The sequence below is a fragment of the Notamacropus eugenii genome, chromosome 1 (assembly GCF_028372415.1).
Source record: "Notamacropus eugenii isolate mMacEug1 chromosome 1, mMacEug1.pri_v2, whole genome shotgun sequence".
NCBI lineage: Eukaryota > Metazoa > Chordata > Mammalia > Diprotodontia > Macropodidae > Notamacropus > Notamacropus eugenii.
This window is the reverse complement of record NC_092872.1, coordinates 289702541-289846719: the sequence shown is the minus strand read 5'-3', so window position 1 is coordinate 289846719 and position 144179 is coordinate 289702541. Positions and strand designations below refer to the sequence as shown.

At 40.8% G+C, this 144179-nt stretch overlaps 1 long non-coding RNA gene across 24 annotated transcripts; it reads left to right on the top strand.

Moving 5' to 3' along the window:
- Positions 1 to 64173: 64173 nt before the first annotated feature.
- On the top strand, positions 64174 to 131887 carry LOC140517652 (uncharacterized). Of its 24 annotated transcripts, none has more exons than XR_011971708.1 (6): positions 64174 to 65079; positions 65341 to 65394; positions 67631 to 76742; positions 77648 to 110106; positions 126083 to 126228; positions 127593 to 131887. It is a non-coding gene; the product is annotated as an uncharacterized lncRNA (long non-coding RNA). The 24 variants fall into 24 exon arrangements; XR_011971703.1 differs by having other exon boundaries at positions 65939 to 76742; XR_011971710.1 differs by having other exon boundaries at positions 64174 to 70222; positions 70843 to 70891; positions 73041 to 76742.
- Positions 131888 to 144179: the final 12292 nt, after the last annotated feature.

Here is a 144179-nt window from a genome sequence, read left to right as displayed (position 1 = left end):
ATATATATACACGACATAAAAAGAGGAATGAATATGAAACCATAAATTTCCATTCACAGTTTACATTTTTTTTTGACAACCATGTAATAAATACTACACAGTTTCAAAGTTAGCCTGCTTTTTGGTGCTTTCTTCTAAGTTTCTTTTGGTTCTCTGTTGTGTACTTTGCACTTTTTTCTCCTTCCCTCCCTTCTCCTAGAGAAGGCTACCGTTAGATACAAATATGTATGTATGTATGTGTGTGTATGTGCATGTGTGTGTGAATACACACATACTATCCATACTTCTACTTATCAGTTCTTTCTCTGAATGTGAATACCATTTTCCTTCATAGGTCCTTTGTACTTGATTTGAGTGTATATAATACTCAAAATGACTTAGATGTTCAGAGTAGTTTTTAAAACAATATGACTTACTATGTCCAATGCTTTTCTAGTTCTACTCATTTCACTCTTTATTATTTCATCCCAGTCTTTCCATGTTTTTTCCTAAAATCAATCAGTTCACCATTTCTTATAGAGTACAATAATATTCCATCACAATCATACACCACAATTTGTTCAGCCATTCCCCAGTTGATGGACATCCCCTCAGTTTCTAGTTCTTTGCCACTACAAAGAGAGCTACTATAACCATTTGAGAATATATCAGCTCTTTTCTTTTTTTGCTAATCACCTTGGGAAACATCTAATCCTGCTATTGCTGGGTCAAATGGTAGACACAGTTCTACAATTCTTTGGGCATAACTCGAATTTTCTCTCCAAAGTAGTTAGACCAGTTCACAGTTCTATCAACAGTGAATTACTGTCCCAATTTTTCCACATCCTCTCCAATACTTGTCATTTTTCCCTTCCATCATTTTAGCCACGCTGATAGGGATAAGATGATATCTCAAAGTTGTTTTACTTTGCATTTCTCTGATCAATGGTGACTTAAAGCATTTTTCATATTGTTGCTGTTCTAGAGGACTTGGGAACTCCAAAGTGCAAGGGTAAAGGGTGTGGGTCTGCTTTGAAAGAATTTGAACACTCAAGCCTTCTTTCAGGTGAGATTCTTAGTGAGTCTGTGGAATTTGTGACACCAATATAAGCACACTAGATTTTAAGAATCTGAGCAATTTAATGGGGGCTAAGGGTGCTATTTTATACAGATAGACTGTGGGAATATCTGGATGGGATTAAGGAGTTCCAAGTAAATTAAGTATTCATGGTGGGTTAGGGTGGGCCAGATATCTCTGGCAAATGCCAGGGACTGGACCATGTGGGAAAATCCAAGGCCTTTTAGGGGTCCAGATCCCAAAGACATGGTCTTTTTCTTTTAGGGGTTCAGATCCCATCCCCATCAATTTGACTTTATATGGCTTTGATTTATTCATCAAAAGTCTGCCCCACATGCTTTGTCCATTTATCAATTGGGGAATAACTCATATTCTTATAAATTTGACCAATTTATTTATATAGTTGAAATACAAGACCTTCATTTGAGAAGCTATTTATAAGATTGTCTCCCAATTTTAAACTTTTTAATGCCCTAATGTATGGTCAATTTTTGTAAAAGTACCATATTTAGCTGAGGAAAAGGTATATTCTTTTCTATTCCTATTCAATTTTATCCATCATCTAGCCTATCTAAGATTGTATTCACCTCCTTAACTTCTTTCTCATTAATTTTTTGGTTAGATTTATCTAATTCGGAGAGGGGAAAGTTAAAGTCCTCCACTATTATGTATTACTATTTATTTCCACCTATAATTCCTTTAAATTTTCCTTTAAATTTTAGATGCTATTGCATTTGGTGTATATAGGTTTACTACTGTTATTGCTTCATTTTCTATGGTACTTTTTATCATAATGTAGTTTCCTTGTTCATCTCTTTTAATTAAATCTATTTTGGTTTTAATGTTGTCTGAGATCATGATTGCTCTCCCTGCTTTTTTTTTTTTTTCACCTCAACTGAAGCATAATAAATTCTATGCTGGGCAGCTAGGTGGCACAGTGGATAGAACACCAGTGCAGGAGTCAGGAGGGCCTAAGTTCAAATCTCACCTCAGACACTTGACACTCACTAGTTGTGTGACCTTGGGGAAGTCACTTAACCCCAATTGCCTCATCTTGGGTCATCTCCAGTCATCCTGATGAATATCTGGTCACTGGATTCAGATGGTTCTAGAGGAGAAGTGAGGCTGGTGACCTGCACAGCCCTCCCTCACACAAAGTCAAGTACAAATCATGTCATTATTTTTCTGATGGCATGATCTTCTTCAGCAATGAAGGATGAACACACACACACACACACACACACACACAAAATTCTATGCTAGGCCTTTATTTTAACTCTGTGTATGTCTCTAATTTTTAATGTGTTTCTTGTAAACAACATTGTCAGATCCTTATTTGTAATTCTTTCTATTATCTATTTCAGTTTTATGAGTGAGTTCATCCTGTTTATATTCAAAGTTATAATTACTAGTTGTGTATTTTTCCTCTCTATTATCCTTCTCACCCTCTCTTTTTTTATCCTATCCTTTTCACAGTCCGATTTGCTTCTAACTACTACCTCCCTAATCCACACCTTTTAAAGAATTCCTCCCTTACATATCCTGCCCCATCGTCTTCTTAATCTACACACTCTTCCAAAAGTGCCTTCCTTATTCTGTTCCCCGAGCATCCTATTCCTTTGTAAATCGAGAAGACTTTTAAACTTTTCTAGATATATGTTATTCCTTCTTAATTCCAATTCTGATGAGAATAAGGTTCCTGCACTACCAACCCTCTATCCCCATTCATGCCTTCTTTATGTAAGTGCTCCATTTACCTCTCCTTACGCAGTTTTATTTTTTAGATTCACCCCAACAGTACTAAATTCAACCCCAAGCCTTTCATCTATATATGCTGTTTCAAACTACCCACATTCTTAAGAGTACAGATAGCATTTTACAGTACAGATAAGTAAAAGTTTGACCTTATTGAGTTCCTTATAATTGGTCTTTAAAGTTTACTTGGTGTTTCTCCTGGATCTTTTATGTCAATTTTTCCATTGAGTTCTGGTCTTTTTGTCAGAAACCCCTGAAAGTCTTTCAGTTCCTTGTGTCTCCATTTTTTTCCATTCAGGACTATTCGCAGCTTTGCTGGGTAAATTATTCTTGCTTGCAAACCCAGCTTCTTTGCTTTTTGCAATATAATGTTCAATCTCTTTGGACTTGTGGAAACTGTTAGATCTGGTGTTATCCTGACTGTAGCTCCACAGTATTAATTTTTTTCTTCTTTCTTGTGGGTATTTTCTCCTTAACCTGGGAGCTTAAAAACTTGGTTATAATATGCCTGTGAGTTTTCAGCTTGTGATCTCTTTCAGGTGGTGATTATTGGATTTTTTCCTATTTCTATTTCACCTTCTTGTTCTAGAACTTCAGGGAAATTTTCCTTAATGTTTTTTTTGTAATATTGTATCTAGACTTTTAAAAAATCATAACTTTGAGGTAGTCCAACAATTCTTACCTTTCCTCTCCTTGATCTGTTTTTTAGATCAGTTATTTTTCTAATGAGATGTTTCTCGTTATCTTTTATTTTTCCATTATTTTGATTTTATTTTATTGTTTCTTGATATTTTCTGATGTTATTAGCTTCCCCTTACTCAATTATAGCTTTTAAGAAATTATTTTCTTTCTTAAGTTTCTGGATCTCTTCCAATTGGTTGACTTTATTTTCATAATTTTCTTTATTTTCTTGGATTTCTCTTATTTTTTTTCCTAAATTTTTCCTCAAACTCTCTTATTTGATTTCTAAAGCCCTTTTAAATTTCTTTCAATAACTTTTTTGAGGCTGGCTTTTAAATTAGGAGTGGCTTTTTTAACTTCACTATCTTCTTCTGACTACGAAACAAAATCATCTCTATCCCCACAGTAGCTATCTATGGTTGGATCTTTTTCATTTGCTTACTAATTTTTTTTTTAAATTTTTAAGTGATTGTTACTATAGTCAGATTCTAGTCCCTGAGGTGTAGCAGGGTGAAGCCTAAGGTTTTAAGTTTCTTATGCTGTTGTTTTCTAAGGACTGTCTGGGCACACTGGCACTCCTCTCTACCACTGAGCTATGACTAGGGCCTCCAGTCATGCAGTTACCACAAATACTCTTGCCTTCTTGCACATCCTCCTATGTCTGTAAACTTCAGCTCTTCCCTCTGTCCCGGAATTGAAACCATGAACTTCATTCTCCTGCAAGTGCCCACAGCCAGCTTGGCCCTCACCCCTCTGCGTCACACTCACTGAACATGAGCTCAGCCACATCCTCAGACCCTTTCTGGTCAGCACAACTGAGCCTGGTGTTTCACAACAGCTTCCCCCACTCAGTTGTACAACCCCTCCCACGCTGAGGTGAAAGTTCATGAAGCCCTCAGGGCTTATTGTTTGTTGATTCATCGAGACTGCTTAGAGGTGTTTGCACTCCACTACAACTAAACCTTCACCCTTGGAGGTGCAAATCTCAGCTTCTGGAGGCTGAGTATTTTCTGAGGTCCTCTCAAGTTTTCTTAGGACAATTGCTTTACCCTGACTTTTAATTACTTCTGCTGCTCAAAGTTCACTTTGAGGTGATGTTTTATCTTGTTTGTAGCAGAACTTTAGAGAGCCTTGTATTTCCTGTCTTATTCTGCCATCTTCCCAGAATCCTCCAGAAATGATTCTCTTAGATCTGTCTGCATAAGGAAGGCTTGTTTTAGATTGTAAACTTCCTGAAGGGTAGGCACTCTGGATGGTCACCCAGAAATATAGACATGATACTGCAGAGTAGCTGTGATCTCACTGATTCACACATTCCAAATAGCACTGAAAACCAATCAGTCTATGCCCTCTAATCTTGGGTGACCCTTGTGTGTATCTTCTTCCAATGTTTCATGGGGCCTACCCTCTATCCTAGAGATCTTCTTTTATCTAGCTAACTTGCCACTGTGTGACCCTCTGGAGAACTGCATAGCTACCTAGATTTTGTCCACCATTCTTATCATGTGCCTGGCTAACCTCCTTGCTAGGCACTAAGAATTCTTAAAGGATGCTTCATGAACTTAGCCTACTGGCCATGAACACGATGTTCATGGAACCAGCCATATGTCTCTCCATTTGCTACTTTCTTTCCTTGGATGCTGTTGGTATCCTATGGCTCAAGGCCATATAATAATCCTGGAAGAAAATTGTTGACTAATAGATTGTCTTTTGTTTCAGGGAGGAACTTGGGAGTCATTATAAAGCCCTTCCCAGGTTCCCAAATGGAGACTATAGTGTTCTACTCCTGTTGAATTCTGGACCCAGATCTTTGTAAATCTTCAGTATTTCTTCAAGATAAAATTTGTAAATCTTCAATATCTCTTCAAGATAAAATTACCAAGATAAAAAAAGTGCTATCCATTCAGTTGAATATTGAAGTCTGGACCATAGACATCTTTCATCCAATTGATTTTCTATATGTCAATAGTAGAACCAAATTCTTTATGAATATGGGCAGCTAGATGGCAAAGTAGATAGAGTGCCTGGCCTGAAGTCAGGAAGTCTCATCTTCCTGAATTCAAATCTGGACTCAGTTACTAGCTGTATGACCCTGGGCAAGTCATTTAACTCTGTTTCAGTTTGATCATCTAAAATCAACTGAAGAAGAAAATGGAAAACCACTACAGTATCTCTGTCAAGAAAACCCCAAATGGTATCACAAAGTTTTGGACATGACTGAAAAAACAACTCATTAACAACACCAACAACTTTATAAGTATATGTTAACAGTGAACTCTCCATTGTCAAAGCTGATGGCTATTTCTTAATCCTCGTACTTCTCAATTTCTATGCAGTAACTGATACTGTTGACCAATCTCTCCTCATTGATACTCTCCAGTGCCCAGGACAATAATGAGCACACAGTAGGTCCCAAATCAATGCTTTTTCAATTGAATTGACTATGTATCTGCTAAAGCTAAAATATCAAGAAAAGTTGCATGAGGAATGAATTTTTGATAAGTCTTGCTCCTGAGTGGAGCAAAGAGCCTGACTAAGCCTGAGAGAAGGAGGAGATGGGGTATTCTCATGGAGGTTGCAGAGGGAGAGGGATAAATCTGAAAAAAAGCTGAGATGGAGACAAAGTTGAGCCTAAGGATAACTAAGGGTTCAAGACAGAATTTTTTGGAAAACATGTTAGTGTTTTCCCCTCCTAACATATACTAGTACATATATCTGCTTTGTATGCATTTTGAATATGCTTATATACATATGTTATCTCTTCTAGTAGACTATAAACATTTAGAAATCAGGGACTGATTTTACTTTTGATTTTGTGTTTTTCAGTGCCTTCCACAGAGTCCAGTATATGCTAGTCACATTGTCAATTGTTGATTTATTTGAAAGGCCAGCTAAGTGAATATCAGGTTAACTGGGTATCTGGAGAGCTAGTGTCATGTCTGAACTGCTGGCATGCAAGGCTACTGCCAAGGTGGGCAGGAGATGACCCTCAAAGGGCTTCCCTAGTGCTGGAGACCAGAGAATAGAGGGGAGACATGATGCTAAGAGGATCAGGAAGATTAGATCAACAATGAAATTAGAGTCCCAGGGAAAGAGCTGTGCTCCTTTCTGGTCAATGAGATAAGTACCTAGACAATGATTTGAATGTGATTACTGACACTGCTCCACAAGGTGTCACTCATTCAGTTCATTTTTTTCATATTGTTTATGGAGGATAAATTACTTCTACTTTGATGTTACGAGGAGACTCACTAGTTCATGCCTCTTTAATGCTGTAATAATATTATTGGAACCTAACTTTATAACTAAAGATTGTTTGAAACCAGAATGCCACCCTGAACTCAGTAACTCTTTAGGAATGCAGAAGATGGCTACAAGGATTTTGGGTTCTTTCAGGTCCCAAATCTTCCCAAATATTTTTGGTTTGGGTCTCCAAGTGTAGGTCTTGTTTTGGATCCACTTAAGCATGCGTTTTGAGTTTCCTTGTGCTTTAGTTTTGCCCAAATTTTATTGAATGTTTTTATTTACTGATATCCATCTCAATCTACTTTGCTTTCAAATTGCCCTCTTGGCAAAATTGCTTAACTGCATATGTATAATCCATATGTGGTTACTCTTATCAAAATCCTATATTGATGAAAATCTTCCAGAGTCTGGATGAGAGGGAGCCACACCCTCTGTTCTGGCTCATTATCCTCTACCAAATAGCCTAACACATTTCTTTTCAAAATTGCTTCAGATTTTGGGATTTGTTCTCATGAACAACAACTGGGACACAGGTCTTCTTCAAGTCCATTTTCATTTTCATGCTCTTAAATACGTGTTTCTTCTCCTAGAGCCCACATCTCATCACTAGCTAGGAGAGGCCCTTGTAACTTAGAGCATGAAGCTGGTGGAAAGTTCCTTCCTTAGAATAAACTCACATATTTCTGCTGGAGGAATATAGGAATTAGAGAAAAGAGTCTATGTCCCAGAGGTCTCTGTAGCTTTTCATTCTGATCACAGGGAGCAGACATTTTCCACAGACAGTTGATTCCACAGCAGAGAACAGACTAGACTGTATGAGCTTTTTTTTTTTTTTTTTTTTTTTTGGTCTCATGGGGTCCAAGGAAAGCCAGGGAGTTCAACAAGACCCTTCCTGATTCTAGTATGACTGAAACAAAGCAGACAGGGAAGTGGGATTGGTGGAAACTGTTGATCCTCTTGTTTCAGAAGCCTCTTTGGAGTCATGTTCACTCACAGAACGGAAGGGAAAGGCAGAGAACCTTGTACAGATCAAATATTTCTCAGCAGCCATGAAGGCTTGCAGCAAAACTGTTCCTTGAGACCTTACCCACAAATAGTTTCATCCTTTCCTGGCAAGGGCAGCTGCCAAGGGAAGGATGCCAGGGACATGTTGGTGAATTGCCCACTTCCTTGTCTGCTCTTTCAGGTGGGTCAACAGCAGCTCTTCTGGTCTGAAGTCTTATGGTCTGACATTCATTTGTGGGTCATGCTTGTTAGGAGTGTGTTGAGCCCTGCCTGATATGTGGGGAAATGCTGAGAAACATCTTGCAGATAATGCTCAGTGAGCAAGATCAATATTTTCTATTTTCTTTAAGACCAACTTGTGTTTTGTTATTTCTGGGGTTATTCCCTTGAGAAAAACCCTGGAACATCTCTTGGTTAGGATTTAATAAACTATGAGTAGAAGAATGTGTGACCCAATCCATGTATATTTTCTCTGGGTTTTAGGGAGGGGTTACTTATTTCTTTTTGAAATTAAACACTTCACTTGGGATTGATTTAATTTATTCAATGGCATCATTTAGTAAATTCTGGTTTAATAGTCAATGATCATTTTTTATCCCCTGAAGAAAGTCACTGCCTCCAGAGGGAAAATTGATCTAAGTGGCAATTTCAGACTTACAGAACCTATGGACTAGGTCTCCTGTGTGCATGGGCAGGGCAGGAAGTGCATTTGTGAAGGAAAGGATTATTTGAGGAGTTATCTCCAGAGTCTACATGTGAAAAGCAGAGGACCAGGATGCTTGTCACCATGGGAACCTTCAGACTAACTGGCCCACAAGATAAAAGCAGCTGGGATTTGGGGACTTGGCTGATTTTTTAAAATTTTTATTTATTTTTCATATTTTCTTTTTCATGTTTATTTATTTTTAGTTTACAACATTCATTTCCATAAGATTTTGAGTTCCAAATTTTTCCCCATCTCTCCCTTCCCTCCACCCCAAAATGCCATGCATTCTGATTAACTCTTCCCCCAATCTGCCCTCCCTTCTATCACACCCCTTGCTTCCCTTATTCCCATCTTCTCTCTTTTCTTGTAGGACAAGATAGATTTCTATACTCCATTACCTGTATTTCTTATTTCCCAGTAGCATGCAAAAACAATTCTCAACATTCGTTCCTAAAACTTTGAGTTCCAGCTTCTCTCCCTTCCTCCACACTCATCCCCACTGAGAAGGCAAGCAATTCTATATAGGCTATATATATGTGTAGTTTTGCTAAAGACTTCCATAATAGTCATGTTGTGTAAGACTAACTATATTTCCCTCCACCCCATCCTGCTCCCTGTTTATTCTATTCTCTTTTTTGATTTTGTCCCTCTTCAAAAGTGTTTACTTCTAATTACTCTCTCCTCCCATTTGCCCTCCCTTTTATCATCCCCCCACCCCACTTATCCCCTTCTCCCTTACTTTCCTGTAGTGTAAGATAGATTTTCATACCAAATTGAAGGTGCATGTTATTCCCTCCTTAAGCCAAATGTGATGAGAGTAAGCTTCACTTTTCCCCTCTCACCTCCCCCTTTTCCTCCTCCATTGAAAAAGTTTTTTCTTGCCTCTTTTATGAGAGACAATTTGCCCCATTTCATTTCTCCCTTTCTCCTCCCAATATGTTCCTTTCTGACTCCTTAATTTTATTTTTTTAGTTATCATCCCTTCCTATTCAACTTACCTTGTGCTCTTCCTAATCCTTCCAACTACCCAAATACTTGGAAAAATTTCAAGAGTTACAAATTTTATCTTTCCATGTAGGAATGTAAACAGTTCAACCTCAGTAAGTTCCTTATGATTTCTCTTTCCTGTTTACCTTTTCATGCTTCTCTTTATTCTTGTGCTTGGAAGACAAATTTTCTATTCAGCTCTAGTTGTTTCATCAAGAATGATTAAAAGTCCTCTATTTCATTGAATTACCATTTTTCCCCCTAAAGTATTATAGTATTATACTCAGTTTTGCTGGGTAGGTGATTCTTGGTTTTAATCCTAGTTCCTTTGATTTCTGGAATATCATATTCCAAGTCCTTTCATCCCTTAGTGTAGAAGATGCTAGATCTTGTGTTATTCTGATTGTAATTCCACAATACTTGAATTGTTTCTTTCTAGCTGCTTGCAATAATTTCTCCTTGACCTGGGGACTCTGGAATTTGGCTACAATATCCCTAGGAGTTTCTTTTTTTCGATCTCTTTCAGGAGGTGATTGGTAGATTCTTTCAATATTTATTTTACCCTCTGGCTCTAGAATATCAGGGCAGTTTTCCTTGATAATTTCATGAAAGACGATGTCTGGGTTCTTTTTTGATCATGGCTTTCAGTTAGTACCATAATTTTAAAATTGTCTCTCCTGGATCTATTTTCCAGGTCAGTTGTTTTTCCAATGAGATATTTCACATTATCTTCTATTTTTTCATTCTTTTGATTTTGTTTTGTAATTTCTTGGTTTCTCATAAAGTCATTAGATTCTATCTGCTCCATTCTAATTATTAAAGAACTATTTTCTTCAATGACCTTTTGAACCTCCTTTTCCATTTGACTGATTCTGTTTTTTAAAGCATTCTTCTCCTCATTGGCTTTTTGGACCTCTTTGCCAGTTGAGTTAGCCTATTTTTAAAGGTGTTATTTTCTTCAGCATTTTTTTGGGTTCTCCTTTAGGAATCTGTTGACTCACTTTTCATGCTTTTCTTGCATCACTCTCATTTTTCTTCCCAATTTTTTCTCCACTTTTCTTACTTGAAATTACTTTCAAAATCCTCTTTGAGGTCTTCCATGGTCTATCACCATTGCATATTTATTTTTGAGGTTTTGGATGCAGAAACCTTGACTTTTATGTCTTCCTCTCATGGTATGCATTGTTCTTCCTCATCTGAAAGGATGGAAGAAAATACCTATTCACCAAGAAAGCAGCCTTCTATCATCTTATTTTTCTCCCCTTTTTTGGGCATTTTCTCAGCCAATTACTTGCCTTTTGAGTCTTTTGTCAAGAGAAAGGTATACTCTGGGGATCTGTAAGTTCTCAGTTCCTCCAAGTGGCACAATAAAGGACAGAAGTTACTCCTCTCCTGACCTGTACTTTAGTCTGGGAGCAACCACAAGCACTCTTCTGCTCAGAATCTGTGAGTAATATTCCCTCTCCAGAGCCTGCACCAGCTCCACATCAGCCAGTGCTCCTTCTCATCCCAGAGCTGCCACTCAGGGCTAATACTCAGATCAGCTGTTCAATTCCCCAGTGTCTTTAAGCTGAGGGCTCCCAAAATAGATGCTGCAGCTACAGTGGCTGCTGCTGGCAGGACCAGACCATGTTCCCTTCTCATCCAGGTGAAAAAGCTTTCACACTGACTTTTGAAGCTGTCTTTGGCATTTGTGAGTTCAGTAATCTGGTAACTGCTGCTGCTGTTGGTGGTGCCCTGCAGCCTGCTCTGGTCCTGTTCCTGCTGTATTGTGCAGCCTACGCTGGGCTGTGCTCCACTCTGAGCCCAGTGTGATAGACCTTTTCTGTCTGCCTTGCAGGCTGTCATGCTAGAAATCTTTCATTCTGTAGTTTTGTGACATACTGCTCTAGAACTTGTTTAGTCATTTTTTTTACAGGTATTTTGTGGGCTATGGTGGGGGGAGCTTTTACAGGTCTGTTTTTTTACTCTGCCATCTTGGCTTCACCCCAGTGTGGTTGATTTTACCATCATGAGATCATTTGGGCCAAATGTTAAGTTGGCAGTGATTTATTTTTTGAATTCTTCTGCTGACTTGTATCTAGTTAGGGCCTCAATTTTCATTTTGTATTTCTCTGTGGTCTCAGAGAAAAATCACAATGGCCAAGGAATGGAGAAATGCAAACATGACATCAGGTAACCAATGACACCCTGTAGAGAAGTATCATGACAGACTATAGTACACATGTGACCATGAAGGCTGGTAATGGAGGAATGCTGGCTTTGGAATCAGAGAATCTAGGTCTGAATCTCTGCTGTGTCTCTCACCTTGGATGAGACTTTTTCTTCTCATGTGGCCTCAGTTTCTTCATCTATTAAGGTGAAAGACTTTAAGATAATGGTCTCTAAGGCTGCCTTCAGCTCCAAATTTATGAACCTGTGAGGTGAGGTAGTGAGACTGAGGTATACCTGAAAGACACGCAAGGGCTCTTTCTTCATTGCCGCAAGGTTAAATCAGAAGCAAAGGAAGGTCTCCAGCAAGTCAGCTCAAATTGTTGTTGAAGATTTCTGGAAGTGAATCATATAGGCAAAGTGCTGTGGCCAGGTACTGCCTGCATCATTAGAGGAAAAGGACACCTGGAGGCAGAGAAATAGAAGCTGGGAGGTGGGTCAAATGAGCCCCAGGTGCTCAGAAATCCACTGTCCCATTAGGGAGAAGCTTCACTTTAAGCCACTTAGAACTGATGACTGGTTTCCACACCTGCTTCTAAAGTGGCTTCTTTGTGAGTCTGGGACCAGACTGAACTTAATAAAGCTTTATTGGAACCCAGAGGTTTCACAAACTCACACCCAACGAAGTAGCGAAGATGACAAAACTTGGGAATAATTAATGGTGGATTTGGGGAAGCTAGGAATGCTAGGATATTTTGGTGAAATTGTGAATTCATATAACCATTCTCCAAAGTGATTTGGAGTTGGGCAAGTAAGTAATTAAAATATCTCTGCCCTTCAATCCAGAAATTCCAGTCTTAGACTCAAAGCCCTAAGGAGATCATTCATTTAAAAAAAAAAGACCCCATAGACACCAAAATAATTATACTAGAACTTTTGGTGACAGCAGAGAATTGAAAACAAAGTGAATGCCCATTAATTGAAGGAATGGCTAAACTAATCACTGTAATAGAATACTACTGTGCTGAAAGAAACTAAAAACTATGATGAATACAGGGAAGCCTGGAAAGATTTTCCTGGAAGTCAGCAGAATCAGAAAAAAACCCATATACATAGTGACTATAATAATGTAGATAGAAAGTGATGAAGTTTGGAAGCGGGGATTCAGGAACTGCCCCCCAAAGACAGGAGTACAGGGGATGGTAATTTGGAATGAATTCTCAGACTCGAGCATTCTTGAAATCAAGGTGGTAAAATTTTATTGTTACACTTTTCAGAGGGCAAGAGTTCTTAGGGAATCTATGATTTGAAAGGGGTACAGGTAAAGTTTATATTGGTTAAACTATAGTAAAACATATGCCACATATGTTAACTAGGTGATTCAGGGTGGGGTTAGAGAATGGTTACAGAGTGGTTAGTTCTTAAAGGAACATGCACTTCTACTGTCTACTGCATAGGTATTTTACCCTGAGTTCACTTGGAAATAGCCCAAATGGGGACCTCATGGAAGTGTGGTTTTAGACTTGAAATGTCACTAAGTCAGCTAACAGTCAGGGCTGGCTGAGAAATACCCAGGCTACACCCATCAATATATTGTGAGAGAATATAAACATAAGGGAGTATACGTATGCCTAAGTCTAGGATATATATGATTGGTCAGTGAGTAGTAAATGTCTTTATGACCCAGTACTCAGCTCGTTCAACCAGTATACAGTTGGTTCAGACTAATAAGGTCTATAGGTGCAACTGGCTGCTGTATCAGGAAGAGAGATAAATGTTTTTGCTGGGGCATGCTGTCCTGGGGCTGGCAAGAAACTGCTAGGGACAGGCTAGGGAGAAATGTTATTTTTAGAGAGAAATGTGATTTTAGAATTGGGATCTAAGCATAGGTACCCAAGTACCCCATCAGAAAGAATGGCCACAAAACAATTAAAAGTGAATTTTGCAAAAATTACAAAGAAGAGACCTGCAAAGCCCCATCCCCCCTCCTTTGCTGAGGGAGGAGTCTACACATCTGAAACTCTAACTATGGTTTCAGATCTTTTCAACGTATTGATTAATTTTGCTGATTGTTCCCTCCCATTCTTTCTCTTGTTTTTAAAAAAATTCTTTGTTATATGAGATGGGCAGGGGATACAGAGGTCTATTAAGGTAATATACAAACAAAATATATCAATAAGTATATTTAAAAATCAATACTCATTGAATTGGATTGAATTTATTGATTAGGGCTTAATTTAAAATCACTAGATGCCTCATCCTAGGCAAGCCCTTACCTTCTCTGAGACTCAGTTCGTCACTGGTAAAATAGGAGCGATAAGTTTGCATTAGCCCCCTCCCCTCCCAGAGCTGTTGTGGGAAAAGGCTCTGAAAAACAAACAAATAAACAAAAAACCTCAAAAATCTTAAGGTTGGAGAAGGTACCAGGCAAGAAGCTCAGCTCTCTCCCCTTGTACTGAGGGGGAGGGGCCAAAGAGGGGATGGAAACCCTGATGTGTATCCTACACAGACTTCTGCCCCATTAGTGTGTATGTTCTTGGCCCAAAGGACTCTGAAAATTTTCATCTTTAAGCTTCATGTGTGATACTTTTAATTTTTTTTTGTGTGTGTATGTCATCCCGCAATCCCCTTCTCTCTGCATTAAACCCAGAAACAGCAGAACTTGTTCGATGAGACCTTTAATTACCCTTGGAGTGATTGGTCTAATTTCCCAAACAGGGAAAACAACAATGACAGCAGGTGACTGTAGAATACTCTTGACCCATACTATGATAAGGGTGGGGACTGGTCCATCAATGCACTGTCTGAGATTGATTCCATCCGTTGCTCATAGCCTGGGGGTTGGGGGATGAACCAAAGGAGCAGCACAGGCTGAATCATCTTTGGGAAAGTGAAGAGTTCTTTTAGTGGCTCCAAAACAAATGTCCTTAACAGCAGCAGCAGTGACAATAGTCTTCTAGGGCTGGTCTGTGCCCCTCCTATTCACCCCCTTCTGAACTCCTTTTCACTGGTAAGGGCACCCAGGCTCCTACCCTTGGTCCCTCTCTCTCTCCCCCACAGAGACCCTGCAAGGGACTCTGGCAATTTCAACCTAATATACGTAGGGGAAGTTTTGGTGCTGGGTTTTCTAACTTAAACGTGGCTGGGTCCTTGGAGTGTCTAAAATGCCCTCCCAGCTGCCTGCCCAATAGAATCCCTCCCTGTCCTCATGAACAGCCAGCGTAGTGCAATGGAAAGGATGGAATTTGGAGTCAGAAGTCACAGGTTTGAATTTTGGCTGAGCTCCTTACTACTTGTGTGACCCTGGGTAAGTCATTTAGCCTTTTTTGCTTAAGGAAGCCTAGGGCTTGGACTTGATCTTCTCAATGGTCCTTTCTGTCTCCACAAGGACAGTGTCTGGAATGGGTTTTGCCACCCCCGTGCCCCCAACTCTACCTTACTCCTTCCCTCATGGGCCACTTGTAGGTGCCTTACTTTGCATATCTGTTGCATTTATTTGTATGTAAGTTGTATATCTCTGGTAGAGAATGTGTCTGCTTGTTTGTCAATCCCCTGTTTGTCAATCCTCCAACAGTCCTGGCACACAGGCAGCACTTCCTGGCACACAAGTAGCACTGAATTCATATCTCCTGGATTGAACTGATGGAATTTTTGCCTGTGAGACTGAACAACAAAGGAGACAGAAGCATCTTTCCTCGTTGGGATGGGGCTGTCCTTTGGGTTGTGTGGAGGGGACAGAGACAGGGCTGACTCCTTTTGGGAGCTCATCACTATTTTGCTATCTGCTCCAGGGCTGGTGACTGTGTCTTTCCCTTCCCAGAAATTTGGGGCCTTCCTGCTTGTGGCCTCCTAGAACTCTTGAGAGCACTGTTGTGAAATTTCATTTAGTTTCAGATATCTACACAAATAATTTAATTTCAGCTGCTTTCATCATGGAAACCTGCTCATTACTGTGAAATTTACCGAGATGAATCTACCTCCTTGGAATGCTGATCAACACAGTGGCCAGAGCCTTTAGACTGAAGAGTTCTAAAATTTCAGGCAGTGACAAACAAACTGTCCCCAGGTGATTCTTAGTGTTCTGCATGTTAATGTTGATTACTCAAAAACAAGAAAAGAGAAAAAAAAAAGAAAAAGAGAAACTTCTTTTTTCTGGAGGGGGGCCAAACCTTTTGGATAAGTCAAACTCGTGGAGTCAGCTTAGCTTCTGTAGCTCCATCAGATATAAAGTTAGAGATTCCTACCATTGGTGACATATGAGGTGGGTGGTTATGGGTTCAGCCAAAGATTTGTCAAGGAATCAGACCCTGGTGAGGGACTGAAGGAAGCAGAGATTGAGAAGAAAAGGAGACACTGATGTTGGTGGTGGAGTTGGTGTTGGAACAGTGTCAGGGAGAAGGGCAATAAAGAAAAGGAGACAACAGGGTGAGGCTAGTATGGTGACAGGGAGTCTTTTCATTATCTTGACCTAACACCATTTTGGAATGAATCTATTGAAGAAAAGGATGGAGGCACATTTTTAGTGGATTGATTTATTATTGACTGACCTATCCAAAGCTGGGGTGGTCCCAGTGCTCCTGGGGAAGAATGGACAGAGGACATGGAATTGATGGGCAGAGTGGCAATGATAGATCTGGTCTGAGGACTGAGGAATGGGCATGGGGGAAGTAGCTCTAACTACCAAGAGACTCCCCCAAATCCCATCACATCCATTCACATCTATCCCATATGAATGAGATACCAGAAGGAAAGGGATCTCCTGTGACTGATGCCAAGAATGAAGATGAAGTTGAATTGGAATAGGAACTTTGGAGCAATGGAAGGGGATTCAGAAGTAGAACTACATGAAAGTAGGATGGAATCTGTGAGTAAAGGGAGAGCACTGATGGGCACAGGAAGGCAGGGAATTGACAGAGAGGAGACAGAGAGAGGGAGGGAATGGTGGAGCTTTAGGGCAGCCAAGGAGAAGTTGGGGGTTTGATCTCCTTTTGAATATGTCTATATCTTCATATTTATATACTTTATGGGTTGTAAACCACTTTAGAATGTTGACTTATTTGATCTCCACAACAACCCTGGAAGATAGGTTCTATTACTATTCCCAGTTTTTAGATGATGAAACTGGGGCTCAGAGAAGATGACTTGCTTGGGGTCACACAGCTAAGCAAATATCTGAGGCAGGATTAAAAGGTCTTCCTGACCCTAAGTCCAATATACCACCTAGTTGCCTAAAATATTTGTCTAAATAATCAGTCATTACATAGCTCAACCATAAGTCTGATACATACAAGTGTGACTCCTTCTTACAATGGTTGGCACTTGACCATAGCTGTTCTGAATTTTCTAATGAAGATAATTGGGGCTTCCAGTCACCTAGCTGCTGTGAAGAAAAGACTTGATTCAATTTTTTTCAGAGGTTTATTATGATCTGGTCAGTGTCTCCCCAAGACAGATAGTGATCCTGCTGGAACTAGGTGACCTTTGTGAGTTGTGTCTGAGAAATCCATTACTTGTGGCCATGCCTGGGATGAAACTCTCCCACTTAAATGGTAGACAGTACATCAAGGTTTTCTTGTGGGTGGGACCTGCCCCAGCTAACTGAGCATTATCATAATCCACTGAGAATCCAGTGTCACCACCAGCCTCAGGGGCCCCAAAGAAAGACTTCAGTGGAGAAGATTTGTCTTGAAAACGCACATCACATGTCTGAGCTGTGCTTCCCCTCCTCTCTGATTTATGGGGTGGATTGTTTGTTAAATCCCAAGGACTATTTTCCTTGAAAATGACCTTTTCCATTTAGAAAAAGGAGAGAGAGGAAAGTGACTCTCTCTTGCAAGGACCTTAGCATGGTTTTTATGTGAAATGATGAACAGGCTTCAGGTGCTGCAGGTTTCTTGTGAGTTCAACACTCTCAGGAGGCCAAAATTACACTAATTACTCATTTGTAATGCTTCAAGTCATTGCTGAGGACCATGACTGAAGGTTTTTCAGCTGTGAATAAAATGTGGCGTACTTGTTGTCTCTTTTAAGCTTTTGTACATTCCTAATTACACCATCAATTCATCATATTTATCATCATCATCAATCTTTGCCAGGCTGGTGCCCAGAGAAATGCCTTTAATGATTCCCTGGGCTTTGTGCTCTGTTTTGCTTACACAGAGTAGGTCAAGGATTTTCCTCTTGAGGAAAATTTTCAGATTTTAACTTTAAGGTGGTTCCTTCCCCCCATCCCCCTCTCCAATTTTCTCCTAGAATCTTGCCTCTCTTGCTTTTGGGGACAATAGAGCTGATTGATATTTCAGCTCTTACCTCCCTGATGGCCACTTCTTATTTTTTCCGTGCCTTCACTTTTCAACTCATAATAGTAGTCATTGCTAGAAGCCCTCCCCTGGACCCTCTTCTCCTTTTCTCTCTTGCAGAGTCCTTCCCTCTCTCTTCCTTTCCTTTTTTCCCTCTCCTTCTCCCTTTCCATTTTCCTTCCTCCTTCCTTCCCTACCTTCCTCCCTCTCTCCTTCTCTTTCTCTTTCCTCTTCTTTATCACAAGAATTTCTGGTTTTCTTTTTATTAATCTTCTTTATTTGGGATTCAGGGCTTAGTCTCCTGTTTAGGAGGTTATTTGGCTAATGAAACATGGCCCATTGGATATTAAATTTGAGTGAAGACCCTCAGATAAGAAGCCAAAATGGAGGGCAGGCTTCCCAAATTAATTTGACTTATTTTATTTGTGGATGGATCTGAACCTTGGATGCTGTGGTGATGTTTTTGTCATGTAACTCCTCCCTCTCAATTATCTTATAGTAAACTCAAAATCTTTGTAAACCTACCTTTAATATGTAACTTGACTAAGTCTGTTTTAACTTTCATGACCTTGGAGTGTGTGTGTGTGTGTGTGTGTGTGTGTGTGTGTGTGTATAAAATTTCTCTTCGACAACCATGGACAAACAAGAATTATTTCTCTGTCTCTGTTTGAAAAGTACATAACCCTTCTTAGAATTCTAACTGGAATTTAGAGTTATTTTGCTGAGCTCTGAACCTGTGCTCAAGCATAGCAAGCCTGGGCTTAACCTTGGAAACTTGGTGTGGTGACAATATAATTGGCACTAATTATTTAACACAAGGGGGATCATTCTCCTCTTTCCCTCACTCCATGGTCTTATCCCATGTCCACTTCGTGCACTGCCTTGACAACATTCCCTCCTTCCTTAGCCAGATGACTTCCAGTCTACACATCCTATTCAACCTTTTTTCTGAGCTCTAAGCCCCAACAAGACATTATCAGATCCTTCTAAGAGGTGTGTAGCTCCTGTGGAGTCTGAGGGCATAGGAGCATCCTAGGACGTCCCTCAGTGGAGTTTGGACTGGAACACAGAGCAGCATGTTATCTGGATTCCAGACCCTGGTGACATGTTGAGGTCACCCCCATCCATTCTCCTAGGTCCTCTTCTCTTCTGCTCCTACTCAGTTTCCTTCAGCTGTGACAAGCGCTGGAGATACAAAGAAAGTCAAAATCAAGCCTTGTTCTCCAGGATGCCATTTTTAAATGCAGATGGAAATAGGTCCAAAAGAAAAACAGAAACAAAAAACAAAAACCAGCCCAATGTACAAAAAAGATGCAAATGAGATAAATAGGGGGTAACTTCAGAAGGGAGAGTGGTCTGGGAAGGGTCTCCTGCAGACGGGCTGACTCCCAAACTCCTTGCTTGGGTCAGGGGCTCCTTTGGTTTTGAATTTGTTTTCTCTGTGTTGATGGATCTATCCCTAATGTCTCTCCTAACTTTCAGACTTATATCTCTAACTGCAGGCTGTGTAGACATCTTCAATCTGACATGTTCAAGACTGAGCTCATTATCTTCCTCCCCCAAACCTTGACCCTTCCAATCTTCACCTTTGCCGAAGCTCTCCTATACCCCCTCTCTTCTCAAGGTAAAATCAACAGGCCTTAGCAGCAACTTGGATATGGGTGTGGGAGGAAGGACAGGGTCAGAGACAGTCAAGGCTGACACCAAGATTGATGGCCTAGGTGAGAATAATGCTACCCTTGGTACTCATAAGCAAGTTGGGAAAAGAGGAGCTTTAGGGGAGGAATTATTTTTATTATAAATAGCATTGACATAGCACTTTAAGATTTATAAAACCCTTTACAAATATTACCTCATTTGTTCCTCACAACAACCCTGAGACAAGTGCTATTATCATCCTCTTTTATAGATGAGAAACTGAGGCAAACTGAGATGAAATAATTTATTCAGGGTCACAGAGGCAGTAAGTGTCTGAGACTGGATTTGAACTAAAGTCTTTATGACTCCAGGGTGAGTGCTCTATTCATGGTGTCACCCAGCTGCCTATGAGAAAGAAAATGAGTTCAGCTGTGGATGTGTTGAGTTTAATGTGTCTACAAGGCAGGCAGCTTGAGATGTCCCATAGGCAGAGATGGAAGACTGAGTGTCAGGAGAGAGGTTTGAGTTGGCTGCACAGGGAGGGTGATGGGATCCATGGGAACTGATGAGATGGCCAAGAGAAATAGATGGTAAAGAGAACAGGGTCCAGGACAGAGCCTTTGGGGACACTCAGTCAATCAGTCAGTCAATTAGTATTTATTAACCAATACCAGGTGCCAGGTACCTTGCTAAGTGCTGGGCATTATGGTGAGCAGATATGAACTGGATGAAGATTTGGCACAGGGACTGAGGAGCAGTCAGATAGGTAAGAAGAAAAAATGATGTTTTTAATTGCATGAAATAAAATATATAGGATTACAAAGAAGTCAATTATATTGAAGTACAGTTGTCAAGTTTTGAAAATAAATTATGGGCCCTTGGTTGAGAATCCCTGCTTAGTTGCAATCTCTTTTGCCTTCATGGTTCCCAGGTAACAAGCCTCCAACCACCCAACTTTGGACTCATTTGGCGTGAAGGGTGAATCTCTGGAACAAGGTGACCCTTCAGGGAGCTGAGGGCCTTTTCTTTGTTTTCAGATCTTCTGGGAGAAGGGAAGAGAGACCTGTGGTTAGGCCCTCCTTGTGACATCGAGGTGGCAGGTCTGAAATCTCAAAGGCTGGGTCAGCAGAGAGCTACATATTTGGTAAGGTTGTACCCTTAGCTAGAGACAATCAAGTGTCTGCTGCATGGATGAGTCTTATTGAGTTTGTGGAGGCTCAGTTTTAGGTTGCCAAAAGGGTGATGAATTTTCTGTCCACAGAAACTTCTGAAGCCCCTTTACTGAGGCATCAAATGTATGGGAGCAGCAGCCCTCCCTGACTGGGAAGGAAGAGTGGAGGTCCCAGTCATGGAGTTGTCCAGCCATCCTCAGGTGTCAATGCCATGGGAAATGTGAGGAGCATCAAGGACAGAGGCTTTAGAATCTCTTCCCCATTATTTGGTCAATCCCCATGGCTAAAGATCTAATGGATGCTCCTTTCTGTTCTGATTTAAGCTTCAGATGAAGAGAGAGATAAACACACCTCAACACAGAAAGCTTCAAAAAAGAGGAGACAGTTAAGGGATGGGGGTGGGGAGGAATCCTATGTAATTTGAGCTAGGTTAGTGTAAATAATATTGGAAATCTCGTGTCAGTGTTGTGAGAAATCTGAGCGAAGACTTAGCTCAGAAAGACTCAACCAAAGTCCAACAAAGCATCATCTAACTCACTTACTGGACAGACAAGTTGTCCAATTACTTTTCACTTGTTCTGCTGGCATGCTTCTGCCCCCTGATGATGGGGTTGGCTTCACCCTAGATTCTTACAAACCAGTTTCTGAGGGGTCTGAAAGAAGATCTAATTGATGAATGAAGTTCCAATTGGATATCCTCCTCCCCAGGTTCTCACTGGTATCAGGCCCCACAGGTTGCCATTGTGTACGTTGAAGCATTAGCAGACAAGGGAGCTTCTCCCAATGAGGATATTCCTGGGATGAAGCAAGTGATGTGAGAGCACTGGATCAGAAGCCATGAACACCTGGATTTCTATCCCATCCAACCTGGTCAAGGTCCTGGGCTTCTTTGGATCTCAGTTTCCTTATCTGGAAATCAAGAGCAATGATAGCCTTCACCTGATGGCACTGGTAGAAGGCTCAAGGGAGATGATGTACAGCCTCTTTTCAATCTTGAGGCACCATGGAAATGTCCATTGTTATTCCTTTTGCTAAACTATGTCTCTGCTCTAAACATGAAGATGGGAAACATCCAGAGGGTTCACATTGAAACGTGTGAGGGTCTGTTGATTCGTCCAAACTCTCCATGGTCTTAATAATTGTTCTCCTTTTGGGAGTTGGATGAGCTAAGGCACTCAGCATCCTGGGAGGAGTAGCACAGAGGAGGATCCAGGGAGAATGGATCATTCAGGTGAGAAGATCCAGAGAGCACAGAGGTGGCCTTGTGCAGCTTTTCTCTGGCCCCACTCAGCTTTCAGAACAAAGCCATCTCTGGCAGTGAGCCCTTCTCCAGGATGAACTAACCTGATCACAGAGCTTTCTCTCCTGGGGTACCCTATCATTGCAAATGCAGGCATCATTCATAAGCAATATCCATCTCTGGGAGCAACGTGATTTACATAACAGAGGGTGCTTTGCATTTTGAAGAGTCCCAGAGGAAATGCTGTGATATGTGCTAAAAACAAGGTTTTCCATCAGCGTTCATTATGCTGACTGTCTGAGAGGCCCTGCCTGGGCTTTGGAAGACATCTGCCAGGGAGCCAGGACCAGCCACAGACCACACAGGGAAACTGACAACATTTCTGTTCAGGCTTCCTTTTGCCCCTTTCTGTTTTCCCAAGCCTCCTTTCCTGCCATCCAGCCCCACACCCAATCCCCAGCACTACCCAGATCCTCCATGATCCATGCTGGCCCCAGCTTCTGCAGCTGCTTCTTCAAAGGAGCAGAGAATCTAGGAATGGAAGGGACTAGAGAGGGTCATGGAGCACATCTTTCTTTATTTTACAGAACAAGAAACTGAGGCCCAAAGAGGGACCCAAGCCATTGGTAGGCTTTTCATGATTTTAGTGTCGTGATTCTTGGCTACTTTCTATTATTTGATGAGAATCTCACTCTGGAAATCCCATGTCCTGGTTTGGCTGCTCTGCCAGGGGATGGCTTTTTTCATTTCTGCTCTGATTTCCTTCACTGGAGATTTGTTTTGCAGTTTCAGCATAGTAGGGATGTGATCTTCTGAAAAAGCCTGACCCCTGGCTGACCATTCCGCACTGGGGAAATTTCAAATCCTTGCCCTGTGACAATGCCCATGCCGCTGTATCTCATGTCTGTGGACCAATCAAGCTCCTAGAAGAGAGTTACCTCTGGGAATAAACTGCTACACCCTGAAACACAAGAAGGATATCTACTGATTTGAAGAGAGGCTGCAATCTGCATTGATGGAGTGATCACACACTGAGGAAATCATGCACTCGGGGAGGAGATCTCTTCCTGAGCCTGGAGTTGCCATTCTTCTCCTTCAGAACTCCTGCAGAAGGTGCCCTCTGCCAGATAGGGAAATGTGACCTCATTGTTTCACTATGGCACTTATCCATGGAATTATTTGGTTAAACCCCAAGGAGCAAAGCAACTGAGATGCCAAGCAGGGAGTTTCTGGTGGGATAAATGGATGAGTGCAGTGGAAAGGATGAAGCTGGGCCTGGGAGACCACCTGCTCCTCTGACAGTTCACCTGCATCTCTGAGTGGTTGTCGATGAACATTTCCTCACTGAGAACATGTAGGGGGTCCCTGAGGCACCTGACCAAGACCACCTGTGTCCCTGAAGACAGTGAGACCTCCTGTGTCCCTGTGTCCCTGGAGACAGTGAGGTTGCCTGTGTCTTTAGTACATTTGTAAATTCAGTTTAATTTTGGAGAAAAGAGCTAAGGGTCTAAAAAGTTGAAGAGACCTGGCACTGCTGCCCCTCACCCCTCTGTTTACCAGTCAGTCAATAAATTGAATGATGGTCCTTTTGGTGCCAGTATTGCCCTGACTTCAGGTGTACTACAGGATTAAGGTGAGGTCTGGGGCAGTGACTAACAGGACAACACCTATATCCAAGTCATTACTAGAAAGGGTATTCCCCCATTTCTTCCCAAGGACCTTTGGCTGAGTGGAGCTCATCACAGCAAGAACTTGCCCCAGCTCCTGATCTTAACACTCTGGGTTTGAACACTTCACACAGTGCTATCATACTAATTTTGACGCTGGCATTGAACTCAGAGAGTCTCTCTGCAAATGAGAGTGAGAACATCTTTTCTGATCCTTTGGGGGCCATCTTTAGGCTCAAAGGCTTTTTTGGACACTTTGACAGGTTTCCAGAAGCACAGCCTCATTTTTCTAGATGTACTAAATGAAATTCCAGCAGCACATTCTCCACTAGGGTGAAAACACTGCCATATCATCATTGTTGCCTCATTTAGTGAAATTCTGTCACAAAATTCCAACTCAGCCAAAATGCTCATCTCAGCTTCCTTGGGAGACTCACTCCTTGGCTTCTGAATCCACCATAGTCAGGGGTAGGGCATGACATACATCAGCTGGAGTTTCAAATGGGAACCCAGCTTTCTTACAATGTCGGGATTTTTTCCACTGGCCATTAAAAGAGTGTGTGTATATTGAAACTGGGTCTTCCTCAGCTGGGTATCACAAAGCATTTTGCCTTTGGCTACCACATCGGGCAGACTTTGAAATTCAGCTCTTATCTTGAGATTGTACAGGGAGCCTATACTGAGCTTAGGGAAGTTTTAAGGGGACCTGACAGTTGAAGCAGGCTCCTGGAGGGGCCCAGCACCCAAACAGCTCCAGGAAAGATCCCAGAATTCCTTTGCAGAAGATGAATGCCAGCAGTGTGCCTTATTAGGCTTCATCAGGATGCTGAGTTTGAAGGAAAGAGAGATGAAATGAGGAAGGCAAGGGGAGGGGCACAGTGTGCCTTCAAAGGAGACACTACTTTTCTATAATTTCAGTCACTAATCACCCACGGGAGATTTATGTGACTGCTTAGATTTTCTCCTTGTCAGCCCTAGATTTCTGGGGAAAGAGAAAGACACACAGAACTTTGACCTGGTTCTACTTGCTTGCATTGCTCAATGGATCATAGTGCAGGTAGAGTGAGTGTGGAAGGGGCCTGTGCCCTTTTGCCTGGATTAAAGCCCTACTGACTCTTCCTTGCCTTATGAGGGGTTAGGGGCTTTGCTCCTCATTGCTATGACCACCAGGTCCTATTCTGCTCACTTCATATTTAAAGTGGAAAAATGCAAGGTCTGTGGTGTTTTTCCATTTGATATAAAATCTCAGAATCTCCGAGTCGAGGAGAACCTCAGAGACCACCTGTGGGTGCCCCTACTTGCTACTGACAAATGCTTGACAGCAGATCTCCAGTTAAATGGATACTGCCTCTGGAGGGCCCCTCTAGGAGGACCTTATTCACTAGGACTTTTCTGATCTTGAGTTCAAGTCTGCCACTTTGCAACTTTTACTCACTGATTCCAATTCTGTTCCTGGGGCTGAGGAAGACAAAGAATTCTGTGGCATAGCCCCTTTAAATGCTTAATGACAGTTATTAGGTTTTCCCTGGGCCTTTTGTTCCCTTGGCTAAATGTGCCCACTTCCCTTAACCTGTCCTCACATAGCAAAGAGTTTAGGTCCCTTGCCATCCCAGCCTCCCTCCTCTGGGAATTCTCTGGATTATCAAAGGCCTGCCCATAATATTGCCCAGAATGAAACAGCACTGTGGAGGAGACTCCACTGGGGACAGTCCAGTCTGCCTCCCTACAGCCTGCCTCTCACGATCCTCTAGCAGGAAGATCTAGCTCTCTCATGACTCACTTTGGCTTTCCTAACACAAGGCTGACTTCTGTCAAGCTTGCAGTTCACCACAATTTTCAACTTTTTTTTCTTCTTCAAATGAACTCATGAGCAGTTCTATTCCTATCATCTAATATTTTTGAAACTGACTTTTTGAATGTAAATATAAACTTTTTCCTATTTATTCCCATTTCTTTGAAGTTTGGATCCTGACTCTCATGTGATGTATTAGAAATCCATATCAAACGTGTCAGCAGCAAGTTTGATAAAAATGACTTCTATCTATGTTTGTTAATCTAAGGCACACTTAAGAATGTTAAGTAGCACAGGCTCCCTAACACTCTCTGGGGCTGTCCACTACAGACATAGGTCGTCCTTTGTCAATGTCAAACCATTAATGGTGACTCTTCACCCACCACGGAAGTCATACGGTCAGTTCTGTATCATTGCCTGTTTGTGTAATGATGATGCTGATGCTAGCGGTGATGATGATGGTGGTGATGGAGGTGGTGATGATGGTAATTATACACACTGTTACAGCACTTCATTGTTTGCAAAGTGCTTTACAAAGAGCATCTCGTTTTGTCCTCACAATAGCCCTGAGAGGTAGATGTTGTCACTATCTACTCTTGTTTATCTCCCCATCTCTCCAGTTTTCTATACAAGAAAATCATGAGAGACTGAAGAAATACTTCACTAAAGTCTAGGTGAATGCTCTCAGGGTTCTTCCAGATATGAAATTCTGACACAAAAGGACATGAGCTTGGCGTAGGTTAATCTGCTCTGGAGGAAGCCAGGTTGGCTCTTTGTCATCACACTTCCATTTCCACATGCTCACCAATCATCTCTTTAATGAGCTATTCTAGAATGTTCCCAGACATGGAAGTCAGGCTTTCTGATCCCTTATTTGAAGATACTTATTGTCTTCTCTTTTAGGAAAACAGAGACATTTGCCCTTTTCCAGTATTGGGGTATCTCTCCCTTTTCCCATTATTGATACATCATTGATGGTGGCTTGGTTCTTTCAGTATTGAAGAGCATAGCTCATGTCTCCAGTTCTCTGGACCTTCTCCTCCTCTTCCCACTGAAACTTGGCCTGGTCCACTGGAGCTGTTAGCTCTGATCTGTGAGCTGTCGTCTTCTCTTTTCAGAGCCAGGTCACCTTACCACCTTCTGACCAAATCATGCCATCTGCCCTCTGGCCTTCCTCCTTTTCCTTCCACTGAGAGTTCTTGGACTGGGACTCTAGGTTCACTTTACCTTTTGGTTACACCAACTGCAATGACCTAGTCTGCTGTTGCATTGGTTTTCAGGGTGCCCATGACTTTCTGCTCTTGAAACTCCACTACATGAAGTGACTTCTTTTTCGATTTCCACAGCTCACAAATGTATTGATGTTCAGAAACTGGGATAGTTGTTCTTTTTAATCTATTCATGCCAGCAAATGCTTTCCAATACTTCATAAACATTTGCCACCTTCTTACCATGCCCATGCTCAATTAGATAGGCCTTGAACCTTTGGAGAGAAGCCATACTTTCAGGCACTTGCTCCATTTTCATGAGCTTTGCTGATCCAGGTTTTACTGTTACTCTGGCTATTAGGCTTTGCAGTTGCCAATCTATCTTGGCCCCTCCTGGAAGGGTCTTTCATCTTTGTGTTGGGTAGACTCTTGAACAAAGACAATATCTGTTTGTTGAGGTACTCTCCCAACATCACATGTCCTTTACAGTCTCTGTAAACATCGTTTCCAAGTGAGGTCGGGAATCTCAGTTCTATGCTTTGCATGATTCTGAATGTTTGACTTTAACGTTGTCTGGATCTGCCTCTTTCCTCTCTTTTAGACGTGTGCCTCTATTTTATTTCTATCCCAAACACATCATGTTTCTCTCCAAGCAGACATATCTTCTTCTGTGAGAAAATCCTAGCTTAGATTTATGATTTCATAAGAATATAAACCTAGGCCATAGTCTATGGTTTGGGGAAGACTGGTAACATTTATAGTTTTTTCTAGTGTTTCAAATGACTTTTTTATTCCAACTTAGTGCTAATGATTTATCTTCAGATCCTCCTTAAATGATGTCATATTAATTTCTCTTAAGTATTCTCTCCTTCTCCTTTAGAGGTGCACCAAGGGAAATCCGAGCCACTTTGGGAAATCTTGATTGTCTGAGGAGTTTTAGGAAGGTTTCCTCCTTGAGGACTATATCTTACAGATGTCAGCTGAGGTTTTATGTTGCTCTTCATGCCTCTTAGCTGACTCTTCTCCTATATTCTCACTAGTCACTTATAAAAAGTCTCGTCTTATTCCCAATCAACCCTAACTGGATCCAGAAAAAAAGAACTTGCTGGTTGTACAGAAGGCAATGATTAGTCCCTTCGTTTCTCTCTTCCTTTCTGGTGAGCAACTGTGCAGGACTATTTCCCAGGAGTCAGTTTGGGGAGGAGGTGCTGGCCACTTTTCCAACCTAGGATTTGGTGAGGTCTAAGTGTACGATAGCTTAAGTACATGTCCTGGCTGGGCAAACCTCAGACCCTTACTAGTTATTTTGGGCAGATCACTTAACTTCAGTTTGCCTCAGTTTCTCAACTGTAAAGTGGGGATAATAATAGCACCTGCCTCCCAGAGTTGTAAGAACTGAATGAGATAGTATTTATAGTGCTTGGCACAGTGCCAGTATCAGAGTTGGGGCTTTATAAATGGCATCATCATCACTTTCCATTTGATTGGAGCCATCTGGTGTGAGGGGAAACTTCTGCATTGAAAAGTGACTGCTAAAAAGAAGGCTGACTTCAGGCTGTGCATGTCACCAGCACATGCACCTGAAGAGTTGTTTGGACAGTGCAGAGACAAGATGAAATGGAAAATGACTACAGTTATGTCCTGGAACTGTTTGATGTTCTGAAGAGTCTTAAGTGTCACTCTCCCAGCTTCGAATAAGAGTCATGAGGTAAGTTATTGAAGCCTGCTCTAAGGTTGCCTTGTTAAATTGGTGTTCAGTTTTTTATATCTAGCTTTTGCTTTGGTGTGTAGGAATAAACCACTTGTCCCATCCATGAACCATGTTGAAGATCAGTATGTCTTTCTACTTCTTTCTTTTGGGGAAGCTACTAAGTAAAATCATCCCTGGTATGGAGGGGTGAGAAATATGAGAAATGGGGGCCTGGCCCTTTTGATTAGAGACCAACTCCCCCAGGGCTAAACCCAGTCCAGCTGTGTGTCTGGGAACAGGACAGGAAGTGGTGGGGACCCATCCTGTGTAGGGTTAGGAATGGCTCATCTTAAGAACAGAAAAACCATCAGTTACCAAATCTTTTTTAAAACATTTATTTATTTTTAATTTTCAACATTCATCTCCATAAGATGAGTTCCAAATTTTCTCCCCTTCTCTCCCCTCCTCCCACCCCAAGACACTGTGCATTTTGATTACTCCTTCCCCCAATCTGCCCTCCCTTCTATATCACATCCCTGCCTTACCTTATCCCCACCTCCTCTTTTTCTTGTAGGGCAAGATAGATTTCTATACCTCAGTATTTTTATTTCCCAATTGCATGTAAAAACAATTTTTATTTTATTTATTTTTAAAATTTATTTATTTAACTTTTAACATTCATTTTCACAAAATTTTGGGTTCCAAATTTTCTCCCCATTTCTCCCCTCCCCCCACCCCAAAATGCCGAGCATTCTAATTGCCCCTATCACCAATCTGCCCTTTCTTCTAACATCCCTCCCTTCCCTTGTCCCCATCTTGTCTTTTGACCTGTAGGGCCAGATAACTTTCTATACCCCATTACCTGTATTTCTTATTTCCTAGTAGTAAGAACAATACTCGACAGTTTTTCCTAAAACTTTGACTTCCAACTTCTCTTCATCCCTCCCTCCCCACCCATTCCCTTTGGGAAGCAAGCAATTCAATATAGGCCATATCTGTGTAGTTTTGCCAATGACTTCCATAATAGTCGTGTTGTGTAATACTATATTTCCCTCCATCCTATCCTGCCCCCCATTGCTTCTGTTCTCTCTTTGGATCCTGTCCCTCCCCACGAGTGTTGACTTCAAATTGCTCCCTCCTCCCACTGCCCTCCCTTCCATCATCCCCCCACCCCGCTTATCCCCTTCTTCCCCACTTACCTGTATTGTAAGATAGGTTTTCATACCAAAATGAGTGTGCATTTTATTTCTTCCTTTAGTTGAATTGATGAGAGTAACCTTCATGTTTTTCTCTCACCTCTCCTCTTTTTCCCTCCACTGAAAAGTCTTTTCCTTGCCTCTTTTATGAGAGATAATTTGCCCCATTCCATTTCTCCCTTTCTCCTCCCAATATATTTCTCTCTCACCTCTTAATTTCATTTTTTAAAAGATACGATCCCATCCTATTCAATTCACTCTGTGATCTGAGTGTGTGTGTGTGTGTGTGTGTGTGTGTGTGTAATCCCACCCACTACTCAGATACTGAAAAGTTTCAAGAGTTATGAATATTGTCTTTCCATGAAGGAATGTAAACAGTTCAACTTTAGTAAGTCCCTTATGACTTCTCTTTGCTGTTTGCCTTTTCATGCTTCTCTTGATTCTTGTGTTTGAAAGTCATTGAAAGACCATTTTTTCTGCTGATGTATTATTATACTCAGTTTTGCTGGGTAGGTGATTCTTGGTTTTAGTCCTAGTTCCTTTGACTTCTGGAATATCCTATTCCAATCCCTTCAGTCCTTTAATGTAGAAGCTGCTAGGTCTTGTGTTATCCTAATTGTATTTCCATGATACCCAAATTATTTCTAGCTGCTTGCAATATTTTCTTCTTGACCTGGTAACTCTGGAATTTGACCACAGGCTGTCTTGGGCTGGAGATTTGCTTCACTTCATCATTCTGTGGGTTCTGCAGCTCCAGAATTTGTTTAGAGCCATTTTTTACAGGTATTTGGCTGGGCTTGGCAGGAGCATTATAGAAAGTCTGTGCTATTACTCCACCATCTTGACTCCATCCTTCCCCTCAGTTACCAAATCTTGTTGATTGTTCCCACACTCCATTTCTCAGACTAGACTCCTCCTCTTCCTAGAACAGCCCCTGTCCTATCTCAGGTTCACCTTAGGTCCAGGCTTCCATCTGGATCGTTCTAACAGCCTCTTGTGTGACCACCTAAGACTCAGGTCTCTCCCCTCTCTAGTCCATCTTTCACACTGCTGCCTTACCAAATCACTCCCCTACTCAAGAAACTCCAGTGGTACCCTGTTGCTTCTAGGATCAAATTCAAATCTCTCTGTTTGTCACTTAATAGTCCTTCCTATCTGGGATCCTAGCTGTCTCTTTAGCTTAACTATACATTACTCCCTACCCCACACCTTATGGTCCACCCTCCTGGAATTCTGTGTGTTGTTTAGATACCACAGTCCACTTCCCACTTCCACACTTTGGGTGAATTGTCCTTCATCTCTGGAGTACATTCTCTCCTCATCTCTACCTTGATCTCCCTGTGACTGAAGGAGACAGTCCCTAGTTTCCTTCAAAGGCAGATCAAACCCTGCCTCCTAATTGAAGCCTTTCCCAATTCCACTCATTGCTGGTGCCATCTCCCCACCATTCCTTTCCAAAAGCCTCTAGCTGGTGTGTGATGATTTCTTTCCCCTAGAGAAGATAACCTGCTCAAGGACAGAGACTGTTTTAGTCTTGCTATCATATTTTCAGTTCCTAGCCCAGCTTGGGCTTGGTGCATGGTACTCTAATACATGGTCACCGACTGACAGAACAATTGCTGTTCTTCCTGTGGTGTCTCTCATGAAGGCAGATCCCAGCTCCCTCATGTGTGACTTCCCTACAGCTTGTGTGTTAGATTGATGGTAAAGCAGCTTCCCCTTTACTCCTGTCTGCCACTGCCAGGGACTTTGCTTCTGATAAGGCCAAGGGAAGTGAGGTAACAAGCACTTTTCAACTTTTGGGAAATCTGACCCAAGGGCAGGAGCGCAGCTAGGGCTGGCTAATCTCCCTGGCTGCCTCTGCTGAAAAATCCCTTCCTGACCATGCTGCTAGCCATCATCCACTTCATCTTGTTGTGCTGCATGACATCCCTTGGATGGGCCATTCAATTTGGAGCGCTGGCACATTGCAGGGAATGGGACTCAAGAACTTTATTTTCGGATGACTTTGGGTTAACTGAATAGACCCTAAGAAGCTCTCCAAGGACTGCTCAATGAGACCCATAGTTACTTCAAAGAGACTGTTTCAGTCATCCATGTAGGGCAAATTCAGTGGAGGAAAAAGACACATCACCCAAGCCAAGGCATGTGGGTAGAAAGACAGTACACAGTGAAATGTTGCTTGAGGTCTTTTGTCCATTATACTTTAAGAGTCAAGAAGCTCTGCACATCTATTGTCTGATTTGAGCCTTAAAATCTCCCTGGGAAGCAGATACTTCAGGGTTTATTATTTCCATGTCACAGATAAGGAAATTGAGGCTCAAAAAGGTGAAGGGAATTGAGCCTCCTTGCAGAGCATACCCATCAAAGCTGGAATTCATATCCAGGTTCTCATGTCACTAGACCAATACTTTCTCCACTACATCACACTGCTGAGCAGGCTGAACAGGAGCCAGGACATGAAGCAGTGATTCCAGTGACCCAAGTTTCTTAGTGACCCCAAACCTTAGCTTTAAGAAACAAGGCAAAACAACAAAACCAAGAGCAATAATCAGAGAAACACTTTTGTCCCCATGATACTTCCTGGTCATGCCTAGATCAGTATCATGTTTTCAGAAGAACCCAAATTGTGGATGACTCAATGGGCAATGGAGTGACATATGGTCAGATGGTGGTTGGCATTCAGACTGTGGCATCTTAGTTACCTATAAAGAGTGATATGAAAAACATCTGCAGAAAAGATGTGAGATCCTTGAGGGTAAGGGCTTCCCCCTTTTGTCTTTCTAACTCTAGCTCCCACCAAAGTGACTGACACTTAGTATATGATGAACACATGCTTATTGATTGGTTGGTGCAATTATCTACTGCATGCTCAGAAAATCAAATGGACCAGTGATGTAGCAATGGTGATGTAGCAATGGTGAGAGAGGACCAAAGGAAAACTCAGGAGCTCCACTTGTATCTACAAACATTTTAGAGGACTCGAGGTAGGAAGATCTCTAGCATGTTGCATGGATCCCCTGTAGAACATATGTAGTAAGACTGGGATCAGAGTCCTTAAGGATAAGGGGATGTAGGAGGGCTGCAATCTGTCCTAGTAGATGGACAACCTGAATGGATGAAATCATGGAATTGTCCAAGTCTCCAAGAAAATGATGACAGTGGATTCATGGATTTGATTTAAAATCATGTAATTCCTGTAAGGTTTTGAATTTTCCCACCTGGGGAATTGCTGTACCTCCATCCCAAGCAATGAAGCAAGTTCAATACCAAAGGAAGAGGCAAAGAATCTCCAGATTGCTTATAGGCAGAAGTTTAATCAATTGAGATAGTTACATTGGGTCAGAATGATAGGCCCCTACCAAGAGTGTAACAATTGGGCTGTGACCAGACAAATGGTGGATTACCACAAAGACCCCAGGAAAGCCCAGTGGTTGTTATAGAAGTCAGACAAAGGGAGGAGGAGTCATAGGGTGCTTCACCACTGATTGATGAGTATTTTGGGTTTCTTCTTCGTAATGGGCTCATTTCCAAACTTGGGTACGAAGCCAGTGTTGATGGGTAAATGATAAAACACAGGATTGTGTACTGGTCAAAATGGTCACACATAGGTCACCTTATTCTTCTTATGACTTTTACCAGACAGATTATCTGAGTTACAATTGAGCGTCTGCATTTTGATTTCTTAACAGGTCACCATGTTCAGGCTTCTATCTTTCACAGAGTTTAAGTTAATGACTTTTTTACTTCTTACTCTGTATTATGGCTTTTCCCCAATTATGATTCAATAATATCTTTTGGGAAAGTCAAGGGATGATCAGTCATTCTCAGATTAATGGTGATTAGTCCCATCAAGGCAACTGGGTGGATGGACCACAGGATCTGGAGTCAGGAAGGCTCATCTTTTTTGAGTTTAAATCTAGCATCAGACACTGGCTGTGTGACTGTGGGCAAGTCACCTAACCCTATTTGCCTCAGTTCCATTATCTGTAAAATGAATTGGAGGAGGAAATGTCAAACCACTCCAGTATTTCTGCCAAGAAAATCCCACATGGGGCATGCAGAGTTGGACAAAACTGAAAAATGACTGAACAGTAGCAACAGTTGCATCAAATTTTCTCCCCCTTTTTTGAGTAGCAGTGAGCTGTTACACTAAGATTATGTGATTTTGTATTGCAGTGAAGACACTTGGAGAGAACCGGAAAGTAGGGTAAGGTTTGAGTATATGTGAGAGGTATTTCTAGTTTCATGGAGACTTCCTGGTTTTGGAAGAGGATTCCTCAGGTATAAGAGGTAGAGTAGAAAGGGAAGTGTGATGATGTCAAAAACAAATGGTGTCAATTTCAAAATTGTGCCTAAGATTGGTAATGGAATAATGAAGACTATTGTTTTCCTGTCCCTCTTACACTATTGGATTTTTGGTCCTGAGAGAAAGAATGGTCTAACAAGCATGACCAGGAAAAGAATTGCCCCAGGAAAGTGGTGTTGGTCAAGCTATGGTTCTCTTGAGATGGATACTAATGTCTCAAGTCAACTTGGTGACCTAGAGGCCAGTAATAGCATTCATAGACAGGACTGAGAGCAGCAGCAGTCAACATGGCCAAGGGAAATGCACAATACTTGTTGATGAACTTGTGACTTATCTCACACAAATATCAGCTCCTAGGGTTAGAGCTGGGAAGACCTCAGTGGCCCTCTAGTCCAGCTTGTAGGATGGACACAGAATTCTTGCAGGGTGGCAGCAATGTCAGTCACATACCCTACTGGCTCAGTTACTAGCCACTCAGGCACTGTGCAAAGTGTGAGCTAGGATCCCAGGCTCAGAATAGCTTTCCTAGTGCCACAGTTCAGCTGAATCATGGGTTAAATCAGCTTCTGTAGCTCCAAATATCCCAGGCTAGCAATGCAGAAATGTCTCCTGACTTCTAAATAACCAGCTTAGAAATGATGGGCCTGATGTGACCCCAGTGGGGAACAGTTTTCATTGCTGTGTGTGGCTGCAGGGATTGGCACACTGATCGGTGTCCCCCAACCCACAATGAGCTTCTTTTTTTAAATTATTTATTTATTTTAAGTTTTCAACATTCATTTCCACAAAATTTTGATTTCCAAATTTTCTCCCCATCTCTCCCCTCCCCTACCCCAAAACGCTGAGCATTCTGATTAACCCATCCACCAATCTTCCTGGCCTTCTACCATCCCTCCCTTCCCTTATCCCCATCTTCTCTTTTGTCCTGTAGGGCAAGATAAATTTATATATCCCATTACCTGTATTTCTTATTTCTCAGTTGTATGTAGGAACAATACTCAACATTGGTTCCTAAAACTTTGAGTTCCAACTTCTCTTCCTTCCTCCCTCCCCACCTATCCCCACTGAGAAAGCAAGCAATTCGATATAGGCTATATATGTGCAGTTTTGCAAATGACTTCTATAATAGTCATGTTGTGTTAGACTGACTATATTTCCCTCCATCCTATCCTGCCCCCCCATTTCTTCTATTCTCTCTTTTGACCTTGTCCCTCCCCAAAAGCATTTACTTCTAATTACCCCCTCCTCCCATTTGCCCTCCCTTCTATCATCCCTCCCAAACCCTGCTTCTCCCCTAATTTCCTGTACTGTAAAATAGGTTTTCATACCAAATTGAATGTGCATGTTATTCATTCCTTGAACCAAATGTGATGAGAGTAAGCTTCACTTTTTCCCTCTCTCCTCCCCCCTTTTTCCCTCCATTGAAAAGACTTTTTCTTGCCTCTTTTATGAGGGACAATTTGCCCCATTCCATTTCTCCCTTTCTCCTCCTAATATATTCCTCTCTCACCCCTTAATTTTATTTGTTTAGATATGATCCCTTCCTATTCAGCTCACCCTGTGCACTCTCTTTCTCTCTCTCTCTCTCTCTCTCTCTCTCTCTCTCTGTATAATCCCACCAACTACCCAGATACTGAGGAAAGTTTCAGGAGTTACAAACATTATCTTTCCATGTAGAAATGTAAACAGTTCAACTTTATTAAGTCCCTTGTGATTTCTCTTTCCAGTTTACCTTTTCATGTTTCTCTTGATTCTTATGTTTGAAAGTCAAATTTTCTTTTCAGCTCTGATCCTTTCATCAAGAATGCTTGAAAGTCCTCTATTTCATTGTATTCCATTTATTGTATTCCATATATTCCATTTTTCCCCTTAAATATTATACTCAGTTTTGCTGGGTAGGTGATTTTTGGTTTTAATCCTAGCTCCTTTGCCTTCTGGAATATCATGTAGGTGGTGAAATGAATAGTGTGCTGAGTCAGGAAGACCTGGGTTCAAATCTAGACTCAGACACTTACTAGTTTTGTGATCCTGGAGAAGTCACTTAACCCTGTTGGCTTCAGTTGCCTCATCTGTAAAATGAACTGTAGAAGGAAATGGAAAACCAATCCAGTGTCTTTGCCAGAAACATCCTGAAAGGGGTCACAAATGTTTGACCATGACTAAAAATGATGTAATAATTGCAACTCCTTAACTTTAGACAGATTGGTCTCTCCATAATTCTATCCAGATCTCTCGGTCTCTGCTCACTTGAAGAGAAGAGAAAAGAGGAGAAGAGAAGAGAAGAGAAGAGAAGAGAAGAGAAGAGAAGAGAAGAGATGAGAAGAGAAGAGGATAGGAGAGGATAGGAGAAAGAGAGCGACAGAGGCAGACAGAGATAGATAGAGACAGAGACACACACAGAGAGACAGAGAGAAAAGGGAGAGAGAGAGAAGACAGACAGAAACAGAGAGACAGAGAGATGTGGAGGCAGAAAGACAGAGAGAGACAGAGACACACAGAGTTTAATGATGCTGAAATTTTGAACTTGGTTGATTGACAGATGATTGTGCCCAGTTCCTCACTAAAAGAAGCTTAGGGGTAGAGTTGCATTCAGCAGGAAGATAATACATTCTGTTCAATTGGACATGGCGAGTTTTGGATACTGATGGCACATTCAGATGGAATATTCAGCGTCCTCAGGCCTTTAGCAGTGAAAGGATAGAGTTTACAAGAGAGATGGGAGCTAGATGTAAAGATTTAGGAACTTTCTGTATAGAGATAATGGTTGAAACAATGGAAACTGACTAGATTACCAAGAGGTAGCTTATATAGAGCAGAGCTCTGGAAGCCTTCATAGGTGGAGGACACAGGATGGCCAGCAAAGGAGACAAAGAAGGGGCAGTCATCCAGGAAGAAGGAGAACCAAGAGAGACAACTATAACAGAAGCCAAGGGAGGAGAGATGGTTCATGAGAAGGAATGAGTGCATCCTCCTATTAATGATTGAACAATGTTACACTCTATGGAATATACTGTGTCATAAGAAAAGATAAAATGGGGAATTTCACAAGAAACTGGGAAGATCTCTTTGACCTGATGCAGAGCAAAGTGAGCAGAACCAGGAGAACAATTTCTACAACAACAACATAGAGGGAAAAATACCTTGAAAGAGCTTAGAACTCTGCCATGATAAACCCTGAGTCCAGAAGCTGAAGATAGAACAGGACACTCAACAACACTGCCAGAGAAGGTGATAAAATTAGAATATGGAAAGAGGTGGATATTTCCAGCATGGCCAGAGGTGGAAATTTGTTTTGCTTGACTATACCTGTTGGTAAAAGAGAGTTTTCTTTCTTTTTTTTTTTTGTTCAGAGGGGAGGGGGAAATGGGAGGCATAGATTATAAATGCTTGTGGAAATAAATATATATTATTTAAAAATTAAAAATGAGTATTCAATAAATCAAAAATGAGTGACTAGGAGGTGAAGAAATGGAGGTTATGAATGTTACTATTCCTTCTAGGAGTTTGGTTGTGAAAGGGAGAAGAGATATAGACAATAGTTTGAGGGAATGACAGTGCTTTGAGGATGGCAGAGAGCTGGACAGATTTGTGGGCAGCAGTGAAGGATCCAATTGTTCTTTTAAATTAATTTATTTGTTTTCAGTTTTTAACAATTACTTCCATAAGTTTTAAATTTTCTCCTCCTCCTCCCCCCTTTCTTTCTCCTCCCTCCCCCAGATGGTATGCTCGTACATTTTTATTAAGCACATTTTCACATGAGTCATGTTGCATAGAAGAATTAAAACGAATGACAGAAACCATGAGAAAAACGAAACCAAAACAAAGCATAGCACAAGAGAAAATAGTCTGCTTCATTCTGTGTTCTGATTCCATAGTTCTTTCTCTGGATGTGGATGGCATTTCCTAACAAGAATCCTTTGGGAATATTTTAGGTTCTTGTATTGCTTTGAAGGGCTAAGTGTATCGGAAACAGTCCGTGTGGTTGATACTGTGTATGATGATCTCCTGATTCTGCTCATTTCACTCAGCATCGTTCATATGAGTCTTTCCAGATTTTTCTGAAGTCTGCCTGTTTGTCATTTCTTATAGGACAATAGTATTCCATTGTATTCATATACCACAACTTGTTCAGCCATTCCTCAATTGATAAGTATTCCCTCGATTTCCAGTTCTTGGCCACCACAAAAAGAGCTGCTATGATGGAGTCAATTGTTATGGAGGGATTGAAGATCAGTGAGAGGGAATGGTTAATTGGGAAGCCTTCCAGAAGAGATGAATGAGGTGTGATCAATGGCATAGTTTTGATCTTACTATGGAGAAAGACCAACTTCTCCTCTAAGACTGGTGCAAAGGAGGAAATATGGGTTTGGAGGATTAGCATGGGAAAGAGGGCAGTGCCTAAGACAGGCCTTTGATTTTCTTGATTCTGTTGAAGATGAGGTCTTCAGCTGAGCAGATTCAAGAGGCATCAGTGAAGGGGCCTTGAGGAAAGAGGTGAAATTTGGAACAGATGTTGTGGGTGATGCCATAGTCAATAAGGGAAATCAGGGAACAGAGGGGGTAGGGTTATAGTTAATCAGGGAAGAGTTAAGGATTGTCTTTCAGTAGGAATCACCCAGTTGATTCTGATATTTTTATAGACCTATAGTGTGGGGACTCCTCCAATTGGGTAGATCACATGCCATCATTCATTCTCATCCCATGAGATTGCCATCCATATGAGCCTGTCAAATCCCATAGAGAGTTGATTCAAAATTGATGAGGGCCTTGTTCTTGGTTCCTTGTTGTGGTATTACCCATGGAGTACATGGGATGTCTATGAATGTTCACTTACTCTCAATAGATGGCTGGTCTGGATTAATTAGATCTCTTTCAAAACTTACTTTAAACTCTTTCCCCCTCTCTCTATGATGGATGTCTTATGAAATGATCCAGTCATGATTTTCTACTGTCTTCCCTTTTGTCATTATGTCCATTGTGTTTATCCTTCATTTTCAAAGAGGGCCATGATATCAGGGAGATGATGACTTGACTTTGATTTGAGGGACAGAGGGCTGTCCTCCACTTTCTCCTCCAGAGTCATCTGGATCTAGTCATCAGGATGACTGCAGACAGCCCAGGATGCAACTGGAGACCATGGTCCTGTTAGGCTCAGGCCTTTTCAGGTATTCACTCATTATGTCCATAGAGCTTAGAACAGTGCTGTTCATGTAGTGAATACTTAATACACACTTGCCAGTTGAAGGATTGCAAGGTTTTCCAAATTAGTTTCTATTTTTCTAGGAACACATGGTCACAGACTAAGAGCTAGAGGGGACCTTAGACAGGACCAGTGCTCTCATTTTACAGATAAGAGCTTTGAGGCTCAGTAAGGGAAAGTGACTCGTCCAATGTCGAGGATTTGAGCCCAGATTCTTTAACTCTAAATTCAACACTCCTGCTGTATCCTAACTTCCACTCTAAACCCATGTTGCCCTTTTCATCTATCTCATTTTGCCAATGAAATAAAAAATTTCCTGCATGAAATGATTGCTCCTGATTTACATGACTAATTTACATTGGTTATACTTTTTAAAGAAATGATGATTATGTATGCTGATATCTCTTATTTTATTCATTTCCCATAAAAAAGTATCAATAGCTTTTTAAATGGATCAATTTGGAGTCTGTAATATAAATTGTTACATTATCTTTCATTTTCTACATCACCAGATTATCTTCCTATATCCCTCCCCTCTTACCACCTAGAGAGCCACCCCCCAAAGCAAAAGATATTTTAAAGCAAAGGAGGAAGGATGGAAAAAATCAGCAAACATCAATATATCAAAAAAGTCTGAAAGTATATGCAATGTTCCCCATCCATGGAATACCTGCCTCTTCAGTGACTGAGGTGTAGCTTTTTTCTCACATCTCTTCATTGCAGCTTGTTCTTTGTAATTTTACAATATTCATTTTTAATTGTTTCGTGTTTTTTATTCATATTGTTTTAGTCATTTGAATGATTACTCTGCACCAGCTCAGGCTAAGCTTCCTTTGCTTCTCCATAGTCATCATATTCCTATTTTCTTACACTCTGGTAATATCCCATCACCCTCATTAATCACAGGTTGTTTAGTCATTCTATGGGCATCTACTTTGTTTCCCATTGTTTTCTACTATAAGTCCGCTGCTCTGATTACTGTGTTTGTTGATAGGGATATTCTTCTCATTCGTGACCTTCTAAGAGTTGAAATCAAGTAGCTTGGAGTTCTTTTAATTGCATCTCACATTTTCTTTTCATTTTTACTTTTTCTTCTAATTTGGTATTGATTTTGACCTTTTCTTTAATGAGTCGATGGTTGGACAGTCTAGAATTGTTGGGGCAGGAATAGTTCCCACAACAGTAAACAGTCATTTTGTTATCTGCTGAAATCTTGCCAGCTTTATTTTTAACACCACGCAGTGCTTCTGGGTCCAGCATCTCCTGGCTCTAGTCTTTAAAAAAAGATTCATCATGTTTAAGTGTAAGGTTTCCCACTCTCTGCAGATCATTGGAACTTAAAAAAAGATTTCTTAGACCCATTTACTAGCTCTTCTCCCTTCTTCCTTATATCCATTTTTTTGCATTGAAGTCCTGAGGTATTAATGTGTTAACTTCATCTGATATCAGAGAACATAAATCATTAGAAGACCCATTCAGCATGGCGGTATGCCTTTTCAGCAGAATTCAGCAACATGTAGCAGTAGGAATCAGGAATCAGATGGGATCTAATCAGGTTCAGGCATGGAATCTGGCAAGGTTTTACTATTAAGCACAATCCAGGGAGTTGAGGGACTCTCAACTTGAACTGGACATCCATAGGGTCAAAACTGTGAAAGGATAAAAAAATTAGGCCAGAGGAAGGGTGATGGACTGGGAGATCTTGGATAAGCTGAGCAATATAGATCATGGTGATGATGACTGGATTAGGAGAAATGAGGTACTAGGATAGGAGGTTATGATCTGAGAGGGAAATTTTACAGTATGGGACCATGACCATGACCATGAATCACTGTCAGCTCTGAGCAATGGTCATCCCTCTGAGTGAAGCAGGAGCTCATGGGATGTGAGGAAGCTGATGAACTGGGAGCTCAGTTTGTTTGAGCAGATAGTCCCTGAATCTGAGGTCGTCATGTTAGAGACGGAGAGTTTGGCCGCAGTAGAGTATTCCAATGGGGCTGTTGTTGGCGAGTAAATTTGGGATCAAGCCATGAATGGCAGACTAAGAAGTTTGGACTTTATTCTGTAGGAAGTGAAGAAATATGAAAGGTATTCTGGTGTGTGTGTGTGTGTGTGTGTGTGTGTGTGTGTGACATTAACAAATACTTTTGGGCATTAAATTAACATGGATGCTAATGTGGCATGTCAATTGGATAAGGATGATGGGAGGGTTGAGTCAGGAGGACCTGACATACTTTATGCAGGAGGTGACAAGAGCCTGAATTATAGAAGGAGCAGTGGAAATGCAGAGAATGGATGATCTTAATCCTAAAAAAGTTAAAGAGAAAATTGAAAAGCTGAGAACCAGGGAGAGTTCTGGACTTGGGAGTCAGGAAGGCCCTGTTCATATCCTTCCTCAGATACTTCCTAGTTGAGTGTCTCAGAATAAGTCACTTCATGTGTCTGGGTTTCTGAAATGGAGACCGCTGAGTTCACTTCTAGTTCCAAAGTTATGAGCTATGACCCTCTATGGATGGAAATGGAAAATGTTAGTAAAAACTGGCAATATTCCAAATTATCCAGAAGTTCAGTGTTCTGTACAGTAAGCACAGATGTTTTGGGCAGATATTTCCGTCTGATGAACATAATGTTAAGAATATAAACTTCCATGGGAAATGGAGTCTTACTCCTTTCTGTATTTTGCCTATTGCATACAGAGTCACAATAAAGCACATTTCAAAGGAAGAAATCTTCCAGCATCTAAGGGTTGCACCATCCCCTGGCACAGAGGCATTGTTTCCTGAAACAGTTTTTTTGAAAATTGGAAGTGAGATGCTCCCATTTATCTACCTTTTCACCCAGAGTCAGTGAATGGCCAGCTCCTCTTTTGGGAACAGGGAGCAGCTCAGTTCTGCAGAGGCACCCACTGTTACAAAGAATGGAATTAGCATGGAAGTCCAGGTGATCCATGAATATTCATATGGACAATTTAATCAGTCTGCTCATTATCTACATTTACATGGGAAGCATGTTCACAGAATATAAATAAAGATTTCAGAATCCTTCTATTGACTTCTATTGTGGTGTAAGGCTCACTAGTCTATCAATAACCTTCAGTCCCTTGCCTTCTCCTGTGATTGGAAATAGCAACTCCGCCAGAACCTCTGGATTCATTACACATGCAATAAACACCTAGAGTGGGCCTCCGTATCTCACAGAAACCAGATGTTTTCACCTTCTTAAATGTAAAGTACATCTCACAACACAGTTTCCCAGAATACACTCCTATATTCCTTAAAAATCGTAACCTGATACACTCTAGGGTATTCTCAATGCAACCAAATCATTGTCTGGGGTGAGGGGATAGAGAAAGGGATGTGAATAACTGAGGTCTACAGATGACCAGTTTCCTTTCTTTTTTCCTCCAGTAACTGTCAGAAGAATACTGGTGATTGGAATACACTGGAGAAAGATGAACATCCTGATCAGGGAATTATAAGCATAATCTGGGAATTCATTAAGCATCTATATCTACATGTATATATATATATATATATATATATATATATATATATATATATATATATATATATATATATATATATATACATGCATACATACATATATATGCACACACACACACACACACATATATATATATATATATATATATATATATATATATATATATATATATATATATATATATATATATATATATATATGCACACATACATATAATTGGAGGTAGGTGGTAATTTGCTGGCTTGAGTGCTGACTGGCTGTGTGGCCCTGGGCAAATCACTTCACTTCTATTTGTCTCAGTTTCCTCAAGTGCAAAATGGGAATCGTAAACCTCATCCTTCAGGGTTATTGTGAGAATCAAATAAGCTGGCATTTGTAAGAAGCATGTAGCACAGTGCCCAGCATGTAGTCAGTGATTAATAAATGTTTAGTACCTTTCCTTTCTCATACACACACACACACACACACGTATATATGCACACATATACATACACACAAACACACTATTCTGCCCCCTCACAATAGATTTTAAACTTCTTGAGGGCAGGGGCTCTTTCATTTTCTTATTTTCATCCCTACCAACTAGCACTGTGTGTGCATGGGTGTGTGTGTGTGTGTGTGTGTGTGTGTGTGTGTGTGTGTGGACACACATATATACACATATAGGTACATATCGATACATTTATATTGCAACAAGCATTTACCAAGCACTGTCTTAAGGACTAGTGAGAAAAGGGCAAAGATGATGCTCCTCCTGGCCTCTGGAAATTTCCTTGGGGGAGGTAGCACCTTCATGGAAGAGAAATACAACTTATTATTTTTTATTTGCTGCAGAGACAGCATTCCAGGGAAGTATTCTTTTTTTTTTTTATTTAACTTTTAACATTTATTTTCACAACATTTTGGGTTACAAATTTTCTCCCCTTTTCTCCCCTCCCCCCCCCAAACCCAAGCATTCTAATTGCCCCTGTGACCAATCTGCTCTCTCTTCTATCCTCCCTCTCTGCCCTTGTCTCCGTCTTCTCTTTTGTCCTGTAGGGCCAGATAGCTTTCTTGACCCCTTAACCTGTATTTCTTATTTCCCAGTGGTAAGAACATTACATTTGATCCTAACACTTTGAGTTCCAATTTATTTAGCCCCCTCCCTCCCCACCCCTTCCCTTTGGAAGGCAAGCATTTCAATATAGGCCAAATCTGTGTAGTTTTGCAAAAGATTTCCATACTAGTTGTGTTGTATAGGACTAATTATATTTCCCTCCATCCTATCCTGACCCCCATTACTTCTATTCTCTTATGATCCTTTCCCTCCCCATGAGTGTCGACCTCGGATTGCATTCTCCTCCCCATGCCCTCCCCTCCATCCTCCCCCCCACCCTGCTTGTGCTCCTGTCCCCCACTCTCCTGTATTATGAGATAGGTTTTCCTATCAAAATGAGTGTGCATTTTATTCTTTCCTATAGTGGAATGTGATGAGAGTAGACCTCATGTTTTTCTCTTGCCTCCCCTCTTTATCCCTCCACTAATAAGTCTTTTGCTTGCCTCTTTTATGAGAGATAATTTGCCCCATTCCATCTCTCCCTTTCTCCTCCCAATATTTCTCTCTCACTGCTTGATTTCATTTTTTTTTTTAAGATATGATCCCATCCTCTTCAATTCACTCTGTGCACTCTGTCTCTATGTATGTGTGCGTGTGTGCATGTGTGTGTGTGTGTGTGTACTCCCACCCAGTACCCAGATACTGAAATGTTTCAAGAGTAACAAATATTGTCTTTCCATGTAGGAATGTAAACAGTTCAACTTTAGTAAGTCCCTTATGACTCCTCTTTACTGTTCACCTTTTCATGGTTCTCTTCATTCTTGTGTTAGAAAGTCAAATTTTCTTTTCAGCTCTGGTCTTTTCATCAAGAAAATTTGAAAATCCTCTATTTCATTGAAAGACCATTTTTTCTCCTGAAGTATTATACTCAGTTTTTCTGGGTAGGTGATTCTTGGTTTTAGTCCTAGTTCCTTTGACTTCTGGAATATCCTATTCCATTCCCTTCGATCCCTTAATGTAGAGGGTGCTAGATCTTGTGTTATCCTGATTGTATTTCCACAATACTTGAATTGTTTCTTTCTAGCTGCTTGCAATATTTTCTCTTTCACCTGGGAATTCTGGAATTTGGCCACAATGTTCCTAGGAGTTTCTCTTTTTGGATCTCTTTCATGCGGTGTTCTGCGGATTCCTTGAATATTAATTTTGCCCTCTGGTTCTAGAATCTCAGGGCAGTTTTCTTTGATAATTTCATGGAAGATGATGTCTAGGCTCTTCTCTTGATCATGGTTTTCAGGTAGTCCCAGAATTTTTACATTGTCTCTCCTGATTCTATTTTCCAGGTCAGTTGCTTTTCCAATAAGATATTTCACATTATCTTCCATTTTTCGAATCTTCACGCTATGTTCTGTGATATCTGTCTTTCTCATAAAGTCCTTAGCGTCCATCTGTACCATTCCAGTTTTGAAAGATCTATTTTCTTCAGTGAGCTTTTGAATCTCCTTTTCCATTTGGCTAATTCTGCTTTTGAAAGCATTCTTCTCCTCATTGGCCTTTTGAACCTCTTTTGCCAATTGAGTTAGGCTAGTTTTCAAGGTGTTAATTTCTTCAACATTTTTTTGGTTCTCCTTTAGCAGGGAGCTGATCTACCTTTCATGCTTCTCTTTCATCCCTCTCATTTCTCTTCCCAGTTTTTCCTCCACCTCTCCAACTTGACTTTCAAAATTCTTTTTGAGTTCTTCCATGGCCTGAGCCCATTGGGTGGGCTGGGACACAGAATCCTTGATTTCTGTGTCTTTGCCTGATGGTAAGCATTGTTCTTCCTCGTCAGAAAGGAAGGGAGGAGGTGTCTTTTCTCCGAGAAAGTACCCTTCAATAGTTTTATTTCTTTTCCCTTTTCTGGGCATTCTCCCCAGCCAGTGGCTTGACCTCTGAATATTCTCCTCACACCCACCTCGCCTCCTGGTCCTCCCAGCCAGCGTTTGGGGACTGAGATTGAAATGCTGCTTCCTGCCTTAGGGCTTTTGGCGGGGGCAGGGCTGCTATTCAGTGTGAGAATTAAGTTCAGATGGTCAGGTCGGGGCAGGGCCGCCTCTCAGGCCCAGTTCCCTCAGGGGGTTTATGCGCAGACCTTCCACAATGGATCCAGGCTCCCGCCCGCTTGGGGAGCCCCTGTCTGCAGCCGCCTCTCAGCTTCTATCTCCCGGGGGGGCCTGAGCCATGGGGACACCCCACTCCCCTCTCGACCCGCCAGAGAGACTCTCTCACCGACCCTCGTCACCTGGGGGGGTGGGGGGGCTTGTGCCGCCGCTGGAGATCCCGTCCCTAAAGCCTGCTCGGATCTGTACCTCTCGGAGCCGCAGCCGCCGCAGGTCTGGGCTGGGCTCCGCGTCTGCAGCGCGACGGACCTTTTGCAAGAGGTTTGCAGGTCCCTCTGTGGGTGGAGGGACCCGCGTGGCCGCTGGAGATCCCGTCTCCGTAGCCTGCTCGGATCTTTTCCTCATGGTGTCGCGGCTGCTGCAGGGCTGCACTCAGCTCCCAGTCCCGGCGCCCAGTCCACAGCGCGAAGGACTCCCCGCGAGAGGTTTGTAGGTCTCTCTGGAACAGAAATCTCCCTCGCTCCAATATTCCATGGCCTCTGGGTGCAGAATTCTCCGTGAGTTACTCCCCTCTAGCCGTTCTGTGGGTTGTGGGTTCGGAGCTATGTGTATGTGCGTCTTTCTACTCCGCCATCTTGGCTATAACCCAGGGAAGTATTCTTGCCAAAAGAGGTTCATGAGCAGAGCTTTTAGGGAAACAGGAGAGTAGACCTCGGCAGAGATGGTGAGGATTGATCACATTCCAGGAGTGAGGCACAGCCAGTGTTAAATGTCTAGACGTGGGACATTAAAAGATCAAGTGTTAGAAGTAGCAGGAAGGTTGGTTTGCTTTGTCCACAGAGTTCAGGCAGGAGAGTGATGCGTCTTAAGATAGTAAAGGCAGGCTGGAGTCAGATTTGGAGTACTCCAAAAGCTGAACATTGTAGCTCCATTGAGTGGGGGAGTAACATGATGAATGCATGAGAGAAAAAGCAAACCCCTGAAGACAATCATTTTGGCCAATGTAAGAAGAAGAGATTGGAGTCTGTGAGTTAAGAACCATTTATTGTGTTTTGGGGGCAATTACTGCTGATAAAAAGAAAGACAAAAGTGAGCTACATTTTGATGGACATTACTAGGTATATAGTAAATGTATATTACTAGGTATATAGAAGATACATACGTATATGTTACCAGGTAGCATTTCTATGGTGCCTACCATGTCAGCCCTGTTCTAAGCACTTTACAATATTATCTCATTTGATCCTGATAACAACCTTGGGAGGTAGCACTATTGTCATCCCCATTTTACAGATAAGGAAACTGAGGCAAGTGTTAAGTTAAATAACTTGTCCAGGGTTATGTGGTTAGCAAGTGACTGAGTCTGGGTTGGAATTCAGAGCTTTCTGACTCCAGACCAAGTGCTCTGTCCACTACATCATCTAGTTGTCCTAAGAGATAAAAGTAATATAAAAATGGAAGCATTAGCAGCTAGAAAGGCCTCTTGAAGCAGGTGGGCTTTGAGTCAAACCTTAAAGGAAGCCTGGGGAACATCACAAACATGGGGCGTTGCTGGTGCTTATCTCTCAATTCTCTCCAATCTGTCCCATCTATATCTATATAGCTGTTTTTATGTTGTCTCCACTATTAGACTGTGAGCTCCTTGAGAGAAGAGACTGTCTTTTGCCTTTTATTTTGTATCCCCAGCACTTAGCACAATGCCTGGCTTCTAGTACATGCCTAATAAATGTATATTCCTGACTGAACAAGGCACTGAGCAGCAAGATGGAATAGTGTCCTTGAGTTGAGAGCCTTGAGGCTGGGAGACCAACTAGGAGGTTGTTGTTATAGTCCAGGTGAGAGAGGATGTAATGTTGATGAGATTTATGTTAATGAAAGTTTGCCCCCCATTAATAGGCTTCACCTGGAGCCCATTAGGGACGCTTGATTAGGGGAGGCTTGTTTTGTAGGAAAGTCCACACCTTTTGTTAATTATTGAGGAACTGGGTCACAAGGCTCATAAGGGTTGGACAAATCCCCTCCTCCACTCTGAAAAGAGCATCTATACTCAGAGGTGAGATTTGCTTTGAGAATTACTCTTTGGAAGAAGGCTTGTGTGACAGATGAGACTCTGGGTAGCCGTTAAGGAGTCCCCCTGGCTTTGAAAACCCAGATGTTGGTACTTCTTTCTCTGGTAAGTAGGTACGTACATAATGGTCAGATAGTTGGATCTGTCTATTGATTTGAGATACATGTCTTGCTTATGGTCAGATTTAGAAGCCCTATCTCTTGGTCTTTATTTCTCTGTTCATATTTCTTCTGTTGGTGAATGTTATTAAAGTAGATTGTTGACCTTTCAAAAATTCTTTTCTAAAAGTATCTAAGAACTTGTACAATAGGCCCTCTTGTGTAAGCTGAGGTGCTTGCTGCTATAAGTGATAAAGATGCACCTGGGGAGTGACACAGTATGAGTGGAGAAAATGTGGAAATGAGTAATGTGGAGATAGAATCACCAAGATTTGGCACCTGATGGGATGTGGGGGTTGGTGAGGGTTAGGAGCTGAGGGTGACAATAAGACTGAATATCTGAGTGACTAGAGGGTGCCAATGCTTTTGACCAAAATAGGAAGCTTGGGAGGACTGAAAATTTTGGAGTAAAATAATGAGTTCTTCTTTGGATGTGTTGTGTTGGATATTTCTACAGGGCATAGATTTTAAGAAATCCATGAGTGACATGGGACTAGAGTAAAGGAGGCACTCCAGCACTGATATACTTCAACACACAAGCTACCCTAGGACCAGATAGAGAGATCTGGGAGCCATCAGTGGAGATGATTGTTTCAACCATGAGAGCTGTGGAGGTCATCAGGTGAGAGGATGTAGAGACAGAAGTTAATTTAGAACAGAAGCTTGGGAAGCACTCCAAACTGGTAAACATGCTGTTGATGAAGAACAATCAGGGAAGCCTGAGAAGAAGTAGGCAGACTGGTAGGAGAACGAGGAGAGAGGCTGGAAAGCTGAAGAATGGGGACTAGATGAAGAAATAGACCACTTCTAATTATAGTCATTTACAAAAAGGCATCAATAAATCATCATAACAAGCAAACCAAAAGAGCATAGAAAGTATACCAAGAGGTCAGGTGATATCTCCATATGACAGAAAGTGAAGGGATTTCATGCTTTGAACAGCATTAACAGGGGACGTGTATTCCAGAAATGAGGACGTCAATCCCGTGGTACCACTCTGTCCTGTTCAGATCAGTCTGAAGCTGTGTGCAGTTCTTCGCACTCAATTTCAGAAAGCTTGATATAGATAGGTCAGAGTGTCCAGAGATAAACTGTACAAAAATGGACTGAAGGGAATTAGGGAAGGCTAGTGTGGCAAAGACAAGCGTGGTGTGGGGATGGAACGTGGATGATATCTATCTTCAAGTATTTGAAAGGCCATATCAAAGGAACACTAGAATTGATCTGTTTTGTCCCAGAAGAATTAGGGTTAGTGGAAGTTGCCAAAAAGAGGCAATTTCAGTTTGATGTAAGGAAAACATTTACTTAACATCCAAGCTTTCTCAAAGTAGAAAGGGCTTTTCTCAGCATGTAGTGGGCTGCTCCTCCTTGGAATTCTTCAAGCTCTTGGACACTTGGTGTGGGCTTTGTAGAGGGAATTACTTTTCATGTATGAGTTGGACTCAGTGAAAACTGAGATCCCTTCCAACTTTTGAATTCTGTTCTTTCTTACCAAGTAGAGTGTTGTAGCAGCTAGGGGAGACACAGGTTTAAAATATAAACATTTAAAAAATCTTCTGCAGGAGAAGAATGAAGAGTTATAAGTGGCATTACCTCACAAGAAAGAGAGTTTGAGGGATAAGTAAGTTTAGAAAAGTGAAGCAAGAGACCCAACTAAGCCATATCATCTTAGGAACATTTAAGGTTGAGAGTGGAATGAGGACAACAATCAGAAAAAAGGGAAAATGTATTTAACAATCTTGTTTCACTCTTGAAGACAGTAAAGGCATCAGTTTGGGCTCTAATCTCATATCTTTGCTTGCAGAGCAGAAATGTCACTGAAGAAAATAGAAACGAAAGGAGAAAATACCTGGACAAAACCAAGTTAGCACAGGGGTTCATTGCTGAAGGGGACACCTTTTTGAGGGTGTTGAATGAAGGAATCTCCAGTGGGAAAGTGGGGCTTCTTCAAAGTTCATTCCACTCATATTTATTACCCAATCAAGATTCTATGAACCATTAGCTGCTAAGCTCTAGGGCACTCTCTTTCCTCACCAGCCTCAGTGCCTGGCTTACTCTTTCTCTCTTCTCAAGTTCCTGCCCTCATAGGAGGGCCATCAACATTCATGTTAATGCTCCCTCAAACATCCTACCCTCCAGTTCCTCATCTTACTCCCTCAATCCACCTTAGCTACGCAAAGAGATAGTCATGCCATTGACCTTGTTATCAACCAAAAAGCTACTTTCATTTTCATAAACTATGAAATTCCCTGATCAGACCACAATTTGTTATCACATCTTTCCCTCTACCTTACAAACACTAATCCATTTTCTTATTGTCTTCCCTGTGATTTCCAAATCCCATGCCTCTCACTTCTTTTCCCAGGTCATCAACCCTGCACTGTTTACATTCTCAGACTTTCCCCTTCTTAGTAAACCAGTTCAATGATACACTGTCTTTTTCTCTTCATCTTTTGTCCCATTTTCCTATCATTGATGTTGCCTTGCAAAGAATCAGCTTTGGATTACTTATCAGCAGTTACTTCCTTCCCTCCTATTCATATACTGCTATTGATGAATGGGAAAAATCACAAAATTATGCTAAGTGGATCCACTACAAATTTATATTATGTAATCTCAAATGGGCTGTCACCACAGCAAGATAATCCACACACCTATCTAATTGATTCACTATTTCATTTCCTACAACAGCTTTTCCACAGATTTTTATCCTTCCTAACTCATGTATTTTCACTGGATGTGCCCCAGTCCTGAAATTCTCTTCCTCCTCACCTATACCTCTTGGCTTCTCTGGCTTTCTTCAAGTCCCATGCTAAGGAGGCATGAAATAGTGAATGAAGAGTTCAAGTTAGAGTTAGAGACGGTAAAACATGAGATTAAGTTACACAGCCCACTGACTGGGTCACTCTAGTTAAATTCCTTAACCTTTCATTTCTCTAAGGAAATATCTAAGATTAATAGTGACAGAGATGATGCTGACCCATAATGGTAGAAGAAGTTTCTCTCTGGAAGTTCCTATGACCATAATATTACAGGTCTAGGCCCTTGCAATCTTCTCACGATGTGTCTATACTTGGACCATGATCTTCAATGTTTTCCTACCATAATTTGGACTCGGTACCTAAGTTTCCTGGCTTTAATAGGTGTGCTTTCTCTTTCTCTTGGCAGGAGCCACGCTACTTCCCAGCTTTCTCCAAACCAGCTGCTATCTTTCTTTCCAGTTCCCCTTGCTTTTCCCATTAGAATTTAAGCTTTTTAAGGGAAGGGACTTATGAGAAAGGGAGATGTATGTCTGTATCTGTGTCTACACATCATCTTTATCTATCTTCCCTAGATTGCCCAAGGATTAATTACATACATACATAGACACACACACGCACATACACAGGTAAGAAAACTTGGTCTAGAAAGATGGCTTATGAAGTACCTTTTTAATTATTTTAGCTTCTTAGAATATTCTTGTGAGGTAATTTGTGCTCAGAGGAAAGTGTGATCATTTGCCTTCTAACTGTGGCACATTTTCCCCATGTTCTTCTTCTTTTTTTTTTTTTACAAGAATGGCTCTTTGGTAAAATGTTATTTGGTTGTAAAATAACCAGATATTATATAATAATGAGAGAGAGAGCTGTCTGAAAGCCTAGAATTCATTTCAGAAAGCCCCTGCTAAGTCTCTCTTCTGAGAGAGAGAGAGAGAGAGAGAGAGAGAGAGAGAGAGAGAGAGAGAGAAGAGAGAGAGAGAGAGAGAGAGAGAGGAGATAACAAAACCATTCCATGAAAACAGTTCTAGGAAAGGTAATTGAGAGTTAGCATCCTGACAATGACTGGACAACTGTGGTTCCGAGAGGTCCAACCACTTGCCTGAATTCACAGAACTGATTGGCCACCAGAAACCTATCTCTAGCTCTTTGCTTATCTAGTTCATCTTGTTTGGGGCAAACGATGTAAGTTGTTCTCCCTCTGATTCTCTCTCACTCTTGGTTTTCCATGAATTCAGCCTTGGTTTGGTTCAGAGAGATGTCATATGTCCAGACCAACAGAAAATGGGCATGGTCTCCATGTCCCAAGGCAGGCAGCCTCTTTCTCTAGTCTTTTCACTTAGCAGAATCAATCCCTCAGCTTTATACAATGAGGCCAACCAATCCTCTCACCTTGTGTTATTTCAGTAGGCAAAGATCGTACTTGCCAATGGGTTGGCTTTTCTCAGACCATTTTCACCTCTAATGGGATTCTCACTCTGATAAAGCTGTGATTCCTTCACATGTGTAGTTGAAAATAGGCTTCTTCCAAGTCTTTCCTCGTGTTTTGGAAGCAAAAAAAAACCAAACAAAACCAAAAAACAAAAAAATAAACCTGCTGATTTAAAAAAATTCTTCCTTGTTCTCTCATGCAGCATATAGAATCAAGAAGTAAAAGCAGTCCAGGTAAATCGAAGTTTGATACAATAAGAACTGCTGAACACTGATAATTCTCTAAAAGGAACATAGGATCATGGGATGGAAGACAGAGCTGAAAAGGACCCATGCAGGTTATGTCACTTACTCAGGGTCATTCAGACACAACTTGCCCTCAAGGGATTTTTATTCTTCTGGAGGTAAGCTGACATGTTCATATGTTAATAAATATGTTAACTTGGTGGGATATTTTGTGTTCTATTGAGCTTTGTGATTAAGTAACAAAGGTAAAATCATTGTGGGGGCTTATGGACTATGCTTTTGAGTGGATCCTGAGAACCTTTTGATCCAGGAGTAGATTTGTCTTGGTGATGTTCTTTGCAAATTGGGGGCAGAGTTCTCCCCTCCAAGTACTCCATAAAAATGTGTTTATTTAGGATAAAGAAACACTGTCAGGAAAAAAACTTTCCCCTCGAAACATGTTCATTTTTCAGATCTCAAAAGCTTGTCTGAAAGCCTAGAATTCATTTTAGAAAGCCCCTGCTAAGTCTCTCTTCCTAGTAATGGTCTGTTCAGTCCATTTTTCTGTTGAAATTTTGGCTGAGAGAAATCTCCTAAAATAGACATGGAATGAATCCCTTGGCTTCCTTTAGACCCCTGCTGTCTCTGACCAAGAGGATGCTATGAAAATGTGCTCCAGGACTCATCAAGTAAAGGGAAATATGAAAGATGAGAATGTTATTTCCTACCTGCATTTTGATTTAGTTATGCTTCCTGGTACCTTGACTGCATTTTAATTCCTTGCATATTTTTCCATCTATGAAAAAAATGATCTTTTTTCACCAATAATTCTTTAAGCAGAGGGGTTCAGCAAATATCAGTTAGTGAGGCCATTGTGCAGGGTCCTCTGTGGTACTGTAGGAGAGGTAAAAGTTAGATCAGATCAGGTCCCTGAAGATCCCAGTCTAATGGGGGAATGAGATAAAGCAGGTTAAAATATCTCAGAACATTTGGTGATAAGTGCATTAAAGAGGTGTAAAGAGCTCGGAGAGGGGGTGACGGGGAGTTGAGAGGGAAGGACCTTACTTATCATTGTAAGAATCATAGAGCGTTTCTTGGGGAAGCCACAACTAAAAGGAGGAATTGATTAGAGGGTATTTGAAAGGGAAAGCAGAGACTGAACAACTTGAAAAAATGATAAGGGTCAAACAAGCTAGAGACCTTATGGTTTGGCAGTTTCCTCTGCCAAATGAAGATTGAACCTCCTCTGTATCATAGACTCCCAGAAGGTAAGTGACTCCCTCACAGTTCCACCAGCTAGTAAATGTGGCAGGCAGGGTATTCACTGAGGTCACTTGGATTTCAGGAAGGGTGTTCCATCTGCGTCTCTGCAAAAGGTATTACTGCCTAAAGCAAATAAACAAAGAATGTCTAGAGACAACAATACCTGCTGACTCACATCCTTAATTTCTCAGTTTTGCAAAATCCTTATGGAAATGTATGTAGGGATGTATCCTTAAGATGCCTGGGTCTTATCATCTGCTCTGTAGCCAAACCCAAAGGGCATCTGGGCCCTTTTCTACATGAATTGTCTTTCCTAACTAGAATTTGAGCTGCAGGAGAGCAGGAATTTTTTTTTGCTGATCGTTGTCTCAGTGATTAGCAGAATGTTTGGCACATAGTAAGTTCTCAGTGTTATCCATCCCTCCCTCCCTCCATCCATCCATCCATCTATCTATCCATCCATCATCCATCCATTCAAGATAATAGGATCATAGATTTAGGATGTCAAAGATATGGGTGTCTGATCCTCTCATTTAACAGAAAATGTATTGAGGCCCAGAGGTGGGAAATGAGTTGCCCAAGGTCTCTTAAAGAGCAGACCTGCTGCTCTCAATCCAAGTCCAGCATTCTTCCCATTGAGCCAGTAGACATGAGAATGGTAGAGCAGGCATAATCTTCCCCATCACATGAAGGACAGAAATTCAGCCTCTTATAGGGTTTATCTCAAGACAATAAAAATTCCCCTTTCCTTGGTAGAGAAAATGCCTTAAAAATTTCTTTGCTGCAGGAGCTTCTCAGGCATTTTGCAGATGATGGACCAAGCCAAGCATAAAGTGGTCTTTGCATCACCAACACACTGACACCCTGGCTTCCTGTATCAAGTGAAGAATGGACACAGGGAGAAACTGCATCACATCCAGTGACAAAGTTAGGACCTGGCTCTAAAAATCAGCTCTCCCATTTATCACCTGTGGGAACTTGGGCCAACAACTTCAACTTTCTGGGCCTCAGTGTCTAAATCTGTTAAAGGAGGGTGGTTGGATAGATCTCTTAGGTCACCCTGTCAGCTCTTAATCTGTGACCCTCCAAATCGGAAGATGAGGGGCTTCAACTAGATGATTTCTAAGGACTCACCTCACTTAAATTCTCACATCCTGTGTTCACAGACTATCTTTCTAAGCCACACCTCTAAAATACAGCCTCTTTCAAAGGGTGATGAAGCATCCAGACTCTTGGCCCAAGATAGGTTTTCTAGAATTCAGGCCTATGAAGTGACTGTTGGGTGTTTTTTTGATCTCCATGGCGAATGCAATTTCTGGTTGTTTTCCCAGGCTTCTTGTCAGTCCACACTACCCAGAATAATGGTCCTGCTGGTCCCATTTCTATGCTCTTGCACACTGCCCCTGTCTGGAGAGACACGTTCTTAGTTCCTGAATCTCAGAGCCATGACCTCAGGGATGAGCATATTTAGTTGGGAGTATTTTGGGAGTATTTAGTTGGGAGTATTTTATGATTGGGCTTTGAAGAATGTGCTAGTGAGGTAAGGGGCAACTAGGTGGTGCAGTGGAGGAGTCAGGAGGACCTGAGTTCAAATCTCACCCCAGACACTTTATACTCACTAGCTATGTGACCTTGGGCAAGCCACTTAACTCCATTTCCCTCATCCTGGGTCATCTCCAGTCATCCTGATGAATATCTGGTCACTGGATTCAGATGACTCTGGAGGAGAAGTGAGGCTGGTGACCTGCACAGCCCTCCCTCACTGAAAACAAAATCAAGTGCAAGTCATGTCATTATTTCTCTGATGGCATGGTCTTCTTTGGCAATGAAGGACACACACACACACACACACACAAACACCAAGTGAGGTAGGAGGAGAAGAGAGAGAAGTAAGCAATTCTTAAGAGCATCTCTACACTGCAGTGGGAGACAGAATCAGGAGTCCTGGGTTAAAATTCCATTTCTGTTACTAACCAGCTGTTCAACCTTAAGAAACTTAGGCATATTTGTGACTCAGTTCCTTCCTCTGTAAATGGAAGGGGTTGGACCAGATGATCTACGAAGACTCTCAGTTCTATACAATTTTGATTTTTGGAAATGGAATGGAAAAGATTTCAGGAAAAAGAAATCCTTTTTATTCTCTGAACCAGAGAATTTTTGGGCCCATTAATGGCTTACTACTATAATCACCAGGGGAAGAAGTCAGAAATCTGATTTAATGAGAAAAAGTCTCCTAACAATAATAGAAAAAATTACATTTCTGTTAATATCAGGTTGGAGCAGTATGAATGTATGCAAATATATCTGGAAATATTAATATATACTGCCAGCTCCAGCTCACTAAGCCAATGGTTATGGGAGGAGCCACCTCATGGTAATTTAATCACTATTCAGTTTTCATAATTGTAGTATTTGTCATTAAGTTCTATCTTATTTTTTGAGAAATAAGAAATTCAACCTGATTTTGTACTTTCTGGGTTAAATATTCCACTTTGCTCATTGTGAAGAGAATCCTGTTTGTAATGGTCACAGAGGAGAACCTGCTCTCTTCTAAAATTGTTGTTACTGGTCTCAAAATAAGCTGTGTTCCTCTCCTCTCCCTGATCACTGGCCCTTCCTGTTGGACCTTCAGATTGGGTCTCTTCCCCTGTTTCTAAAATACAGTTAATTCTAGTCCTGACCAATGTTCCTGCTTTGCATCTCACTGCTTCCCCTCAGGCTTCCTACTTAGAAATTCTGCATCACAGATGCCTGTATTGGCATACCCAGCCTGGCACCCTGAGCCTTCTGGGACTTTGCTGGACATGGCCTTTTACTATTCCTATAGCCTGGTGATGGTGGGCCCATAGCCCTGACTCAGAGGCACAACGTGGTAGAATGCGAGCTCCTGGAATCTGGGGAAAACTTCCTTTTGGTGTCTGTTGTGGCATTTGCTGTATCTCCCCCATCCCAGAACAGGGGCTGGCATACATCAAGCTTTGAGGAAATGCTGACTGAAAGACTGAGTTGGGTCTTTGCCCTTTGGTCCAGTTACTAGTACAGGGTAGCTGCTTAATTCATGTTTGCTTAATCCAACTGACTTGGAGAGCATTTAGACTAATGCTCACCTTAATCAAAATCCCCTCAAAGAACCACAAACATTTCTGCAGTGCTTTAAGTCTTGCTTCACATTCATTATCTTCCCTGTACCTCAGGAGCCTCAGGCCATAGGGAGTTCAAGCTGTAATAGCCTACATTTTTAGAAGAGGGAAGTCCTTAGAGGTTATTGAGTCTGACCACTTCATTTAAGAGATGAGGAAGCTGAGACTTGGCTAGCTTCAAGGCTACCTAGTTGCTCTGGGCAGGATTTGAACTCAAGTCTTTCAGACTAAGAAGTCCTGTACTCTATTTATTCCACTGCATCACCTGATAGATGTTTGTTTAGAGGTTTATGGGTATGGCATGTTGCAGTGGAAAGAATAAGGAATGTGGAGTGCCAGGTTCTGGGTTTGAATCCTGGTTTTCACACTACCTGTGTGGCTTTGGCAAATCACATATCATCTTTGGACCTCAGTTTCTTGATCTGTAAAACAAGAATGTTGGACTTCAGTAACCTCTAATGCTATTTCCAGTTCTGGGGCTGTTACTCTATGAAAACCACTACCTCCCAAAGCACACCTATCCCACTTTGGCACCACATTGATCATTATAAACTAGAGCTTAGAGTGCTGGTGATGCCCCAGCCTCCTTCTCATCCACCAACACTTCTAGTGCAATCTGGTGGAAAGTAGAACAAAGGGGGAGAGGGTATGCTAAATTTGAAAACATTCACATAGTGAAACTGTGAGTGCCTGTTAGAAATTCACATTTACTTGCAAAATGATGTAACATTTGGATAATCTGATTTTGAAGACTGGGTTTCAGCAGGGAGTCCTTGTTTGCCTGGAAAGCTCTCACTCAGGTGTGGACACTTTTCGTGCAAGAGGTGAGTTCTATTTCTGTAGATCTGCAGTTCTCCACCTCAGCCACACACTGTTCCTGGCTAGGCATCATAGCTGGTTGCTGAATGAGTCATCGAGGGTTGATCTCCTGTTCCTCTATTCTGGGAGTTTTGGCCCCTTGCCTTGCCATAGTGGATGCTTCCAATGATTGTCAGACTGAATTGGGTCAGGGGGCCATGATGTTAGGCCTCCACTCAGTGACATAACCTGCTGGGGTCATTTCCTCACTTGGGCTGGGAAGCTACTGAAATCAGGGTAAATACCACTGGATTTGGATCCTGAAGGATTGGTTTTGAGGCCTTTCTTTGTGTTTGCTTCCCTAATGACTGTGGGGTATATCCACTCCTAACTCATGAAAGGGTTTTCTTATTTGGCCTCTAAGCCAAGTCAGCTCTGAGAAGGCAGGAGGATGGATGGTGATGTCCTTAACAAGAAGAGCAGGATGTAAAAGGTGGCACAAAGAGAATCCAATTCTGTTTGGAAATGTTGACTTTGAGATGACTGTAGTGCACTTGTGGGCATGAGCAGATCAAAGTGTCCCGGACTGATTATGGCACCATCTCTGCTTACAGAGCTGCTTCAGAAATGTGGTGGCAATGTTGTCCTCTAGGCCTGCAAGTCAGAGATTTCAGTTCATCCCCCATGGGGAGAGAAAGATGGGAACAACAGGATACCCATAGTAGCAGCATCGCTAAACTACTGGTTGACCTTTACATCCCACTTGCCCATTTCTGATGTGCCTCACCTATGTTGTTCCCATCACCATCCTGCAAGGTGGACCAACATATTACCATCATTTACCAGATAGGAAAACTGAGGCTTCAGAAAGAAGGGTTGACTTGCCCAATGTCATATCGCTGATAGATAGAGCTGGGTATTGAACTCAGTGAGTGCCCTTTGCCTCCAAATCCAGTCCTCTTATTTCTACCTGATGAAGATAAAGGATGGTGGACATAAAGCTATCAAACTAATCTTCCCAAAGCCCAGATCTGATCAGGCAACTCCACTGTTCAAGACACCCCATTTCTCATCTTCTGGTTGACCTTCAAAGTTCTTAATCTAGCTCTCAATGAATTGTGCATCAGCTTATTCACATACTCAAGCTCCATCCACATAGGCCTCATTGCTACTTTCTGAACATATAATTCCATCTCCCATTTCCATGACTTTGCACAGGTTTTCTACAAGCCCAGAATGCTATCCTCTTCAGTTTTGCTCTTGGCTTCCTCAAAGGCCACATCTTATAGGAAGACTTCCTGAGTGCCCCAGTTGTTAACCTACCTGCCCTCTCTGTCTATCTCTGTCTGTCTGAGTCTCTCTGTCTCTGTGTCACTCTCTGTTTTTCTTTTCTTTCTCTGTCTCCTGCATGTACTTTGGGATCTTCTTGAGGTCAATGACTGTCTCACTGTTCTCTATCTTTAATTTGAAAAATTACAATGACATTTATCCTTCACTTCTATGATGTCTGCTTGGTTCTCTCTAATCTTTCAAATATTACTGAGAGTGACTCAGTAATCACATCAATCAACCCTTGATAATCATTTATTAGGTATTTGCTGTGTGCCTGGCATTACTTTTGGTGCTGGGGACACAGAGGAAAGGGAACCATGAATTGTCTGCAAGAAGTTTACTTTCCTCCTCCTTCCATCTCTCAGATTTTCCAGTACCAAGATAATAATTCATCTGGACCTAGTGACTTGGCCTCATGTAGGAATAGTGGACACTATTTTCCTCAGTACTGGCTGAGAGAGAGAGAGAGAGAGAGAGAGAGAGAGAGAGAGAGAGAGAGAGAGAGAGAGAGATCAGAAGTTGAGCAAGAATTGATCATCTCTTCCTTCTCTTTGTCTTGAGTTTTCAGTGTCCCATCTACCACTGGATGAGTCTCCTTCTTCCCATTTCCCCTAGTCTGGTGAAAACAAACCCACACCAATGCCAGACTTTGCTTGCTGGCCTTGCTGCCCCTTGCCAGCTCCCATTCATTCTACACCGGAGGCTTCCTTCCCTCCATTGTGGCTGTGATGTTTGTCGATATTGTTCTACTCATTCTCTGTTGCCACAATGCAGGAAAATCTTATTGAGGGGTGTGCTAATGGGATCAGGGCAAGAGCAAGCCCTAGGATTCCTGCCAGGATTCTGAAGAGCCTCAGACTTTTACAAACACCAGCACCAAGCTCCGTCCCTTGGAAATGTTACCCAATTTCAGTCGGTCAATCAATAAACATTCATTAAGTGGCTACTCAGACATCAGCCAGTTGTGGGGGGAGGAAAGGAATACATTTTTGGTTATGAACACTGAGGACTACTTACTTTCTTGGCATTAAAAAATATTTTTACTGAGTTATTATCACACAGGATGTTCAACAATGTGTTGAACAATGTGGTACATGACTACCGTGTGACCTTGTGCATGACTTAACCTTTATGCATCTCACGTCATCATCTAGAAGATGAAGAACTCATGCTAGATGTACTCTATGGCTCCATCGAATTCTAGGGGGCATATTTCTAGTAATCTGTCAGTGGGTGGCACAGAGAAACCCTCAGGCAGATTCAGGCAGAGATAACTGATTTTGTCTTGCAGTGTACTTTTCTCACAAAGAACTCTGAAAGTTAAGTTGTGCAAATATTATCACCCCTCCCCCATCTTACAAATGAAGAAATTGAGGCACAGAGAGGCAAGTTATCTGGGACAAAGTCACACAGGCAAGTTAACTGCTGGAGGCTGTGTTTGAATCCCAGTGTTTAGATTCCAAGTCTAGTCCTCTTTTCCCAACCTAGCCCCTCCTTAAAGGCAGTGCCATCATTGACCAGTAGTGTTTATGAGGTGGCAGGGAGTAACCTCTCTGGCTTCCCTAGCATCCACCCTAGGCTGACAGTAGGGGTAGTGATGTGTAGTCATACCTTGGCTGCATCCTCAGGGGAGCAAGGAGGATTCCCTGGGCTTATCATACTGCTGTGGCCACATTAGTCCTAAGCCAAAGATTATGAATGAAAAATATAAACCATTGAAATGGTCTGGTTGGCAAATAAACAAGTGTGAGAGAGGAATAATGAGATTGTCTTGTCCCCTCCAGTAATTACTTTTAAGTCTTTGGAAATAAAGAGTGTTGGAAATGGTTTTACTACTCATTCCTCTAAGGGATTCAAATTGCAAAGTTCTGGGCTTTCCTCCAGAGGGTGAATTTACCTGTTCTCAATGCCCAACCTAAAATAAGCTTCAGAAAAATGTGTCACAGGAAGAAGCATCCATTGTAATGTAAACATCTTACCAGAGCAAACAGCCCCTGAGCTTCTCACAGTGCATTGCAGAGTTCTGAAGGTAACTGGCTTTTCCAGGCTGAATGAGACTTTTGCCTCTCATAGTTTGATATAGCTGAAGCAGTCTTGGCAGGGAGGGCTCCTCTAAAACAAGAAGGCTTCTCACTTCCTTCAAAGAATCCTAGTAGAATGAGAGCTCCTTGAGGTCAGGGGCTGCTTCTTTGTTGTCTGGGAATCCACAGTGCCTAGCACAGCACCAGCCACACAGTAGTCATTGAAGTGCTTACTGAATGAATGACTATTAAGCAGAGGCACCCTTCAGCACTAGGACAGATCCATTATCTTTTGGGGTCTGGGACCTCTCTCAGATTATCGTTCATCTGGACCCTCTTGTCCTGTGCAATTCTACTTTGTCCCCTCCACCTCATAAGTTTTAAGACTGGTTAAAAATAGATGGGTGTGTGTGTGTGCGTGCATGCATGCAGGAAACCCTTTGGAATCACTGGAAGCAATGTATAAATTATCAAACAGCATTCTGCCAAACAGCAACATTCTGAAAGACAGCAGGTTATGGGCATATATGCTGGTTGGACTAGAGTCTGGCAGAGTTGGTTCAAGCTCCTTCCTCTGACCCCACCTAGCTATGTATACGACTATGGATGTGTTCCTTGACATTGATGAGCCCACATGTTCTCCTCTGTAAAGCGGAGATTACTGAAATATGAAAAGAGGACGAGGTTTGTAGTCAGAAAAGCCTGGCCTCAAGTCTTCTTGCTGCCATTTCCCTGTATGACTATAAGTGAATCAGCCAACATTTCTGAGGTTCAATTTCTTCATCTAGTAAAAACAGCCATAATCACCCTAGATTTACTCCAGATCTGTGGTCCTATGGTCTCAGCATCACAGCTGTGTGATCCTGGGAAAATTGCTTAGCTTCTCAGTGGCCCAGGCACCCATTGGAGGCTATAAATTGTTAAGCAGTTGCTAGTTGCATTGCTGGGGGGAGGGGGGGCTGTCTTCCTAGGCATTATCTATATCATTGGAATCACAGGTTCAGCAAAAATATGCTCATAGTAGGTTTTTCAGAAGGTTGTGGGGCTCTGATTAGATCACAGATATAAAATTCTTTGCCAAATTTAAAATGTCATAGAAATGTCAATGTTTATTTTTCTTATAAAATCAATCACCAAATATTTATTTTGTGATTACTGTGTGACACATGGTGGACTTTTAATGAACACCAAGGCCAGCATTATGTCCAGAAGCAGTAGGTGTAGGGAACACAAGGGTCAACTGCAGTTCAGGAGATGCATTTACATTTAGTTGTGCTTCTCACCTGTCTGGCTGCCTGAAGGCTGTGCCTCAGCCTCCCCCAGCAGAATCTGTGGAGGAGAAGCTTGGATTAGTGTCACCAAGAGCAATAGTACTTAGGCTCTGTCCCCACAAAAATGTGCACACAGCTTCGTTGAGATTTGCCTTTCACTAGATATTACATTTTGAAAAAAGAACATGGTTGGAATAGAGAAGAAGGGAAAAGGAAAGAGATAGAGAAAGGAAGAGGACAAAGAGAAATGGAGACAGACAGAAGGAGAAATAGAGACAGAGAGGAGAGACACAGACAGACAGACAGACATAAGACCAGGATCCAGGCAGTGAATGAATACTTATTGACTAGCAGATAAGGGAGACAATGTCTTTGATAACTCTTCCCCCACCACCCCCAATGGATCTGGGTAGAGGTAGAGAACATCGCCTCTGGACCCATAGAAAGGAACATTTCTCATGGTGACCTCCAAAGGTGTGCATGTTAATAATACATGAAAGCAAAGAATCCCCCAGTAATTGGGTCATGACCTTTGTAGTCTATGAGCTTTGAGGAGGCAGAGGAAATTTCTCACCCTTTGAGAAATGAAAGGTTTTGGGTCAGCCTTGAACATCCCATGAGGAATTTGAGGGGCACAAGGTTCTGTCCTACTGGTAGGGGTGGGCATGGAGCAGAGAACACAGAATGGGTATCATTTTAAAGAAAGAAGACCCTTTCTTTTTTTGACTAACCTCAGGCAAGTGTTGTTTTAGTGATCTTTGCTCAGGGCTTTATGTGACTTCCAAGCAATTTTCCCCAATAATACTTTGTCATAAAGGCAGGAAGTCTCTCTCACAAGAGCCAGCAGAGTCACCTGGGAGAAATCCCACCTTCTCTTCTGTTTCTAGCACATTTCTCCAACAGATTTTAGTTCAGACGACCTTTGCTGCTTGACAAAATAGCTGTTAGTTCCAGAATGTTTATTTGTAACTAGTCCCTGTAGTCATAACAGCTGAAAGGGTTCTGCCTGAGGGTTCTGCCCAGGCTTTACCACTCACCAGCTAGATGACGTTGGGCAATAAGTCACATTCATGCAACATTTTGAGGTTCTACAGAACAACAGTGTGAGCAGTGGATGGATCTCAGTGTTATCACATCCAAATCATGACCCCTGGAGCATACCAACCTAGCTGGCAAGTGGTTCTCTAGCCTTCGATGGAGGAGGTGGCATCCCATGGCAGCTTTCAAAATTGTTTCCCAAGTGTTTTCTGACATCAAGCTGATATTTGCTCCTTTGAAGCTTCTGCCCATTGCTCCTGGTTCAGTCTTTTAGGCCAAACAGAGCAAATCTAAATACTTCCATAGAACAAACCAGAAAATACTTGACTATCACATTCACCATAAGTCTTCTCTTCACTTGACTAAACTTCATTTCGTAGGCTCAGAGGTCTAGAGCTAAAAGGCATGTCTGAGGCCTTCCCATTCAATATCGTATCTCTAAAGATGAGGAAAGTGACTTAGGCTGGATATCAAGGGAAACATCCAGGCTGTCTTCATACCAGGCCTATTGGTTTTAGGTCATTATCCTTTCCTCCCTCTCACCAGAACTTTGGACTCTGCCTTGAGAGGTGAATTAATTCAAGGGGAAAGAAAGAAAGTGAAGAGAAAAGGATAGGAGAAGGAAAGAGAAGAGAAGAGCAAGGAAGTAGAGGAGAGAAGAGAGAAGAGAAGAAGGGAGAGGAGGAGGTAAAGGGAGAGGAAGGGAGGAGAGAAGTCTGAATACAGGAGAAGGTGGAGGAGAGAAGGTTGAGGGCAGATCCTAAGACACATACATATTAAGGGGCTGAAAAGAGGAGCCACTGAGGGAGACTGGGAAACACCATTCAGCAAGCTATGAGAACCAGGTGTGTTCCACTTCAGAGGAAGGAGTTCACTTCTTTAACCTTATGAATTATCATAAGGTAACACAAATTATGAGTAAGCCAAAGGGCAAAGGAGACAAAAGGTAGACATGTGGAGACTGTAGCATATGGTGATGAGGATCTTTAAAGTGTCAGTTAAAAGATATAGTTGGTCAAAAGGGGAAAACCCCCTGGATTTCTGATAGGCTAGTGCTCTATATGCAGGATTCCAGTTCTCTATATGTGAGCACAGGTGTGTTTGGTCACCAGTGGCTTTTGAAAACCAGCTCCCCATCCTTGATTGCAAGGCTGTATTATCTGTATTACCTTGTTGTTTTTCCTGTCCCACCATATTGAGCCTGGGTAATTTGTGTCTGGATGTGCCTGTCATTCAAGGTTGTACTGAGACAAAGCTTGAACTCTGAGCTCCTTCTAGAAGATGAGCGCATACAGATTTCTTTAGAAAAGTCTTGTTCCATTTTCTTTCTCCTTCCTTATGACTTCTTGATTATTTATCTTTGCTTGGGAGCTTTTGTTCTGTGGAACAATGAGGGTAAAGCTTGCTGGTGCTGAGTAACCTTGTGGAAGGAGGATGGCTATTCACATCAGCTGGAACAAAGAAGCCTTATGTAATATGATGTTTATACTAGCTGAAAAAATCAGGGCACTCCTCTAATTATTGGATACAATAGGATGCATAATGAAATGCAAAGAACAAAGCACATTCACAAGCCAATGAAGATGCAGGGGCTGTGGGGAGTGCCGACTTTGATCTTGAAGACTTAAAGCCTGCATTCTGCCCAGGAATATCAGGTGAAACCAGAAGCAGATGAGCTGAAACAATTCCCACTACCTCAGATCTCTCTCTCCATAATTTTAGTCTGAAAATGAATTTAGGAAAAAAATCTAATTTTTTCAATCCCCAAATAAGGAGATCACCATCAGACACCAGCCTGATATTAGAAGCATCTCCTTTGACTGGGCTAAAGTTTTCCTGCATTTCCCACCCTGAAGCCATCAGGAAATCAATCAATCCAGGAAACAGTAATGTCTACGGCTGAATTTCAATAAAGGGAATGGGCTTCTGAAAGCAAACCCAAGGTAACTCACCTTCCAATCAAAATGTAGATATTTGATTTGCAAACCTTTGTTTTTTGAGGTTTGGAAAACTGGAGATTAAGCAGAGATAAAGGAATTAGGCACGCCCCAGCAGGTGGTCCCCAAGTGTACCAAGGTTATCTTTCATCAGAAGGACCGTAGTCCAGGACTGATTTTGAACTTTTCAGACTAGTGAGTTTTTGCTGTAACTATAACAGCAATGGCAATAAGTAAGAACAGTAAGCATTTCTATGGTTCTTTCAGGTTTACAAAGCATTTTACTACATTATCTCCTTTGACTGTCACAGCGACTGTCAGGTAAATATTCTAATTATCCCTATTTTATAGTTGAGGAAACTGAGGCTGAGATGGGTTAAGTGACTTTCCCAGGGTCACATAGCTAATAAATACCTGAGGAAGTTATTCTTGATTCCAGGTCTAGTTCTGTACCCACTATGCCACTTAGCTGTTTCACAGGATCTTATATTGAAATGAAATCTTTATGGTGTTGGAACAATCATTTATAGATACAGGAATCAAGATCATTGGAAAATGTATTTATGGAGGGAAGACTCTTTGTGATCCTATTTGAAGTTTTCTTGGCATAGATACTGGAGTGGCTTGCCATTTTCTTCTCCAGCTCATTTAACAGATGAGGAAACCAGGGCAGAGTTGAGTGAGTTATCTAGGGTCACATAGCTGGTATGTGTCTGAAGCCATATTCAAACTCAAAAGGATGAGTCTTCCTGACTCCATTACTGGTTCTCCATCCAGTGTACCATCTCGCTGCCCCTTGGAAGGAAGGATCTCTTATTAATACCAGTAATAGTGATGCTAGTAATGATACTAACCTTGTCTCCAGATTTTAGCACTGTCTCAGCTGCTATTTCTCCCTGTGCTTGGGGCGCCCTCTCCCTGAAATGGTAACCAAACCCACTGACAAAGACTTCCCCAGAGCTCCTAACTCAGCCTCCGAGAAGAGGATGGTCATTGTGCTGCACAATGCAGCACAGGATTCCAAGCCAGAAGAAATTGCCTTTCAGTCTGGGCTTGGACAACCACCAAGGTATGCAAGCTACTTAATCTCTACGCTGGAGTTTTCTCAAGTGTCCGAGAGGGACAATGGTGGCTGCCTCACAGTGTTCTTAAGAGAATCAAATGAGAAAATGAAGGAAGTGCCCTTTGCTGGCCAACACTTGAGGAATGCCTCATGAAGCCCAGTGCAGCCCCCACCAGGGTTCACCGTGAGGGAGGCGACATTTTCGTTGTTCTCTGGGCTATCCTCCCGACTCTTATCCCAAATTTTTTATAATGCTACAGAAACAAACATCTTCACCCTGGAAGGACATTCTGGCCCTGTGCTTCCCTTTTCTGAAGTACGCTCCCTCTTATTCATTGACTCCTCCCAGAAGCTCGTGAATGATCCTGGAATTGAGGCTGAAAACTGAGGTTAAGAGCTTTATCCAAGTGGAGCCTTCTGGTTTGTCCCAGACAGCCCCCCCCCCCCCCCCCCCCCCCCCCCCCGCCAGACTGCTTCACTCTGAACTTTTTCATGACTCGTTGCTGCCTTAGTACCCTTTCTTTACAGCCTTCCACTTCCATCTCCCACTCTGAGGACAGTAATCAGATCCACCTTACCATTCCAAGAAAGGACACATTGACAATTCCCTACAGCCTCACTTGCCATCCTGTGGTATTTCTTGTCTGAAACACACTTCCCTCGCCACACAACCTTGTATATAGTGTCTTTTGTTATTAGCATGCTAATTCCTTTAGGAGTGGGACTCTTTTATATTGTATTTTTATTCCTAGTTTTTAGCACAATATCTGGGACACTGTAAGTGCTTAATAAATACCTTTTCCACTTAACTCATCCATCCATCCATCCATCCATCCATCCATCCATCCATCCATCCATCCATCCATTCTTATGCCTAGTCCATAAGAACATAAATCTTAGACAGATATAGAAGACTAATAGTGAGCTGGCCTAAGAACTAACCAGGAAGAAGGAGGTTTTCATTGCCTTTGGGGAGCTGTGGATCCCCTCAAAGCACCTGTCTGAACCTCAGCCCCATCGTTTTTTAATCATCACACTCCCTGCAGTGATTCTGTGTGGCTATGAATCATGGTGCCACAGGACTGAAGCTGCTGGTTATATGAATGACAATGGAGAGGACAGAGTGGATCCTATCAGTTGGCAGAACTGTGCTGGGGAAGTAGCATCAAGAATGTCAGCATTTAGGATGAATGGATTAAAAGGTGGCCTGCCCAGGGCAAGATGGAGGGATGAATAGCACACAGCTTCTATGCTCTCCTGGTGTCCTGTTTATGCAAATAATATTTCATGCAAGCCATCAGCACTTGGGGTGGTCCCCCTGTGGAGAAACTACAGGAAGTCATGGATGGGAGGTACCCAGGATGTACTGGCACTGAGGAGTTCCAGTCTGCATTTTGGGAGGGAGTTCCCACATTGATATATAGAAATTCATGCTTAGGGACTCTGCCATATCCAATTTAGTTTGTTATTCAAAAAAATTGATCCTTCTCACAGCAGGAAATCTTTAATTGACTGCGCTGTCATTACCCATCTCCTGGTCTTGCCATGGGAGGTCTTGGGATAGTAGAATGGAGCTAAAAGGAATGGCAGGGGTCACTGAGTGCAACCTTCTCATTTCACAGGTGAGAGAACTGAACCTCAGAGGGGACATGGAACTTAGCCAAGATTACACAGATAGAAAACACTTTGGGATGGTCCTTTCTGCCCTGGGCCCTTTGATTCTCTGCTATGGAATGCCCCTGCCACTCCATTTCTTGTGGTTCCATGAAGAGGCCACCTCTGGGAAGGGGATTTTATTTAATGTCTTTGATGTGCCACACATTGTGCTAAGCACTTTACAAATATTATCACATTTGATACCTCACCCTAGGAAGTAGATACTACAAGGTCTATTTTACAGTTGAGGAAACGGTGACTGAGATGTTAAATGACTTGCCTATGGTCACCCAGATAATAATTACCTGAGGCTAGATTTGAACTCAAGTCTTCTGGACTTCAGGGTCAGTACACTAACCACTGAACCACCTGGCTGCCTCAATATGACAAAATGTTATTCAAGTTAGATTAAGAGACTGGTATGAGAAGTAATGTGGTACAATGGAAAGAACACACTGGGTTTTGGAATCAGATTCCCATTCTGGATTGTAATCATACCATGGCCACTTACTAGTTGTGTGCCCTTGGGCAAGTTAGGGAATTTCTCTGGTGCTCATTGTCTTTAAAATGAGCTGATTGGACTAGATTATCTTCAAAATTCCTTCCAGCTTTCAGTCTGTGACCCCATGTCCCAAAATGCTGGGGAATAAGAAGAATTAGCTAATGAAGAACATGGTTTGACAAAGAGAACAAGAATCATCTTTTGTCTCAGAAGAAATAAGCTTTATCCCCTTCCAGATTTTTCTTCAATAAAACAGGTAAGATTAAACATTCATTTACTCACTGCTTTACTCTTCTCCCGAGAATTCAGCTTAGAAAATTCCTCTTTCCCATCAGATAGAAGGCAAGCAGTTTCGTTATTTATCAGGATGAAGAAAACATCCCAGTCATTTCCAAGTATGAGATGTGTGCATGAAGGAAGGATGCTGACTCCTCAGTTGTCACAGGGGGGCTAACACCCCAATGGGTGTTGCCCTTCAGCACACCCTGTGGAGGGGCTCAGTTCTCCTTCATTTAGTGCCCCTTGGAGTTGGCTTCCATGCTGAAGAAGAAAGTCAGTGTATTCTTGCCTAGCCTCATGTTTGAACCTCCCCCTAATGGCAGGATTGGGGGAAGAGCTGTCAGGTTACTCCATGGACTGCATCGGATCATGGACTTTGAACCTTCATCAGTCTCACAGGCATTAGAATCCTTGCTCTGACATCTCTGATCAGCCAGAATCTGCTCATGGACCTGCAGTGAGGGGCAGCCCACTGGCTCTCGGGGTGGTTTTTCCCCTTTGAGACAGCCCTTACTGGGAGGATATTTGGTTCTGTTTTTCTCCCTGACATCAGGTATAAATCTACCATTTTGCAATACCCACTTATTATTGCTCCCAGTCCTACATTTTGGGCTTAATAAGAACTGTCCTAGCCCCTTTTCCAAAGGTCAGCTCTTCAAATCCTAGAGGACAGCAGCCATTTCCCTGGGTCTTCTCTTCTGCAGGCTGAACACCCCTAATTCCTTCACCCAATCCATATGGGATGGCTCTTTGGGTAGTGAGGGGGATTGCATTTGGTTAGGAAGGTGACATAGAATAGCAATAACAATCAAAATTAAAAAAAAACTTTTGAAAGATCTACTAAATCAGAAATTGCTTTAAGTGTCTCACTACAGAGAGGGGGCAGGTCATATTTTTATCTTGGAGAACAGAAGAAAAATGCGAAAAAAAGGATGTAAATGGAAACATGAACAAGCAGTCCCTCAGATCTCCATACTTGGGGAAATGTTTGGGAACAGGAAGGCCAGAGTGGAATTCTGGGGCACTCTGGGTCCCTATTGCCTCAGGGAGGGTCCCGGGAGAAGTGAGGCCACTAAAGGGATAGGAATTGGAGCAGATTCAAGACCTAAAGACTTCAAGTCTGGTGGCATGAGCTTCAGGGGTCTGAAGCCCTGGGCTACCATCACAGCCTTCCTCTCTTTCTACCAATGAAGTATGTTAATTGATTGTTGCTTCTCTGATGTTTTTTCTTTCTCAGCAGCTTTTTCAAATTTGGCACCTTTAAGGAATATTACTGTGTTGGCTGATTAGTTAATTAATTGACTTGGGGCAGGTCCATTACCCTGTTTGGGCCTCAGTTTTGTCATCTGTAAAATGAACTGAGTTGACTAGATGATCTCTGAGGCCTCTTTGAACTCTGACATTTTCTGCTCTCAGCCCACTTAGATGGAGGACAGTATGTTCTATCCAAAGATCTGTAGATGGTTGGAATCCAGGGATAGCAGGAAGACTAAATATCCCAGCCCTTTGGAAATGTATCTGCAAGTCCAATTTCCATCACTCAACCTTGATCCATTCCATGGCTCTTTGTGCTAGCCCTCCTCTCCCACCATGGAAAATTCAATCCTTCAATTTCACTGGGGGATTAGTCCTTCTGGGAGGCATCTAAGGTAAGTACCTCTAAGTGGATGGGTCCCCCCTCCCTTCTTCTTTTGAGCAAATTTCCTATCTCACCTTCCCCCCTCCAAAATGGGTCTCCCTAAAGGTTGATTATAGATGATGTTAACATTATCAAAAAGACAAAAATCATAAATGTCACTTTGAGCAAAGCCATGATTTGAGTTTTATAGGCAGAAATCCTTCATTTTAGCAAATCGACATATCCATAAATAAGAGGTAAGGCTGGCAGCTTGGCAGGTATTGATCCAAGCTGATTTAGCAAATGGTCTCAGAAACTAATGGCTGGCCAGTTTCAATAGATTTTTTTGAAGAGAAGGGTGAACCATTACAGCAAAAACGATGAGACCCTTGCCTGGGGCAGCTTAGTCCACGTACCTGTAAAAAGTCAATGATCCTTTTGAGAAATCTGAAGTTGAAGTCAATTTTAATCACAAGGTTCATAATATGTCCTGCAGATGGTACAGTCAGGAGTTGGTTCACATAAAACCTTCTTCCCCACCCCCTTTTCTCTTTTCCTTTTCTGTTGAATGGGAGAATATACTGATCATAAAACAAAGCTACAATGTGTAGTAATGGTCTTAACTGTATCTTGACTATCTCTCCGGATAAGGATGCAGGTATTTCTACATCACTTCATGGAAACCTGGAGAGAATTGCAGGTAATGACCCAGGTGCCAGTGTTATCCTTTTCAATCATGTCTCAGCCATTGCAAGGAAGATGCCAAGATCCATTTGGCTTAAAGGAGTGGGATGGGTAAGATAGACTCAGAGGCATTCAATGGTAATAAACAATCTCATATAAATTGTCTGCTGCCCCTCCAAGTATTTTGTAGTCTTGATACACAGAGTGTCTTTAAAGCCAAATAGGAATTTTAGCTTGTGTGAGTTTTTATTTTTTAAAAAGAATATGCAATAAGGTATGAATGTTATGGTGTAGAGGTTGTGGAAGATTTATATTGAGAAGACTGAACACATTTCATCTGAAGCAGCCATCTGTGGTGCAAGAACTCATTTGCATATGCATCACGTAACTATAACTCAGCCCCAGACAGTTGTTAGGATAGTATATTAAAGAGCAGGAAGCAAAAATGTGCTATCGATGGGCCCATGGTCCAAGGTTACCTTGCCAACTGGTGCCCACATTCCAAGGTTATCTTCTGTGTACCGCCCACAGCAAGTGGCATTGTTGTTCAGTATCCTGATTTATCAGTCATCCATGTAACAAAATAAGATGGTGCCTCCTAGCCAAGCTCCAGGAGTATAAGAGCCCATGTGTGACAGCCCATGGTTTTAGTTCATTAGGAAAAGTATGGAGAAGGCATGAATGAGGCAAGAGACTGCAGCTTCTTGCTGAAATGACACCTCTCCAGATCCTGTATCCCTAATACATCAGAACAATAATGGAACAATGGTAGTGCTGATGGAGGGCAGTTGTGTTCCTCAGACAGAATGAGTGCTATTGTGCTAGCATGATAGAGGGGCCAAGGAGTCCCAAATAAGTGCAGGGGAATGAAGAGATGTCTTCTCTGGCAGCACTCATCACTAAACCCTCCAGTGAACTCAGCATCGGGGAATCTCATCATCTTACAAGACAGACTCAGTTTTGTGACTCACACTTCATGAAGAACTTCTGCCCTCCTGATTGGAGGGTAAAGTTACTATCAACTCCACCATTTAGGAGGGGAACAGGCCTGGTGTCTCAGATATCTCTTCATTTCCCACCTGGCTGTGCTCCTTTGAGATTCTTTTTCTTCTCTGCCATGCTCCTGAACTAAGTACCTCCCCTCCAGACTTCCTCTTCTTCCAGCCTTCTTTCCCTATTACACTGTAACTTCTTTGAGGGCAGGGGCCTTCTTTTTCTTTTTTATACCTCTAGCACTTAGCACCATGCCTGATACTTAATAGGTGCTCATAAATGCATGTTTGCTTGCTTGCATCCTTCCTGTTGGCAACAGTCAAAGGGTGGGCAAGAAGAAATAGGCAATGTTGGGGGCAAAGAAGAAGGTCATATCCCCTTTCTGTTTAGTCCAAGTAGGAAAACATCATGATTTAAAATCTTTCTCTTAAAGAGAGACTTGGAGAAGGCAGATGTAGCAGCAGTAGCATCCATACTTTCTGTGTCCCTGCCCTGCAATTTATATTTGGAACCTGATCTCCCATGAAGGAGTTTACTCAGAACTATAGTTATTGCTCAGTCACATCAGATTTTTTGTGACCCCACTTGGGCTTTTATTGGCAAAGATACTGGAGTGGCTTGTCATTTCTTTCTCCAGCTCATTTTATAGATGGGAAAACTGAGGCAAACTGGATAAAGAAACTAATCCAGGGTCACACAGTTTGTATCTGAGGCCATTTTTGAATTCATGAAGGTGAATCTTCCTGACTACAGGTCTGGCACTTTGTGCCCTGTGGTGCCACATAGATTCTTTGGACAAGGGTAAAAGAATGATGGACAGCTATCCCACATGATAAAGTACAATACTTAAGAACTGAGAAAGGATCTATGATCCCATGATCAAGTGCCAGGAGTGAGATCTCCACTGTAGGATCTGAGATCCAAAGCTAGAGGGTTAGATCAGACAATCATTCTGCAGATGAGGAATGCAAGGTCAACTTGCCAAAAGACAGAGAACTAGTGAGTGGGAGAGAGCAGAGTACCCAGGTGTTCTGATTTCAGATCCAGGAGATGTTGATCTGTACCATGTGGTAAGAAAGTGGCTATTTATGGAGCTTGTATTAAATTAAATGAACTGGTTGATTTTTGAGGAAACAGACATTTTCATAACTTTGAGGCTTTTATTCTTTAAGTGAGATATAACATGGAGAATCATACATCCAGAGAGGAGCAAACAGAAGACTATTGGATCCTGGAACGGAGAATCTGGAAGGGCCCTTATAGTCATCTGGACCAGTCTTCATTTTACATCAGAGAAAACAGTGGCCTGGAAAGTGAAAGTGAGTCACCCAAGGTCATGTGGATCATTCAGCATAACATGGACTAGGATGGCCTTTCCATAGTCAAAGCTTTTTAACACTATTTTATAGAGTAAGAAACTGAGATAGAGAGGCAAAAAGTACTTGTCTGAAGTTCCACGGATCATAAAGTATGATACGGACTGAGATGCACTGCCAAAAGTCAAAGCTCTTCAGTACCATTGAGGCTTCACAATGCCCAGATGGGACAGCTGGCCTTTTTTAGAAGAAAACCAATACGTTGGGAAGATTTGCTGTGGCTGAAATTACAATATTTGTTAAAAATTTTCAAGTCAGAGTTTGCATCTGTATGAGCAGATCTGGATCTCAGTAATTCTCATTCTCTTAGTCCCTCTAAATGTGTTTATTATGAATGTGTCAACAGAGGGGAGATACTTCATGTACTATGTGCGTTGTTGAATAATGAAGCCCATTGGGAATCTGGTGGCACCAAGGAGGGTCACTGAAAGCAAATGGGCATTTGCTTCTGGAAATTGTCCTTGTTGGGGACAGATCAAACAAGGTTTTAAATAAACTGTTTCAAGAGAGGTTCACCTCTCACCCAGAGGAAGGAGCGGCCCTCCACACAGGTACGTCATAGGTCGCTTCTGCCCCACATGTTCCTTTACTGCTATAATTAGCAGTCCTTTGGTTCCTTAAGTTTTTTTTTTAAAGTTTCATATGATGCATATAGTTCATTCAATTAATAGAAAGTTAGAGTGTTCATCTCTTTGCTATTCTCAACCAAGTGTCAGCAGCTCAAGTGCATTGGCCTGGATGGGCAAGGTGCCTGGTCTAAGGCAAGGTGCCTAACTTGGTTCTTAGTCTCTCAACTCTTCTGAGGATTCACCCTATCGGTAAAAAATAAGATAACAATATATTTACATTTATCTATAAACAGTGTACACATACTAGTGTACTAGGTGTTGGCCTGGGAGGCAGGAGATAGTTCTGTTTCTCCCTTCACTTACCTTCTGTTTCTGAGTTTCCTCACAGACTTGTATGTATAAGTGTACACTCATACAAATCCACACTCCTGATGTTTTAAATTTCCCTGAGCTGCCTCACTTGGTCATGACTGAAATATCTGTCAAACCTGACAAGTTCCTTCAGGCACTTTCTGATAGTGATCAATTCCCTCTGCAGCAAGTGTTCTCTATTCTCACTTTCCTAGAGCAAAGTCAGCTGCATCTTCCTTTCAGGGACCTCGAGGTGTCCCTCACCCTCAGGGGTGATGTATCTTCTCTCTGAGACCCTCACCGTCAGACCTTATTCAGAGTGTCTGTGATCTTCCCACTGTTAGCTCTCTGTGACTGGTACCCAAGTTTCAATTAACTAATTAACCATTTAGCTTTCACAAAAGGATATTTGTTTTGAAGGTACAACAAGAGGAAAAGTTCATACTTGGAGGCATACACTCCCATGTACCACCCTGGCTTCTGGAGACAGTAGACTCATATTTATCATTATTTTTGCCTATAAACATGCATCAATTCCATGTTCAAATGTGATATCTTTGCCACATAAGTCCCCAAACCCCAGACAGACTCTGCTCCTGGACTGTCTGGAAGCTCACTATCTTGACCTTTTGAAATTCACGAAGACATGATTCTATCCAATCTCCTTCACCTAAAATGAAAGAATAGAGATTGAGGCAGAACACTCAGACTAGTATTAAGGGGTCACATGTTGGCTTTGGATGGGGAGGGCCGAAAAGTCCTCTGTTTTTAGCATTGTCTTTCACCCAAGTGCTGCCAGCCTGGAGGAAGTCAAAGTCAAGAGAAGGGAAGAGCATGATGACTGCCTTTTGAATGCAAGCTCAGTTATGGGTACACAAGTGTAGCCAATCACAGAAGATCCTCTTTATTGTGTGATTAGCAGACTGGAACTAGATATAGTAAGTCAATGCATGTTCCAAATATCTCCAAGACACTTTTTTCACATGTCACCATGATTCTTAAAAAAACCTTTTCCACTTGGGGAATTTGCATTAATTAGCTCATAATGCAGTCTCCTGTTACATCTCCAAAAATGTATTGGCATTGGATAAGTGGAATTCCAGCCACATTTCTTCCACCTGGCCCTGAGAGAGGTATGATATACCAGGCTGGACTTCTTTCCTCCTCAGCCTTCTTGCAGGGATTCCACTGGGTTCTCTATCCTCTGACTGTCTCCACAATAGATTTATCTGAGTTATCTCCCAGGGCCAGAAATGATGGCTGGTGTCAAGCAGGAAGAGTATGGGCATAAGTGAAAATGATACTACTGATCAACAATCTCTCCACTGACAGGAGCTGGATGCTATATTCTCCTTGGCTATATCCATCCCATGCTGAAATCACTGAGAAATGGGACTGAATCAGCCTCCAAGTAAGACCTTCAGTGAGTGTGGGTGACCTCTTTGTACTGCCCAAGGGAAATTGACCAGGTGTAGGATTCTTCAGGTATTTGCAGGGGAGTGGGGAGGGAGGAAGAAGCTCTAAGGACCTGGGACAGTAGCAGCCAAGCAGATGCCACTGAGATAATTAACTTCCCACCTTCTGCCCAACATCATAGACATACCCTGACTGCCCTGCCACCACTCCTGTCCCAGTTCACTTCATCTGGCATCCTTCATGAAGGAGGTGATGGGATTGGGTTTGATTAGAAGACGCTTCATCTTCTAACAGATCCTGCCTGCAAGACTTCTGTGAACCTTTTCATGCCTTTCCTGGGGTTTGTATACCTTACTTTCAAGGTAACAAACAACCTTTCCTTAAAGATTTCCAATAACAAAGAGCCCACTCCCTTTGAAGGCACTCCATCTATCCATCCACCCATCCATCCATTCATTCTTCCATCCATCCATCAATCCATCTCTTCTTTCATTCCTTTGTGTGTGTGTGTGTGTGTGTGTGTGTGTGTGTGTGTGTGTTTGTCCTTCATTGCCAAAGAAGACCATGCCATCAGAGAAATAGTGACATGACTTGCACTTGACTTTGTTTTTTGAGTGAGGGAGGGCTGTGCAGGTCACCAGCCTCACTTCTCCTCCAGAGCCATCTGAATCCAGTGACCAGATATTCATCAGGATGACTGGAGATGACCCAGGATGAGGAAATTGGGGTTAAGTGATTTGCCTAAGGTCACACAGCTAGTGAGTGTCAAGTGTCTGAAGTGAGATTTGAACTCAGGTCCTCCTGACTCCTGCACTGGTGCTCTATCCACTGCATCACCTAGCTGCCCTTCCTTTTGTGTAGAGTTCTGGTTGATAGGTGGTTCTACTCAATATTATTTCCTAGTTGGCACAATTTCAGCTTCTACTAGATGAGAGCAGTTATTGATTTATCTGTTTTCATGGTATCTCCCCTTAGTAGCATGCAACTCCTTGAAGGCAACCTCACTTGGGGGATGATGGAAAGATTTGGTTGAGTTCTCTCTGTCCAGAGTGACTCTCCTGTTTCTAAACTGATTGAAATCAGACTGAAGCCTGCACATCAGGCCTAGAGAGAAGTGAATACTGAGAAAGTCATGTGGAAGCCCTGTGCAAGTCTTTTTGCTGTAAGTATACAGTAACAACAAGGACCCCAACTTACACAAGAGAGCCTGTTGTATCAGTTCTTAGATCTGCTTTTCTAAAAGGAAAGGCAACTTTTGAAGGGTCAACAATCTACTTTAATCAAGCACATATATCATACACTTAGTTCAAGGGGGAAAGTCAGCACCCTGAACTTCAGTGAAAATCCAAACAGAAATTGCAAGCTGAAATTAAAAATAGAAGGACCAACAGACATGACTTCCAACTGTCTGACCATACATCATGGATCAACAGACAGATCCAACTATCTGACTATACATACATGGTTATTACAGAGAGAAGTACCAACATCTGAGTTTTCAAAGCTGGGGGGCTCTTTAGTGGCTGCCCAGAGTTTGGTCTGGTCAAACAAACACTTCCAATGAGCAAGCCCCCAAACAAAACCTCACCTCAGCTTATATATAAACATTTCACAGCCAGAGGGCATCCCAACCCTTGAGAATCAGTGCCTCATTAGAAATTAACAAAAGGTATGGGTCTCCCTACAAAACAAATCTCCCCTAAACAAACTTCCCTTAACGGGCAAACCCATTAATGGGTGGGGAAGATCTTTAACTCTTATTAACATAATTTACATTGCATATACTCAACACATGACTTTTGCTGTCAGTTTTCTTTCTTCTCTGCCATGAATGGAAAGAAACCTTGTTGGTACTATGGAAATCAGTACAAGGCTAGTAAAGATGTCTGTTGAATATGAGACTTCTGCTGATGGCAGAACCCAGGAAATTACCCATTGTGGCTTAGAGGTGTCTCCATGTGTCAAAGCTAAAGGGCACTTGGAACTTCAGATTCTAGTTTGTTGCTAAATTTAGAGCCCTGACTTGAAAGTTCAAATCTAAGACTGTCGCATTAATTCTCTCATCAGATCTGACACCTCAATCAGCTCATCTTGGGTTGTTATTATTACAAAGCCAAGGCTCACCTGTGGGCAGCAACTTTGCCAAGAACTCTGATCACAATCCCCTGTGGGCTTTGGCTTCCTGGACTGAGCCAAGGGATGCATCCACCTGGGCTTGTTCCCATCAGCTAGGCCTGCTAACTAAATACAACTCCTCCCAAGGGCCTTCTCATCTGCATCCAGAAATATTTGCTATCTATAAAAACTGAAAGGAGAATTCATGGTGAGGAATAAAAAGCAGAGCTGCATTTTAGACTGAAGTAAAGGCAAACAAATGATTTGGGAATCAGAGGAGCAGGGTTCCAATTCTGCCACTGCTGTTGCCTGGTGTGGGCAGCCTTAAAGCACAGAATCCACTGGGGCAAGCAAGAAAATCCAGGTAAGCTTGGTTCACTTCTGTTTGAACTGATGAGCCTTAGAAGAGGGAAGTCTGAGGACCAAACATGCAGTTGAGGGCACATAGCCCAATGGCGATGAATTCCTGAGACGGGCAGAGCAGCTTATCTCGAATTTGGCATCTCTTTTCTATAAATTGGGATCCTTGAGGAATGAAAAGGAAGATAGGAAATTGATGAAAAGCAAGGTGATACCCAAAGTTGTCATGGAAACAGAGAAAGACTAGAGCCATAGATCTAGATCCGTAGATGAAGGCAACAGAGAAGAGCTTTCTCAGGGTCCTTAGAAGGGGGATCCTAATGACAGGCACCCCAAGGCTGTTCTCAGGGGCAAAAACTCTCCCTTTTCAAAAAAAAGGGCAGAGAATCGGGGCTGCTAAATCTAGACCACTTAGTGTCTTTGTCTTTGATTCCCAGAAAGTTCTAGAAGGTATTAAAAGAATGATAAACACCTCCAATAAAGAATCAGACCCCCAGCTTTCAGCTTGTTCCATCTGCAGTCTATTCTCTATCCACTTTCTAAAGTAATTTTCTTTAAATAATTCAGGCCATGTCACTCTTTTTCTTAGGACTCTTCAGGGATCCTCCCCATCTATTATCTCTAGAATCAGATAAATACTTCTCCCTTTCACATTTAAAACTTTTTCTCATAGAGCTTCAGCCACACAGGAGGGCCTGCTGAATGGGATCTTAGATCTGCTTTTCTAAAAGGAAAGCAACTTTAAAGGGGTCAACAATATTCTTTAATTACATTCACCCATGGAGAAAATACAAGCAGAGAAATAAAGACCAACAGAGAGGGCTTCTAACTGTCTGATCATAAGCAATACATACATCACAGATCAACAGACAGATACAATTGTCTGACTAGTACATACATACATAGTTACCAGAGAGAGAAACACCAGTGTCTGAGTTTTCAAAGCTGAGGGGGACTCCTTAACAGCTACCCAGAGTCTTATCTGGCACACGAACCTTCTTCCAAAGAATAACCTCCAAAACAAAACCTCATCTAAGAGCACTGATACACTTTTCAGACCCAGGAGGCATCTAAATGCTTGTGACTCAGTGCCTCATTAACAATTAACAAAAGGTGTGGACCTTCCTACAAAACAAGCCTATCCTAATCAAGCTTCCCAAAATGGCTTCCACCTGAGTTCTGTTAATGGGCAGGGAAGATCTTTACATTGCAACTGTTCTGTGCCCTCTCTGTTACAATCACACTGGCCTCACTGCTGAATTGGAGCTGGGCATTCTATTCCTTATCTCTATGACTTTGGGCACAGGCTGCCTCCTCATGCCTCCCCATTCCCTTGCCATCTCTGCCTTTACTTTCTTCAAGTCTTAGTTCATGTGTTGCCTCCTAAAAGAAGGCTTTGGTAATTGATAGAACCCAAGAATTACAGGATTCTCTCCCTCCCACTTTAAGCCACATTTTAAAATGTATGACTACCCCTGCCCCTTTGCTTCTAGTTCTGGGCTATGGGAGAAAACAGACCCAGTATGAGCCCTCTTCCCTCTGGCAGCCCTTCATATACCATGAAGACAGCAACTATTTCCCCCACCCTCCCAGCCACTCCAAGGCTTTGCTTCACCTGACTCTGAATTTGGGTTTCTAGACATATTCAGTTCTTTTAACTTCCTTTCTTATGCAATGGGCTTTTCAAAAGCAGCAGAGCAGATCAAAGTGGGGAGGGGAAGGTTGGATGGTATATTGGAAGGATGATTCTGTCTATTTCTCTGGGAAAATGATGTATAACTACAATGGTATGGAAGCTTGCTGAAGGCAGGGGCTGGCTCACATTTCATTTGTGGTCCCAGAACCTGTCTCTGGACCTGAATCATAGCAAAGACTTAAGAAGCCTTTTATTTATGGATTGGTATAAAACTAGCTAGAAACCAAATATAGGAAATCATGGTGGAAACAGCATGTATGTGAATACCAAAGGGAGGGAATAGAATGAGTGGTCTCCAGACATAATTGGAGAGAAAGAAGGACCAAACGAGAAGTTCATGACACAACACAAGCCAAGCAAAGAGGCGAGAGAGCACTGACCTTCTGGCTCTTGTCTTATCTGATGAGGAGGAGCTGGACTGACTGAATCTGTCAGAGGGAAGTAACTCCTTCCCCCAGAACTGGTAAAAGAGAAGAGGAAATCCACCTGAGACACCCATCTGAGAGACGGGAGACACATGTCAAAAGTTTCAGAAACAAGCAGACACAAATAATCGAACACAGTAACACAGTGTTTGACAAGTCTGTGAACATGAATTATTTTGGGACAAGTTCCCTGTTTGAGAAGAACTTCAAGGTAAATCTCCAAGTCATTTGGCAGAAGTTAGATAACACCTTTGTGATGATGCACCACTCTAAGGTAAATGACCTAAACTGAAGCAATCAGACCATTAAACTATTTAAAAATAATGAAATCTGGTACTTTTCACAGGTAAGGCTTGGGAAAGAAGACTTAAGCAAACTGGGTATAAACATCTATATCACATGATATAGAGGAGTAATTTCATTAAATAAAATGAAAATCATTTATGTACCAAGTGAGTGAAGCTAGGATAAGCAGGGAGAACAGTGGTTGGAAAAAATCTTCCTATCAAATTCCTTTGATAGAAGTCTAACATCCAAGATACATAGATAGCTAACAGAAATTTATGACCATGGGCTATTTTTTAGTGGCAATGTTCATAGGACACAAACCAACTGTTTTCAAAAGAAAAGCTGCAAAATACTAATAACTGCACAAAATATTACTCCAAATCACTCACAACAGGAGAAATGTATATCATAATAACTCTGAGGCTTCAGTTCATACCCAGCAAATTGTAAAAGATGACAAAAAGTAAAAATAGTCAATACTGGATAGAAAGTGAAGAGATGGGCATACTGGTATTATTTCTACCGAGCTACAAATTTGTCTAGCCATTTTGGAAAGCAATTTGTAATTATGAGAAAAAAATGATGAAAATGTCTCAACCTTTTGACTCAGATCCAGTTGATCACCATATGTGACCTAGCAAAACAAAAGACAGAAACAAAGGTCCTGTGTGCACAAAAATATTGATAGTACCACTTTTTGTAGTAGCAAATTGGTAGAAAAAAAAGTTGATGCTCTTCTATTAAGGATTAACCAAACACATTGGGGCTCATGAATGTAATGGGATATCAAGGATCTGAGAGAAATAATAAATATGAGGAGTTCAGGGGAGCACAAGGAAAACCTATGTGAACTGATAAAATAAGGTAAACACACAATGACTATAGAAAAACCAAATAATAATGATAAAAAATGAAAAAAAGAAAACTCATCTCTATGTAATTGAAATGACCAATCAAGGTCCTAGAAAAGAGGTAAGAGAATTCACTTCTCTCTTCCTCCTTTTTCCAAAGGAATGGATTATGGGTATGGGGTATCACATATTCAACATTGTTGAGATGCTGATTAGTGTTTTTTTTTTTAAACTGCTTAAATATTTATTCCAAGGGATGTCTTGCTGGATAGGGAATGGAGGAAAGGTATTTTCAGAAATGAAGTTGGTATAATAAGTTGTCTACAATGAGAATAAGATGAAAAACGACAAAAATTTAACAACACTAAGACAAAGTATGAGGGCATGAGTTTGCATTTGTTGGAATGCGAGGAGAGTGGATTAAAAAAATTTTAGTTATTGAAGGACTGACTCCTCTGGGATACATTTCTAGCTGCCTCTGTATTCTGGAGGTAACTGCAATGAAACTCAACAAAATATCAGTACCAACATGCGCCCTCTTTTATGCAGTTCCCAGTGGTGAGAACGTGAGCATATGTCCATTGGAGTGTCTACAGTCTGCCAATTTAATTAGGCTAGTCCCAAGCAATTCACTGTGTGATGTGAAGATATTATGTTGTTGGTCTCCTGGGTCCTCATCATGCAGAAGCAACTTGGAGGTCTTGAATGGAGTCCTACTTCTAGTAAGGAGCTCTGTGATTCAGAGAGCCCTTCCTTTTCCTTGGGCTCAGTTTCCTCATATGCAAACTGAGAGGTGCTTTGTGAGTGTCCTTCCAGGTCTAACATTATATGATTCTGGGATAGAAATTCAGTCAATCACAATGGAGATAATTTATCTTTGGACTTGGTCCTGCTTCCTCTGGAGTGCTCAGCTGATTTTTGTCCTTTGTGCTGAAGAAATCAAAATATCAGAGCAATCAGCTAAAGCTATGTGGGAGGGCACAAGTTTGGGCAAGAGATTTGTTTAAAACAATTTTCACTGGTTTTGATTTAGATGTATCCAACAAATGGGGCTTTTGATTCCCATAAGCGCGGAGGGGAGACTGACAATTGTTTGAGAGGGAAGCAAGCTAAATGACAGAAGGCTGACTTAAATGGAACTTCACATGCCAATTGAGGACATTTCCGTTTGTCAATATGTGCTATATGTTCTAGGGACAGAGTCTATCAGTGTAGGGAAAAAAGCCACACCTCCCTCCTGTTCTGGCACAATGCTCATAAGTACAGAAAAGGCAGAAGTACAGATGTGTGGGATGGTGTGACCTGGAGTGCTTGTGGGCCCTTGGGGGAAAAAGAAATGATTAGAAGAAAGACAAGAAGAAATGTACTAATAGCGAGAGATCAACCTAAGGTAGACTGGAGTTTTCCGGAGGAATTGGCTGAGTGATTCTCTTTCTGAAATTACAAAGAACTGAGGAGGGAAGTATGAAGGGTTCAGTGAACCATGTTGAGTGAGAATAATAGCCAGTAGTAGCAGTATTTATATCACACCCATATTAATTTATAGAGCACTTTTAGGTTTATGGAATTGTGTTTGATCTTTATCTGATTCAGATAAGGGTGAGGTGCATGGGATGCCCTGCCCTTCCTCCATGCTATATAGTCTTCATCTTATGTGCCTCTGTTATATAATAGTGATTTTCCGTCCCTTCTTCTTCCTTTCCTTCCCAGTAAAATCCCCAATTCGTTCTATTCATTCTCCTTCTAAACACATAAATTTGTGTACATTTCTATGGTGTGAGTATGTGTGTGTTTGGTGCCAGCATTCTCATTTCCAAATGTTTACTCATTTATAATCTTTAAAAAAAATCATTAATGCTTGGGCATTCTCTATGTAATTAAGAGTCCATTTCCCTCTAGGGTTATGATTAACTTTGATGGATAGGTCATACTTTTGGATAGGTAAACTTTTACCTTTTGTATTTTGGAATAACATTACAAATACCTTTCTTCTTTACATTAGCAGCTGTTAAGTCTTGTGTGATCATTAACATGGCCTCTCAGCATTTTAGCTCCTTTTTTTGTTCTGTTTATAGTACTTTTTCTTTGATCTGGAAGCTTTGACTTTTGACTATGATGTTTCTGGGAGCTTTCATTTCCTTTTCTAGATGTTAATAATGGATTTTTTTTTTTCAATTTTCACTTTGCCCTTCTGATTTTAAGATTTCTGGGTAATTTTTGTTTATAATTTCTTGAAATATAGCATAAAAATTATTCTGATAATAACTTTTAAATAGTACAATAAATCTTAGATTGCTTCTCCATGACCTGTTTTCCCAATCAGTTGTTTTTGATATTATATGTATTAGACTTTCGTCTTTTTTTTTTGGTTTATCTTATATTGGTGAATCATGGTTTTGGCTGCATCTATTTGAATTTTCAGGGAGCTTAGTTTTTGAGAAACATTTTCTTCTCTCTCCTCTAGTGTTCATTTTCCTTATTATCCTTTCTTCCCTAGTTTTTCCAATATGTATATATATATATAATCTTTTTTGATTTCCTCCAGATAACCAAGGTTTGCAAAGGTCTCCCTTTCTCTCCTTCACTCCCTGTTTCATATATATACTATCATTTATAATATGATATATGATTATGATATAATATCACTTATATTGTTCACACATGTGTGTACATTATTATATATATGCACACATGCACACACACACACATATATATACACACACACATATATATGTATATGGTATTAAGTGAATAGTCTGGCTAACTTATATGAATAAATGTCAGATAAGATTCAAAGTCAAGTTTTCCTAACTCCAAGTGAAGTGCTTTATTCACTACCCACTAGCTGTCTAAGAGTACATGATGGAAATGGAATACCACATGGATCTGTGTTTGACATTGTTGTTTAACATTTTTATCAAAGACTTGAATAAAGACATTAATGGGACATGCTCACAACGGGCGCTGTCAGGGTGAAAGAGCATTCAGCAAGAGTTTGAGGAAGAAGGGCTGTTTTAGGGTTTCTGGTCACTTCTTGCTGAGAAGGGCAGATGTTCGTCAGATGGAAACAGGAAAGAAGGCTGCTGCCTCTGTAGAGGTTGTATCCAGGCAGTGATGGAGAACCTGCCAGGCAATATCATACCTTATCATTATCCTGCCTTGCTGGTGATTTAATGGTCACACATGATCCTTCCAGTAAAAATATGTGAAGAATTTCTCAGAATTATGCCTATTGGGAAAAGAAGTTGGAGACCTTAGAAACACAGGTTGTGTTTTCATCACTGCTTTTGGAGGAAAGAAAGATTCAGGAATTATGTGATTAAGAAGATGGTCCCTAAGGATGGCATTTGTATTTTTGGATCATGGTTTAAAATGTAGAAATGATAGGCTCTTGAGGAGGGTTGGTAAGACCTTGAAGTTCAACAGGATCCTCTTGATCTACTCAAAAGAATTTTAAAATGAAAAGGAAGAGAGAGGGCTTTCCTAAGTGATATCCCATAGGGAATTGTTATGAGGAAGATTAGAAGCAAAGAACTTCCTTAAATGCTCAGGATGCAAAATCCAAGTAATAAGCCAGTAATGTAACCCATGGTCTCATAAGCAACAAGAACAAGAACAACAAGAACAACAAGAACAACAAGAACAAGAACAACAACAACAACAACAACACACAGGCAAAACCTGAGGAACAAGCTAGGAGAGCTTGGGATTCAAAACCATGGAGAAAACCTTGATCTGGTAGATCAAACCTAAAGTTGATAGGAGGAGACTCAGGACTGGATGACAGCTTTATGTAGCTTCTTGTATTTTTTTCTTTTTTTTTTTTTTTTGTGGACCCAGAATTGTGATTTCATAGTTGTTGGGAGAAGAGAAAAAACTCCTAAGAATGTCCCTCAACCACTGCTTTGCTTGGGGCACTGAAGTTCAGAAATTTGCCTAGGTTGTGTTTGTCTTTTGTTTTTGAAGAGGACCATGATGTCAAGGAAATGATGACATAGCTTGTACTTGACTTTGTTTTGAGTGAGTGAGGGCTGTGCAAGGTCACCAGCCTCACTTCTCCTCCACAGCCATCTGATTCCAGTGACCAGATATTCAGGATGACTGGATCAGGATGCACTGGGAGACCCTGGCCCTTTAAGGCTAAAACATTTTCAGTTGTTCACTCAGAGGGAGATAACGCCTATTCAGTGAATAGGACTCCAAAAAGTAGTGGAGTGAGTAGATGGAGCTGCTTGAATGGGGACCCAGCCAGTTAGGTAACTCAGCTTGTCCTCTCCCTCTCCCTTTCCTTTTCTTCTCTGAAGGAAGGTTCCTTTTCTAGACATTAATAATGGATTTTTTTTTTCAATTTTTACTTTGCCCTCCTGATCCTAAGAGTTCTGGGTAATTTTCATTTATAATTTCCTGAAATATGACATAAACACTTGTTCTGATAATAACTTAAATAGTACAATAAATCTTAGATTGCCTCTCCCTGACCTGTTTTTACAACTGGTCTGGTGCAGGCTAGGCACATTTTTTTTTTTTTTTTGTGAGAAGAGCTGGCCTAGTAACTTGATCACACAAGAACATAAAGTAGATTGGCCGACCCCCCATCAAGGAGCTGTCCTTGATCTCCTCAGTGGTGGATAGCAACAACTTGGAGGAGGTGGATTTAGGTTACTCCATTTCCCCATTGAATGTGCATCTCTCCTCCATCTCCCACTTTCATCTTGTCTGAGTCCCATGTGCTTCACTGTCACTGTTTCCCAGTGAGTTTAGAGTCCAATTAAAACCAAAAGTCTATAGTGATATGGGTTGGATCATCCCAAGAAACAATGGATTCCTCATCACTGAAGTCTTTCACATTAAGTCTGGATGACCTAGTGCAGGGCTATTTTAATATGGATTCATTTGAAGGCTCAGAATGGAACTTAAGGCCTCTGAGATTCCTTCCATCAATGTGAATTGATGCAACACCAGACTGGTCACAAGTCTAGGTTTGGCTATTATGTCACTGAGTTCCCTTTCTTTGTGACCTCAGGCAAGTTATTTCAGATCTCAAAGCCACAGTTTGCTTATCTGTAAAATGTTCCATCTAGATTTAATATTTTGTGAATCACAAAGTTCATTATCTTGGAAATGGATATTGAATCTAAAGACAATGGTCAGGTTTCTTTCTGGTCACTGGAAGACTTCTACAGGCTTCAGAAGCAAACAAGAGTGCTTTCTCTGTTCTCTTTACTTGGGTAGTCTCAGTTTCCCCAGATTGTCTCTATGTTGGTTTTTGACTGTGGCCTTCTAAATCACTTACCACATCCTATTTCTGATTCTTCTAGACCTGGTTCAGTGCTTCCATGGGAACTCCCATGTCTACTCCTGATGAATGTCCTCTATGACAGCCACATGGCACCTCATTAGACATCTCCCCTGGTAGCCTCCTCACTCCTAGGTTGATTGTCTTTACCTCCCTTTCCAGGGGGATGTACTTCCTCTCATGGTGAGTAATTCCACCAATATCCCAATTCTTCTGAGCCTGGTTCAGTTACTGTTTGCCAAAAACTCTGATTTTGATTTCAGTCTCATTTGCAAATGAAATGATCTGTCTCTTTATTAGGTTGCCCACCTGTTTTGTGTGCTCTATGATAACAGAAGGACTAAAACCCTTGACTGGCTGGCCCACTTAAGCCTCTTCTGAGCTTTTTATTCTGTTTGCTTTCATCTGGAATATATGACCCACTTCTGTGTTTTCAGCAAAGATAACAGATTTAGGTACAAATGGTGATTCTCTAGAGGCCTGACCCTTGCTATCTGCCTCTGCCCAAGGGGGAAGATGATACTCCTTTTTCCAGACTGTTGGAATTACCACTTGGCTGATTCCTCTCATTTCTGGCTGAACATCAATCAACTGAGCTCCTTTCATTCTTTGAAAATCGACTTGAGGAAGTCTCTGAATTCTTTGTTGCTACTCTTCTCCATCAGGCCTCCTCAGCATTGCATAACTGATATGATACATAGTAGAGTCAAGGTGAGATGCATACTCAGTATTAATTACCATCACTGGCACCAGGCCAACTCTACAAGCCAGGATCATCTCTACCATAGCCTCTGTTCCCACCACAGGCACAAGAATAACTCTGCTGGAGAATTGGGATACTGATTGTTCCCTGCTGTTTTCCCCAACATTAGTTGTCCCATTGGTATCCCTAGGACATGTATTCCTGCCCTTTAAATAGCTCTCCTTCATGGAAACTCTAGGGAGTCACAATTACACTGGTTTTTAAAACACTTCAAAGGCCAGGCTGGTCTCTTATGAATAAGGTCAGCTGGGAAAACAAACAAACAAACAAGCAGAACAAAACAACAACAATAACAAAATTTCTAGTAATGTTAATTTATAAGGGCATTTTAAAAACCATCACTATCAGTCTAATAATGAGAATTATTTGTCCAGCTTTTTCTCTGTGTCTAATATGTTTGATATTTTCCCATAAACCCACCCAACTCCCATCTACCATAGCCCGTCTTTAGCTCAGAAAGGTGTTTTATCTCTTCCCCTCGTTTTAAAACTGCCTGCAGTGAAGTTAAATATGGAACATTCAAGACTTCTGAGCAAAGGAGCACAGGACGTGCAGATGGACAGGTCCTTGGAAGACCTCAATGCACTCCCCCTCATTTTAAAGATGAGGAAATGAAGACTCAGAAAAGGGAAATGACTCATCCAAGGCACACAGCTAATTAGGGGCAGAGACAAGGATCGAATCAAGTTCTTGAGACTCCAAATCTAGGGCTTTCCCCCATAATTGACTGCATAGGTTGGGGGGGGGGGCAGCCATTCTATCTAGACTGCTTACACATTCTCCTCCCTCCTGCCCTTGGCCCCCTCTCACAATTTACATTTTAAGGAAACCAGCCCTTTCCTTGGCATGGGCCTTAACCTCCTGTCTCTTAGCCTCTGTATTGGCTATACCTCTCAGAATTCCTAAGTCCCTTTGGGGATTAGTTCAAGTGCTACATCCCACACTGTAACTTTGCTGGTTCCCCCAAATTATCATGGCTTCTCTTCCAAAGAACTTTGCATTAATTCTGCAAATATTTTATGTTTATTCCTTTGTGGGCATGTTGTATCCACCCAATATAATATAAGCACTCTGAGGCTAGGGAACATCACACTTTTGTCTTCATACCCCAGTACATATAATAGTGTTGGACACAGAAGAAATGGGATAACAGTTACTATCTTTATGACTCTGGAAAAATCACTTAACCCAGTTTGCTTCAGTTTCCTCATCTATAAAATGAGCTGGAGAAGGAAATGGCAAGGCCATTCTCCAGGATATTTTCCAAGAAAACCCCAAATGGGATCATAAAGAGTTTGATACAACTGAAGAATGACTAAAGTGAATTGCAAATTTTGGGTGAATGTCAAGAAACATATGACTGAAAAATATCAGTAATTTCTGTCCCAGAAGCTTACTTTCTCATGTACATAAAATCTTCATGAAGATTATGTGCAGATACACTGAATGAATCCTTGAAACTAAGAGAAAAAAATGAACTGACTTTGCAAATGATCTTCTCCAATTGAATCCATCTTTAAAAACACACAAATGACTGCAAAGTGTCAAAAATATTGTTGTTCTTATTGTTTGTAAATAATAAAAAAAATTGTTTTAGTAGAACAAAATGTAGCCTTCAAGGCTCTTCTCCAATACAGTGTACTATGATGACTATGGCCCAGTCATACAAGATACCTTGAACAATGTAATAACAGAGATGTCTTTGGTCCTGAACCTCTGAGGATCAATACTGAGGGAGGCAGAAAATGGGGAAACATGCTTGCCAAAGGTGTTGGCCACACTGGCTTAGAGTAATCCCACCAGAGTCCACATGAGAGTGAGGTCCTCCAGACCAGTGCACCATGAACTCGTAGCAAATGACTTGTTTCTGTTTGAGTTTGACATCAAGGTTCCAGTTACTCTTATTTTTGAATGACATTCTATGGATTCTCCCAAGTCCTGGAAAATCCCCCATTTCCTAGAAAAGAGATCTGGGAGAACTATTCACCCAAGGAAAGCTATGTGGATGAAAAATGCCTATAAGCAAGATGCTGCTATGAAGTGAATGGGTCACATATATGCTTAGTTGTTTGTCACATACATCTGGAGCAAACATTGGAAATGGACAATGAGATAGACCCAGGATGAAACAGAAGGAAGATGCGAACAGTTGTAACCTCTCAGGACTGTCCACTAAGACATTGAGGATTTGGGATCAATTGACTGAGGGAAGTCTGACAATAACACAATCCTTGTCCAGAATTCTGCCATTTCTCTCTGTGACCATCGTCTCCCTGGCAGACAGAAGTGACCAGTGAATTTTGACTTCCCTTTCATGAGGGTTAGGTCTATTTTCTTGTACTCTAATTATTATTAAAACCAAGATTTGGTCCTCCCCCAAGGAGGATCCCAACTTCTTAATGAAGAGTCCTCAGGAAGCACCAAAGTACAATCCCCCAGGAAGTTATTTCTGAATTCCATAGTCTCCCACCAAACCAACATATCAATGAGCATTGTCATAGAAACCTCTTTGGGAAGGTATATGTTAGAGCAAAGACCTTCAAGAGAAAAGAAACCTCCTTTTCAGTCTTTTAAATAAATCAGAACCATTTTCCTCTTCAGAGAAAAAGACATCTCCTGAGAGCCCTTGAAGACTAATTCATCCACAGCTATGAAAAGCAGAGCTATAAAGAGAGCATTGAGTCCAGTCATGCCAATTACTCTTCTGAGGGAAACTGAGGGAAGCCTTGAATGTCCTTCCTACCTGGATGGGGGTGGGGTCTGGTTTCCATGGAAACAAGTTCATTAGCTTGACAGACAGATCTGGGGATGTTTTCCAACACTCATGATTTTAAAGTCTTCTTTCCCTTCAGATGTCTGTTTCCATGGAAACCAAAGGACCCTCTCCACAACAGTTTCCAAGGCTGTGGAAGGGGATACATGTATCCAGAGGTCTTAGGACCGAATGGCTCTTCCATGCTGGTGCCCTGTGTAGACAAGATGAGCATGAGATGGTGTCTGCAGTCACTCCAAGCTCTGATTGCAGAGATCTTTTTGTTTTTGACTGTGATAAGGTAAGCCTTTGAAGGCATCATAATAAGGCCAAAGAGGAAGGAGGAGGGATTTGGAAAAATCCTTCCCTCCCCAAGTGCCTTAGCCTGTCGTGATCCCCAAGTCCTTGCTAAAGGCTTACCTAGAACTGGCCAAGAAGTGGCCAACCTCCACTTCCCACTCTACAGTTATCTTTACATCCACACATCCCTCCTACCATTTTTACAAAACATGTGTTTTATGTCATGTATATATTTTTAAAGAAGGAAACTGGTTGTTAAGTTCAAAGATTCTGTGTTCCTAAGGTGCTTGGCACTGTTGAAACCCCAGGCCAGCCCTGTGTCTAGGTAGTACATGTCCATGAGGTAGAATTTCAGAGGCTTCAAGGCAACTCTGACTAAAGTCATCCTCTTCACTAGTCTGCAATTCAACTCATCACAAATTATTCCTTTGCACTCATAGATTGTGTTTCTAGTCATCCTTGGCAAAAATGCAAATATCTCTGGCTGTGGTGACATAGTGAGTTGTAATCAGTATGTAACTAATGACTGTTCCCTTGGTTATTCTCTAGGATCACCCTGAGACACACGAGACATGGTATGTATATAGACAGATGGAGGATGCAGAGATGTCTGGTGCATGGCAATGTGTGACCTAAAAAACCAGAGGCAGCATGGGGTCACCCAGGGGATCATGACAGGCTAAGGCACTAGGGGAGGGAAGGATTTTTCCAAATCCTTCCTCCTTCCTCTTTGGCCTTATTATGAGGTTCCCTCCCAGATCTGTGACTCTGTGAGATGATATTGATGGACTAACCTGGTGACTAAGGGCCCCAAGGTCAAATAATCTCTTTGGTTCTTTTTGTGTGTGATCTCAGGAAAATAGTCCTGAGAACCTTCTGTAGAATGGGGCTTTCTGGCTCCTAAGCGTGTTGTGACGGATGTGCCTATAATCTAATGCATAATAGAAATGAAAGTGGTAATAATTATGGTTTTTCAGCTGGTTTAGGATTAGAGGACCAAAGAAAGTGGTTAATTAAGGTTGAATTGCCACTCTATTTTCCTTTTTTTTCTTTTTCACTCTATTTTCTAAATTTCATTTTTTAAAGCTTATTTGTTTATTTTTAGTTTTCAACATTTATTTCCACAAAATTTTGAGGTCCAAATTTTCTCCCCATCTCTCCTCTCCCCCAACCCCAAAACACCATTCATTCTGATTACCCCTTCCTCCAATCTTTCCTCCCTTCTATCACAACCCTCCCTTCCCTTATCCCCATCTTCTCTCTTTTCTTGTAGGACAAGATAGATTTCCATACCCCATTACCTGTATTTCTTATTTCCCAGTTGTATGCAAAAACATTTCTTAGCATTCGTTCCTGAGACTTTGAGTTCCAACTTCTCTCCCTTCCTCCCTCCCACACATCCCCACTGAGAAGGCAAGCAATTCAATATAAGCTATATATGTGTAGTTTTGCTAAAGACTTCCATAATAGTCATGTTGTATAAGACTAACTATATTTCCCTCCATCCTATCCTGTCCCCAATTTCTTCTATTCTCTCTTTTAACCTTGTCCTTCCCCAAAAGTGTTTACTTCTAATTACTCCCTCCTCCCATTTGCCCTCCCTTCTCACACTTGGCCTCCCTTCTATCATCACCCCCTACTTGTCCACTTCTCTGCTACTTTCCTGTAGTATAAGATAGATTTTCATGCCAAATTGAGTGAGCATGTTATTCGCTCCTTAAGCCAAATGTGATGAGAGTAAGCTTCACTTTTTTCCTCTCATTTCCCACCTTTTCTCCTCCATTGAAAAAGCTTTTTCTTGCCTCTTTTATGAGAGATAATTTGCCCCATCCCACTTCTCCCTTTCTCCTAGCAATATATTCATCTCTCACCTCTTAATTTTATTTTTTTAGATATCATCCCTTCCTAATCAACTCATCCTGTGCTCTCTGTATATGTATACACACACACATATGTATATATGTGTGTGTCTCTGTGTGTATAATCCCTCTAACTATCTAAATACTGAGAAAAGTTTCAAGAGTTACAAATATTATCTTTCCATGTAGGAATGTAAGCAGTTCAACTTTAGTAAGTCCCTTATGATGTCTCTTTCCTGTTTATCTTTTCATGCTTCTCTTGATTCTTGTGCTTGCAAGTCAAATAGAGAACTTTCAAGCATTCTTGAATTTCCATCAAGAATGCTTGAAAGTCTTCTATTTAACTGAATGGTCATTTTTTTTCCACTGAAGTATTATACTTAGTTTTGCTGGGTAGGTGATTCTTGGTTTTAATCCTAGTTCTTTTGACTTCTGGAATATCATATTCCAAGCCCTTTAATTCCTTAATGTAGAAACTGCTAGATCTTGTGTTATCCTGATTGTATTTCCACAATACTTGAATTATTTCTTTATAGCTACTTGCAGTGTTTTCTCCTTGACCAGAGATCTCTGAAATTTGGCTACAATATCCCTAGGAAATCCTCTTTTTGATCTCTTTCAGGAGGTGATCAGTGGATTCATTAAATATTTATTTTGCCCTCTGGCTCTAGAATATCAGGGAAGTTTTCATTGATAATTCCATGAAAGATGATGTCTAGGCTCTTGTTTTGATCATGGCTTTCAGGTAGTCCAACAATTTTTAAATTGTCTCTCCTGGATCTATTTTCCAAGTCAGCTGTTTTTCTGATGAGATATTTCACATTATCTTTTATTTTTTCATTCTTTTGGTTTTGTTTTGTAATTTCTTGGTTTCTCATAAAGTCATTGACTTCCATCTGCTCCATTCTAATTTTAAAGAACTATTTTCTTCAACGAGGTTTCGACCCTCCTTTTCCATTTGGCTAATTCTGCTTTTTAAAGCATTCTTCTCCTCATTGGCTTTTTGGACTTCTTTTGTCAATTGAGTTAACCTATTTTTAAAGGTGTTATTTTTTCAGCATTTTTGGGTCTCCTTTAGCAAGCTGTTGACTTGCTTTTCATGATTTTCTTGCATCTCTCTCATTTCTCTTCCCAATTTTTCCTTCACCTCTCTTACTTGATTTTCAAAATCCTTTTTGACCTCTTCCATGACCTGAGACCATTGCATATTTATGTTGGAGGTTTTAGTTGCAGAAACCTTCATGTTTAGGTCTTCCTCTGATGGTATGCATTGTTCTTTCTCATCTGAAATGATGGAAGAAAATACCTGTTTACCAAGAAAGTAGCTTTCTATAGTCTTATTTTTCCCTTTTTTGGGAATTTTCCCAGCCTATTATTTGACTTTTGAGTCCTTTGTTAAGAGGATGGTGTACTCTGGGGATCTGTAATTTCTCAGTTCTTCCAAGGTGGCACAATCAAGGGACAGGGGTTTGCTTCACTCCTGCCCTGCGCATAGAGAGGGTAATTAAACCTGTGGAAGCTGATGAGATTGCTGAGTGTAGTAGTATAGAGAGAGGAGAGAAGAGAGTCCAGGATAGACCTTGAGGGACACATATGATTAGAGATTATGATCTGGGTCCCACAAAGGAGATGAAGGAGGAGAAGTCAGATAGATAGGAAGAAAACTGGGAGAGAGTAGTGTCTTGTACATCTAAAGAGAAGAGAGTATCATGAAGGAAAGAGTAACCGACAGTGTCAAGGGGTGCAGAGAAGTCAAGGAGAATGAGGATTGGAAAAAAGATATCATTTAGGGTGAGCGAGAGGACAAAAAAGAAAAACAAAGAAATCCACATGGTAATATTGATGTATATTTGAAAAAATAGCAAATTGTACATAGATTTGTATTTTCATGTGCAATCAATCTTTTTTATTGTACTATGTTATGGAAATGCTTGTTTTATTTCATAAATTAAAAATAAAATAGCCTTTAAAAAAGAGATCTTTGGTAACTTTGAAAAGAACAGTTTCAGTGGAATGATCAGATTGGAAGCCAGGTTGTAAGGAGTAAAGTAAAGTGAAAGGAAAGAAAGTGGAGACTCCTGTTGTAGATGGACTTTTCAGAAGAATTTAGATACAAGGAGAGGAAAAGATATAGGATGATAATGGGGATGGAAGGATTAAGAGAAGTTTCTTCCCCCTAGGATGAAGGAGACATGGATGTGATGGTTGGTAATTGAGAATGAGCCACTAGAGAGGGAAAGAGTGAAAATAAGTAGAAGTGTAGAGATGAAAGAAGGGACAATCTGTTGGTGGAAACAGACTGGAATATGATTGCTTAAATGAGGAGAAGGATCAGTCTTATTAAAGAGTAAGTCCACTTTATCATGTGAGACAAGGAGGAAGGAAGAGATAGTGGCAAAAGGCACATGAGTGAAGGGGGATGAGGAAGAGGAGAGAAGAGAAAACTCACAGTGAATGACTTAAATTTTTTCCATAAAATATGTAGCAAGGTTTTCAGCTGATAGGCTATTGGGGACAGAAATACACAGAAGATTTTTGGAGGGATGAAAAGGTTTGGAAAGTGGGAGAGTGAGTTGATTGGGGAGGTATATTATGTGTACTTAGCAGCAGTGATGGCCCAAGTGAGGTTGTGTAACATAGATTTGTAGTGGACCCAGTCAGAAAGGTTGTATGACTTTCTCCACATTCCATCAGCAGCACATGTGCAGGAGTGAAGGTGATAAGTGGTGGTCTTGAAACAAAGATGAAATTTGACTGAGAATAATTGCCAAATACAATAAGCAGGCTAGGGATTCAAGAGAGCAGGACTGTGTAGAGTTGAACTAGTTTATCAAAGTCCAGATGGGGAGAAGAGGAGAGCATGACAAGTGTAGGCAAGAGGGACTGGGAGAGAATTGATGAACCAAGGGATTAGAAGTCGTAGTATAACCAAAGAGTAAAGGAAATCAGGAGAGTTAAAAATCTAATAGACCAGAGTCAGGTAAGGGAATTTCAGAGTTCTTGAACATAAACTTTGTACCTTTGTGGGTGATGACAAGATCAAGGGTATGACCATCTGTATAATGTGTGGCTGATGTGTGGCTGAGGTGGGCTAGAAGAGGAGCTCATGGGAAGTCAGTGGTTAGGGGTTATGTGGGAAAGTCAATATATATATTGAAATCCTCTGGCATGAGTTAGTGAAAAGAGAAAATTGTGAGCCAGGTACTGAACTCATTCAGGAAGGAAGAGAAGTGACCTGGGATCTGCAGACAACAGCTACCAGAACTTCTTGGGAATACTTGTGTTGATTTTATTTTCCTGGGGCTTCCTCTTGGTAAGTGTTAGTTATTTAGAGCTGTAAAAAAATAAGAGCAACAGCTCTCATTTATAGAAATCTTCAAGGTTTTTCAAGCACTTTCTCCACAACACCCTGTGAGATAGGATATGACTGTTCTATTTTCCCCTTTTATTGATGGGGAAACTGACCCTCAGAACTTTGAAATAACTTGCTCAAGGTCCCATGGACAGTGAGAGGCAGAGGCAGAATCCAAATCCATGGCTCTAGAGTTAATGTCCAATACTCTTCCCACTACATTGTGTTTCCTCCATCTACCTTCATCTACACCAACCAATCCATTAATTTCACCAATGTGGAAACTAAGACACGCTGAGAGGTTACCTTAGTTTTTGGGGATTATGGAGGGGTTGACATTTTCTTGGGCTCCATTCACTTCAATGCTACTCTTCTTAGCTATGAACTCATGGGAGTTCAAGCAACCCTCTGCCTGCCTAGATTTGCCCCTCCCTTTCCCCATCCCATGAATGGTCATTGCTGTTCCCTTACATTCTAGAGCTACTGCTGCCTCTCAGTACGGTTTATACATACTAGGCAACTGGGACATGCCAGGTACCACCTGTGCTAGATGCAGGGAACAGAATGACAAAAAGGAAGCTGTTTTTGCCTTTTTTTGTTGGGGTGAGTTAGAGAGAGGGAGCTGCAATAAGGACATTGACAAGTGAATCCAAGGAGAGGGAGCCATGGGGAAAAGGAAAGATTGGGCAACAAACTCTAGAAATATTTCTATCAAATGGCTACTGATTTTGTCTAATACCCCTTTCAACATCTCAAAGAGAATCATGAGACGAACTCTTGAGTTTTATTTTTTTTGCATCACAAATCCCTCTGGTAGAGCTATGGATTCCTTCTCTGAATTGATGGAAATTACTATTATCTTATTACATCAATAATTAATGATTAATTGTGACTCACCATTTTCTTTCTATTTCTGTTAAAACTGAGCTCCTGCTAAAGTCTCTCTGAAGGGCATGACTGACCAATAAGATTGCTCCTAGCCCTTAAGAAACATTCTCTTCAATTTTGGGCTACACCTCACCCAACTAGGAGACCTGATTTTTGTTTAAAGTATAAACAGAATCCAGTCTGGCCAAATCCTTCCCTGCAGAAAGGAACTCCTGACCTTGTACCCCTCCATTTGAGTTTAGGGTAACCCAGCTTATGAAGGAGAAAATCAATGAATGGTCTAGGTGGAGATGGATTCCCCTGTCCAGAGTGCTGGAGGTGGCTGAGTCTCACGATCAAACCACCTTCTCAGTAGGAGGAGCTGAAGACTTCTAGTCTACCTCCTCATTAAATATCCACCAATCAGGGTTGATTTTCACTTGTCAGGGAAATTCTCTTTCAGAAGGGATTGAAGGCATTTCAGGATTTCCCTTGGCTTCTTTGGTTACAAAAGGAAACCACTGACCATTGATTTATTGATTGCCAGCTAGAATAATTAATAAATTGATTATTAATTACTCAGAAACTCTGACTCTTAGGGGTTTTATTTGTCTTGGGATATTTTTAAAATATATAAAATAAAATATGTGGAATTACAAAGGAAGCTAATTAGAATTAAATGGTTACAAAATATTAAAAAAATCAACAGACCCTAAATTAAGAATCCTCTTTTCTGTAGCAGGTAACAGAATTATTATTTATCTCCCTTCTCATTCTGAGTTCTCATGGCAGAGTGGCAAAATAGTAAAAAGATCTATTTGGAATTTCAAGGGCCTGAGTTTGAATTCCATATCAATTTCACAATATTTGCATTACTTTAGTAAGTCCTTTAACCTTTCTAGGCCTTAGTTTACTCACCTGTAAAATTTCTAAGTCTAAATCCATGATCCCATGACTGTCCATGTGTGGGTAGCTGCAGTGTCAGTAACAATGGAACACCCAGGTACTTGACTCGCTGACATAGGTAGATTCTTTGGCACTCTTCATCTACTCCACGATTAACTCCTTCATGATTAATGAATTAATAGCAATTATCCCTGGGCCAAAAAGTGCCCAGAGAGCCTCAGGAGGATCTCAGTTAAACAAAATCAGACAAGCAGGTTGATGGTGTCCTAGAATATTGATAATAATAGCAGTAAACCTTTGTATTGGGCTTACTATATGTCAGGCTCTGCACTAAGTGCTTTACAAAGATCTCCTTTGATCCTCTCAATAACCCTGGGAGATAGGGGCATTATTATCCTGATTTTATAGATGAGAAAACTGAGACAGACAGAGGCTAAGTGACTTTCCCAGAGTCACACACCTAATAAGTATCTGGGGCCAGATTTGAACTTAGGTCTCCCCTTATTTCAACTCTGGGCATACCATTCAATGCACATCTAGCTGCTTTAGAAGTGAAAGGGACCATAGAGATTATGTAGTCGCTCCTTGGAGCCTGAGGTGGAAAGGAGGCAGTCAAGGTTATAGAGAGAATTAGTTACAGAACCTGGCCTGAGTCTTCTGGACCCACAACTCAGGTCCCTTTCTCTTGATCCACAGTCACCAGGCACTTTGCTTCTCTTCCATCAGTAAGAACAGACTCGGGGTAGTGGTTGTGTTTCCCCAAGGCAACCAGAAGAAGATTAGATTTTTCCCCATCCTCAGGCTAGTCTGTGTAGGATAAGAAGAAATGTTTGAACCCATGTAATGGTGCCCAATAACTGCTGTTTAAAGGACCTTGACCTTTTATCTAGATTATTTTCCCTTCCCCACTACATGAAACTTACTGAAAATCATTGTTTCTCTTCCAGTACATTCTACATTTTTGAGAGGAGGTTTCTGATCATGATGTTAGCCAGGATGACACTAGTGAATATGTTTGGGACAGCACCCCCCCCCCCCCACCAGTCAGCTATGTGGCAGCTGTTCATTCTTTGTTGAGTGTGGAAGTCCAATGGGCAGAGTGGGAATCAATGCCAGCATGTCAACTCCATGAAGACAAGATACGGCAAGGTAACAAGCATTTATGGAACCATTTTTATGTGCCAGGTACTGTGCTAAGCACTGGGGGTACAAATACAGGCAAAAAGAAAAAACAGCTCCTGCCCTCCCAAGGTTTACATTAGAATAGGGGAAGACAACGCAGAAAAGAAATATGAAAAGAGGGAAGGAGTACCCATGGGACACCACAGGAAAGGGATGAAGCTTGGCCAGCCTTGACCCTTCTGCAAAATGAATGCCTATGGGGGAACTCACCACCAGGCAAAGAGGTCCCGCATGGAGGTGGGACATTCTAATACGAGAAGGTATAGGAAAGTGGATATTCCAGGGTGAAGAGGCCTCCCAACTAAGAGAGGTTCCTGTAGGTGAGGCAACAGGTTTAAGTCTGGAAAATCAGAAACAAAGCCAAGAGCATATGAGTCAGACAAGGAATGTACCTGGCTCTTTCTACTCCCACTGTGCCTAGCCTAGTACCCCATCTACAGAACTCATGACTTTTGTTTGTGCAGTCCTTTCAGTTTTGCAGAGGACTTTCTTGACAACAGCTATACAAGGTAGGACAATATTTCAATCTCCATTTTACAGCAGTAGAAACTATGGAAAAAACGGCATCCATAGGTTTTAGAATTGGAAGAGGACTTAAACTTTTTTTTTTAATCCATGTCCCTTGCCCTTTTTGATAGAGAGGGAAATGGAGAACCAGAGATGTGAGATGACTTGCCCAAAGTCTCACAGCTAGGGTCCTTTAGCTGGGATTTAGACCCACATCTTCAAACCAAATCTGCCCCTGTCCCCACTCTACCTTGTTACCTCTCTTCTTAATTTACTCTGTTGCTCTGCACAGGTATTAAAGTCAGTTTACAGACTCCACAGATGAATGGACCAAATGTACGTTAATTTCTCCCTTGACACTAAGATCAATAATGGCCGTATTCATCAAGTGAACTTAGCAAAACCCTTAGATTTGCCTTGCAAGTGGTTTTCAGCATTCACATTTGTTTCAGTCCTGCATAGTTTGCATTGATCCTTCAAACAATGCTTTCCTTTTCCAGGTGGCCCCATCCCTACCAATTCCCATCCTGTGAGTATATAAGCATATTCATTCATGAAATATTTAGCATTCATTCAACCTCTCTCTCTCTCTCTCTCCCTCCCCCCCTTCCTCCTTCCCTCCCTCTCTCTCCTTTTTTTCCTCTTGCCTCACTTTCCCTTTCCTCCCCAAAGTGTGGTATGGAGGACAGGTAAGATTAGTTAATTGCTATGAACCTCAGTTTCTTCCTCTATAAAATGGCTAGACCAATGCTTCCTCTGTGTGACTCGCAGGGATGCTGTGGGTGAAGTGCTTTGCAGATCACAGAGGTTTGTGATCAATCATATAGAGCTCTCATGATTTTCACTATTAAATGTCCCATGAAACGGTATACATGGAAAAGCAGAGTGTTTGTGGATACATTGGATACAAAACTATGTGGATTTATTTCAGTGATTTCAATGATTAATTTTCAAAGTTGCTCTGCCTGAAACCACAGTGATACATTTTGAACCCTAGGCCTTGAGACCATTGTACATGTACAACTATATTAGGGCCATTTCAGTCGGACTGTCTGGTTCCATGGAAAATGGCCTTATTTCCTTATGTCTTAAAGATGCCTCCAGAGACAGCTTGGTTTCCTTGCAGGTTGTCCCCACAAATTTTATTGCTGTGAATTCTTTGTAAATGAGTCCCATGGGAATTACATTGCCTGTCACCACAGGCCTCCTTATTTGCTTTTCAGAGTCTGACAGCTTCTTTCCCCTCTCCTCAGGTATTCATTTCTTTGGCTCTCCTTAACCTGCCAAACGACTGTCAGGAATTAGCACCAATCTAAAGAGCCATGTAGTGAATCCAGTGGTTTTTCAAGTTCCTTGTCTCCAGTGTGAATTACTTTTCACAACATTGTTACCCAGGCTGTGAGATTTTAAAATATTATTTAAAGTATTCCAAAATGCCATTAGTCACTCAAACCCCCTGCCATTCCTAAGAGCTTTTGAACCCCTTACCCCTATCCCACCTAATTCAAAGAACATTCTGGAGCAAGAAGAAAATATCTGTATTCAAGACAGCTACAGAGATTGATTATGAGTCCCTCACCCACTAACTCAGAGGCTCAGCCCTCCAAACCATCCTTCCCCTCTTCCCTCCCCTTCCCCAAACTTGGTTTTGACATTTCACTTAACACCTTGTTTTTGTGTTGAGATCTCTTTATTTGCATTTTCTTGGTAATATTTAAATAGAAAAATAATGATACTTGGAGAGATGATAATAGATGAGATGTTCCTTGAGGGCAGGGAGGGTTTCTTTCTTATCATCACTGTATCCTCAGCACCCAGATGGTGACTAGCATGTAGCAGATGCTTAATACGTGCTTGCTCATTGATTGAGTTAATCTCCACAGCACTCTACTGGTGCACTTTGTGCCATTACTTAGACAATGTGGAGTCCTGTTCCCTGTGTTCTACTTTTTCTGGTTTATTATCTCTAATAGGGAGGCTTCAATATTCCCACTGGGATAAGACCTCACCAATGTGTTCACTCCCTCTCCTGGTTCAGATCACGTCCCCTCATTGCCTGGGCATCCTGAATGACCCTTGTCCCCATCTTCCCATACATCCTCATGGAGCATCTGTCAAACACACTGCTTCTCTCAATAGTCTAACAGCTTTTCTCCTTCTGGCTACATGGCTCATCCACTTCATCTAACAAAATATCCTTGTTGTTAATAGCGATAGTAATGCTAATAGTCACTAACACACATGCATCACTTCAAGGTTTACAGAATGCTTGGTGTTTGCTCATCTCATCCTCACCTAGAGGTGCTATTGTTAGTTTCATTTTACAGAGGAAGAAAACAAGGCTGAGAGGTTAGTGCTTTGCCATGGGTCATTCAGCTAGAGAGTGTCTGAGTCAGGATTTCAGTCAATGCCCTCCTAATTTAAATGAATTTTAAGTGCTCTACAAAACTTAAACACTAGAGTTACTCAAAGTAGTACTACTATCATTATATCCACTTAAGCTAACTCATCACACGGATATAAATGATATTAATAAATCTATTTATGCTCACTAAACACATAGGTTCATATGTGTTCACATGCACCTACACATACCCACACATGTAAGAAACATAGGGAGGCAGTGTGGCTGAATATTGGACTTTGAAGACAGGAATGGCTGGGTCTAAATTGTACCTCTGACCCCTTTTACTGTTTACTGCTAGAGGAAATGTCGTCTCTTAGCCTTTTCTCCACCAATGGAATCCCATGTGTTATCTCCTTCCCCCTCCCTCCCCATTCCTATTCTTAAGGAAAGCCTAAACATCTGTTTTTCCTCCTGAGAGAATGCCTTAGATAACTATTTCGTGGTTTAATATGATAAGTCCTCCAGTCTTTTCTCAGGTCAGTCTCAATCTCTTTTCTTTACATCTCAGTTTCTAATTTTGTAAAATGAGGGGACTTGATCAAATCATCTTTGTGGTTCCTTCTAGCTTGATATCCATATTTCCTGGAGTCTGAAAGATGGCTGGGCCATCTTCAAATAGCCCAGCATTTACAGTCTTGGGGGTCTTTACGATCTGAAAATGGGATTCCAAATGGGATTATTTACTCCCTAAACCTTAGTACTCTTGTATCTGATGAAATGAATTAATCTTTTAAATCTTAAAAAAAGGTTGGGACATAGCCCAGTTGCACTATGTCTGTGTCTCAAAGACCTATAGATTTAGAATTTCTAAGAACCAAATCATTATATTACCCTCCAGCTGGCTTGCATTTATTTTCTTTTGTCACTTTCAAAGTCAAATTGGACAAACTATTATTAAGTGCTTCCAATGAACCAGTCACTATTACAAGAGCTGGTGGTCCAAATGAAAAAGTGAACCAGCCCCTACCATTGAGGACTTTATAACCTATTGGAGAATAGCAGTTATGACAATACAAAGATAAAAAAGAAAGTGATGGAAGCAAAAGAGAGAACCTAAGTGGTTTTTCAGAAAAATAAGAAAGGAGAATGAGAAAGGAGAAATAACTTTTAACTAATGCTATGAGAAGATGGATTCATGGAGTAGAGGGAGCTGAATGAATCTTGGATGAAGGAAAGATTTTGAAATTGGGAGATGAAGAAGGCTCATATTCCAAGAATAAGGGACAACCTGTGCGAATACAAATGACTTTTGGGATAAACTCTCAGAGGAGCAATGATGTGAAAGTCATTTCATAGGACTTTATATTCCAGGCTGAGAAGTTTTTCTTTTATTTTAAAAGCAATAGGGAGCCACTGAATGTTTCTGAACAAGGGAGTGGCATGAGAGAGAGTGTGTTTTAGAACATTTTGGCAATTGTTGAAGGATGGATTAAAGAAGGGAGAAATTAGAGGCAAAGAGACTTATTAGGAGAATATTAAAATAACCTTGGAGTGAGGAGATGGATTTGGGAGTTAGGTGGTGACTTCCACAGGAAGACACAACATTAGAAGAGGAGCACTTTTTCTAGGTGTACACAGATGATAAATTCTATTTGGGATATTTGAATGTGAGCTGATGATTCAGCCAAAGGTATCAAACTGGTGGTTGGATATGGGTCTGGGGTTCAAGAAAGAGATGAACATATAGATATGGGGAGTGATTGGCATGGAAAAGTGAATTGCATCCATAGGAAAGGATGAGATTGTCAAGGTGAGAATCAAAAGAAAAAAAAAATGAGAGGTTCAGGGACATCATTTGAAGGTACATTCATACAGCGTGTGGCAGTTAAGTGATCAGCAAAGGAGGAATATTCAAATGAAAGAGATGCAGAACTAATGACACAGAAAACAAAGGAGAAAACAACATCCTGGATGAAGGGGTTCCCTGATCTTCAGAGGTCAAATAGGATGATGGATAAATAGAGGCCATTTGACTAAACAATTATTCAATCTCTGGAAAACTTAGAGCAGCTTCCCTGGAGTAGTGGGGACAGAAGCCAAATTCATGGTGAGTGATAGTGATGGTCAGGAAATTGAGACATTGAGCATGATCAATTCTTTCTAGGAATCAGGAAGATTCAGTAATTTTCCTCATTATATTTCCATGCCAGTTGCCTGCTTTAATATGCCTTTTAATAGGCTTCTGCATTGAAAAAAACATACTTTGAGTGAGCATATGTTCAGAATGCATTCCACTGATATGGTCTGCTCAAGAAGACTTGTAACAATCAGTCTGAGGAAAAATATTTCCAGAGAAATTTGAAAAATGATTCTGTTATAATCCAGGGCAATGCAATCCTTTTGGATCCACTCATACATTCCATAGCAGCTCCCAATGCCGAAAAAGAACATTGAATTCTGAACAGTATATGAAGAATAACAGGTCCTCTTCCCCAGGCATTGCTTTTTGATTTTAGAATGGATTATATGAGAATACTTTTCTTATCTACTCCATCTATCTTAGTTCCTCTCATCTTGTAGAACGTTAACTTTTTTGTGGGAAGGGACTTTCTTTTTTTTCTGTGTATTCTCAGGGCCTAGCATAAAGGGCACATAATAGTGTCTTAATCAATGTTTTGTTGTGCAATTTTATTCCTTTCATTCTCTAGTAAATCCTTCTTGCTTAGAAGCAGTTCAGAAGATGCTAGAAGTGTCAGGAGATAAAAGAGACAGAAGTCAATCTAGGATGGAAAGTTTATCTGAAGTATTCCCGCAATTAGATAATCCATGCACAGATTATTAAGATCAGGTTAATTTTAATGGAATAGAGTGCACAGGGTCCAACAGTGGAAACCTGAGGGTTCTATATTAAAACTATGCCTTTTACTAGCTGAGAAATCTGAGCCAAGTCTTTTGATTTCTCAGAAGTCCCGTTTTCTGTTGTTTAAAATGGGAGTTATAATACTTGCCTGCCTGGGTTTATGGAATTATTTTTTTAAATTCTGTCACTAACTGGTCAGCTGACGATTGTGTCCTCTTCATAAACTTTGTTTTCCTCATTTAGAAAATGATTGTGGGAATTAGAAACTGAATTCCCAGGATCACCAAGGCCCTTTCTTATCACATTATCTGGCTTATTATGTGGAGGGGAGGGTGGGGCCAGGACTCAGAGGTTTTGGGAAAAAAATCTGGTTCTAGGATTATGATAGCTCTCATTTCTATGACACTCTAAGATTTACAAAAGTCTGTCTTCATAATAGCTTTGTGATGTAAGTGTGGTGATTCCCTCTTTATAGACAAAGGCTGTAAAAGATGGAGATGATTTGGTCAATATCACTCTAATATCTGAGGCAAGGTTTGCACCCAGTTTTCTTGAGGCCAGACTCAGAGCTCTAACTACTCTAACTATATTCTACTTCTTACGCCAAAGCTGTTAGTGCAGATACGGCCAGTCAGGCTTTCCAAACAGTGGGATTAGGAGAGGGAGACGCTATTCAAATTTTATTCTTGCATGTGTATTTACACATTTGAAAGCCAGACTTAATTGTCATAACTGAATTTCTAAGTGATGGAACATAAAACATTCACATATGTATATAGACCACGGAAGATAAATTAAACCAATAATATCAAATACTGTAGAGATGAGCTTAAATTCTTTTATTTATGAGATGACTGTTTTTGAGAGGAGTCAAAATGGAATAAATGATTCATTAGTTGAATCTCCTTTATAAATTTAGTCAACAAAATAACCTTACTTTTTTCCTTGTGATCCTTATTTTTTTTATGTACTACAAATCTTTCTTTCAGTGTGAGTGAGGGCAGTGAAATGGGAATCATCTCTTCGAAAGGGAAAGAATCCCACAGAAAATCCATTCTTTCAGTCTTGGTTGGGACACTTGAGTCAGCAGAAAGCAAGGATGGGGATGGTAGTGCTCAGAACCTACCTATTTTTGGATACATTGCTCCAAAGCCATATCTCTGCACATTGTGGCTGTTTTCTACCAGAAGATCATTACCAGACCAGGGAGAGAGAGGGAAGGAGTGAAAGAAGGAGGAAAAAATTAACTATATACTGAAAATTAACTATAAAATAAAAACATAACTATATACAGTACAGGGTGTCCATGCCAGCTGCAGGTGGCAGAATCCTATTCTCTGGAGCTGAATCTCGAAGAAACAGAGTGTATTCATATACACTGGTTTTCTGAATTCCCAATTCTCTAATCCATGGGGTTCCCCCAGCATTTAAATCTGACTGGCAATTGGCCCATCTGTCATGTTCCTTCATTGCTTTTTGGTGCCTCACAGTTTCTCTGCTTGTAAGTCTGACTTTTGGATCACTTTTGGATTTCTTGTAGTCTCATTCCATCTATAGTGCAAAAGCTGAGCATTTATTCTGAAGACACATGTGCTTTTCAAACTCCTCCACTTCTCCTTGTCAGCCTCTTGGCTGTATTCCGTTAATTTCAGAGGATGTATTGATGCGCTATTTTCCCCAAGAGCCAAGGATGATTGCATCTACATGGGCTGCTTATTTTGCTGGAAAAGTATGTCTAAAAGCATTTCTCTTTCTTTGGGTGACTATGTTGCTAGTTACCTTTGCTGGCTCTGTCTGAGCAGCGTGCCACTTTGAGAACAATGCACTGTCTGCTAATGATGCTTGCAGACGTATTTGGTTAAGGGGGCTAAACAATGTTCCACCACAAGCAGGCAATCTTTTCAACTGTGTAATTCTGCTTTGTCCCCTCTCAACTCAAGGTGACTTTCCCAAGAGTGTTTATTTTCTTCCACAAACTAAAAGAAGATCCAAAGCTTTGTAGAACCCTAAGAATGTGACTTTTATCCCACCTCTGAACTTTAATCAGTCACCTGTTCCTGGGCAAGACTTTGTACTTTTGTCTTAGAGATAATTTAACTAGCTTAGACAGTATGGCATAGGAGAGCCAGGAAGACCTGGTTTCCAAACTTATCCCAGACATGCACACTAACTGTGTAATTCTAGGCCAAATGAGTCCCAGACATATCTCCTGGAAAAGAGATTTAAAAAAAATACTCTAAGAGAATGAATTGATATCAGACATCCTGAAGTACTATTCAAGCATGTACTGAAATGACATTGCATCAAGGTATTCATAAAGTCATTAGAATAGATGTAGCAGGGCCAAGACAGTGCAAAGAACCTTGGACCTCAATACATTGACCTGGTCCATCCTCTATCTCATGCCTAACACCTGTATGACCTTGGGTGAGTTACTAACCTCCCTAGACCCCAGTTTCTTCAATTGTAAAATGAAAAATAGCTGAAAAATCAACCTCAGCTATTTCTTCTCTCAGTACATAGTTAATTTTTTCCTCCTTCTTTCACTCCTTCCCTCTCTCCCTTCCTTAAAACTCTCTCTTTGCCATCTTTCTTCTCTCCTTCCCTTCCTCCTTTCCTCTCTCACATCCTTTTTATTCCCTTCTGGTAATGATCTTCTGGTAGAAAACAGCCACAATGTGCAGAGATATGGCTTTGGAGCAATGTATCCAAAAATATTTTGGCTTAGTTAGTACATTGTTAAATTCTTCATAGCATTTCTTTACTCCATTCTCTGCAATATATGTTGGTAAAAACTTCAATTATCTTTAAGAGGATTCATTTTATTGTGCTTAGCACAGTACCTGGCATATATTTGGAGCTTAATGAATGTTTATGGATTAATTGGTTATGCTTCATGTGAGTACTTCAAAGTCCATTAATATTTATTTCTTGCAACCTTTGGGTTTCTAAAGAAAACAATTTTACTTTTCATTGAATCTCTGAGGAGAATCTGTGACCTGTTTTCCCATTTCAGTGTAGTTTCATTGTCTTTTGTTTTCATTTTTGTCATGTAAATGTCACTAGGGATAATGGCATTCCACCAGTATAAGTATATCTACTTATTGACCAATGGATGACATTCTCACATAGATGGTCCAAGCTCACATACTTCTTAGGAAATTCTACCCCCTTTTGTACTGATAATTCTCAGCTATAGTCCTATGGAAGCTAAAGTTCTTACAGTGGCCTCAAGAGGGGGACCATTTTGTATTTTTGTCTGCTTCATTGGTTGCTATGTCCCTCAATACTCATCATTTAAGAGGGAAGGAGTGGTGAGAGAATGAGGGAGAAAGATAAAGAGAAAGAGAAAAAAAGAGAGGAAAAGGAGGAGGAGGAGGAAGAAGGGAAAAGGGAAAGAGAAGGAGATAACAAAGACAAATGATTTCTTAATCATCAATTTAAATTGCCTTTTATTTCTCTACTGAATCTGCTTGGCCTGTCTTTCTGTGTGCAGGATTATTTCAGAAAAATCTGAGCTTAAATGAACTGATGCAGTGTAAAGTGAGCAGAACCAAGAGAATATTGTATATAGTAACAGTAATGAACTATGAATGACTTAGCTATTCTCAGCAATACAATGGTCCAAAACAATTCTGAAGGTCTCACAAAGAAAATTGTTATTCACATCCAGAAAAAGAACTGATGGAGTCTGAATGCAGATCAAAGCATACTATTTTCACTTTCTTGATTTTTTTGGTCTGTTTCTTCTTTCATACCATGACTAATATGAAAATATGTTTTATATGATTTCACATATAACTGATATCAAATTGCAAAATTTGGATCTCAAAAATTTTAAGTTGATGTTAAAATTTATCTTTACAAGTAATTAGAAAAAATGAAATTCTGTTATTAAAAGAATGTAAGAGGTGAGAATTCCTGTTCCTTGAGGATGAGAATTGCTTTTCCTCTTGTATTCAGACTCTCCAGGCAAGAACTTGACATATGGCAGGTGCTAAATAAAAGCTTATTAAATTAATAAGTGAAGATTTAGGAAGGGCAGTAGGACAGCTGCTTTAAAATCTTGAAGGGCTGTCATATGAAAGAAGAATTGAACTTGTTCTGCTTGGTCCCAGAAGGTGAGGAAAAAACTTTGTTTCAATCTTAGGAAAGGCAATGTAAATCAATAAGCATTTATTAAGCTCTTGCTATGTATTAGACACTATGTCAGGCACTGAGTATCTAAAGAGAGGGGGCAGTCAATGCTTTCCTGGAGCTCTCTGACTAATGAGAGAGACAATATGAAGAGAATAATGTATGGATAAGACATGGGCAGGGTAAATTGGATGTTATCTCCAAGAGAAGGCAACCAACCAACTGAAGAAGCAAACAGAAATGAACAAACAAAAGAATTTTTCAAGAGCTATATAATGGTAGAATGGAGTATGTGGAGAGAGAGTAGGATTCCCTTCTTTGGAAGGGTCCAAGCAGAGACTGAACAAGCCCTCCTCAGCTGTGTTATATCAGCTGTGTTTTATAATAGTCTCAATTAGAGGAGGTTTTGAAGGAAGAGGTCTGCAGCAGTTCTTCCTTAATCAAAGCACTTAGATGACCAACTTCTGTACCTGGACCTTGATCTCAGAATCTGCCCACTCAGCTGTGAGCTCAGGGCTCCATCCAATGCATTGGCTGTTTGAACTCCTACTCAATCATTGGAGCAGTAACTACAGGAGAAGTTTTGTCAGTTTGTAAATTTTTCAGTTGCTATTGATCCATTCTTTATCGCCCTAATATATTTATATGACTGACTACACCCAGAGTAGGTGGTTTCTTCTAGGTTTTATCTTTAATTTTAATAGAAACAGAATTGGAATCATTGATTTAAGCTGAGAACTAAAGAAAAGAGTGTGAGGTTTATGGAATTAATCTGGCTTTTGGATTCAGATGATTTGGGCTCATCACATCTATATGATCTTGGGTAAGTTATTTAATCTCTCTTGGGCTCAGTTCCCATATTTATAAAATGAAGGATTTAGAGTAGGTCATCTCTAAGTTTCCTTCTGGGGTTAAATCTGCTCCTGTGTTGAATTTGTTAAAGGTTTTTGAACATAGTAAAATAATCTATCTATATATATATATATATACATATATATATATATTTCCCCCCATTAATTAAAATAGAAACTATAGTATGACATTTTAACTAGAATGCATTATTGCCTAGTGAAATGTTCAGCCTGGGAATCAGGCTACTGGCTTTGCTTTCTGGCTTCACCACATATTCATTGCTTGACATTGAGCCATTACTTTACTTCAAGAAACCTCAATTTCTTCAACTGTAAAACTGAAGCAATAATGCTAAAAACCTTGCCAGCTTCACAGGGATGTTACAAAGACCAAGGATGAAAGTGGATGTGGAAGGGCTTTGTATGCTGTGATGCATGACACAGATGTAAGGCACTATTGTGAATAGCCTCATACAAAGACCAAAAATTGGAAAGGGCTCAATGCTAAATCTAATCTGACCTATCCTCCCCTTCTCATTCTATCTACATGCTGAAAGATGAAAGCTAGAGATATGCAAATAATAGCCATAACTTATATTTGTATTTTTATTTATGAATCCAACCTTTACTGAAGGCCTCCTGTGATGCTTCATTTTGGGACAGAGGTGACCTTGAATTCTTGAAGTCTTTGCTTATGGAGAATGAGCTAGAAAGGTTTCAAAGACAGGCCTGGGGCTTCTTTCTACATGTTTAATGAGCAGTCCAGCCTGCTGAAAGGTGAAGAATCTCATTACCACAGAGCTTCCTACCAGGTGAGAAATTTAATATGGTCATATCCCTTCATGAAGATCAGTGGTACAGGGGGAAGACCAATGGATTTGAAGTCAGCGAAACTGGGTTCAAATGCTAATGCTGTCAAGTAATTTTATGGACCTCTGCTTCCTCATCATTAAAATGAAGAACTTGGCTGATGAAAGCAGTGTGTGTCAGGGGTAAGAACACTGATTCTAGAGTCAGAGGACTTCCCTGGAAATCCTCCCTTTTTTGCTACTCATTTGACTTTGGGCAAGTTCCTTCACTTCCCTGGGCTCTCATTTCTCAACTATAAAAGAAGAGGATTGCACCAGATGATCCATGAGCTTCATTCAGTCACAAACCCATGCTCCTGGGATTCCCTAAGGTGTAGACAGGATTGTGGTCTGCAGCTGGTGAATTTGCTCTCATTGAACAAACAAACTAGAGGTTTTGTGGACTACTGATGTACAGAGAGTCACTATTTTCTCATTCCATGACATAGTCACAATAACCACAGAGAGTAAACAGGGCACATGTTCTTTTCTCATTTTACAGATCATAAATTCATAGGGTCATTGAGTGAGAGGTGAAGGGAACCCTAAATACCACCTAGAGCAAAACCCTCATTTTATGAATTCAGAAACAGTGTTTAGAGAGGTCCAGAGACTTATCTAAGGTTGAAAACAACTTTAAGTCCAAAGCTCTTTTATACCAAGTATTCTCAAACTCATTTCTCATCCTGAGATAGAGTGAATCCTTGAAGTGAATGGTAAAGTAAGTGTGTGTGTGTGTGAGTGTGTGTGAATCTGAGGAATATTCAAAACCACAGAATTTTGGGGCCCTGAGATTGGCCAAACATTTTCTTCCATTAAAGGAACACACCTACCATAGAAACAGGTGGGTCTGCTCTGAGAGAAGAAAGATTTATTTCACCTGTAGGAAATGTGAAGAATCTCTGTAAACGGGACAAATTCTCTGTCTCTCTGTCTCTCTGTCTCTCTCTCTGCATAGGCTATTCTTTTTTAAATATTTACTTTTAGTTTTCAGCATTCATTTCCATGAGATTTTGAATTCCAAATTTTCTCCCCATCTCTCCCTTCCTCCACCCCAAGACAGTGTGTAATTTGATGTAGCCTCTACATATACATTCATATTGAACCTATTTTCACATTAGTCGTGTCATAAAGACAGAAGAAACCAAGACGGAAGAAACGAAAAAAAAGGAAAAGAGAGAGGGAGAGTAAATAATATGCTTCAATATGCATTCAGACTCCACAGTTTATTTTTTGTATGTGGAGAGCATTTTTCATCATGAGTCCTTTGGAGTTGTTTTGGATCCTTGCATTGCTAAGAAAAGATAAGTCTATCAAAGTTAGTCATTGCATATTGTGGCTGTTACTGTGTACAATGTTTCTTAGCTCTGCTCACTTCCCTCAGTAACAGTTCATTCAAGTCTTTCCAAGTTTTTCTGAATTATGCTGATTGTCACGTCTTATAGCAAAATAGTATTCCATTACATTCATATACCACAACTTGTTCTGCTATTCCCCAATTGATGGGGATGATTCTTTGCCCCCAGAGAAAGAGCAGCTATAAATATTTTTGTACATGTGAGTCCTTTTTGCATTTGTATGATCTCTTTGGGATACAGCCCTAGAAGTGGTATTGCTGGGTCAAAGGGTATGCACATTTTTGTAGCCCTTTGGGCATAGTTCCAAATTGCTCTCCAGAATGGTTGGATCAGTTTACAGCACCACCAACAATGTATTTTCCCACATCTTCTCCAGCATTTGTAGTTTTCCTTTCTTTGTCATGTTAGCCAAACTGATAGGTGTGTTGTGGTACCTCAGAGTTGTTTTAATGTGCATTCCTCTAATCAATAGTGACTTAGAGCACTTTTTCATATGATTATAGATAGCTTTAACTTTTTCCTCTGAAAACTGAATGGGCTATTCTTTATGTGAAAAACCGGGCATATGGCAGCAAATAACCTCAGGATATCATCAGGTGGTGATAACTGACCACCTTCATTAAATCAATAAATATTATTGAATGATTAATATGTGTAAATGACTGGGCTAAGCACTGGGGATATAAAGAAAAAGTAAAAGTAGAGCTTTTCCTTAAGTAACTTAGAATCTAATGGGGAAGATAAGATATACCTATATGTGGTTGTGTAGTTTGTCCTTGAAGAGGATCATGACATCAGGGAGATGATGACATAATTTGCAGTTGACTTTGATTTGACTGAGAGAGGGCTGGCTGTGCAAAGTCACCAGCCTAATTTTCTCCTCCAGAGTCTCCTGAGTCTAGTGGCCAGATATCTAACAGGATGGCTGAAGATGGCCCAGGATGCAGTGGGAGACCTTGGTCCTTTTAAAGTTGGTCTTTTGAAGATCTCACTTTTAGTGAGGCAGCACCCATTCAGTGAATAGGTCTCTTTAAGAAGTGAGTCGAGGGATGGTTAATAATAATAATCAAAAACCAAAGTGGGAGGGGAAGACCCTCAGGGTTGCTGGTCAAAAGAAAAACAGTTACTATTTCCATTCACTCTGAGGCAGGTGGGGCCCCCAAAATAACCCATTAAGTGTTGCTTGGACAGGAATCTATTCTTGTCCAATCAATTAGATCTAGCGTAAATTGGACTGAAGACTTGATCTTTGAGAAGGAAATGCAGCCAGTAAACCCCAAGTTAAGTAGGTAACTTTTGGCTATCAAATTTACCTTCCTTTGGACAGAACATGAGGAGAAGAGGAGAAGCTGAGTTGTCCAACTGGAGCTGGCCAGCTGGGATGCCATTCAGGCAGCTCAGACTTCTCACTGATTGTGGTTTGTCCTTCATTCTTGAACACATATAGGTACTGATAAGACATATATATATATATACACACACACACACACACACACACATATATACATACACATATACATATGTATATATATATACACACACATACATATTGTATATATATATGCATACATACATACAAGCATATATACATATTGTAGAAAGAAAGTAACCTTGGAGGTTAAGACAGTAGCAAATGAGAGGACTGAAAAAAATTCTTCTGCAGACAATAATGTTTGAAATGAGCCTTGAAAATAGCCAGAAATACTAAGAAGTGTAGATAAGAAAAGATAGATTATTCCAATGAAGGCAGTCAATACAAAGATGGGAATATGGGACATAGAATGTTCTCTGTGGGGAACAGTAAGTAGGGCAGTGTAGCTGGACCATGGAGCGCATGTAGGGAAATGATACTTGAGACTGGAATCATAGAAAAGGTGAAAGTTGTTAGGAGGTTTAAATGACAAAAAGTGTTTTTACAAATAAATTTAAGGGCTGATATGGAGCCTCTAGAGTTTTTGAGTAAAAGGGTGAAGTTTAGAAAGATAGACCCTGAACTTTAGGAAAATCACTTTGGGGACTGTATGGATAGATGAAAGCTGAAGCCCCTCCTGTGCTAGGGAAGCCAATGAGTAGCCCATTAAAATTATCCAGAGATTTGAATGATGAAGACCTGAGCTAGGGTGAGGCTGGGGTATGTGTTTGATGGAGATGTGTGTAAGGAATGTACAGATAGAAATAAAATTATTTTTGCAACAGAAGAGGTATGCGAGAGCCAAAAGAGAGAGGAATCCAAGGGGACTACAAGCATGTGAACCTACAGGAATGGAAAAATGTTAATGCCCTTGACTATAAAAGGGAAGAGCAGAATATAGGCTGAGTTTGTGGGAAAAGATAAGCAGTTGTATCTGGACAAGTTGCATTTGAGATGCCTTTGTAATATCCAGTTCAAAATATCTAATAAAGACAGCTTGTTTTGTAAAAATGGAGCCAAGGAGAAATATTTGAGTAAGACTCATAGATATGGGAGTCTTGTGTGTAGAGATATTTGAGCCATTAATTGAAGTAACTGAAGGAGGCTTTACTTTGAATCTCAAGGAAAGAGAAGTGTGATAAGTATGGAGTCAATATATCACTGTATCAGAGGTCTTTGATTACATAGCTGTGAGATTTCCCAGAGTGGTATTGATTTAATAAAAATGAAAATCAGAAATGTTATTCAAATACCTGCTTTTCTTTTTATTCAAACATGATTTCATTTAATTTTTTGTATAAGATACAACTCCCAAAATGACAGCTCCTTCAGAATGCAGCCACTGGCAGGTTCTTTAGTGGTTTCTATCTCCTGTTTGTGGACATGGCTACATGGTCTCCCAGTAAGGCACACAGCCTTCAGGTAGTTGCTGAATGCTATGCACTTCCACTCAGTATCAGTTCAAAAGATTCATTAACAGAGAGTCTTACAAGAGCCTGATTGCAAAGTCTGACATTGGAATCTGCACCTCTGCACCTCAAGAACTAAAGATTGGTGATGACCAGCAAGAGTCTTTCTAAACTTCTGGAAATTACCAGCCTTCCTCCACTTGTCTAGCTACCTTTTCCATGTGTCTCCCACAATCCACTAGTTGCATTAAATATTTTCAAAGTATATTTTAATATCTTCTTTCTTGTTGTTGTTGTTGTTCTTTTTCTCCCTCTCTTCTTCCTCATCTTTCTCTTCCTCCTTCCTTTTTCTTCATCCTCCTCTTCTTCCCCTACCTTCTTCCATTTCAGTTTCTTTAGTGTAGGAGTTATCACATTTGCCTCACATGTGAAAAGTCCCCAGTTCGAAACCAGGCAGAAACAGCCTAAAGTTAGCCTTTAGAGACATTATACTGACCTCATTATTCTTTATCTATGAAATTTGGGCAGCATAGCAGCACCAGGCTAAGAAACATGATTGCTTCCATTTGAATTGTCTTAGGAAGATTACCTGGAAGGATAAGGTACCAGACACTGAGGTCTTTACTTGAACTAAATTGCCAAGCATTCAAACTCTGCTTCAGAGAGTGTGATTCTGATGGGCTGACCACATTGTTCAAATGCAAAATGTTTACTTGCCAAAAAGACTATTTTATGGAGAATTCACACAGGGCAAGCATTCATATGATGGTCAGATGAAGCAATACAAGGATACTCTCAAGAACTTTGGAAGTGATTATGTGGCATGGGAGACACTGGCACAGGACTGCTCTGCATGGTATACCCACATCAGAGAAGGTGTTGTGTTCTATGAGTGAAGCTGAATTGAAACAGCTCAAAAGAAACACAAGATGTAAAGGCAGAGCCAAGATGGCAGCATAGAAGCAGGGACCTAGTAGAGCTCTCCCCACAAACCCCTCAAAAAACCTATAAAATGACTTTAAACAAAATTTTAGAGAAGCAGAAGCCACAAAAAGACAGACTGAAGCAAATGTACAGCCTAAGATAGTCTGAAATATTGAAAGGTCTATCACTGAGATGAGAGTGAAGTGCAGTTCAGCATGGTACACCCTGAAATGGACAGAGCTGGAGCAGGCATTAGGGGACTGAATCACTGGTGGCTACTGTGGAGTCCAAACTCCTCAACCCATAAACATCAAAGACAGCTTCGAAGGTCAATGGGAAGGGTCTCTCACCTGTGTGAGAGGAGAATGTTGTCTGGCCTTGGCCCCAGCCCCAGGGTGGTGGCAGCCACTGCTGAAGCAGAGGTTGCTTCTGGCGCCCTGCACATTAAAAGGAACTCAAAAGTCAAGTAATTTGCTGGAAAAATGAGCAAAGTAGGGAAAAATAAACAGACTATAAATTCTTATTTTCTCAGTGAAGAGGTATTTTCTTACATCATTGATGACAAGGAAGATCAAATCATACAACCAGAAGAAGAAAACAAAGCCAAAGTTCCTGCATCCAAAGCCTCCAAGAAAAATGTGAATTCGTCTCAGGTCATGGGAGAGCTCAAAAAGGGGCACAGTCTGAAATTCTTACCCCAGGTCCCGAAGCAGTAAGTTATGGTGCTACTTTTTAATCACAAGAAACTTTAGACTTATTTTATTATAATGAGTTTGTGAAGTATTGTTGTGACCATTTTCCCAATGTGGAAATTGAGACTCAATTCAGGAAGGTGAAAGAGATTGTCTAGCTATACTATTAGCAAATGGCACAGTGGAGACTCAAAGGCAAATCTTCTGACTCCACATTCAGGGCTTTTTCCATTCAAAACCACCAACACATTGATCCCAAGTGGCTTCCTACCTGCTCATGCAAGCTCCCTTTTGTCTTAAGCTCCCCAGAACCTGCGGAGAAGGACAGGATTTCATGGGTTTGGTTGGAATATTATAGTTACTTGCTGCTGGTGTTGGATGCTCCATGAAGCTTCTGTTTCATTTGCCCACAGTTTTGAATGGATGAATGAATATCTACTAATATGTAGATATTATTGCATCATATAGATGAGAGTTCTTGATCACATGAGCTAGGGCTAGAGCTAGGATAATATCTTACTCACAGTCTAGCAATGATAACTCTAGTTTTCAGTGTCTTTACAGTTTCTAATTACCAGGTCTCCACATCTCTCACTTCCCGGGCCCCATAGCTTCTCAGCTTTCATGTCAATATAAAAGTGATAGATTTTTAGGATGTGCTTCACAGATACATCATGACACAGAGATATCAATGCTCAACCTTTTGGGTGGCAACTACCTGCCACTGAGGGGGTAAGCAAAGCCAAGACAACAAGGCGTCTTAAGGAGGAGGCGTATACCACCTGGGTCAAACCACCAGTACCATCTTGATCTACACTGCTCAGATCCTAAAGGAGATATCCAAGGATCTGGAGTCCAAGAGCTGAAAGAATAGCAATCTTCACTCCCTCCAGACTATTGACTCTACTTCTAACTATGCCCATGGTTACATCCTGGGTAATCCACCTTTGTATGGATACAAGATGGCAACTGCATCTGTGGATGCTTGAGCCCCTTGCCTCCTCAGGAGGCATGACTACTGAAAATACTACTATAAAATATAGTTCTTACCAGCAAAGTAGTGTCAGGTTGTTCAACTTCAGATACAGATATGGTTTTATCAGTGGAAATGACAATGAAAAATTTAGCATTGTCCTTGATGGTAAATTATAACAACAATGGTTTTCATTTTTTCATCTGATTTTCAGATGAAACCTCCTATACACATTGTCCCTTCTTAGAATATGAGATCCCTGAGAGCAGGGTCTCTGCTTGTCTCCAGAACTTAGAATAGTGCTTGGCTTGTAGAAAGCATTTCATAAATGATCTTCCTTCTTTCCTTCCTTCCTTCCTTCCTTCCTTCCTTCCTTTTTTTCCTTCCATGTTGTCAGATGCTTTCAAAGATGGCATCAAGGTCAACTACTGTACCGATGGTAAGTTCTTCAATTTGAAAAGGCTACAAGCCAAGACTAAAGTGAATGGAATGTTGGTGCATGATTTTCTGTTTGCAGATGATTGTGCACTCAATGCAGCTTGTGAAGCTGAGATGCAACAAAGGATAGATCAATTCTCTGCTGCCTGTGCTAATTTTGGCTTAATAATTAACACAAAGAAAATGCAGGTGCTCCATCAGCCACCTCCACACCATCCATACATGGAACTATCGGTTACAACAAATGGAGAAATTTTGAATGCTGTGGATGAGTTCACTTACCTTCATAGTGTACTTTCCAGGGATGTATACATTGACAATGAGATTGATGCATGCATTGTCAAAGATAGCTCAGTGTTTGGGAGTCTCTGAAGAAAAGTTTGAGAGAGAAGAGATATAATATTGACTACCAAACTGAAAGTCTACAGAAGTGTTGTGCTGACCTCATTGTTGTATGCTTGTGAAACATGGACAGTCTACCAGCACCATGCCAGGAAACTGAATCACTTCCATTTGAATTGTCTTAGGAAGATTCTGAGGATCACCTGGCAAGATAAGGCACCAGACACTGAAGTGCTTGCTCGTGCTGAACTGCTAAGCATTCAAACTATGCTTCAGAGAGTGCAACAACCACCTTGTTAGAATGCACAATGTACATTTGCCAAAAAGACTATTTTATGGAGAACTTGCATGGGGCAGGTGATCACATGGTGGTCAGAAGAAGCGATAAAAGGACACTCTCAAGGTCTCTCTCAAGAACTTTGGATTTGACTGTGCAACATGGGAGACACTGGCACAGGATCACTCAGCATGGTGTGCCCACATGAGAAAGGGTGCTGTGCTCTTTGAGCAAAGAAGAATTGAGACAGCACAAAGTAAATGTAGGATGCACAAATTTGGGGTATCCACCCCAAATATTCAATGGACTATTTGTGCCCAACCTGTGGTAGAGCATTCTGAGTTCATATTGGTCTGATCAGCCACAGTCGGACACACTGAAATTTCACTTTATCATGGTGATGTCATTTTGGTCCTTTTTGAAGATGAAGGACAACAACCAACCAACCAATGTGTCCATATCCTTTCCCATTCTAAGAACAAAAACAAAAACCTGACTCCTCATGTGATTCCCTCGAGCTGTCACCCCTTTTCTGCCTTCTCTTTTGTGGAGAAAACTTGATGCCCTCTACAATGGGCACAGACACTTTTCTCCCTCTTGCTCTCTTCTTAGATCATTCCATTCTACCTTCTGATTTCATCATTTAACCTTCCTTCCTCCCAAGTTACTTATAATCTCTTAATTCCCACTTTAATGGATTTTTCTCAGCATGCTTCTTCACCTCTCTGCAGCTTGTGGAAATGATTCAACATTTTCTTCCCTTTGATATTCTGTCCTCTTTAGGTTTTAGTGACACTGCTCTCCTTGTTTTCCTCCTACCTCTCTGACCATTCCTGATTTTCCTTTGCTTCATCCAGCTTAAGCCCCCAGCCTCTCCAGGCTTCTCCTCTGAGTCCTCTCCTCTTTGCTGTCACTTTTATATCACCTGATCATCTCAACTCACATGTATTCAATCTCTATCATCATGCTTCTGGTTTCCAAATATGCTTATCAAGCCCTCACCATCCTGCTGATCTGTAGCCATGTATCTCCAATTGCCTATTGCACATCTTCAACTGGACTTTCTGTAGACATCTAAACTCAACACTTCCACAATAGAATTCATTATTTTCCCCTCAAAATCCTCCTTTCTTCCTAACCTAACCTACTTTGTAAAGATACCACCACTTCAGTTTCCCAGGCTTAAAATCATCCTCCCCCCCTCCCCCACATCCAGTCTTTTGTCAAATCCTGTCAGTTTTACCTCTGTATCATCTCTTTAATAATCCTATTATCTCCTCTGACTCTGCCACCACACTAGTGGAGGCCCTTAGAACCTCATTCCTGGACTATTGGTAACTGTGGGTGAGTCTGCTTTCCCCCATAGAGTCAATCTTCCACTCAGCTGTCAGAGTGTACTTCCTAAAATGTAGCTCTAACTACGTCATCCTTTTCCCTAGCTCAGTAAAGTCCAGGGGCTCCTTATCACCTTCACGATCCAATCCAAACCCTCTGCTTGGCATTTCAAGCCCTTCTTAACAGCATTTTCCTAGCTTTCCAGTAGTCTTACACTTTACTCCCCTTTATGTATTTTGTGGTCCAGGGACATTGACTTCCTTGCTGTTTCTTTCCCAAGACTTTTCATCTCTTGACTGTCCACTTTCATGGTCTGTCCCTATACCTTGAATGCTCTCTCTTCTGGCTTCCTTGGATTCCTCCAAGTGCCAGCTAAAATCTTATCTTGTGTAGGAAGACTTTCTGGATCCCTCTTAATTTTAGCGCTTTTTCTCTGTTGATTATTTCCAACTTATCCTACATATAGATTGTTTGAATGTTCTCTCCCACATTAGACAGTGAGCTCCTGGAGAGCAGGGACTGTCTTTTGCTTTTCTTTGCGTCCCCTGTCACATTGTAAAGACTATACATATTTACTGACAGACTGATTTTTTTTTTGAACTTCAGAGGTCTGGATGATTTCCCACTTTCCCTTTGACTTCTGAGCAGCTTCCCTGTAACAATGCCCAGCAGTACTTGCTGCAGATTCACAACTCTGCCTTGAGATCAGCTGATCACTAAATTTTACATAAGGGAATCGATATTGAAGATTCAAGCTAAGGGACATCCAGGAGTTATGAGTTATGCTGTCATCACATATGCTCTCTAATTTTGAGACTACTTTCCCATGGATTCTGTATGGATTTGTGGGAACGTGTGTCACAAACTTTGGAGAGGGGAGGGTGCTTTGTACTAACTTTTTACACTACTATTTTAACAAAATACCCTCTTCTTAAGCCAATTAAATCTGGATGACTAAATTTACATTCAACTCATCATAATGGGTTTGGGAGCACAGTGCTGAAGATTCATGAGATAAAGCCTTAGATTAGCATCACCCAGTCCCTCAGGTATAACCTTAGAGTCTTGACAGAACATAGTATAGTTCCATGATTTAGAGAGCTGCCTCATCAGTGCAAGTGGGAGTTGGGATAGTTGCTTCAGATCATGAGTTAAGCATGTTTTATCTCAGAGATAACAGGAATCCAGTGGAATTCATTGAATAGGGGCATAATATGCTCAGATTTCATTACAGAAAAATAACTTTGGTAGATGAGTGGAGGATGGGTTGGAATGGAGAAAGACATGAGACAGTGAGACAAATTTGAAGGTTATTCCAATAGTTCAACTGAAAAATGAAGAGAATCTATAAAAGAGCATGTCAAAATGTCATCAGAGAGCAGGTTTAGCTGAGAGATGCTCTGGAGGTAGAAACTAATAACTTTTGACTATAGATTCTATATATGGCATGATTGTGAATGTATCTGTCCAACAGAGTATAGGAATATCCTTGTTTTTGTTTTAGTATCATCAGTTCCTAGCACAGTTCATGGCACATAGTAAGTACTTAACAAAGACTTGATAGATTTCATTGGATTGGACTGGCAGGAAGAGTATGGACTTACCTTTTACCAGAGAACAGAATTAGGGTTAGACTTAATCTAAAATGCAATATGTACAAGGGGACAGATTTTGGCATTTTGTAAAACCCAGCATTCTAAAAAGCAGAGTTCTTCAAAATTAAAAGTCTTCCTCATGAAGTAGTGGTTTTTCTCCCACTAAGGGTCTTTGAATTAATCAATAAGCATTTATTAAGCACCTGCTATGTACCAGCCATTTTATGAGGTGCTGAGGATACAAAGAAAGGCAAAACGACAGTCCTTGTCCTTGAAAACACACAATGCAATGGGGGCATGACAAGCAAACACATACAAACAAGCTGTATAGGTGAGAAATAGAGAGTAATCCACATAATGAGAATTAAGGGAAGACAGGAAAGGCTTCTCGTAGAAGGCATGATTTTAGGTTGGACTTGAAGGAACCTAGGGACATCAGGAGATAAAACTAGGAAGGGAGAACATTCCAAGCATGGGGGACATCCAGAAAAAGTACCTGGAGCAGAGAGATGGGCTGTCTTGGCTTTGGAAGAGCAGGAAGCCCTGTTTCACTGTACTGAAGAAGATGCAAGAAGAATGTAAGGTGTAAGAAGATTATAAAGGTGTTTGGGGATCTAGATTATGATGAACTTTGAATTAGCAGGTTATTGCATTACTACAAATGTGAGGTGTTGAGAATCTGTACCAGGATGGTGATAGTATCAGAGGAGACATAGGACTGTATTTCAGTTGTGTTGCAAAAGTGAAATTGAAAACCTTGGAAATAGATTAGATATGAGGGTTCAAGAAGGTCTGAATAGGTAGACCTGAGAATCATCAGCGTAGAGATGATAATTGAATCCATGGGAGATGATGAGATTTCCAAGGGAAGTAATATAGAAGAAGAGAAGGATAGTGCCTTGTGAGACACCCAGAGTTAATTGGTATGACCTTAATGAAAACTCAGCAAAGAGATGAGTGGTTAGGAGTGGTCAGATAGGTGGGAAGACATCCGGGAGAGAATAGTTTTCTGAAAATTTAGAGAGAAGAGAGTATCAAGGAGGAGAGGTGATCACCAATGTGAAAGGTTGCAGAGGGATCAAGAAGAAAGAAGACTGGGAAAAGGATTTGGCAATAAAAAGATCACTAGTAACTTTGGAGAGAGTAATTATGGTTGAATGACAAGGTCAGAAGAGAATGAGAAGAGATGAAATGGAGGTATCAACTTTAGATTACTTTATCATTAGCCACAAAAGGGTGGAAGACATATGATGATATCATAGGATGATAGCAAGGATAGAGGGACCAAGTGAGTATTTCTCAGGAACAGGGGAAAATTGGCATATTGGTAGGCAGTAGGGAAAAAGTCAGTAGAGTATCAGAGACTGAAGATAAATGAGAGGGTAGGGATGACAGATGGGGCAATCTATTGAAGAAGATGGGATGAAATGGGATCACTTGTGGAGGCAGAGAATTTGGTCTTGGAAAGGGGTCATGCTGCCTCTGAGACAGGGGTAGAAAAGGAAATAGAGATGGAAAGCATCTTGGGAATATAAGATGAGGAAGAGGTGAAAAAAGGAAGTTCATAGCAAATGGCCTTAATATTTTCAATAAAATATAAAACAAGGTTCCCAGTTGAAAGTGTGGGGAGAGGGAGAGCCATGGAAAGTTTGAGGAAGGATGAAAAGGTTTGGAAGAACTATTATGGAGAGTGGGATAGTGAATTGATGCAGAAAGTTTAGAAAAATTGCCTTGCATGGACAAGGGCCCAGGTCAGGTTATATACCTTATATTTGTAGTCAATCTAGTCAGAATGTGATTTTCCCCCCACCTTAGTTCAGCAACATGTAGGGCAAAGGTGGATGGTGGGAGGGATCCAAGACAGGGCAGGGCACAATTAGTCATATCAAAAGGAGGCTTGGGATTTGAGGGAAGAGAACAGTGTAGAGTTAAATTGATTCATCAAGGGTTCAAGATTGGAAATAGAGCAGAGAGTTTCTAAAGCATGGGAGATAACTGAGGGGCTGAGGGATTGAATGGACAAAGACTAGAACTTGTTATGGCAAGGAAGAGGGAGAGGTGGGAAGTCAATATATTATGCTAAGGGAAGGAGATTTCAGAGTTCTTGAGGAAGAAGTCAAAGTGATGACAAATGTGATGACAGTGTCAGTGATGGTAAGATCGGTGTATGAAGGTTGACTGATTACTTGCTAAGGATGTTGTAGACAAGACTCTTGTTCATATATGCTTTGGGGTCATTGCCCATTAGATGCTGGTGTTCTGTGGTCTTCCAACCTTCATTCTGATTAAGCCATTAGCTTCAGGCTCTGAAATAATTCTCAGGACTTTTCACAAATCTCCCTTCTCCTGGTAGTCATCTTTGAAAATAGCAATTAGAAATTCAATGTTATTGGATGGGTTTGTTCACTCAGTTAGATCTGAGTGAATGTAATTAAGTTTCTTTTCAACAAATATTAAAGTAAAAATAGTCTGTACATTGATTTTGTATTATAAGAGCTGAAGCAAGATCCTGGGCTGATATCTATTATCTGATCGGCTTCATAGAGACTTCTATCCTATCATCTAGAATGCAATCCTGACATTCCTATTTATCAGCAGTATCAGTGTGGAATGAAGTAGCAAAGACAATTGTACTAAGATAAGATTTCCCAGCTGCTGGAGTCATGAGACATTTAGGAATGTGTCAGACAGGCTGGGCTCTATCAAGTTTCGAAGAGCTTGATTTACTAAGGTAGGTATGTCTATTAATCACTTAAGTATTGATTTAGTCAGTACTGTCTTGTCCATATGCATATGGCCAGTGATGAATAAAGCTGAGGAGAGAGACAGTTCACTGTCAGAATGGGATTGTCCTAACAGAATGTTGCACGTGGTTGTTATGAATGTTGTTCTAGGAAGTGAGCCAGCTCAGGTATATCATGGTCATTCCAAGTGTTTTTAGGCTCCATCAATCATTAATAGTTTTCATTTTACCACATGCTTGGGGATATATAGAAAGCATCATGGAGGTCTGGGTTTAGTCTAGCCTAGAAGGAAAGATTTCTTTCTGAAGAGCTGGCCGGGCAGTAATCTGGCCATCAAGCCCGAGAATAGCTAGTTGGGCGAGAGAAAGTGCAAGGGAATGAGCAAAATGTTCATGAAACATTAATAGCCATGCTGGAATGGGCCAGGGACTATATGCAGCAATGTTAGCTGGTCTGATAAATTACCAACTGCATTGGATCTACACACATGTATGTGCACATACATATACATGCTCATACATATATACATGTGAATACTGGATCACATAGTAGTCATGGAAGAGACCGGTGCTCACTTAAATTGGTGAAGATGGTGAACCATAAATTAGAAAAAGAGAGCTTCAGCAGGGAGGGAGCTCTCCCAAGGATACCTGTCGAAACAGATGACCACAGTCAGCTACTCTCTGGAACCTTGATCAGCTTCTTTTTTTTTCTTACTTATGACTAAAAAGTGGCATTGTGTGACCACGAGTAGCTCCATATGCTGGATGGCACATTGTTTTTGAAAGGAAAGATTTAAAAACTCAAGTACAATCAATCTTAGATGGTTCTCAACATCTTCCCTCTTTTCTCTCTCTCTTGATATCCTATCCATCCTCTGAAACCTAGGTCAAATGCCTCTTTCTCCAGTAATCTTTCTGCCTTAGACACTAGTAACTGGTATTTTCATCAGGACTCAAAGTAGTTTTGTCTTATAAAACACATAACCTCATTGGCATATATATATTTTAATATAGTATATCTTGGTATATATATATATATTTATATAGCAAATCACAATTTGTCACCTATGTGTTTCTTAATAATGTCTTATTTTCTTTGCATATTCCATGGCCTAGCATGGGGTGTTGTATAGGAGAAATACTTAATGTTTGAAGATGCCTGAGTGAATTTTTACAATGAAAGATATAGAGAGCAAAAGCAAAAAGCAAAAAGTACTCCATGCTTCATTTTAGACAATAATTTCAATCACCTTCCCAAAGAAACAATAAAGAATACAAATGAATTCATGTTTCTAAGAGACATTTACTCCCATATTTACACCATGAAAGGCACAGCACTAGATACTGGGGGAACATAAGCTTATAGATAAGAAGTCATCCCTACTCTTAATGGTTTCGTTACTGTTGTGAGCACACTCACTTTCTCATAGGATATTGCACTAAGAGCCAGATGATTTTTCTTTGGGGAATCAATCAATTCTCACTAATTTCCCCAAACATTCCCACAGTCTGTTGTCTTACAATACCAAGGCATCCAGTATATACATCATTTACAACACCATTTCCTCAATGCTTGGCAACATTCTCGAGCTCTTCCTTCCGAACTGTGAACAATTAGACATAAGCACTGTTAGTGATCGTTGTAAACATCAGATGGGAGAGATAATTAAATTAGGGTAATATACCAGTTTCTTTGCTAATCACTAACAACCTAGTATGGCTGGGATAACCATGATTTGTCATGTCAGAGCCAGACAGTGGAACAAACACACGCAGTAATTGATGTGTCCTCCGTCTAATGAAACCAAGCCTCATATTCTGATGAGTGAGTCGCAAATGCTTATTTTTATTTCATAACTTCATTTTTATTTGTTTGTAAATGTCAGGACTTTCAGAGAATCTTGACTAACTCCAGGAAGTCTTTCTGAGTGTTAGGAAAGCAGCCCAGAAAAGTGAGAGAAGCCCTGGATTTGCGGTCACAGGGCCTGGGTTCAAGTCTCAACTCTCATATTTGCTGTGTCTGTGACATTGGACCCTTCCTCTTTTCAGGAATCAGGTTTTTTTTCCCCAAAGTGAAGAATATGGTCTGTATGTGGTCTTAAGCAGTTGTACTAGATACTGAGATTTGTTCCAACTCAGATATTATAATCTTATAAAGTATCTTGGTATATTCACCCTGTGCTCCTGCATTGCTTGGCACATTGTAGGCACAAGACACATGCTTTTTGACTTATTGATTTATAGAAAGAGAAATTTGCAAGCATACCTCTTGCCTTCTAGAGTGGAATGATAGAGAGGGAAGGGAAAAGTGCCTACAACCCTGGGAGGTAAGTATCATTATCATCTCCATTTGACAGATAAGGAAACTGAGGAAGCAGAGGTTAAATAACTTGTCCAAGGTCACTCACTAGTAAGTCTCTGATGTTGGATTTGAATTTAGGTTTTCCTGACCCGAGGCCCAGTGCTTTAACTACAGAGCCACTTTGGAGTCAAGAGAACTGGATTCTCATTCTGGCATCTGCTGGCACCTGCGTATGCATTCCTGGGCCTTCTATGAGCAGTAGAAGTGCTGGAGGAAGGGAACAGGTAGGCTTTTTGTCCTGGTAACAGCTGTAATATTGCTGAGGGTATATGAGATGAATGATGGATTTAAGTGAAAGAAAAACATTCAATCCGTACTGGACATGTTATATTGTATAGTGTATTGGATAAAGCATTGGCTTAGGAGTCAGGGTCCCTGGGTTCAAATCCAGGCTCTGTCATGTACTATCTGTGGGATCCTGGAAAAAAATCTCTTTGCTCATCTCACTTTCTTCATCCTAGCGATGAGGGCCTTAAACTGAATAACTTTCAAGGTCTCTTCTATCTCTAGGTTAATGAATTCATGATGCTAGATTCTCCCCACCCCCAATGTAGGGTACCACATTGGGAGGATAAAAGAAGAGACAGGTAATGCATTCTCACAGGGAGGTTGCCCTTGCAGGAGGGCTGATCTATGCCTGGATTCTAGCTCTTTATTCATTCAATCACTCATTCATTCCATTCATTCAGCTAAGTGGATGTCATGGATGCATATGTATATAAGTAAATGGGAATGCTCCGGTTCATTCTAGGGTAAAGACTTTTGTTCTTTCTGAAAAAAAGAAGACTAGTGGCGCTCTAGATAATGATCTTAAATTAGGTATAGAGGCCATAGAAGCTAGGACCATTTGGAGGAGCAACAGGCCCAGGAAAGGTATCTTTTCCAGAGAGAAATGTAAGTTGACTGACTGACTGAGGCCATCATGAGAGGCCATTGCAGGCCCTGAAGTAAAAAAGCTGTGAGCTGTCCATTCGAAGATATTCTCCTTGTGTGTGCCCCTTATACAAAATTTCTTTACTTTCTCACTTTGCCCCTTGATGATGTGTTTTTCCTTCAAGAAAGTAAATGCTAAATTTATGGAAGAAGGTAAGGATATTCTTTGCAAATTGTAATACTCTGCTGTTCTAGTAAATAATTCTGTCATGAGCCAATTGTGTCTTCTGGCAGACTATTGAAAGGTTGTACATCAGTAGGGGCTTATGAGATACAGTTTTAGTAGTGGACATCCAAAAGGTATCTTGAACCTAGAGTAGTTGACCTATAGTAGAATCTACCTTTGAGATTTTTTTCAAGAGTGAGATGCTAGGCCAAAGGGGATACTCTAAGAACAAATTAGAAATTGGAAGAGTTCCAAAGAATCACTAAACTCTCCCCTCTCTTGCCCAATGGGAAAAAAGAAAACCCAATTTCTTGAACTATTTAGGTTTTTGCCTGAATCATCCCCAAATGATCTTAGTTCTCTACTTTCTGGCTGTGGAAAACTGATTTCTGTGCAGGGATTCCCATGTAGAATAAAAATATCCATGATGGATTTTGAATCCATGGGTGTTGACATCTGTAGTGATGCCACCTTCACAATCTCTTCCAGGGAATCCTCTTCTGAAATAACCTGTCTCTGTGAATTTGAGAGCTGAAGATGATGCCAGGCCTCCTGACCACATGCCTGTCAAAGACAGTTTGGCTCAGCTGATTTGCTGCTTGCATTCAAGTGAGCAAAGATGAAAGTGGAATGCATCGGGCAGCTGCCAAAGGAACTTTGGTTGGTGAACATGCCAATGAACAAAACACTGGAATACAAGACAGTGTTTATTAATCTATAAACCACCTACTGATAGAAGGGGGAGATAATCCAAACTCTACTAAATATAAAGAACAAGTGAGCCAGAATTTCTTGAAATGAAGGAGAAAAGCAGGACTCTGGGAAAGATTTGATTTTGTTCAACAAGCTTAAGCATCTACTAAGTGTAAGGCAAAGAAGATGCCAAGAAAACACAAATAAAGTGCCCTAGACAAGCTTAGCACTCTCCTGGGGGAGGGAAGGCAGTGAGACTATGATGAGAGAATACAACGTTTATAAAGTAATAGGAAATAATTTCAAGGGAGAAGTAATAATAATTGAAAGGTGGGAGGAGAGACAAGACAGGTGTGCAGTAAGAGATGGTCCACAAACCGAGCTTTGAAGGAAGCTGAGCATTATAAGGCATTATGTTAGTTAGAAGCCACTAGGTGGTCCAGTGTATCCACTCTGAACTCTGAACCTGAAGTTAGGAAGACCTGAGTTCAAATCTGCCCCCAAACACTTGCTAATTGGGTGATTCTGGGAAGTTCACTTATTCTCTTTTTGCCTCAGCCTATAGGAGAAGGAAATGGCAAATCATAGTAAGAAAACCCCATGGACAGTATGGTCTGTAGGGTCGTGAAGAATGGGTCAGACATGACTGAATAACAACAAAAGAGTATAAGAGGCAGAGGGGAAGGAGTGTATTCGATTAAAAATAACGGCACCTTTTGGATTTATACATTAGACATTTCCAGCTATTATCTGCCACCCCAGCCCTCCCAAAAACCTTCCCTTACAACATACATACACACACACACATACACATGCATACACACACGTACACACACATACACACATACATACAAACACATACATACAACATACATACACACACAGATCAACAATGCCAGGCCATCATCTGATCAACTGCTAATGATTTTCCTAAAGTACAGGTCTGACAGTATCATTCCCCTATTCCCTAACCTCATTTGGCTCCTTGTTTCCTTCGGAATACAACTTTCACCAAACATTTAAAGCCCTTCACAACCTGGACTCTTTTAATCTTTTCATTCTACTTATACTTGTCTCATCCCCACCTACTCTTCAGTCCAGTGACACTGACCTCTTTGCTGTTTCTCCCACAATCCCTCTGTTGAGGATTTCCTATTTATCCTGTAAATAACTTTTTTTTGATAAATGTTGGGATGTTTTCTGTCCCATTAGATTGTGAGATTTTCCAGAGCAGGGACTGCCTTTTGCCTTTCTTTGTATCCCCAATACCTAGCATAGTGCCTGGTATAAAGTAGATACTTAATAAATTTTTATTGACCTTTTGCCAACCAAGAAGTAGTCAAAGGAGTTGAACAGGCAGTTTTCAGATGAAGTAATCAGTTATCTATGGTCATAAGAAAAAATGTTCTAGATCACCATTGATCAGAGAAATGCAAATGAAAACAACTCTGAGGCACCACCACATACCTATCAATTGGCTAATATGGCAGAACAGGAAAATGACAAATATTGGAGGGGATGTGGGAAAACTGAGATACTAATACACTGTTTGTGGAGTTATGAACTGATCCACCCACTCTGGATAACAATTTGGAACTTTGCCCAAAGGGCTACAAAATTATGCATTCTTTTTAAGCCAGCAATACCATTGCTAGGTTTGTATATCAAAGACATCAGAAAAAAGAGAAAGAGACCTATTTTTACAAATATACAATTGTCATGCAGTACTATTGTACTATAAGAAATTATGAGCAGGATGCTCTCAAAAAACAAAACAAAACAACAACAAAAACTTGGAAAAAACTTCCATGGAAGATGCAAAGTGAAATGACCAGAACCAGGAGAATATAGTACAAAGTCACAACAATATTGTACAATCATCAACGATAAATGACCTAGTTATTTTCGTCAATACAATAATTCAAGATTTAGGATGAAAAATGCTATCCATCTTCATAGAAAGAATTGATGGCATCTGAATGCAGATTGAAGCACATTATTTTTAGCTTTTGGGTTTTTTTTTTTGTCTTTATTTGCTTCACAACATGACTAACACAGAAATATGTTTTGCATGACTGCACATGTATAACCTATATCAAATTACCTTCTCAATGAGAGGTAAGGAAGGGGAGGCAGGGCGAGAATTTGGAACTCAAAATTAATTTTAAATGTTAAAATTGGTTTTGCATGTAAATCGGGAAGATAAAATACTAAATAAAAATCAATTTTTAAAATGCTTAGTGACTGACTAGCAGGACGCTGAATCACTTGACTGTGGGCATTTTCATTGACTTTCTCTGATGTCTCAAAATCCTGTCTTCATCTCTGCCTCCAAGTTTCCTTGGCTCAGGACTCAGTTCCAATCCTGTGGTCTTTGGGAGGCATTTTCTGGGTTTCCAGTCTCACCCATAAGTTTCAGCTCTCTGACATTACTTTCCATTTACCCTGTACATGACTCTCATGTGTATAGTTATGTGAAGGTGGTCTTTCCCATTAGAATGTAAATTCCTTAAGGGCAGGGGTTATGTTTTTAATTTTCTTGGTATCCCCATTGCTTGTACTGAGTGCATAGTAAATCTTCCATAAACGTTTATTAACTTCCTAAGAGTGTCTGCTACATTGCAGATGAGTTTTTGCCCACCTCTCAGACAAAAGGGGAGCAGCATTTAATCCTCTGTTCCACAGGGTCAAGACTGGGCACTATAATTGCTCAGCTTTCAGCTCTGTTTTCATTTTTCCTTATGTTTCCATTGCTGCAGTTGTGTACAGCTGGGATTTTTTATTCTGCTTACTGTGATCTACATAAGTTTAGAAATATCTCCCCATGTTTCTCTGAATTCCTTTTATTGCATTTCCTTAGGGCACAGGAACATACCCCCTCCTATACTGGATTAGTTCAGTTATTTCCTCATAAATAGGCATTCACTTTGTTTTCAGTTCTTTGTTATGACAAAACTGCTACTATGAAGGCTTGCTATCTAATGAACCATCCATACCATTGTTGAGCTGAGCAGAAGCATCTTTGTGTCAAAGGTTATCAATAATTTAACCACTTTTATCAAATATTTCCAAATCATTTTGTAGAATGGTTAGAACAATTCATAGCTCTACCAACAATTACTGTGTCTATTTTCCTACAGTCTCTCCATCTTTGACTGTTTCCATATTTTGTCAGTTTATTGAGGTTAATTTGAATTTCTTTTTACTTGTAGTCATTTGGGCAGTTTTTTATAAGGTTACTGAAGAATTGGGGACAGCTAGGTGGTGCAGTGGATAAAGCACCAGTGCAGGAGTCAGGAGGACCTGAATTTAAATCTCATCTCAGAGACATTTGACACTCACTAGCTGTGTGACCTTGGGCAAGTCACTTAGCCCCAATTGCCTAATCCTAGGTCATCTCCAGTCATCCTGATGAATATCTGGTCTTTGGATTCAGATGGCTCTGGAGGAGAAGTGAGGCTGGTGATCTGAACAGACCTCCCTCACTGAAAACAAAGTCAAGCACAAGTCATGTCATTATTTCTCTGATGGCATGGTCTTCTTCAGCAATGAAGGACGAACACACACACACATACTGAAGAATTGAAGTTCATCGGTTGACAACTGGTTATTCATATTCTTTGACCACTTATTTACTTAGCAACAATATTTGGCCTTACATATTTCTCTGAATCTCCATCTATATTGAGTATCAGATATTTGTAAATCATTGTTATTGTTTGGTTATTTCATTCATGTCCAACTCTTCATGGCCCTATTTTTTTTTCTGGCAAAGGTACTGGAGTGGTTTGCCATTTCCGTCTACAGATCATTTTACAGATGAGGAAACTGAGGCAAATAGAGTTAAATGACTTACCCTGGGTCACACAATTAGTATCTGAGGCCAGATTTGAACTCATGAAGATGAGTCTTCTTGATTCTAAGCCCAGTCCTCTATCCACTGTGCCACCTAGTTTCCCCCTTGTAAACCATATTGATGCAAGTAATTTTACTCAATTCATTTTTCCTTCATGTTTTAATTTCATTAGTCAGGCCCTAGTTTTCCATTTTCATGTAATTAAAATGATCTATTTTATTTTTATTATCACATTTATCCCTTGTTTGGTTTTAGAAAAAGTTAGGAAAGGTATCTCTATACTAATTTTTTTTTTTGATGATATGACCTATATTTAAATTAAGTATCCTTCTGGAACTGATTGTGGCATATGGTATAAGATTATGGTTTAAAGCAATGTTTATCAATGTGTTTTGTACATTTCCCAGTAGTTCTTATCAAATCAAGAGTCCTTCCCCGATTTGGCTATACTCGTGAGCATCCTGAATGGATTCTGACTAACCCAGATTCTTCTACCTCTCTACTTTTCTCTTTTGTGAGGTAACATCAACTAGTTTGGACTTTTAGTGTTTTTGAGGCCCAGAAGTACTGCCCCTCTTTATTCCTAATGTATCCCTTTATCTCTCTGGAAATTCTAAACTTTTTGATCTCTCAGATAAATTTTTTTTCTTATCTACTTCTATAAAGTAACCCTTTGGTAGATTGAATGGTATAGCACTGCAACTTTCATCATATTGTTCTTGTTTAAGCACCAACAATGAATACCCCTCCAATTAGTTTTCCCTCGTTATTTCTATAGTCTGCTTGTAATTGTACTTCTATGTCTTGTATGCATGCTGGTAGAATGACTCCAAAGTATTCTATGAATAGCCTAGTTATTTTGAATGAGATTTCTCCTCTAATTTTCTCTTAATATCTGTTTTTGCTACACAAAAATACCAACAATTTTTGTGAATTTATTTTGTATCCTGATATTTTGCAGAAACTATTTGTAGTCAGGGAAGCTAGGTGTCACAGTGGATACAGCACCAAGTCTGGAATCAGGAAGACTTGAGTTCAAATACAACCTCAGAAGCTTACTTGCTGTGTGACCCTGGGTAAGTCACTTAACCCTGTTTACTTCAGTTTCCTCATCTGTGAATTGAACTGGAGAAGTTCTCTATCCTTCCCAGGAAAACCCCAAATGGGGTCATGAAGAGTCAGATATGACTGAAAAATGGCTGAACAACCAAAAATATATAGTCCATTATTTCTTTGCTCATTCTATGATGTTTTCTAAATAAATGATTGTCATTATCACATAGGGATATGTGGCCTCATCTTGGTAGTGTTTGTCTTTACTTTTTTTTAGTTTGTCTTATTGCTATCTCTATGATCTACAGATTCTCTTATGTCAAATAATAATATGGAAAAAGTATGGCACTGTTTTCCCCTTATATTTATTGTGAACATATTTGTTGTTTTTTCTTTGCTTTGGGTTTTAAATATATAAGAAAATATCTTCTATGCTTACATTTTAAGGGCTTTTTCAAACATCAAACTCCTTATATTTTGCACATAACACACATTATCCTGGCCCCCCATTGCCGTAAAGGTCAGGTAGGTTGGACTTCCCTCATCCCCCACAGTGTTCTGATGCCCCTGAGTGAGTTTGGGGTATTTGTCTAGGTGATCTGCAAATGACTCCAAGTAACAGCAATTTTGTTCCCTCAGTTGTAGGGAGGGAGCCCTTGAACCCCAGTTACATTATCAACTAATAGTCAGATTAGTTTTTACACAGAAATATTTACTTCAGAAGGAATAATCACAAACATAAAAATTTACTCCCCCAACACATGGGAGGTGTAGCCATCCTTTCATTGCACCTGAATCCCTGGGAAGGGGAAGGCTATCAATTTTGTAGCTTTTCTCAGTTCCCATAGAGCACACCAGTATCTACTGTAGGCTTGAATCCTGAGCATCAAAGCTTCTCATTGTTATGGGGCCAGGCTGGCTGGCTGCACCATCTTGTCTGCTATCCTGGCTCCAAGGTCATCAAAACTTGAACTCTCAGGTCTTGTGGAGGTCTTTCCTCTCTCATTGGTTCAGCTCATGGTACCTAGTCTGTGGGTAAATTGCCATCTTAATGCAGCAGGAAAGAGATGCCAGAAAGAGGGCAACAGAAAGAGAATGGAAACTTTCATGTCAACTTTAAAGATGCAGGTAGCCCATCAAAGAAGGGTCTCCCCTTTCACATGGTAGGGGACACAGAGACCTCCATGTCAGGCAATCTGCATGCACTCCAATAGTTTCTTAAAGGTACTGCCATATTAATTGAACTGGGACACACCCAGACAAGTTGGAGTTACATGTTAAAAAAAAAAAAAAGAGAGCTCTTTTGTATAGCAACTGATATAATCATGCAGTTTCTTTTAATTGCATTCCTAATTTAGAACATGCATGCTTAAATTCAGCTTGGTCATGAAAGCTGATTCCCAGAATAGAGGAGTATGTCCACAAACGTACTGATGTGGAGCTGCAGCCTTATCTCTCCAGTTTGACTACAGCAGTGATTAAGGAAGGGAGAGACAAGAAAGGAACACTAGAGATTAGGTGGGGGAGCAATGAGAAAGCTTTGCAATTTTAGGTTGGATTTGTTATCTTTTATCTTAAAAATAATAAAGAGCAACTGACTTTTTTTAAATTTTTGAAGCAATACACTCAGATCTGTTTTAGGAACATGTCTGGTAGCAGTGTGGAGGATGTGTTGGAGGGGTGGGGGTTCCAGGATCAGAAGAGACCAATTAAGAGTTTATTGGAAAAATCCCATGAAGAGGTTCTGGGGTTCTGAACTACAGCAGAGGCTGTGCTAATGGAGAGAAAAGGATAGTGGGAAAGATAGTACAGGGGCAGCCTCAGTGAGACATGTGAATTGATAGTGAATGATAGCAAAAAAGAAGGTAGAGTCAAGAATACTTTCAAACTTATGAAACTGAGTAATTGGGAGTGTGGTGGCACCATCAATGCAAAGAAGGGTGTGTGAGGATGAAATTAATTTTGGGGGGGATATTTACATCAATGATAGGTTTTATATCCATTTATTTGACAAGCATTCCTTAAACACCTCCTACCTATAGAGTTATGCATATAGAACTCTGTCCTTCGAGCAAAGGAGATAAAAAAAATAATACCTAAACAGTCCTAATAGAGCTTCTGATCTCCTGGGAGAGGGAAGCCTTATTTTCATCATTTGGAGGCAGGCTGACTGCTGGAAAGTACCCACAAATTCACATTGGGAGGGCACTGTCTTCAAGTACAGTAGGGAATTGACAAATTCATCCTGATAAAAAAGTTAAGCAGAAGGCAAGGGAACTGGAAACAATGCCCCGGGAGGTGGCCAGATCTGGGGATTTTTGAACTTATTTAACAAAATATGTAGGAGGGAGGCAAGAGCTGTCCTTATGTGTTTACAGAACTTAATTTGGAAGAGATATTCAAAACCGCTCTACTTTTTCCCAGAGGGGAGAACTAGGAGCACTCAAGAAAGTAGCCTGGAGGCAGATTTGGCTTCATGAGTTGTTGCAGGAAGTAGTGATTTTTCCAATGATTAGAGGTCTTTGAACAAAGGCTGCACAGTCATTTGCCAGGGATGTTGGAGGGGGGAATTCTCCTCAGCTGTGAGTTGGGCTTGAGAGTCCTGAGGACTCATCCAACTTTGTCATTCTGTGAAACCAGACCCCAACATCCCCAAGAGGACTATGGTCCAGGGCAGAGTCCCAAGGGCATAATGGAAATCGAAAATATGACTGTATTCAGATTGTGATAGGTTGACTAATATAAATAATTTGTCATAATGCTCAAGGAACCCTCATCAATTTCTCTTCTAAGTCTTTATAACTGGGCCATTCTTCTGGTAGCTTCAACAAGAGCTCCACTTTGAATGGGGAACATGACCATTGAGGATGGAAAGCAGCCTTTTCTACAAATCTGGGGAGGAGCTGATATGCATGGAGGAATATTGAAGGTGGTGGAGAGTTTCTTTTCATTGATGGGGAAAGGTCATTTTGCCCTCAGACATGAAAGGCAGAATCCTGCCTCAAGAACTAGCTTTCTTATCACTATCAACAGATGAGTGCCATTTAAATGCACAGAAGAATGAGCTCTTCCAGCTTCATAATATAAATCGGTTTTTGAAGAAACGCTTCCATAATTTACACTGTCAGCCAAACCTTCTGCGTAGACTGCTGCCCATTAGTCACCATGGCACCATCCATTATTCTGCCTAATTCTGTCACTCAATGAGTTGAAACACATTTGATTAAATTCAAGTGGAAGAGCAAACATTTCACCAGTCCAAGACCTCAGTTTGGAGAATAATAATATTCAGTGCACCAAGGAAAATGACCTTAGATTTGTACAAATCTCTGTGGAGAAACTCCTTTGATCACAAGTCTGAATTGTTGACTGAATTATTAAGCTGAACTTCACTGGAACATTTACACATCTCTATGGTCTAATTCCTGTGATGATCCCCTTGTGAAGAGTACTCCTCACAACCCAACCAAGCCTCCTCTTACAGTCAGCTTTTCTCTGGGACTTTAAACATTCCATCCCACATCTCTTTCCCAGTAATGCCAATATGAGTAAAAGGGTATGAATAATTTAACAAATTTTCTTACTTATTGTATTGAATCATATTAATGATTATTCTAGATGATTGAAACAATTCACAGCCCTATTGGCAGTCTTTCCCTAGTACCTTTAAAATTGAATTTTCTCTTCTTTCTAATATTATAGCTCTAAGGCAATATCTTGAAGTCACCTTAGCTGATATTTCTCTGATGGTTAGTAGTTTTTAACAATGTTTTTCAGATGACTGATGTTAATTGGTGTCTCTTCTTCTTAAATCCATTTGCTCATTTCATTAATTACTCACCACTCAAATAATGGCTCTTGATCATAATTTTGCATCAATTCCTTCCCTTTCCATTTTGTCATACATGCCAAATGTGATTGTATATGTCTGACCACAGTACTTTTCTCAGCATACACTTTTCTATGACTCTGTCTTGATTTTGCTCCTGGAAAAATTTTAAATTTTAGATAGTTGAAGTTGCCTTTTATTGCTTTTTTTATCCTTCATTTGGCTCTGAATTCCTACTTACTCCACTGAGCAACTGTGAAAAAAATATATGCCCTTCCATTCTCTTCTACTTATTTTACAATGAAGCTTTTATATTTATCAAATATCCATTTGAAATTTATTGAGGGGGTTGCATGGAAGAAGAAGAGGCAGCATAGTAGAGTGAACAATGAACTGGTCTTGGAAACAGGAAACAAGAAGACATGTTCAAGTTCATGTCTAGCCTGATCATCCTGGCTGGGTGATCCTGGTTAATTCTGACTTCTGAGCATAAAAATTTTATCCCTGTGCCTTAGTGGCTCTGAGACAGTAAGCTGTACCTGATCTGCCATTATGCATCAGAGGCATATCTTGAACCCATATCTTTCTGACTCTGAGGCTAACTTTTTATCCGCTCATACCTCATAGCACACTGCATCTGTATCTCTATGTTGATATCTATCTATATGCCTCTCTGTCTCTCTGTCTCTCTGTCTCTGTCTCTGTCTCTGTCTCTGTCTCTCTCTCTCTCTCTCTCTCTCTCTCTCTCTTTCTCTCTCTCTGTCTCTTTTTCTACCTCTGTATCTCCCAAGTCAATGGACATTTACCAATTTCCTCCTGTGTGCCAGCCATTGTGTTGTCTTCGGGATACCAAAAAGGAAAAAAAAAAACCCCAGCTCTTGATCCATTCCAAATAGTGGCAAAATGCATAAAATATCTGGGGATTGATCTGCCAAAGCATACAAAAGACTCAGATAGATCTAATTATAAAGTGCTACTTAAAGAAATAAAGGACAACCTAAAGAACTCAAAGAATATTCAGTGCTCATGGCTGGGCCATGCCAATATGATAAAAATTATACTACCAAAGGTAATTTACCATAATGCTATCAATCGATTCAATATAGTAATCACAAAATTCATTGGAACCACAAAATACCTAACTATGAAGAGAAATTATCGAAAGAGGTAGGGGATAAAGGGGGAATAACACCTTTATACATCAAACTATATTATAAAGCAACAGTCATCAAAACTACCTGGTTTTGGTTTAAAATAGAGGTAGATGATTTGAGTAGACTATATAATGGATATAAAAAATTTAGTATCTGGATAAAGTGGAAAATGAATTATTAGAAAAATAGCTTCTTATTTGATTAAAAAAAGACCAACTGGGAAAATTAGAAAAAGTTTTGCAGAAATTAGGCTTAGACCAACACCTAATACCATAATCCACAATACATTCTAAATGGATATGAACTTTATTATTAAAGATCATATTATAAGAACATTAGTAGAAAAGCAGATCATATTCCTCTCACAGGTATGGGTAGAAGATGCATTCTTAATCAAACAAGATATAGAGGCAATTATAAAAGATAACATAAATAACTGATTAAATGAAATTGTCAACATTCTACACAGACAAAATTAAGGTACCTATGATAAGAAGGCAAGTGATTGAACAGAGATAAACAATTTGTATCAAATTTCTCTAGTAAGAGTTTGCGATCCAAGTTATATACAAAATTTATGTATTTGGAGATACAAAAAGAAAAAAAGTCCCTGTCCTCAAGGAGTTTACAATCTTAGGTGGAGACAATAAGCAAACAAATATGTACAAATTCACCATACACAACCTAAATAGGAGATAATTAACAGAACAAAGGCAGTAGGATTAAGAGGGCTTGGGGAAGGCTGCCTTTAGAAAGTAGAATTGTAGCTGAGACTTAAGGAAAGCTAGGGAGGTCAGTAATTAGAGTTAAGGAGGGAGAGTGTTTCTGGCATGGGAGGCAGTCAAAGAAAATGCCAAGAACTGAGAGATAGAAGGCCTTGTTTGTGGAACAGCCAGGAGTCCGGGCTCTCTGGATCCAAGAGTATATGAGTATGTGGTGGGAGGAAGGTGTAAGAAAAACTAAAAGACAGGAAGGGGTGAAATTACAAGGATTTAGAATGCCAAATAAAGCATTTTATATTTGATCTTGGAGGCATTAGGGAGCTACTGGAGGTGACTGAGTGGGGTGGGAAGTGCCATGGTCAAACTTCCCCTTTAAGAACATTCCTTTGGTGGCTGAATGGGGCAGACAGTAGCTATTGTGGTAGTCTCTGTATGAGGTGAAGAGGACCTTCACCAAGATGATTGTGTCAGAGGAGAGAAAGGGGGGCATATATGAGAGGTGCTGCACATGTGAAATCAGCAGTCTTAATACCACATTGAATATGGAGAGCTGAGAGATAAGAATCTAGGATGACATCTATATTGTGAGTCTAAAGTCCTTTACAGCAATGAGGAAGACAGGAGTCAGGGGAATGCCTTGGGGGAGAAAAGATAATGAGTTTTATTTTAGGTCTGTTGAATTTAAAATGTTTATTGGCCATTTGATGTGAGATGTCTGAAAGGCAGTTGAAGATACAAGATTGGGAATCCACGGAGAGGTTGGAGCAGGACAGACAGATTTTGTGAATCATCAGCACAGAGATGGTAAATAAACCCAGGGGAGCTGACAGATCACCAGGGGAAGTTGTACAGAGGGAAAAGAGAATAGAGCCCAGGCCAGAACCCAGATGGGCCATCTATAGGTAGAGAGCATGGTCAGGATGAGGATCCAGCAAAAGAGTCTGACAAAGAGCAGTTTAATGGGTGGGAGGAGAACCAGGAGAACCTACAGAGAGCAGAGTAGAAGGAGCAGAGGATGATCCACAATGTCAAAGGTTGCAGAAAGGTTGAGAAGAATGAGGATTGAGGAGAAACTCCTAGATCTGGCAGTTAAGAGATCACGGGCAACTTTGAAGAGAGGAATTTCTGTGGAATGATGAGTCAGATTATAAGGGGCTAGAAAGGGGGCAAAAGGATAGAGAGTGGGGGCCTTTTCAAGGAATTTAATCACAAAATACTGAAGATAGAGTCAGCCAGGACCGAAGGATCAAGAAAGGGTTTTTTTGGGATAGAAGAATTATGGGCATGTTTGTAGGCAACAAGAAAGGAGCCAGTAAAGAGGGAGAGACTGAAAATAAGTGAAAGAGGAGGATAACAAAGGAAGCAGTCTTTTGGAGGAGATAGGATAGAATGGGATCTCTTGAATATGTAGAGGAGGTAGCTTTGAAAAAAAATATGATCACCATTTTATTTGAGACAGGAGTGAAGGAGGAGAGCATGGCAGAAGACATGTGAGCGGTAGGTGAGGAAAAGGGGACTCTATATTTGGCATTCTTTCATCTATGTCTTGAATAGTTAATAATGATAATAATACCAATAATAACTGGCATTTCTATAGTGTCTACTATGTGCATTTTTCATATATTATCTCATTTGATCCTTACTACAACCCTGGGAGGTAGGTTGTCTCCATTATACAGATGAAGAAATTGAGGCATATAGAGATAATTGATTTATCCAGAGTCACACAGCTAATACATATCTGAAGCTTAATTTAAACTCAGATCTTAAGGACCACAGATATGCTGCTTTAGCCACTATACTACCTAGTTGCCTCTGCAGTATGAGAAGGTTTTTTGTTTTGAGCTTCTTGGTTCTCTAAGGTTCTTCATATTGGTACAAAATATAATCCAATTCAGCCAATCCAAGGCATAAACTTCTCATGCATTTTAGCACTCCTATCCACTCAGAGGAGACGGATATGTCCTTTCTTGCCAAGGGCCATTGGTCTCTAACCCCCTTTTGGAAAGACCAGGACATCCTCCCTCACGTGGAGGACTTCTCATTTACCTTTATATTCTTGTGATGATACTGGAAGCTCAATAAATGTTTGCTGAGTATCATGGGATTGAATTGCCTTGGGATCCATCCCATGCACCTAAAAGAGATGCTGACTGATATTTATTCATCTAGTACAGTCACCGAAAATTTTCAAAAGAGCAATTTCCTTCAGATTATACTTATGTTTAAGCTTTTCAGTTCCCTTAGCAATGAGATTAAGCGTAGTTCTCAGGTATTAGACAAAAAGTATTGGAGGAAAAAAATAGAGAAGAGTAGTGATGAAAACCTCAGTTTGGTTGTATGTTTTCTTTGCCAGAAAAGTGAGGGTCTGATTAATATCATACTGAGGCACAACAAGGCTACAATGAGCTGTTTCTTGGGTTCTTTTGTGGGTGCCCAAGCAAAGGAGGCTTGACATTTGCTAGTTTCTGCTAGATTAGATGAAATAGATTGAATGTTCAGTCAAATTCCCACAAAGCAACTTAAATGTATAACCTCTCCTCACCTCTATCCATTTTTTCAATGACTTATTAAGTCTCTTCAACGCCAAGTGAAATTTCCCTATTTGGCAAAAGCCCTTAAAGAGAGCTTTCAGTATCAGTTGAGACATAGATAGGTACAAGTCCTCTCCTTGGGTGTCTGTCCCATCTCATTCCAGTCCCATTTTTTTTTTTCTGCTTGTACAGGATCATAAGGTTGTTGATGGGCTTTGCCAGCCCGGAGGAAACAGACACTCTCCTTCTGGAACACTCTTTAGTCAGAGCAATATCTTTATTCTCCAGATAAAAACTGGCCATTCTATCCTTCCAGTGGAACCCCTGGACCACAACCTCCAACTTATTAGGGAGGGAAGGGGAAATTCTTTGTAGCATAGACCTTCTCCAGAATACGTCAATATTTCAGCAATGCCTATCACAGTCATTTGAAATTCAAGAGAAGCAAATTCTACTGTAAAATTTTAAAAGCATTCAATAATAAATGATACATACTGAGCTTTTCTGTTCCTTTTTAAAAGTCACATTTTAAAATCCCTAGCTAGCTAATTATTGGTGACTAGATCGAATGTAGGTCTTCACTATTGCAAATGATTGATGTTGTGGGATAAATGCTTGAAGGTATGAAACATAATGATCCCCTAGATTTCAAAATACTCTTGAATTTCAGAGATGGAGTGATAAACACAGGTGTAACCAAAGGAGTATGAATGGTCTTAATATGATACGAGGCCTGGAAAGACCATGGTCCAGTTGAGACATGAAGCTGACTCTTGTTCTTTGGGAGCCATGCTACTATAATGTTGGGAATCAGATTCTCGTATGGGGGCAGGATTTCATGCATATATGTCCTTGGTGCCATCTTATGCCCCACTGTTGTTCTTGGCCTTGTTTTTCCATGTGTCCTCCAGGTTTGTGAGAGATAGAATGGAATGGAATGAATCTGAAAACAGAAAGACCAATTAGATGACTTCTAGAATAGTCCAAGTTTGAGATGATTAGAGGCTGAACTATGGCAGTAGTAGCATGACTAGAGAGAGAGCATCAGCTGTGAGAGATGCTATGGAGGGAAAAGCAACCACACCTGAGAACTGGTGAGATTTGGAGGGTGAGGGAAAGTAAAGATTTGTGGATGACTTGGAGTTTCAGATCTGGGTGACTAGGAAGACCATGGTGCCCTTGACAATCACAGGGAAGTTTAAATGAGAGGTGACCTTTATATAGAAAGGTCACAAGACAGTCTAGATGTCTCTGGAACACCCAGTTTGAAGCAACTGACTGGTGAGTGATGATGTAAATGGAACTCGAGCTTGGGACAGAGGTTGTGACTGGGTAGAGAAATGTGCAAGTCATGGTGATTTCTCCATTTGCTTGAGTAGATGTTACAGACAAGGCATATCTTGGGAGACAGCTTGCAAGGAGGTGGTGGTGGGAATTCAGAGTGTCTGGAGCCTAGGTTAGAATCACCTCAAGTGATCATTAAGAGAACTTGAATAGTATCATGTTCTGTTAGTGACCTAAAGTGCTACTTGTGGTCTCATCACCCGTTCCTGCCTAAGTTTAAATGACTCTGAACTTCTTCCCCAAATGAAAATCAACTTCAACAAATGTGAGCTGCAGCCACAAAGAGTTACCCAACAGAAGGCTTCTGGATATGGTGAGATTTCTAGGACAGGCATCATGGCCAGAATATGTACATACACATATACACAGTATGTATATGTGTATATATAGTTTGAAAAAAAAAGCCCAACAAAAAAACCAGTCACATTACCGTAGGATCAGCCAAGAGAGGCCTGACCACATAACCAGGACAATTGTTTCATTTGTTTTAGGGAGAGCTCCTACCCATTCATTCATTTCTGTACAATCTCTATGCATTTTGTTCCTGCACATACTAAAGAAATGAGGCGATCCACTCACCCTAAAGAAGCTTCATTTCTCTCAGGAATCAGAGTGTTTTAGGTAAAAGTGATTCGTGGTTTGATTTGGTAGGGAGACTTTTCCCTTGCCTGATGATATGTGTGCACATGCACATTTGATGGGAGGCAGGAGGCAGTGTGTCTGTAGGTGGTGGTGCAATGAGATAAAGATTTCTCCACTGGTGGGGGAGGCTGCTTAATGTTTTAAAATTATTAATAAAGAAAGAAGAAAAGCAGGAATAAGAGAAATGTCATTGAAAGATGCTCTGAGGTTTTAATTTCCAACCAACAAACTGGCAAGGTTGCCAAAATATGGAAATAGTCAATGTTCTAGGGACTATGGGATTGCAGGCGTACTAATGACTTGTTGATGGAGCTGTGAATTGGTCTAATGATTCTGGAAAGCAATTTGTATAGGAAAAGTCACTCAATTGTCTACATAGAACGACCCAGAAATTTCACCACTGGGACTATGAGAGCATCAGATATAGAAAAAAAGGGCTCATACTCACCCAAACATTCACAGCAGAACTTTTGTGATATCAAAGTATTGGAAACAAAGTAGACAACCATAGATTCAGAGGTGGCTAAATACAATGTGGTGTGTACATGTGCTAGACAGAGAAGACATTTGTTAAGCTCTGACTTGGTGCCAGGCACTGTGCTAGACTGTAGGGTGACAAACAAGACTATTTCTGTGCTCAGGGAGCTTATATTTCATGGGCAGAGACTATACCTTGAGTGAAGGCAGAAAGTAAGGTGGGAGCAGAAGGTGTCTGATCAGCAGCCAGGAGATGAAAGTCCAGGAGATGGGGTGAACAGGGAGTGGAGTATAGCTGAAGTCCCCTTGGAAATGGTGGTTAGGGTTGGGGCTCAGCAATGCTGATAGAGGGTCTTGAGTTCAGGCAATGGGAAGTGGTTCAGTGTGAGACACAAGAAGTATGAAGAACTCAAGAAATCCCCAACCCCAACCCAAACCACTGGGGATGGATGGGGACTTTTGTGAATGGACACAGAACCAAGAAAGCAGAACCAAAGGACCATTGATATAATCCCCCCAATAATATCAATGAACCAACATAGTTGGTGAATCAGCATAATTGAGCCATAACAGGGCTGATCTAGGCCCTGAGGGGAAGGGAAGAGCCCTTCCCTCTGTCTTTTCAGTTGAGGGCTGGCTGACAGTGGTGGAGCCTCCGTGGTCAGACACTATCATGTGTACACATGCGTGTGCCTATGAATGTGCATGTGTGTGTGTGTGTGTGTGTGTGTGTGTGTGTGTGTGTGTGTGTGTGTCCTCTCTGGACTCAGGT